This window comes from Prionailurus viverrinus, chromosome B1, assembly GCF_022837055.1.
Source record: "Prionailurus viverrinus isolate Anna chromosome B1, UM_Priviv_1.0, whole genome shotgun sequence".
In the NCBI taxonomy this organism is placed as follows: domain Eukaryota; kingdom Metazoa; phylum Chordata; class Mammalia; order Carnivora; family Felidae; genus Prionailurus; species Prionailurus viverrinus.
In genome coordinates this window covers 101,016,888-101,161,066 of record NC_062564.1, presented here as the reverse complement: position 1 = coordinate 101,161,066, position 144,179 = coordinate 101,016,888, and positions in this window count along the sequence as shown.

Genomic DNA, 144,179 nt, shown 5'->3' with positions numbered 1-144,179 from the left:
GAAAAAAATATGTTGCAAAAAATGAGTAGAGCTATTTCCAAAGTATTTTAGCCAACTCAAGATTTATAAATGCACATTGTGGGTTCTCAGGGAATATTAAACAACACTGCATAATGATATGTGCCTCCATCTGGTTTGGAATGCTAATGGAAGAAACTGATATTTATTGGGTACCTGCTATGAACTAGATACCTTGCAAGGTTCTTATATACACTAGCATATTTGATCCCTTGAGGTGGTATTACTAGCTCTATTTTATTAGTATTTTTATAATTTTTTAAGTGTTTATTTATTTATTTTGAGAGAGAGATCTCACACACACCTACATGTGAAAGTGGGGGAGAGGCAGAGAGAGAGGGAGAAATAGAGGCAGAGAGAGAATCCCAAACAGACACTGCACTATCAGCACGGAGCCTGACGCAGGGCTTGATCTCACGAACCCAAGAGATCACAGCCTGAGCCGAAATCAAGAGTTGGATGCTCAACCAACTGAGCCACTCAGGCACACCACTAGCTCTATTTTAAAGATGAAGTCACTGAAACTTTTAAAGGTTAAACCAAATTTCCCAAGGTCAGTCAGGTAGTAAGTGCAAACTAATCTTTTATGAAAACCCATGCCCTTCTGACTATACCAGTAGTCAATTTTTCTAGAATTCCTGGGTCTTGGCTGCTAATAAAATAGATAATATTTTCCAAATCTATAGTATCATATTTTGCACAAATTCCCCATGGGCACAGTTATAAAGCAGCACTCTGCCTAATACAGATATTTGCATACCCGTTACCGTCTGCCTGTCTTCTACCCATCAGCTAATCTAGTCCTAGGATTATTCCTTCAGGTGATGCATTACACTGATCTTTTCCTGTCTATTGCAAAGGTGAAAATACTATTCAGCTTCTTAAAACATATCACTTGAATGGTTAACTTGTCCCTGTTGACTCTGGTCTACACTGAGAGATGTGACTAAATTAATATGCTGAACCACCATTTTCGTTAAGTCATCTAATATCTCCCAGTTACCTGCAGATAAAACTCCTAAGGGTGACATTCAAGGATATATATAAACTGTCCCCAGTCTGCCTTTTCCGAATCCCCTACCTCAACTCCTCTATGTGGACCTGGATCCAGTGTTGCCAAGTGGTCTTCCTCCACCTCCACCTGTGCATAATGTTTTTCTTGCCCAGTCATTCTTAACAAACTTGACCATTCTAAGCCCATAGCACATCCTAGTTCTTCTCTGAAAGCTTCCCCTATTAGCTCTTTCCCACTTCGGCCACCCCTTGTTAAACCCAGGGTTTGGCCACAACCACTTACTGCAGGGTATTATGAAAAGAGAACAGGTTTGAATACTGATCCCTTTACTTACTGTCTATGTGACCTTACGTCACTTTATATTTAAGACTCAGTTTCCTTAAATATAGGTGTTTCCTCATTTCCTCATTCGACTTATCATGGATGAACTTCTTTTCTTATGATTCAATGCCTTAAGTTGTAAAATGGAGGTAATAAGAGTAACTATTATTATAGAATATAATGAGTGAGAATTTACTGTGTATTAATTAGGATGAGTTAGGTTATGTTTCAGGAAAAGTCAGCCCCAAATCTTACTGCCTTAGAACCACAACATTTTATTTCTTTCTCACCCTACATGTCCTTCTCAGCCTGGCAGAACTCTGTTTTACACTGTTCATAGTCAAGGTTCCCAGAACCTTCACTGACTGGAATAATACAGGTCACTGTGGCAGGGGGAAGGGGATGTAGTGAGTTGCGTGTTGATTCTCAAAGATTTTGTTGGAAGCGACGCTCATCACTTCCCCTCACATTTCATTCACCAGAGCAAATCACATGGCCACGGCTAACTTCAAAGGGACAGGGAAGAATAATCTCACTAAATGCTCAGAAGATCGTAGCCCAGAAACATCAGGGGATGGCACTAATGACAGCCATAACTTTCTTGTGTTATTGGACAATTTTCTTATGGTACAGTTGAAGTTTTATCTGTTCTTCTACAGCCTAGGCTCGTTAGAGCCAGACTGAGGGTGTATTCTCTGCTGTCTCTGTCCCACAGTGATCAGGATAGACCCTCAGTAATGTTTTACTGAATAGGTGATTAGAATACTACTCCAAGTGGCTTTTCCCCTGATGCTAGGGACCAACATAGGTTTCAAGTCCCAGGATTTGCTGTGTACTAAGGAAAGACTTAAGTAGAATTTATGTAACACAAAACCAAGGTGAGGTCTCGAAAGGACCTGCTATCTTTTTACTTGAGCCTGTATGGAATGTAAACTGTGAACTTGGTGGCATTAAGAAAAATGCTCCTTTAAAGCTTCACCTTTCCTTTTCTTTCCAAAGGACCATAGTCAAAGGCTGGAATTAATTTCTGATTAGTCTGAAGTAACAATATGTTACCTGGATCAGAAAGAGGTGAGTATATCATATTAGAACTTGGGCTTGTGGGGTGCCTGGGTGGCGCAGTCGGTTAAGCGTCCGACTTCAGCCAGGTCACGATCTCGTGGTCCATGAGTTCGAGCCCCGCGTCGGGCTCTGGGCTGATGGCTCGGAGCCTGGAGCCTGTTTCCGATTCTGTGTCTCCCTCTCTCTGCCCCTCCCCCGTTCATGCTCTGTCTCTCTCTGTCCCAAAAATAAATAAAAAAACGTTGAAAAAAAAATTTTAAAAAAAGAACTTGGGCTTGCTCAGCCTCAGGAACATACCTGAAATCAACTTGTCTAGATCTGCAGGAAGGGCTAGAAAACATCTTTGGTGTTGAGAGATGACATTTTCAGTTGAAAATCACCTGCTGGATAGTCTGAAGTTATAGTATGTAATTTTTCATTTCTTATCATGTAAGACATTCATATTTGTTATAGTAAAGTTAGTAAATATAAATGGATAAAAAAGAAAAAAAACACCATAAAAGGGAAAATTACCCAAATGAAAAACATCTTATTTCTCATCTTGAATTAATGTCTTTTAAACAAAACACCATATACTCTTTCATTGCTGTAGTGAATGTTTCTTACAACACCGATCAATTAACATACTGTGTTATAGTTTCTGTCACTACACTGTAAATTTACAGACAGTAAATTTACATCATAAGCTTGGCCTGATGTTTTCAAAGAAATTCCTTTTTATTAAACAAATTGTAAACAATACATAACAACTGTCTTTCTCTGACTTAGAATTACAAATCCCAGATGCAAGCATGGCTTTCTAAAAGTCACAAAAACAATCTTTAAGTAAACAAAATGAAGTGGGTCACAAGTAAGCAGTTCCATGAGTCTATGGCTTGATGTGCAACAGGGATGAGAGAGGCATTACTAAAAATCAAGATGCTCTGAAAGAAATGGGCAAGGGAACTCTTCTCTATTGTGGGGCTCTTGACAGAATGCCAAAGTTGGAGAATGAGTCACTTCTGCTGCCGTCAGAGCTGTTCCAGGAGCCTACGAAACTGAAGTCCATGTTTCAGGCACTCACTACCTTTGATGCATTTGATGAGGAGCCTCAAACAGTAAGTCAGAATGCTGTCTGGCCACGGGGAGAAGAAGGTTCCAGCAGGCATGCCCTCTGATCTGACTTCATGATCCTTTTCTCCTCTTGGCCACCCTTGGATGAAAATGTCAGTGGGTAAACTGTGCGATCTCTTTGAGGGACTGACTCAATTTGGAGATAGCCCTACCCTCTCAGGGCCTCTTCCCTCCTGACCGGTGAGGAGGATTTACTGGCTTCAACTCTTCAGTTGACCTTTTAAAAAGGACATGGCCATGGCTGGTTTGGGGGTATCTAGTCTCACTGAATGGACGTCACAACATGAGACTGAGTAAATCCACAAAGAAATGGTATATTAAATGAAATTAAAATGCAAACTGAGGGCCCTGGAAAACATGACCACTTATATTCATTTAGTGCATTGTAAGTTGGTATTATTATTATTGTATTACTATCTCCATTTTATAGACAAGGAAACTGAGGCAAGCAGAGGTTGAGTCTTGCCCCAAATCACTTGAAAATGTTGCTTAGGTTTCCCTGTAGCTCAATATTACATGCTGAATGATTTATAATTTCTTTCCTATAAATCCATGCAATACCATTTATTGCTTTCTCTCTTCCAGCCTTTCTCTCCTTTAAGCCCACTATTGTCACCTGTAAACTTTACTTGGTTTACCCATAGTGCTCTGAATATACTGTGGGTGTTAGCATCTGGACCCCTTTGGTTTTGCTTTCTCCTTTCTCAGTCTCTCTTCTATTTGCTTAAATTCTATCTGTTTCCTGAGGATAGTCTGAGTTCTTGCTCCTCTGTGAAGCATTCCTTAGGCTGTTTAGCCCACGGAGATCTCTGTTATCTGAAAAGCTCCCTTGGCATTTGTTACTTGTGGTACTTCTTTAGTGCTTACTGAGTCCCTAGTAGTGGTGGTTATCTTTGGATAAGTGTATGTGTTAAACCCCAATCGAGACTGTGAGTTCCTTCAGGGCAGAACAGCCTTGCATATAGCAAGCTTCAGTGAATACTGGTATATCATCTCATCCTTTATTATACTTTTCTTCCTGTGGAAATATACGTAGCAATACTATATATTTTGTGACCTCTAAACAGAATGGCCATATGATTAACATCATTATTCATGCTGGCATAGTCCACACAGGAAGTAATCAGAGGAGATGCTAAATTGAGAACTTGAAGCTTGGGAAATATTTATTGTAGCTTAATTTTTATTTAGTATTTCTTTAATAACTGAAAAGGATTTATAGCTTTAATGACAAATACCAAACTTTGTGACTCCTGTGTGCTTTATTTTGTGACATGTGCTTAAGCATCAGTAAATTGAAATCACAGACCTGAAACCCAAGCAAGATACACTGTTCTATTTCCTTGAAGACAGACTTCTCCCCTGGAGTTGAGCTCCTATTGAATGCTAATACTATGTCCATTTCATCAAAGCCTTCTTCAATCCTTTTTTAGAGTCAAAATAAAGATCTGGATAACACCCAACTATCTGCAACTTAATCCTGTTGATTTCAAAACCCTTAGCACAAAAGGCAAATAAGGCTGAGCAACTTTAAGGCACATGCATTCTGCATATGTTTTCTCCAAAGATACAGGGTACTAGGTCTTAAAAGACTTAAGCCTGAAGTTTGTAACTTTGATAATAAAGGATTTTTTGTGTTTCAACAGCATCAGATGTTTAAAGATTAATCTATCTCTAAATCCATCTGCAGGAGACCCAGATGTGGGATATAGAGATGATTTGACCAACTTTATGGGGGAAGACTGGAATTTTGCCTTAAATGGTACTCTTCAGAGACAAGAATCCTGAGTTTGGCAACATACATTAATAAAAAATAAGTGAATAATTTCTAAATCTCCATTTCCCTTTGGTCTGTGAAGACAGTTTTAATATTAGATAATTGCCAAGCAGACACACGATTAAAAGATGCTGTGAGGATTTGAATTAACTGATGCAGGGAAGTAAGAGGTAGGAACAGAGCCAGAAGAGACGGGACAGATATGACATTTTTCTGAAGAACACATAGTTAATTTTTTTTTTTTTTGGCTTTCTTTCTTCAAACATACCAGTTCACAGGATGATCATAATCACAACAGTTTACATTTACATAATGCTTTACCACTTGCTTTCACAGATTTTATTCCCACTTGATCAGAGGGTGCCTGCTTTGTGCAGAGGACCTAATCTTGAAATAAATCATTTACTATATGAGGATTTAAACAAGTCTTTTGGATGAAAAGTGCATTACATATTTATGAGCACTGATTTCAAGAATCACTTTGAAAGAACTATTGATGTTGCTCTATATTAGCGATCTGAACTTAATCCCATTTGATTCATCCTTGGTTTTATTTTCCGGAGGTTTCAAACCATGTTTGTAAATCCTTGAGGGCCCATTTCCTCTTCTAAGAAGGAAAACATTTAGGTGCAAGTCAGGAACTTACGAACCTTCTGTCACTATTCTCAGTATATTGGGGAAACCAGTTTTCTGAAATTAAAATGGCAGTCTATTTTTGTGAGGCAATAATAATGATGATGGTAATGATGATAATAAAATGTAGGGGTTCTCATTCAGTGCAGCAGGAGAGAGGAGATTATAGTCTATTAAAACAAAGTCCTTTGATGTCTGCTGTGAGGAGGGATCCCAGAAATGTTATTATTCACTTTTAAAATGTATTATTTCTTGAGTGCCCTTGATTTATTTTTTTATTTAGAGGTTGTTTATAAAGGTTATTGCCATTAAACCAGTTGCTTCCTGTGTAATCAGATCCCGAACATACTAGGAGAACACAAAAAGATAACTGCTTGTAACTGAAATTATTTTTTGAGCTCCTGGGAAGAGAAAGAAAAAGTAGAATAAACATTGTTTACCGATTGCCACAGTTCAACTCCCAGCAAAGATTTTGCTTTTTTAAATAAAAAATGAAATTAAGAGGGAAAAGCCTTTTTCCCCCCGCTTTAGAAAAACAAAAGGGGGAAAAAAAAACCCAAAAGCAGGGGCAGCTTTGCAGGGCCACTGGTGCCTGAGTAGAATTGCTAACTGGTTCCTCTCTCTTTTGCTGGGCTGTCTGTATTCACTGTATCACAAGCTTGAAGCCAGACCTCATTTGACTGAGCCAAAAAATGGTCCTTTTGTTGCTGTTTTTTTCCCTAGTGTCATCTCTCATGGTTGCCTGGGCAACCAGTGTGTATCCTTTCAGCATAGGTTACTGGGCCCCAGGAAGGAAGTGCTCCAGCGCTGGCCTGCTATTTTTATAGAACCGTTACATAATACAATCTATTAAAGCTTCCTCTTGGTGTTTTATTGCACAAAGGGGAAATTAAGTTTGATGACTCCTAAATGTTGGATGGAGGATGTCAGGTGACTCGGATTGTTTGGCTCAGGCCACATAGCAACAATATTCCTATATGCAATTCAAGGAGAGCCGATATACAATCATGCCCTTGGCAGTGCTCCCCTGCCTGCAGATCACTGGAGGAAACTGAGCTCTCAGCTGCTCAAGGGTGCAAGTTTTGTCCAACCGCACAAAGCTCCCTCTCTGGTAGGATGACAGCGGACAATGGAACACTATTCAGTTAAGGGCAAAGGGAACTTTAAAGGTGTAGCACATATGCTTTTAATAGGTGGGATGATTGCTGGAAAAGAGAATTGGATTGAAAGGAAGAGAACCCGGATTCTCTTCCCAGGACTTCCATTGAAGCATTACACAACTGCTGTGTACTCTGTGGTCCTACCGAGTCAGCTTTGCCTCTGGATAATTCTGCAGTGGCCCAGGAAGGGGAGTGTCAGGGGAGGGAGGGCATAATGGCTAAATGGCTTTTTGGTGGAGACCACTAGAGGCCATAGTGTCTTTTTGCATTTGCAGCATGCCTTCAGGGATGCTCCACTTGCCACGGGAACAAATAAGAAATGCAAGTTCTTAGCACCTTCTATTCCCACCTTGCTTACCAGTTACAATTTACTACCAGTCTGAATGAAAGAAGGTGCAAAATGCACAATGGGACCAGAAGCTCTGTCCTGGAACAGAAATGAATCCCTTTATCCTCAGGGGAGATTTATGGCCACAAGTGACCTGAGGTTGAGGTTCCCTAGACTAGAGAGTATTTGAGACGGCCACTCCTTCCTGTCTCTTCATAGTCTCCCTCCTCTGCTATTTTGTTGACTCCCATCGCTTCAACTAAACCTTGAGGTTCTCCGACTCTGAAATCTGCATCTCCAGCCTGCTTTTCTTTTTTTATTAAAAAAAATTTTTTTTTTACATTTTTAATTTATTTTTGAGAAACAGAGTGAGACAAAGCGTGAGCAGGGGAGGGGCAGAGAGAGAAGGAGACACAGAATCTGAAGCAGGCTCCAGGCTCTGAGCAAGCAGTCAGCACAGAGCCCAACGCAGGGCTTGAACCCACAAACTGTGAGATCATGACCTGAGCCGAAGTCGGACGCTCAACCGACTGAGCCACCCAGGCACCCCTCCAGCCTGCCTTTCTTAGAGGCTCCGCTGTCCAGTATTTCCAGTGCCTGCCGGAGATCTTTCTCTGGTTGTCTCACTTTATCTCCAGCTCAATATCCAACAGGAAACACAATTCTTTTGTTTCCCCAACCCATGACCCTTGCTGACTCCCTGGTTTCCATGAATAGCTAAATTCAGAGAATGCTAAATGTTGCTGATCATCTGGTCCAGTCTTTTCCATTTTGTAGATGAAGAAGATGAGGCTGAAGAGGTTAAGTGGTTTGTTCAAGGTCACCCACACTGTTAGGAACAGAAGGAAGACCTCTTTATGATGCACCCCACTCCATTCCACCCAGGCTTGATGTCTCTAGGCATTTTAAGCCCTCCTCCCACACCCAGTTTTCTCAAACCTTCTTTGTTGATCTCATGATCTAGCCTTTCCTGTTTCTACTCCTGCCATAATAATTGAGATCTTATTTGCATCAAAAGTAGACTATTTTAGTTTTTGGATTGGTTACCTCCTTCAGCTTCTAGCCTTTGAATCAATATTGCATTTCACCTCTGAAGTAATCCCACAACTTCATCATGTCACTTTATTACACAAATAGTTCTGATTGTTTATAATATATTAAAGCCTCAATTTAAATCTGGCCCTCGCACCTCCAACTTGGTTGCCTTTCTATCTTTATCCCCCATGCCAGTCAGTGGCCCTCTGTTAGGCAAGGTTTATTTTATTTGCTATTCTATTTTCATAGGTCAGAGATTCGTGGACTGTTTTCCCTTTTTGACACTATTGCTTCAGATAGGATGATTTCTAATGAAGTATTCCCAATCCTGTTCTCTAGGGTTCCCAGAAAATAGAAAATGATATGGATAGAATGATAATGACTATTTTGTGCCAGCCTGTAGTCACTCATTTGGAACAGTTCATTGAGTATTTACATTATGCTCAAGCAGCAGCGAAGAAAGATACGGCCCCTGCTGTGTTGGAGCTTATTAAGTGCAGAAGGCAGGCATTACACAAAAATTACATAGCCATTAAATATATGATTACACAGAGAACTAATTTATCACAAATGCCTTTAGGGCTATGAAACATAAGGACATGAGAGGAAATAATGGTGGAGGTGAGAGCAGCAAGAGGATGGGATTGAATGTGGACTGGGAGTTCGGAGAAGAATTTCCCGAGGAAGTGACATTTACACCAAAATGAGAAAAACACGATGGGGTGGGAGAAGCAAAGGCAGTGGGTGAGGGAGGAGGAAAAACCTATCAGGGCTACCAGGAGGGAATAGATTTGTGAGAGCCTCCAGGAAGCAGGGATCTGGAAGTTTTGCAGCAACTGAGAGAAGGCTGTGATGCTGAGTCTCGAGACTGGGGGGATAGGAGGTGGGGGGTGGGGGGCCAGGAAACGGCGTGGGGAGCTAGTTAGAATGTGTATGCAAAAAGTTTAAAAAAAAAAGCCCCTTATGACAGCACCACATCCCTTTGCAGGCTTTATAGTCTATAAGTCAGGTTCTTTCGATTCTAGGGAAACCCTTATATATGTTAAAATTCCTTCTCAGAGAAGTACACAAATAATTGTGTATCAATAACAGTGTTTACTTTCTTTGTTTTTAAGATGTAATGATTTAGGGGATGGGGGGGGTTGGGTTGGGTTTGAGCTTTCCTCAAACCACTGGTTTCTGCAGTAAAGTTAAATTTATTATGGTTTCTTATCCTAGGAATTTAACCTTATTTTCCCTGTGGGAAGAAGTGGTGGCTTTTTTTTTTTTTAATGTGTAAACTCAGTCTCAACAAATAGCTGGTTTACTCTGGAATATCAGACTAGAGGAACTTCTGATTGTTTAACTTATGGCCATTAAAATAAGAAAACAAGGCCCTTTAGATAAGATGATTAAAATCGTCTTTTATTTCTATAAATTCAGTTGAGTAATAAAAGAAAGCATAAGACATATGAAAGGTAGGGCTATAAAACTTGAGGATATAATTTAAAATTCTTTCTCTTAAAAACTTTGACCTAAAAAAAAAACTGCTCTGTGTAGAAGGGGAAAATAATAGGGCTGGAATGATGTACGTGACTCTGTTCTATTAATGTAAACAGGAAGGATGGAGAACATTTTTATTTTTTCTTTCCCTTTGGCAGGCTCTCAGCCCAGCTTCCTATGGGTGGAAATGGGCAATAAATAGCAGGGTATCCAGTGGCCTCTTTCTAGGCCTCCTGGCTACTAGCATTGGCAAGGACATCATTCCCCTTTTCTTCTTATTTTTAGTGTTGATTTTTTTCTTTCTCAGGGTTGAGGGTAAGGCAGGGGCCTGTCATTATCAGGCAGTGAGGTGAACCACAGAGACTGGTTTCCCAAGAATCTGCACCCAACTGCCAACATGGTGGGTCAGAGCCATCATCTTTACTACTGCGGGTGGTTTTCCTGTGAAAGGGAGACTTCCTTCAAATTAAACACACACACACACACACACACACACACACACACGAGCAGTGTGCACCCTCCCTGCCTCCCATCTGTTAACTTGAGAAAATATACCTCTTGTTCTTATTCTCTTCTGCAAATAATCCCCTATGTGTTGAACCACAAAGTACTAAGTAATTTCTGAAGATAAGTCATGCCATATTTTCTTGTGTTTTATGATAGTTCAGCAAATACTTTCTGTGGCTTTGACAAAAGGACAGGATTTCCTCTATTAATGAGGGGGGAAAGTAATCTATAGTTTTAAAAAGGCTTTGGAATTCCTGAAAGAGAAATTGTTGTAATCCTGGAGGTTTGGGCCAGACTAAGTTATTTGGGAGGCCAAAAGGAGAGAAACAAGGATAACAGTTTCGTAGTTGATGACAACCTACCTTAACACACTGTGGGTATAATCTATGTAGAGGGAGTCGCTATAAAGAAACACCAAAACTACGGTACAACTACAATTCTTCATGCTCGTTAGGAGAAAATAAATTTGGGGGGCCTTTCTGCTTTTGAGGAAGACACTTTTTCCTTGGAAAAACTAAACAGAATCCACATCAATTTCTTTTGCACTGAAAATACAATGGTCCTTTTCCAGTGACCTTAGATTCTATAACTAAGTGTACCCGGACAGGGCCCGAGCACTTGAATGTCTCATTCCGGTCTCCTGGCTGAAGGGCCATTGCTTCCTCACTTATGTAACCTAGCTACTGTTTCTGTCTTGTGAGGTATTTGAACATCATTTGAGAAGCTGTAAGAGAAAGCTGTGAAATAATGAAATATTTAATATTCCAACTAGCCTGGGAGCGATAAATATGTTTTCCTGTTCAGGTATAAACAAGATTGTTTTATATATAGGGGACAGCGTATGGTGCCTCTGCCTTCTAGTGGCTGAGAGGATGTAGTTTAGTGGGTGTTTGATGTTATGTTTTCATTTTTATTTATTTATTTATTTTGAGGGAGAGAAATAGAGAGAGAGAGATAGCAGGGGAGGGGAAGAGAGAGACAGAGAGAGAGAGAATCCCAAGCAGGCTCCTTGCTGTCAGCACAGAACCTGATGTGGGGCTCAAACTCACAAACCATGAGATCATGATCTGAACTGAAACAAAAGTTGGATGTTTAACCAACTGAACCACTCAGGCATCCTTGGTGTTATGTTTTAAAATACCATTGTCATTTGAGTCCCTCATGCTTTAAAAATGTATGCTTTCTCATAAGAGATACTGTAAAGTTGCATCACTGAATCCATATGGTTGTTTGGGAGGAGGGTGCTCACACTTGCTATGAGAATACCCTGTTTTATTTCATTTGTGACTGTCTCACTCCTGAGACTATGCTAAGAGTGATATTATATTGTATCTTATCTGGCTACATCCATTGTACGTTGCTAGTTAAGACAAATGAGAAAAAAAAGTTTTAGAGTTTTTGCTTTATTGTCTGTTGGTACCATAAATAGTTGCCGGAGATTGAAAGCAAATTCCAAGACCAGCAACTAACTTTCCAAAGCCTCAGTCTTTTACAAACTGCTTTCAGTTTTACAAATGCTGTGATTATCAGTCCTTTCGGGCACTGACCAACTAAAATGATGCAAGAATTCTAACCGCATTTAATTCCATTATTAAGAATAAGGCTAAAGTTGTCAAAATTCAGACCTGGAAGGTACTCTACATCTTGTCGAGTTTCTTACTACGCAGATAAAGAGATAGAAAGCTGGAGTGCCTGGTGGCCACATGGTTGTTAAGTATGCCAGGTACAGACTAGCTGTTGTATTGAGACCCATGCTGTACTGTAGTGTCTATTTCTGTGTGCAGTTTCACGGAAGCCTGGCATTTGGCTAGGCATTTTAATTTTTTTTAAAAAAGTGTTTATTTATTTTGAGAGAGAGAGAGAGAAAAACCATGAGTGGGGGAAGGGCAGAGAGAGAGAGGGAGCTAGAGGATCTAAAGCTGGCTCTGTGCTGACAGCAGAGAGCCTGATTTGGGGCTGGAACTCTCAAACCGTGAGATCATGACCAGAGCTGAAGTTGGAGGCTTAACCAACTAAGCCACTCAGGCACCCCTGGCCAGGCATTTTATATACATAATGGTTTTGAGAAAGTATCAAGCTTAAATTCTTCTGCTACCATGTACCTCTAGAAGGCTCATTTCTCTCATCTGTAAAATGGCAATACTCTACCTTTTAGGATTATTATGGAGATTAAATAAAATAATCTGTGTAAAAATATAGCCTATAGTAAGTACTCTATAAATGTTAGTTATTATTATTATCCTCATTTTCATAAATCATTAAGAATATCTTTAAACTGTTAGGTTAAAAATTCTGGCTATCAAAGGTAGTAACCTATTATAAATTGATCCCATTCGTCTAATATGTTTATTATCTACCATGTGCAAAACACCATGCCAGATCTTTTGAGGATTAGAAGTATGAATAAGAAATAATCCCTGCCCTTTCAAGGTGTGTGTGTGTGTGTGTGTGTGTGTGTGTGTGTGACAGAAAGTAAGTAACATGAGGTGGGGATAAGAAATGGTAGAAATAAACTTCGGTGATACGATATATTATCTTGCTCAGTGTCTGTCTTTCTGGGTACTGGCTCATCATTTACTGTTTGTCCTTTATGAGTTTCTCCTGAAGCAACCTCACTGAATTTTTACAACTTCCAATGGTTTTTGAAACTCTTGGTCTTCTCCTAACAAAGGCTGATCTCACTACATTCAGGAAGACTGTTGAGATTCTCAACTACTCCCCCTGGCCTCCATCTGAACAGTCTGCAGTTGTTTACATGCACACAGGAGCAAGATTTCCTAGTGGACATTAGCGTTTATAATATTTCTGAGAACAAGATTGCCTGAGGATAAGGGCAGATTTTTCTTAATGAGAACTTCTATCAGAATTTTTCCTTAAAGTTTCTGTACCACGAAGTTACAAAAAACACAAACAGTCCTTCTCTGAAGGCGGAACCTTCGGTCATCTGCCAGTATTTCCACCCATCTGTGGCTGTGGTTTCTCATCTGGTGAGAGTTATCCTGTTTCAAGTAAATAGATTCTGGTTTCTCACCCTTTGCTGTTGGATACTATCTGCTGCACTGTTATCTATTTCTTTTTCTTGCTGGTAAAAATACCTGGGTCTCTTTTGTTTTCAGGAAAGTACCAAGGGGTCTCCACTCCTTTTTGATTATGATGTCATCTCATTAAGAAAGAAAAAAAAAACACCTTTCTCTTTCTCTTTCAAGAGTAAGCTCATGGAATGTGTATATACATTTTATAGCCATATTTTTTGCCATCCATCCTACAATATCCCCTGTCCCTACAATCTTCCATTCAACAGAAATCATTTATACTATGGTCATCTTTTGTCTGTCCCCAAAGGTTTTGCTTCTGATTTTGACTCCAAAAATATCAATTCTTTCTGGCTTAACATTAGTCATGGTAGAGTTTCTTATTTATTCTTACATGTTGCTGACTTCTTCTCTTTTAACTATGAGTCTCCCTGGAAAACCTCTACTTTTCTACTCTTGGAAATGTAACCTCTGACGTGGCTTCGGATTATCAGCCATGTCTAGATGATGCATGTATCCATATCTGCATCTTCTACTTAACAGACACATGTCCAATGTTATCAGAATACTGTTATCAGAAGCCTCTCTACCTGAATATCTCAAAACCTTCAGATGCACAATTCCCAAGTTAGTAGATCCTCTTTCATCCATTCCTCCATTTCTCCCCCATCTCCCTTGCAAGTGGGAAGGCTTATAACTGTTCTCTGATTTTTTTCTTCTTCCTGACTGTGTCATCCCTGGAGTACTATACTGAAGTTTGCATGCCCCTTTCTATAATCTGATTTATGCCCAGGAGCAGGGATTCTTAGGTGTTATGGGCTTGTTTATTGCCCTTTCTTTGGAGAGTCCTTTGTATCTCTTGTTTGAAGTTAAAAATACCTGTAATTAGAAACAAGATTCTTTCTCGCTCATTTGGTCAGCATATATCTATACTCTCCCCTGGGTCTATTATTTGAGTTTAATAAACTACAGTTTAATTTCAGTAAGCTTTGGTTTTCTAATCTGTAAATTGGGACTAATAGTATTAGCTGTCTCATAAGGTTGTGGTTGGAATTAATGTAATACGTACAAATCACTTAGAACAGTGCCTGGGACATAGTAAACCCTTGTTATGTTAATTATGTGAAAAAAGTCAGAAGATTCATTATCATGTTGTGATGAGGTCAAATTTCTTTTGTTGTTTTCTCTATTTTTGCAAAAACAAAAACAAAACCACACTCGAAATCCACAACTTTTAAAGGATTCATCTTTAATTCTGGATCTGAAAGAGCTTTTGGTTAATTCTTACTTGTCTTGATTCAATTTCATCCTCCTTAATTATAGTGCTCTTTAATGATGATTAAAAAAAAACCCTAAAAACATGTAATCTTTAGGAGGTATTTAATATCAAGTCTTCTAATAAAGGGTTGCTATGAAGAAAATCTTTTGGTCAAGGTGATTCTCAAACTTGAGTTTGTTGAAATGGCCCAAGAAATATAGTAAGGGATTTGCACTGCGGTAATGTCTTTGAAGTCTGGTCGCCTGCCTTTAATTTTGCAGTAAGCGCCTAATCTCATTAGATTTCATACACTCAGTGTTTGCACTTGCACAAAAGCTGTCCAAACAAAGCCAAAATGTTGACACCACCGTCCTCTGATGGCATTTAGAATGAATATATTAAACACACTTGCACTAGCATTGCATTAAGCTAAGAAATAAATTTTGAACTTTGAACTCAGCAGGATAAAAAAGCTTTACTTGATAGCTGAGCGATTGTATTGCGGTATGGTAGAGGGAATTCATTGTGTTGTTCAGAGAATCCAAACTTGCAAACATTCTCTACATACAGTAGGCATTGCACAACTAAAGAATTAAAGTGAAGAACGGTCCTCAAATCCCGTTGTTAGGGACCTAAATGGAAGGTAAAGTGAGCTGGTGGATTTGCTTTGAAATTCACTGAATAAACTTTGATTAAATTCACTTCAGAGGAGGGCTCATAATGAAAGAATATCTCCAAGTTAGTGTGTGAATTAGAGTATGTCTTTATTCAATTCACTTTGCTAATTTACAGATTTAGAAATTTCCTTTAAAAATCTGGCAGTCTCATCTTTGTATTGAAGGTCTGGAACTGAAGATTATAAAGAGTGCGCAAATGATTAAGACTTCTTTGGCACTTCTCATAAAATAACGATAGCAACGAAGCTGGAATTGAGAATGAACTAAATCTAAAAGGCAGCAGTAGATAGTGGTTTCTAAAGAGATAGTCCCTAACAGAAATAGATTTCCCCATAAAATATATGTAAATGTTTATAAACCTACATATCTGGAACATGGCCATCAATTAGGAAGTATGTGCTGGGAAACTTCGGTCAAGGAAAATCGTCGTCTCGAAGTTCATATATTAAAGTTTGTGATGTGGCTTCCTGAGAGTCTTATAGTTCCTCAGCCCAATTGCTTTCACTCTTACTTTACATATTTATTTTATCTGGATATTTGCTTTTGGCTTATATTAAAGGATTTTTAAAGAAACAATATTTAAAATGTACGACACTACCCATTGTCAGGATGCCATTGAAGACGCTATCTATTCTTTTATGATCTTTTTCATGAACATCCTTTTATGAAAACCAAAAAAATTCATGTTGGGAGTGGTAGTAATTTTTCTGAATATCTGGCTTGTTTTTACTTTCTGAGCATTGGGAACTGGAAATTCATTGATCACCTTTTCATCTTTGCTATGACTTCCAGGGGAGCTCTATTTGTTTCCTCATGCCAGCAATTATAGAAGGCTACAGGGAATATAGCCTGTATGTGTTACTTACTCTTGGCTTTATTATTTACCTATCCTTATTTTCCTCTTGTTCAAATTCTCTGAAAAATCATTATCTTTTAAACTGCATAATTTAAAACAGCTGTCACAAATCCTTTGTGGAAAGGGATATGTATATATACATTTGTAAATTCATGCATTCATAGATTTCTGTATCATAGATTCATTGCAGCATAGATGGTCACATGGTTTCCAAAACCACAGCAAGTTTGAAGCTGGAAATTAGAAGGAGATGAATGATCGCTAGAGAAAGGACAGTAAGAATAGCAACTGATATGACAACTGATAACCTCCATCAAAGACACCAGAAAACTATCCTAAGGCACAGCTCCCAAAAACATGCAGTGTAGGACTGAAAACCCTCCTGTCTCTATAACCTAAGGAGTGATAATGTGCTGCAATCTGTACATGCTATTATAAAATGACCTTAACAGTGAGATAAGATTATATTCTATTCCACATACTTTGTCTAACAAGGCAGTGTCCTCTTTGCTATTGACTAAAAAGGTGTACCTAAAAAAAAGAACAGCTTTTTAGAAGACTAGCCTTTAGTTATTGGGAAAATTAATGGAAAGAAAACTCTTACTTTTCAGTGAGGCTGAATTAAGGCACAACATATAAAAAAACATCCATTGCATGACCTGGTGTAAAATTGGTATTTTGCTTCTGAAATTGGTAAACTTTTACCTGGTGCAAAGTTGGTATTTTGCTTCTGAACAAACCATTGCAATTAGCATTTCCAGGAAGATGCTACCTGTTGTACCACGTGAACTCACCTGCCACCAATGACAACGTAGGCTCATTGAGGTTGAGGACATGAGGACGATTCATTGCCCATGAAGGGGGAAGTTTAGTTACCAAGGGCTGAGTGGGAATTTGGTTCAGATGAAAGTTAGATAATAGCAAGCTAATGTCCCTTTCTTTGACTCAATTTACTTTTTCTTTTCATGAAGTGCTGGAAGGTCCTTTGCTCCTTGGGCTGCAGGAGGAGGGGTGCATTTTGCAGAGAGAGACAAAGATATTTGACTCTCACTTGTCAATGAACAAAGGCAATAGAATTTATTACCTAAGCTAGCTAGCATGGCATAGTGCTTAAAAGGATGGACTCTGGGGCAGAATTCTTAAATCTTGGTTCTACTACTTACTGGCTGTGTGGTCTTAGACAAATTACTTAACTTCTCTGTGTATTAATTTCATCAGCTTCAAAATATCCCATACCACAAAAGGTTATTGTGAGTTCCTATAAGGAGACTGCTTAAAACAGTGTCTTATTATATTCAGTATATGTTACATAAATGACAAATATTCAATATTAACTATTAGCATTAGTTAATTTTTAAATAGTATTAACCATTGCCAGTGAAATAAGAAGGAAAGAGAAATTTATTCAGCTTCTTAGGTAATATAAATTACCACCCCTTTTTACATATTACATTAAAATTTTTCCTCACATTTGCAAATATGCTTATTTTTTCTGTTCACATGCATCTGAAAACACTTAAAAGGCAGTAGTATGTGGAGAAATAGATTTGTGTCTTGGCAATAACAATTGTTGGGATCTATTAAGAATAATTCTTTTTTTCTAAGTTTATTTATTTTGAAAGAGAGAACAGCGAGGGAGGGACAGAGAGAGAGAGAGAGAGAGAGAGAGAGAGAGAATCCCAGGCAGGCTTTGCACTGTCAGCATACAGCCTGACTTGAGGCACAAACCCATGAACCAGGAGATCAGGAGCTGAGCCAAAACCAAGAGTCAGACGCTCAACTGACTGAGCCACCCAAGCGCCCCTAAAAAGTTTATTTTAAATGTGATTTTAATCTCAATTTAAAAATAACAGAACCAAATTAGAAAACATTTTCTATTCTTTATTTAGTTCAGCCACATGAACAAAACCACCATTGTGGAAAAAACATTATGGAATAAAATATGGTGTGCTTCCATCCAATCTCTTTGATATATGGACATGTATGGGTATAGAGAGGTGTTAGTAACAGGGATTCTCAAACTACTTGTTTTGCTGCCATACTTAATGGATGTTTATTTAAACATGCTCAAAATATTCCTGTAAGCATTTCCTAGCACAGTGACTGTATTCTGTCCTGTCACTGAAATGTAAGTAAAATCATTTGCAAATGTGAACATCTTATAGATTGCTTGTAACTCAGTATTAATACTCTAGCTCATTACTAGTTAAATGGGTGTCATAATGCTGAAGGGGCAAGTTTGTATTCTGCCTTTTCCCTTAATATTATTTATAAGTATTTTTGATGTAATTATGAATTTAGAAATTGTTATTATGAAAGTCTTTCAAGCGGAGCACACACACACACACACACACACACGCATACACACACAAAAGAGGAAAATCTAATGAACCTTACATACCCCTTACCCAGATTAAGCAATTATCCACATGTTGTCACACTTGTTTTGTCTCTTTTTTCTTTCTTTGCTGGAAGCATTTTAAAGCAAATCCTACATTGTGACATTTGCTGTTTCACCCCTAGACATTTCCGTATGGGTCTCTAAAATAAGTAATTTTTCATATGACCACAATACCTTTATCACAATGAACAAAATTAACGTCTAACTCATGACATATTCAGATTTCCCCCAAAGACTCAGGTCATCCTAAATTGGTTTGTTTGTTTCAGGATCCAACAAGATCCATACATTGCATATGATTTGGTGTCTCTGCAATCTTTTAAATCTAAAACTGTGCCATCCAATATGGTAGCCACTAGCCACAAGAGACTTTAAAACTTTAAGTTAATTAAAATTAAGTGAGACTAAGAAATTCAGATCATAAGTGACACTAGCCACATTTCCAAGTGCTCAACAGTTCTACATGTCTAATGATGACCATGTTGGGCAGTGGAGATACAGAACATTTCCATCATTGTAGAAACTTCTTTAGATAGCAGGCTCCAGAAGGTTAACATCTCCCCTGCTTGGTCCCAAATCACTGAATTACTGAAGAAACTAGGTCAATTGTCCATAATTCTGTATTGCTTACTTATGAACAGTTTAACTTGTTCTTTTCAACCTGATAATTTCCTATATAGGATGTTTTATCTAAAAGCTTGAATAGATTCCAGTTCAATTATATATATATATATATGATATATATAACTATAAATATAATATAAATAAATATAAATAAAAATATGATTTTTATTCATTGAGTATACAGACAATATTATATTTAAATTGTCTTTTATTCTTGGACATTGTTTTGTTTTTACTTTCTATATAGTACTATGCTGAATATTTCTGTGGATAGAGATTTTTTCTGTATTGTCTGTATTTAATTTCTATATTTCTGTATCCTAAGGTAGTTCTTTAGGATAAATGACCTAAAAAGAAAATTCTATATTAAAGCTAGTAGCAGTTTTATGGCTCTTGATATATATTATTTACTTACTTTTCTAAGGGACTATATCAAATGATGCTGCCCCCAGTAATATTTGGGTACTAGTTTTACCACATCTTCACCAGCATTGAGTATTATCATGGAAATGATCGCAATTTTTAAAAATTTAATAGTGCCCTGCAATTTGAATATGTTTTTCTGTAGTTCTTTTTTATTCCTTCATGTCTTGGGCAGGCTCACACCAGTGAGGCCCTTCTTCCAACAGGGTACAGTTTTCAACATCTTAGACTTGAAGGCAGGATGCACCAGGAGGCTTTGCCCTGGGCCTTTCCTGCCTAGATTCTTTGGGCTAATAATCCCTTTTCTCTCTTTATGATTCATTCTGAGCAGGCTTAGTGGTTAATCTTCTATTTCCAGTTTTATGCTGTGTTCCTCCCCCTTGCCTAGATCTGAAACATCCTTTCCTTCAACAATTCAAATGTCTTGGCTATTCATTTTCCCCTTTGGTTCAGAAAGCTTTAGTTGTCAATTCTGTTCCCTTGTCAGCAACAATTTTTATTCTTACTGGCTTAGTCAGGCTGTCTGCCCTGGCTTTCTTTATAAGTGTTTTTGTGTAGAATTTTTGCCTCCTAGGAAGCCCACTGTAGCATAACATAATTAAGTGACAATATATGAGGTGCCAGGGCTTTACAAGCAGTTAATGACTGGTCGGAAGATTTATAAGCAAGAGGTAAAATCAAAGAAAACCAAACGCTCCAGTTCTATGTAAATAAAAAAAAAATAAAAAATTAATGTGATTCAAATTGTTGTTTCATGGATATTTGAAAAGAAGTACATGAAAACTTGCATATTAAGAAATTCTGAAATGCAATTGCGCATTCACTAACAGAACTCCATGTGAGCCTTGTATTCTCCATATTTGCGTGCATCCCATAACCCTTGCCTTCAGCATTTGCTTTCCAGCCTACTGACCTCTGGCCCTACTTTGATTCTTCATTGCTCCCTCTTACATTTTCAGTAAAAATAAAATGAGTGTGACTGAGGTCAGAATCTGGCTCTTCATACAAAGCTACACATGCAAGATGTAACTAGTACAGAAAATGTGTATCATGGGAAAGTTAAAATTACAACAAGAAACTTAACTTTGGAATTTCCTGTCTGATCTGTCTCTTCAGTTAATGTTTTAGTTTGATGTCCTTATTTGGCTTTAAATGAAGAGTTAGAACTGAGGTAGAGAAGAACAAATCAACAAACAAACAAAAATACCTACATGCAACTTATTACAGCTGTGATGAAGTAAGACCACACAACAGCACATAACTCTCAGATGGTTGTGCTGAGTGTTTACAGAATCTTATAACATCGACCAGAGTATATGACTGAATACTTACAAGGATTGTGCTACATATGCACAAAGTACTTTTTGGATTCCTGATAGCTGTATCATAGCTTCACATCTTATTTTCTATTTTTTTCAGGAGCTCAGAAATAAGCGCATGGAAACTTATGTATTTATTTTTAATGTTCAGTCCAATTGGTACCCTGTATACAGAACTCTCTGAAGAAAATATCAGTCTAAGAAAATGTGTACAGCCCCCCCACTCCAAATAAGCTTACAGTGGTTGAACATCTCATACTATGTTGAAAAAGAGTTTAGTGATTGTATATAAAATATTTCCTTTAAGGCATCATCTGGCACAAAATTGTTAATTGGAAATATGTGGTGAGTGAAAATGCAATCAGGGTTATCAGATGATGGGCAACTCTTGTATACTATTCTCGTGTTCATCCTTTTTCTATTTTTGGTGATGAGACTTTAGAGTAATCAACTCAGAAATGAAACTAAAATTTTGAGAACTTTTTCTGTTTTCTTTCAGAAGGTTATGATAGCCAAGTCTTTGATTGTTGGGTGAAGGAATTAGGGTCTGTGGCTTTCAAACTTGTAATTGTGTTTAGTCTTTAGCCCTGCTATTGGCATAACTTTCAGGGCTTTTATTGCTATAAAGTTATTTTCAAGATGGTGTTCCAGCAGGCCCCATTTACCTTTCCTTTCCAAAAACTTCTAAAGAAAAAAGATCTATTGTGAAGTACCAGTAAGCCTAACTGTTGAGACAGATGTGGGTCATTCTAGTGTTCATCTTTGCAGATGTTTCTGGCTCTGGGGGATTTGTTAATAGTCATTAACTTTATTAGGGATTTATTGAAAAATCAAAATCCCACTTTTCTATTGTATAAGTGGAGACACATCTGACCTTGGGGTAAGGTCTTGCCTCATACTAGGTTGGGATTGAGCCAGAGCCAACACAGACATTTGGGTGTCTTTAGGGGAAATTTCTATTAACCTGTAATAGCCTAAAGACTATCCTTTTCACCATGGACATTCTATGTAAAGAAGTAAGGAAAATCCTTCAGAAGCACAAGTACCTTTTTAGTTAGTGTTGAGGATATTGACACTTTCTTACTATGGATCAATATATTTTTTTTTCAAATGTTGAATCATGAAGACTTCCTCCTATCAAAACATTGCCTCATTAATAGCACATGTACAGTTGAGCACTGACACTGCCCTATTGAGAGTAGATTTGATGGGTCAAGGGCAAGGAGTCAGTGGGACACTATGATGAGGGCAGCAGCCAATGCTCAGGGCTGTGAGCCACCAATGCCATAGTGCCACGTTCTTAGGAAAGTCTAAAGACTCAGATAGGTGTGGGTTCAAATTTTCCCACTTGGAAATACAACTATTGATCCAGAAGAGTTAGTGTGTTATTTATTTATTATTTTGCTTCCCCATCAGCTTTATTGGGGTGTAGATGACAAATAAAGTTGTAAGATATTTAAAGTGTACAATGTGATGATCTGATATTCTTACACTTTGTGAAAAGATTTACCTCCCACTGAGTTAATTAACATATCTATCACCTCACATATTTATCTCCCTCTACTATTTTTGTTTTTGTGAAAATATTTAAGTTCTACTATCTTAGCAAATTTCAATTATACTATACAAAATTATCAATTAAAATCACCATGTTCTATATTAGATACTTAGAACTTTTTGGTTTTTTTTTTGAGAGAGAGGGAAAGAGAGAGCACATGCATGCACAAGCTGGGAGAGGGGCAGAGAGAGAGAGAGAGAGAGAGAGAGAGAAAGAATCTTAAGCAGGCTCAATCCCATGACCCTGGGATCATGACCAGAGCTGAAATCAAGTGTTGGTTGTTCAACCGACTGAGCCACCCAGGCGCGGCTTTGGCAACCAGTTTTCTATTCTCTGTTTCTATGAGGTGTTTTGTTTTGTTTTGTTTTGTTTTGTTTTGTTTCTTTAAGATTCTACATAATAAATGATATCATGCAGTATTTGTCTTTTTCTGCCTGCCTTATTTCACTTATAATGCCCTTCAGGTTCATCCATGTTGTTTCCTTCTTTTTAAAGACTGAATAATATTCCAGTGTGTGTGTGTGTGTGTGTGTGTGTGTAAATTTATATTACATTTTCTTGGTCCAATTCATATCTTTATGGACATTTAGGTTGTTTCCATACCTTGGCTATTGTAAATAATGCTACAATAAACCCAGGAGTACAGATATTTCTTTGAGATAATTTCCTTTGTATTTATTTCCTTTCCTTTGTATATATACTCAGAAGTGGGATTGCTGAATCATGTGATAGTTCTATTTTTAATTTCTTGAGGAGCCTTCATCATGTTTTCTATAGAGGTTTTATTAGTTTACATTCCCAGCAATAGTGCACAAGTGTTCTCCTTTCTCCATATCCTCGTCAATATTTGTTAACTTTTATTGTTAGTGATGTGTCTTATTCCCTCATTTCAGTTCTTGAGCTTGGCCAAGAAAGAATTCAGAGCCAGACTCTTAAGCAAGCAAGCAAGTGTCTGGCTGCTATTATAGTGGCCAAAGTGAGAGTACACTCTCAGGATGGGAGAACGGGCAGGCCCAGGGGTGACAACTGCACCAGGGGTCAAGGGTGTCTTTTGTTTTTATGTTTGTGTAGGTTATGGGTCATGACTAAGGCAGTCTCTGACCGAAGTTGACTGAAGTTGTTTCCAGTCATCTAAGTAGGTGGAGTTTTGGGCTCTATGTTGTCCTTGTTGGAACTGTCATGGCAGCCTTCCTCCACAGTGGGGGAGGCTCAAAACCACAGTGTAAACGTGTTATAATGAGCTACAGGTTACTCTAGGACAGTGGTTATAAGGAGGGATGCATGTGTATCCCCTGGGGGTCTTTCCTAGCTATTTAAAACTTGGTTTCTGCCCTTTTTGTCCATGGGAAAGCACCTGTTCCCTGCTCATATCTAGCTAAGTACTTACTCTATTATTATCTTAGGGGCTAATTGTTCAATAGGTCCCTTTTGGGATCCACAAGCTCGAGCACCTAGAGGATATTTGGATTCTATATCTTGGCTATGGACTTATCAGCCCCAAACTCAGGCATGTAAAAAAGAAAAAAAGAAAAAGAAAGGAAAGAAGGAAGGAAAGGAAGAAGGAAAAGGAGTAATATTAATTTTCTATAACTCAACCTAGACTCTTAGGGCTTTTATTCTGAATGTAGATCCGGTTTATTCTGATAAACTGTCAAGTTAGTAATATTCTTGCATTACAGAAGTAAACACAATTCTGGTTTCTTCTTCTCTGTCTTTATTCTTGTGTTATATTCTGGGGAGTTAGGCTGTGACTCTAGTGGGGAGCAGACTTCCAGTCTATGCTCTTCCTTGTTGGCCCCTGCTGACGTCTACTGTGCTCCTTTCCAGTTTTGTTCATGAGTGTCCTGCCATGGTACCCAGTCATCAGGCCCTCATAAGTTACTATGCATCCTTCTTTTATACACCACCAGATTCCTTTGGGTCCGCCACTCCTCCTTAGGTACTTATCTTTGGTGGCACTTGGACTTTAGCATGCTGTTGGAGACACTTCTAACCCCATCCCTCACCCCCCCCCCCCCCCCCACACACACACACTAGACAGGCCCCACTGCCTTTCTCTGTGGTTACTGCTCTGTGCTGGCAGGGTTCCTTATTAAACTTTTTCCTTCTGGCTCTCCTAGAGTGTTAGGTACTATTTCCTCTTTCTTTAGGCCCCCTTAAACTTGTCTGGGTTTTTCATTGCCTTCTCCTAGGGACACAGCATTGGGTGAGATGAAGTGATATTTTCTAACTTAGACACTCACTAGTACTACTCACTCAGTTGCTCAGGCCAAGATGATTTGATTCATGCTTGAATCCACTCCTACATTTCATATCAATTGTATCAACTGCTCCTGTTTTCTTTCTAAATTATGTAGATTTATTTATTTATTTATTTGAGAGAGCATGTGGTGAGGGAAAGAGGTAGAGGGGGACAGAGAGAGAGAGGGACAGAGAGAGAGAGAGAGAGAGCCTCAAGCAGACTCCACACTCAGCATGGAGCCTGATGTGGGGCTTGAACCCATGACTCTGGGGTCATGACCTGAACTGAAATCAAGAGTCGGATGCTCAACCAACTGAGCCGTCCAGGTGACCCATAAATTAGGTAGTTTTTATTTGTTTGTTTCCTCCACTTGAATGTAAGCTATATCCCTGTAAGAATGGTATGTGTGCAAATAAATATCAAATGAATGCCTGAATAAATCTATTATTGAACGTATAAGTTGCTTCCTTTTTGTTTGTTTCTTTGTTTTAAGTAAGCTCTATGCCCAATGTGGAGCTTGGACTAAAGACCCTGAGATCAAGAGTCACATGCTCTACTCTACAGCCAGGTGCCCCATAGGTTGTTTCTTTTTATTATTGCAAACTACTTTGTAGGACATCTTTGCAGCTATTTCTTAATACTACCCAATTTTGCTAAGTGTAGTTTCCTACAAATAGAATTTCTAGATTAAACTGTGCTGGGCATATTGGAAACAATTTGATGTATATTGACCAATTTCCTCCAAAACACTTAAAACAAATCACATTTCTGTTAGTAGTACATGGGACACTTGGGTGGCTCAGTCAGTTAAGCTTCCAACTCTTTGCCTCTCTCCTGCTCCTTCTCTGTCATGCATATGTGTACGCGTTTTCTCTCTCTCTCTCTCTCTCTCTGTCTCTCTCTCTCAATATTTAACAAAAATAGTACAATGGGTGTGCTAATCTTTATGGTTCTTCAGCAATACCAAGCATGATACTTCAAAATCTTTACCAGCTTATTAGTTGAAAAAAAGAAAAAGAATCTGATTTTTAAAAAAAATTTACATTTAGACATTTTTTTTGAGTAAACTCAACCCCCAGGGTAGTTCGAACTCACAGCCCCAAGATTAAGAGTTGCCTGGTCTTCCAACTGAGCTAGCCAAGTGCCCCAGGTTTACACATTTTTGATACTCTATTTTTTTTCTTGTGATGAGGACTTTCAGGATTTACTCTTTTGGCAACTTTCAAGTATGTACTACAGTATTACTAATTATAGTCACTGTGCTATGTTGATATTTTTAATTTAGAGTAAAATGTCCTCATTCTGTTGTTAGATTCTGGGTGGATAGGGATCATGCATCTTACTACAGAATATAAAGAAGGTCTCATTATTGCATCATACTGAAAAACAAAATAAAAAAATAAAACAATTATTCCTCCCCAAATACAGCTGCATCACATTTTTTTCTGGAGACTGCCTCCAAATGGCTCCACACTTTTGTACATTGATTAATTTTGGAAAAGCTTTTGTAGAGGTGACTGAGCTTTACTCAATCCCTCATGCTTTTCTAAAAATGCCAATAAATAATAAAGATGTATATATTTTGCTGTAAGAAAGCTCCATATATGAGCATCTAAGTGGTTAAATTTTTGGGAAAGGGAATAATTATGTAGAGTTCCTGCACATAGTAACATACCTCTTAAGGGAAAAAAAAAAAAAAGTTTACAAACATTTTTTTAGTTGTCAAGGGTAGTTGTAATGAGGTGAACCTAGCTTTCATGCTATATGTAGGAGCTTTGCTTCCAGGTTACTAAAAATAATTCCATTTGTAATGGGACAGAAGGATTCCAAGCCACCCTCTTGTGTCTTGCTCGGTAGATTTATACATTTTTGGCTAACAAATATGTCCGTGTAAACCAATAGACCCTTTCCATTGTCTGCTCCTGTTACTCCTGAAGAGATTATCTGTCTCTGGCTCTATGAGTCTTAAAACCTTTGAAGCAAATGATTATATACCACTTTCCTCTGAGTGCTTTACTGCTCCCTCTCAAAGTGTGAAAGGTGGCACTACAGCTGGAAAGCATGTGTATATATATATATATATGCATGTGTTTGTAAGCTTTAGGTTAGAAAGGCTGAAGATTTCAAGCCAAAAAAAAAAAAAACACATCTCATTTCAATCACATTATTTGGAGTATAAGACTTCTTTCATTTAGAATACTGGAAATATCTAATAATTGTCATCTTCATTGCTTAGATTTGCACATTTTCTTGGTTATATTTGAGCCTAGAATATTTCAGCATTAAACTAAGTAGCACCAGCACCTGTTCATATATTGTCAAATTAATGGTTCTTGAAATAAAGAACAGGTCATATAGCTCCCGTTTACCTTTTTTGGCTGTACATGGATTTTCATAGACTGCAATGGAAATACTGTGAACAAGGATTATCTCTCCAGGCTTAGGTGTAAACACTAGAGCTTACTATAATAACTTGGATCATGCACCATCCTAGGAGCTGGGGTTATTTCCTTGAGACACTTGAGTGGATGGATCAGTTGCCAAGCAACTTGCATTCTTACGGGGCCAGGCTGGGGAACAAAAGGGCGCCAGGTGGTAAAACATAGAAGGAAAATGACAAAGACACATGGAAAAATAAAGCCTCCATCTGGGAACTGTAGTGCATAACTTTTTAGAAATTTGGAATATGTTCTTCCTTAATAATTCATTTCAACAGCTATCAATCAATGGTTATACTTCCAATAGCTGAGTATCTCTGCATTCATCTACCACCTATCCATTCATCTACCCTGGCAGACTTATTTTGAGATTAGAAATTATGAGTAGTAAGCTAGAACTATATATCTTATATTAACTACTTTGCCAATAGTTATTGTTCACTAATTTCTTATCAATTCACGTAATTCCTCTGTTCTATCACATCTGCCACTCCCCACCCCTGCCCTTTATGTCTTCCACATTTTTCCTTTTCTTTTCCTCATCACACGCTTTCTCTCTTTTTTCTCTCAGGACTAATTTTATAGATGGGATCTTTGCTTAGATGATATTTGATGCTTAGCTATTCAACTTATGTGGACATATAGATTCCCATAGAAGATTGTCAGAGTGAGCATCATGTCTCCACACTATAGGAGACCTTTCTCTTGGACACTGATGTGCTGAAAATTAGATTATTAATGTCCAACTGGAAAACAATGGTGACAGCTTAAAATGTCAGATGCTACAATACACAATCACAAATTAAATCAGCTTCATCTATCTATCTATCTATCTATCTATCTATAGATATATATGAAACATTAAAACAGAAGTCAATTCTATTTGTTCAAATACACTATAAAAATAAACTTTTTTCTCACTATAGAGACTAAAACTAAAGAAAAGCTATGAGTTCCTTCTTCTTGAGAGATCTTCCAGAATTACATCAGATTGCACTCCTCAGGCTTCAGGTTTTTTAATAGGCTGCCCTAGGAACATTCGTGTAACAACACGAATCCAGTTGGGTCTCAAGAATTTCAGGAAAAAAAAAAGAAACTCTCCAATCTGAACAACTCGCCTCCAATCTGAAGAATTCACTCTTAGTTTTAATTTTACACTTGAAAGCTCATCTGCTAGATTACTCCAAAGCTAGGGTTTTGCCTGAAATTACACACTTCCCCCACTTCTTCCTCTTCTCTCTTCAACTCCTTCCAGTTCCTTTGCAGTTCTGCTGAGGACACTTTCTTAACAGATCATTTGCTCATGAATTTTTGCCTCAGATTCTGGGGAATACTCAGATTTTAAAGGACTGATAGAAGACCTGAGGTGACACTGTTATTTGGGAGCCCAAAGCACTCTCATGGCTCCTCTGTTAGAATGAGGGAGAATGGAGATTGGATGAAAAATGAAGCTCTGGCCCAGGACCATCTCAGATTGGGTCCAACTGGCCTCTGGACCCATCTGGTAGTCATTTTCCAATTTCCTGACTGAATAATCAGGGTGAACATATTTAGCATCTGGCAGAATACTCACATTTGTTCCCTAACCTATGGAGTAAAAGCTATTGTAGTAGGAAAGACCAAGTGGAAGTCACCCAGGCCAAGGTGGTAAATCAAAAATAATTCTGTCCCCTAGCCTCTGTGTGGATGCTGCCACACAGGATGGAGTGGAGATTACCACCATCCTCAAAGACTCAAAACCAAATAGAAGATTGACCCCATTTTATCCCCATTTGATACATCATTCTACTTCCTGCAGAAATCAGATGAATCCTGACAGGTGACAGTGGACTACCAGAAGCTTAACCAAGTGGTGGCCCTAATGCAGCTGTTGTGCTGCATATAGTATCTTTATGAGAACAGATTAACACTACTTCTCATTTGTGGTATGTGGCTATTGAGTTGGCAAAAGTGTTCTTTTCAATATTTATTATTAATGAAGATCAGAAGCAGTTCACCAGGATGAATAGCAATATACATTCATAAACTTTCCCTAGGCCTAAGTTAAATCTCCTGCTCTCTGTCACAGTATAGTTTGGAGGAATCTTGATCATCTGGGCATTCTGTAAAACATCACTTTGGTCCACTGTTTTGGTGATAGCATGCTAATCACACGTGAACAGGAAATGGAAAGCACTTCGGATGCCCTGGTAAGATGCATGTCCTCTGGACATTGAGAGAAACTCTATAAAAAGTTACGATCCTACAATATCAGTAAAGCTCTTAGGGCTCCACTAGTCTTGGGCAATGCTAGGACTTCACAGCAAAAGAAATGCAGCAATGGGCCCACATTCATGGAATTCACTATCTTACTATGTACCCCATCCTCCTATAGCAGTTGGTTTGATAGAGTGGTGAAATGGCCTTTTGAAGGCTATGTTAGAACACCAGCTACATGGTAATACCTTTCAGCGCTGGGGCAAGGTTCTCCAGAAGTCTCTATATGCTCTGAACAGGTGCCCAATATATGATGCTGTTTCTCTAATAGCCAGAATCCCTGGGTCCAGGAATCAAGGGATGGAAATAGGAGTGGTACCACTTACTATTACACCTTGTGACCCAATAGCAAAATTTTTGCTTCCTGTTATGCTCTGCTGGCTCAGAGTTCTTAGTTCCAGAGGGATGGATGCTTCTACTAGGAAACACAACAATGATTCCACTGAATTGTCAGACTGTTGCCCAGGTACTTTGGGTTTTTGATGCCTTTGAATTAACAGGAAAGGAAGGGAGTTACTATGAATGATCCTGATTATGAAGGGGGAAATTGGACTGCTACTCCATAATAGAGGTAAGGAAGAGTATGTCTGGGGTACAGGAGATCCCTAAGAGCATCTCTTAGTAGTATCATGCCTTGTGATTAAGGTTAATGAAAAACTACAACAGCCTAATCCATGCAGGACTACTAATAGTCCAATTCCCTTCAGGAATGAAGGTTTGGTTTACTTACCCCACCAGGTAAAGAACCATGACCAGTTGAGGTGCTTGCTGAATGCAAAGGAAATACAGAATGGGTAATGGAAGAAGGTAGTTATAAATATCAGCTACAACCTTTGTTTTCTTTCTGCTCTTATTTACTTACTATGTAATATAAGATTATTGATTTTATATTATTGCATTTAAGTATTATTAATTTTACATCATGGTATTTAAGTTACAAGACATCAAGGGAAGAGGAAACATCACTCAAAGAATTACTTCCTCTTCTAGAGAAAAGTTTAGTGTGTTTTTCTTTGCATGTAGGACAGTTTATAACCTTGTTATTGTCCTTATTTGGAGATTAAGTATGGTTTAAGGAGATGTATGGGTGCCAGGTTGACGAGGGATAGACTTGTGATGATTAATTTTATGTGTTAACTTGATTGACCATGAGGTGCCCAGATTAAACATTATCTCTGAGTGTCTTTGTGAGAATGTTTCCAGATGAGATTAGCATTAGAATCAGTGGACTCACTAAAGTAGATTGCCCTCCCCACTGTAGGTTGGTATCCTCTAATCCTTTGAGGGCCTGAATAGGACAAAAGGTGTGAGAAAGTTGTCTCTTTTTTCCCCTGCCTCATTTATTTGAGCTGGGCCATCTCACCTCCTCTCTGGCCCTTGGACTGGGATTTGTACCGCCAGCTCTCCTGGTTCTCAGGCCTTCAGACTAAGAGTGAATTATACCACCAGCTCTCCTGGATTTCCATCTTGTAGGCAGTGGAACACAGGACTTCCCAGCCTCCATAAGCATGTGAGCCAATTCTTCATAATAAGTATCCTTTCTGCAATAAGTATACTTTTTTATAAGTGTACTTTAAATAACTATATATATCCTACTGGCTCCATTTCTCTGGAGAACCCTGACTAATAGACCCTCTAAATTAAAGAACATGTTTTGGCACCTTTGAGTTCTTACCACTTAAAAAATAAGCACAACATTTGTTAAACCTCTTTGTATTTTAGTAGCAGCATATACTGCACTTAGAAATACTGCTCTGATCCATTTATTGGATAATGTGGAAGACTTCCAATTTTGAGTGGGGCACAGAAAAAGCAAGGGCTATAGAGTAGGTCTATGGTATAGTACAAGCAGCCCTGCTTCTTGGGTCTTTTGACCAAGTAGATCCCATAGTTCTAGAGGAATCGGTAGGAATATACTACATGGAGTCTCTGGCAAGATCTAATAGCAGAATCATAGTGTAGAACCCAAGTTTCTGGAGCAGCTGTCTATACCTGAGTACTATACATCATTTTCAAAACAGCTCCTGATCTACTACTGGTCCTGACAGATACTGGTCATATGAACATGGAACATCGAATGATTACGTGACCAAAACTTCCCAACATGAGTTGAATGTTTTCAGACCCACTAGGTGATAAGTTTGGGTAGGCCCAACAGCAATCCGTTATACAGTGGAAGTGGTATATGCAGAATCAGGTACCAGCAGGTTCTGAGGGCATATATAATTTTGACAAATATGTAGTTCAAATCCCCATGTCACCACTCCCTATGGCATTAGTTCTTCTTCCTCAGTTTATACCTATAGCTTTATGACTAGCTGATGGAGGAGAAGAGAATACCAAGTTTGGTATAGATAGGTCTGCTTAGCAGGTTGTTTCATTAAAGATCATTCATGGGTGGCCCAGAAAAACAATGGTAGAAAGAAATTCTTCCACAAGGCAGGGCTTTGGGCAGTGTAGCTGGTTATCCACTTTGTGTGGAGAGAAAAGTGGTCCAATGTAAAGGCATATACAAACTCTGGGGTGGTGGAGATTATCTGTTTAGTCATGGATCTGAAAGTAGCAAGATTGGAAGATTGAAGACAGGAGGATGGCTTAGAGGCAGTTGGATAGACATGTAGAAGTGGGCAAAAAGTATGGGAATTTTTCTATTGCTTGTTAATGCCCGCCAGACACCAGCCAGTGGCAGATCAGGTGAACAGGATGACTCATCCAGTAGATGCAGCCATCCTTTGTTTTTGTCTACCCTAGTATGTTGTCTTTGGCTACCAAAATATACCCGTGAACCGGGGAGACATGGTTGCAGAGACAAAAGGCATATGTTCTTCTAGTTATTGTTGCTGAATGTGCAGAGACCCTTGCTGTAATATGATGGTGAACCCCTAATGTACTACTATCCCTCAAAGAGATCAACAAACCACTTAGTGGCAAGTTATTTACATTGGACACTTTCTGGCATGAAGAGGGCAATGATTTGTCATGACTAGGATTTACATATATTTCCAGGTATGGATTTTTTTTCCTGCCTGGAGTTCCCCAGGTTCCCTGCTATCCAGCATCTCACAGAATATCTGATTTATATACATGAGATCTGGCCAAATATTTCTTTGAACCAAGGGACCGACCTTACTGCAAAGGAGATGTAGCAGTGGATAAATGACCAGGGGGTCCTATCATAACACACATTCCATCATCTAGGAGCTGTGCGCTGATAAAGCTTTGTGATATTCTTTTGGAGGCATAGTTTAGGCATCAGCTTGGAAGTGGTATCCTCTGAGTCTAGGCCACTGTCCTTCAGGATGCAGCATATACTTTGTGATGGTTAATTTTATGTGTCAATTTGTGTAGGCTATGGTGTCCAGATATTTGGTCAAATGTTATTCTGGGATGTTTCTGTGAGGGTGTTTTTGGATGAGATTAAAATTTAAATTGGTGAATTTTGAGTAAAACAGACTGCCTTCCATAATGTAGGTGAGCCTCATCCAATCAGTTGAAGGCCTGAGTACAAGTCAGCTCTTTGAAAGATTCTAGAGCAATAAACCACATTAGACCATTTCTGTCTGAGTGGCTATATCCTTTTTCGAATCACAGAGCCCTTTAAAAATCTGATGAAAGTGTTAGATGTTCTCACTAGTAAATTGTATATATGAATCATACACAGTTTATTTTGCATATGAATTCAGGATGGATACTAAGAGAAATCCCTTATTAATCTTACAGGTTAAAAACTCTTTTCTGTATGTTCCTTCAGTAAAGGAAGGTACTGGTTTTGTTGTGGAAGCCGAAATAGCCACAAGAAGTCAACAGATGGAATTAGTTAACACTGTAGTATCAAGGTTTGGACTAAGACATAAGCCTCCTCCCTAATCATTCTATTTATCTTCCAGAAGATGTGGAAGATATATAAGATATCAAATGTGCCAGAAATAATTTTATTTTATTTGACTTTACAAGTAGTCACTAAGAAGCCTAAACGGCATCAGGTTTACCATCAATGGAATGCTTCTAGTTTGTTTAGTTCCAGAACAATTTTCTTATCCAACAAGTCCAATCCTTAATGTCATTCAGGGAAGAAGTTCTTTTTTTTTTTTTATTAAAACAAATTTTTTTTTTTACGTTTATTCATTGTTTGAGAGCTAGAGTGTGAGCGGGGGAGGGGCAGAGACAGAGGGAGATGCAGAATCCGAACCAAGCTCCAGGCTCTGAACCGAGAGCACAAAGCCCGACGCAGGGCTCGAACTTGGGGCTCAAACTCATAAACCGTGAGATCATGACCTGAGCCGAAGTCAGACACTTCACTGACTGAGCCGCTCAGGCGCCCCTCAAGGAAGAAGTTCTTAAGCATCCAATATCTGAAAATATTCCGTATTGGCTATCATAATATTCTCTTACTTTCCTTTTTCCGTATTTGACACTAGCAATTGTATTACTGGTTGATTCACCAGTACAATTTAAGTTCAATCAGGGGGAAGACCATGCTTACCCTACATATTGCTGCATCCCTGGTATATTGTACAGTGCCGTACATAAGTTAGGAGCTAAAAAATATGTGTTAAATGAATGAATAACACATTTACAGAGTTCATGGTAAGACTCAAGCTTACATAATTTTCTTGAATGAATACTTAGGAAAGATATCTGGGCCATTAATTGTGTTTGTAATAAATCCTTTTCTTGAGGATGATGAAGATGTTAATGTCAGCTGCCTTTGCAGCTGCTGGGTGGTAAGCTGAAGTGAGTTGACCAGAAGAAATAAAAGGACATGCTAAAGCATAGCCTCAAACAATATCCTTTAATCTCCGACTGTTGGGAAGACCAGCCATGGATAAACTTGTCTGTGTGCCAGGATCCCAAGGGAGCTAGCAAACTGTGAGCAAAGTCAGCTTTTGAAGAAAGAAAGGCAAAGTCATGGATAGCAACCGATATTGCAAACCGTGGTCACAGTTGTTAATGAGAGGATGGGCCTGATGTGGTGATAGAGCACAAAGCTCTGTTCTTCTCTCACAGGTTTCCAAGTTTTCCAGCTAGTCTTTCCAGCTAGTCTTTCCAACCAGTCTTTCCAACTAGTTTTGGGAAACAGGCCTGTCAACACTATTAACTTCCAGAAGGAAAGACCACAATGTCATAGGTACTCATTTCTATTTTCTTATACAGCTCTAGTTTATCCAGAAAGACATAGAGACATTTATTGCAATTATTAATAGCTTTCTCCCCAATACTTTAACATTTATTTTATATAAGTGGAAAGTCCATACCATGTAAACAAAACTTTTTTTTTCACATGTCTTATGTTACATGGTAAGTCACAGTTTATTATTTGTCGGAATGTTCATCTTAAGCATTAGGACACATGCATATTTCTTGCTATTTAAATTTTAAACAGAACAAAGCCTCAAATAAAAAAAAAATTTAAACACATGCTTGTAAAGCCCATCCTACACTTTTTTAACCAAGTAAGTACCAATAATCTTATGAACACACATACACAAAGAAAAGAAATAGAGAAAGAGAGAGACTTGGCCTAGCATTTCTTGTTCCATTTTACTCTGACTTGATCGTTTCCCTGGCCCACATACAGGGCTGAAAACTGGTGGTTTATTCTATCTGAGGTTAAGCTGATAGCTTTTATTTCCTGCTTTAACCATAACCAAGGTATCCAAAGAGTATGTTTTGAAGGACTTGTTTTTTTTTTTTTTTTTTTTTTTTAAACTCTGTGTCTTGTTTGTAGCTCTGTGTCTCAGTCACATGGGGTATGGAGGAGGCTGGGCAAAATCTGGGCACCTTCAGTGCAGAGAACCCCCTTCCATGAAGCCACATTTACAGGAAAGAGGTGTTATTTTCAGGAAAGAGGTGGTGAATTCTCAAGATAATCTTGTTTGTGAGATACAAGTATTTCTAGGACATTGTCACAGCCAGCTTCATACCGTAATCAGCCGCAGAGTTGGAGTATACTGGAAACTACTAAGCTATGGGCAAAGATTGAATTAGGTGTGAAGGTAAGCTGGGCTGCTCTCTATTGTGTAGTTAAAAACAAAAAGTGGGCACAGAGAGAGTACTTGTTCTGCCCTTTCTTCACCCACTGCATTTTCATTTCCCCTTCCACTACCCCAGAGGTCTAATAATGGGCTCTAACATCTCGTATTCAACAGAGTTTTAAAAATCCACGTGGAGTACAAAATTGTAGTAGGAATTTGGGATTTGCTTTTCTTTCGGGTTTAATGGGACTTACTAGGTTCAGCATCCTTTGTAATATGTTCCTTAAACCACAGGTTCATGAAGGCAAATTCTCTTGCGGGGGAGAGTGGCTCTGCAAGTTGATTAGCACCACTGCCTGCTTCCTACCTCTCTTCTGCTCAGGTATTAGTTGTTCAGACAGCTGCGCTCCTGCTCTGCTCCCCAAGTCCCTCGCTCCATTTTCATGTAAGCCAGTGATGCAAAGTCCCCAGCTTGGCCTGTCAGAACTTGATAGCTCTGTAAACATTGAAATCTTTGTTGCCATAACACCAGGAAAAATAATATGGGATCCTGCATATAAATATAGTGGAGGCCTTGGGAAATGGGAGCATTTCTAAATGCTCTTGAAGCTCTGTCATGGCATAATCTCTTGTAAATAAATGTCAACGTAGTCGCTGAATGCAGACTGGATTTTTGCCTGCCTATGGTGCTCAGCCTTCTAGACAATAGTTATGCTAAGGGATTATCTTTTAACATAGTGCAGTTATCTCCTTTGTTTGTTTTCTTTTTTCATTATTCACATAAGCCAAGGGAAATGAAAAGCATCTTATTTCAGGCAAAAGGGCCTGTGAATGATTAACTCTGGTTCCATGCATTGGGACTTTGCATAGCAACCCCTTGGCTTGCAACTAGAGAAAGACTCAAGGCAGCAACAGCAGCCCAGGGACCTGAGACTAACATTCTCAAATGGAGGTGGTGAGGAACGGATTAAGTCTAAGCATTGTGTTTATGAGTAGAATGCTCTGTAGCTGGCTCATTTAATTTTGAACTGGTTTTATTGCACTTTTCTTGGTGAAGGTGTGTTTTGCTGACCTTTACTTTCACGTTTACTCTTCCTTTTGGAGTACACTTGAGGAGCTAAATGAAACTTGGCCGTGATTAGGGCTTAATCTGGTTTATGCTACCATATTGTATGTTTTCTCCCTAACACTATCCAAACCTGGACCGACATTGGATAAATTTTACATTAAAAGAAGGAATTAATGTAATGGCCTTAAGTTTTAACTTTAGCTCAACAAAATTTTTGTTGGTAAATTTTGGCACTCTCATGATTGTATATAGTACAAAGCATTATATGAACGGAAGAGAAGCAAATGGTATGATTATATGGTTCCTATTAAAAGGATATGAGTATGTAAAGGACCCAGATTATGCAATATGAGGGATGAAATCAAGAACAATTCCATATCTTTTATGGACATTTGGTGCTTAAGCATTTATATAACAAGGTCTATTTTCATGGCAAACAAGACCTGAATTAAAAGACTCAGAAGAAATTGAACTGTAGGCTAAGGACAGAAGAAACATTGGAGAATTTTGGAAAATGCATATAGTTATAACGGAGCCAAAATATTTAGGACACTTAAATTTAGACAGCAAGTCGATCCAGATGTTTATTTATTAACGTTAATAATGTTTCCAGTCTTGTTATAGAATACCAAATCCCGGGGGGTTCCACTTCTGAGTTTAAAAACAAATGCATGGTCTTTATTCTTTTCCAGTTCTGTTTTAATTTTAGGGGTTTTCTATAGCCATGATTTTCCCGTAAAATGTTTGCAAAATCTTGAGTAGCTCCTGATGCTTAGCAGAAAGTCTGAGTGAAACATTGGGTCTAGCTAAGCTTTCTCCTTTCTGCATTTCTCTTCTTGCTTCCATGGCAATAAAGAAAGAAACTTGGCATGAGAATATAATCTGTTCCTGCCTGTTTCTCATCTGAAGTCGTAAACCTCTGCCATCCCACCCAAGACTAGAATTTCAGCTGGCATGAAACAGCTGTCTGCTTACAGGTTTATTCCGGTAGTAACCAAAGACAAAACTATTTTAATTGAAGGCCCTAGGCTGTTCTCCAAACCCTCATAATCTTTGGGTCACTCCCAAGAGGAAACCATTGAGGAAAAGGCACATGTTACATCCTTTCTTATAGTTTTGACACACTGTATGTTTATGAAGTTGAAAGCATTTTACCTTCTAATTTTTCTAGGTAGGATGCCGTAGAGAAAAGGAAAAGGTCACAAATTCAAAGGTCCTAGGGCTCAGGCACACCAGCTATGTCAGTGGAGGGTAGGCAGTGGTGTATGGGAAGAGTGTCCTGTCCAAAGGGGCGTCTGCCGCTTAGCTGTCCTCCTAGTTGTCATGTGGGAATGTGAAAGCCTGGTGTGACCAGATATTCTGGTTTGCTAGTCGAAGTTCCCAGTCCTGATTTTATGTGAATTTTGTATAGTTTTAAATTTTGGCAAGTCATTTGAAGTAAAGCCAAATGTTGTGAAGGTCAGTTGAAACATGGCCGATTCTTGAATGTTCGGGACTGACAGTATCCAACCCCCAGGCTTTGCTCCTGATCCACTGCAGGTAGACTTTGCATTTCTCAGCTTCTTAGGTTCTAAAACTGTCAGGTGACTAATTTATTTACTCATTTCACTTTTTATTCTAGGTAGTACTGCATAAAGGAAAGAACACAAGTTTTGGAGGCAGGGAGATGTGGGTTTTACTAGTTCCAGATTTGTACCAAATTGTTACCTGCACCACTTTAATCTCTTGAAGCCTCTCTTACAACATGTGGAAATGAAAACCTAGTTTACAGGGTGTTTGGAGGATTAAATAAACTGCTATACACATATAAAATGCTATGCCTGGCCCATAGGTGCTCTTTGCATGGCTGTTACTTTTCTGATCATTACCAGCAGGCGATCCACTTTCGAAGACACAGGCCTTCATCCAAATGAGTTTCTCTCAGAACAGGGAGAAGGTAGTCTCTGAAGGTCTAACATGGTATGCAATACAAATAAATTATATCAAGAGTCATCTCTAAGGCCTTAAAGAATTTGAGAATTTTAGAAACAGAAAAGACCTTGAGAAACAGTAATTTCAACAGCTAGAAGTGAATGGAATCATCAGTTTTATGGTCAACATTAATATTTGGAACCATGGCAAATGAATACTTTCACTGAAATGCAGTATAACATGTTAAGAACATGACTTGTAATGAGAATAAAACCAAAGACTATATCTGGAACAATGCTGTGAAGTAAAAGAATGTACATTAACTTTTTTCTTCCTAATTTCTGTGGGATTATTTACTTGGAAATGAATGGATGAATGTCACTGGATATTCCCTTATTTTGCATCCAGGCAGGTTTGCTACTATGGAGATTTCTTCTCTTTTAGCTGTCAGTCCATTATCTATGTGTGATGATGGCAAGAGGCTACTCAACCAATTGGGGTGTATAAAAATTGAGTTTGAAAAGGAAACTGGTATTTTCTCCTTGCTTTCTGTTCAAAATTAGGTGCAAGTTAAAGCTTCAGCATTCAAAGGAAGAAGCTTCCTTCATTTCTTTTCCTGGAACAGCTGTAAGTAATAATAAAACAAAACAAAACAAAACATTCAGTCTTACATAGTTCAGTGGTAAAAACAAAACAGAGTGGTCATGTAATATGGTTCAATGTGTCTGGTGTCTTTCACATGACATATCCTCTTGTTTGATAAGGGCTCTGTAGCAGCATGATAGGGAGTGGTGTCGTTGTGTGATGGATTATTTGAAGTGTTTATCTATGAGCCCATGATATATTTACTGACAAAACTCTCTTATTCCCAAAACTTAATGGCATATGGTCCTGGTCATATGGGAATCTCAAAGACTCTTGCTGACATTTAAGAGTTGTAAAGAATAATAATGACATTGGACATCTACCATGAGAGAGGAATTATGTGAGATGCTTAATGGACTTTGTTTATAATCCTCATCACCCTTTATGTAGATCTCTATCTCCATTTTATAGAGGGGTAAATTGAGTCTCAGGCATAAAGGACGTTCCTCTGGCCACATAGATGGTTAGATGAGGCTACAATTAAACCAGGTTTGCTGCTCTATGCTGTCTACCCCCTACTTCCTCAAGTATTTTATGGAGTAACTGGTCCCACTTTTGGAAAATCTGTCATCTAGAAACCATCAGCAATGTCAGAACCCCCAGCGATCTAATAGCCACCCCAGAAATAGAAAAAATTCACTTGGCATGTGTTACAGGGACAATTACTGAAGGTCCCTTGCTGTTTCTGAGAAAAGAAAGCAGTTCTCTCTCTTTTACTTACTGAATTAACAACAAAGAAAGAAATTGAAAAAAAAATGGGGGTGAAAAGGTGTAGACTAATGAAATATTGGGCCTGATAAAAGCATAAAGAAACTAGCCCTTCCTCTCTTTTTCTTTTACTATCATAGACTCGGTCTCCTAAAATGAATGAAGGGCTACTAAGGTGGACTGTAGAAACTGTCAAGGACTAACCGTGACTGACATTCTATGGACAACAGTGGTTGTTTAGTAAATGTGCATGAGCAAGTGAGGTCCTTGGTAATTTTCTTTGCTTCCATTCTTTCTGGAGACCCTTTCCTCCAAATATTTTTTTCAATCCTGGTTCAGCCATCCCCACCTTCAGGAGACTGTTAGATGTTCAATAAGTCAAAGGGCCATTCTGGATGTTGAAAGAAATCCCCATACATCCCAGGAGATAAATTAGCATGACAAGCCACAGTGTGAAAATTGAGCCTGATGACACCTTTTTTTTCCTTTGGCAAAGGGTATTATATTGTTTATTTACGTGCCCAGCAAATTAGAACATCAGGATGGGAGTCCACAGGAGTGGGGAAAAACATGCGAAGGGCAGTTCTTTGAAGAGAGGCAACATGAAGGCAAAGCAAAATCACAGAAGGCCAATCTTATCACTTACATTTGTTCACAGAGATTAAATTCCAGGCTCCTTACCTTCATTGTGGCTATTGATATCACTATCTCAAGAATCATTTAGACTAGTGGTTCTGAGTTCCCTAAGGAGTTTCTGAATCTGAGGCCCTGGAGAGAAGGACAGGCAGAGGTAGAGCTTTTTCATATGGAATGTTCTATGGATAGCTCTGATGTGCAACCCAGGTTAGACAGCAGACTGAGACTCTCACTCCACTCTCACTCCAGAGTTCCAGAATTGGTCTGTTTGTTATTTATTCCAAGTGAAGATGCATGACTACACTATGTTTACATAAGGTATCCAGTTCACAAGAATGAAAGTACAGCAAAGAGATTCTCAAAAAAAAAATATCAAAGTATACTTCCTTTCAACACACTGTGATTTATGAATTAGATACGATAAAATGGAAATAGAAGCTTTAAAGAACACATGTAATTAAGGTCGAAAGAATATTAGTATAGTCAGATCCCTGATCTGAATTCAGGGGTGGCAGTTGGTTGAAAGTTCACTATGCTAATGTGCTTGGTTTGACCCTGATGATTTTTCACCCAAGAGATGTTGGCTCAGTTGTGAAGAAGCCTGAAGCTTTTTGAGAAAATACAAATTTGAGAGAGAGGGAGGGAGAGAGAAGAGAAGGAGGAGCTCTAGTATGATCTGATGGAAAGCGAATGTATCTCTACTGAAAAGAAGAGGAGAGAAGGTCACAAGGAACTAGCAATGAACCAGTAAATGTGGGATACTCCTGAAGTGCTGAGGGCATCTGATCAGAGGACAATTAAGACCAAAGGCTGAGCAGTGACCTTAAGGTCAAGGTAGAAGAGGACCCAACAATTTCAGGGAGGTATGACCTGTAGCAGGAAGCGAAAATAGAAGAAGCCAGTGAAAATACTGACTCCCAGAATCAGGGCTAGGAGGGTTGCCTGTGACAAGAAATGGTGTAAACACAGAGAGGGCTTAGCCAAGATTAAGGCCGCAAACCTCTGCCAGCCAAAGAACATGGAACTATATACTTGTCACCTCACTCTTCTGGATATCATTTGTATCTGAACAGTCTTTTTTATTGTAGTAAAAGCAGTTGTACCCTTGAAAGGGCTGTGTGTGCTAGATCCCATAGACATACTGGGTACGGTGAATGGCCAGAGTTGAAGGAGAGGGCAAAGTTCAGAGAGGCATGGTTTTTGTAAGAGAAAAACCAGCTCCCTTAAAGAGTTGTTTGGTGACTGCTGGAAATTATGTAAGAGAAGGAGTACCCGGAAGCCTGACTAAGAGAACCATGTATTGGGAGCAGGCAACCTGCATACTAGACCAGCAGATTCAAGAGCTTAGAGGACAGGAATAAGAGGGCACGTTAGTGAAATTCTGAGGAAGAAACTTGAGAGAACTTGATGGAGAGAATTCCTAATAGAAGGCTGAAGTAACTCAAGAGCAAGGGCAGATTACCAACAAAAATCAGGAAGAGGAGCATGAAGAATAGAAACAGAATTCAGAAAGCACTTTGGAGAAGGGAAAGCTGGGTGTGGGGCTTAATGCCCAGAAACACACAAAAGACTAATCAGAGACCCCATTGAAAGGAAAACTCAGGGACATGCTGGCTGAGGTGGTGATCCTGAGCTGCTCAGACCTGAAGTGAAATGGAAGGGTTGGGGCCAAATGGGTAAAGATCCCATACTACTCCCTCTGGGATCTCAGAGTGAAATGCCAGCTTGAATCTAGAGAAGAAGGGAGGTGAGACCAGATGGAAAGCTACAAAGAGGAGCCTTTTGGGGACATAAAATATAAGTAGTGCGAGAGAGCCTCTTGTGGAACTTTGTGAATACTCAAGACCATTGCCAATTAGGGACTATTTTGCAACTCAGATTTCCTCACGAAATAGAAAGGTTATGTCCATGTTTGGTTATCTGCCTGTGATGGACTGTAGAGAAGGGGTAATACTTAAGGATATCAGAAAGTAGTAAACGGCTATCACTCAAAGGATCTAATTCCTGGAAAAGAAACCTGATCCTTACTGCCCATGAGATGATCATGTTAATTAACTGAAGTTTAGTGTAGAGGGAGAACCATAATAGAGAAGTCTTTTCTATGGAGTTATGGTCTTGACAATAAGACTATTTTAAGTGAATTGGTTAAAGAGTATAAGAAATTGCATAATCATTAAAGAAAGAGAATCTGTTTAATTTCATTTAAGGATATAACATAAAATGCTTTTTAAAAACTAGTGTAAAAAATACCCAGAAGTAATATTTGAATTGCTGGGGTTTTCCAGTGGAAAGAGGAATTTATATTGAAAATGTGAACTTCATAAAGTGAAGAAAAATTGCTTGGAACCATTTATTGTTACAGGCAGGCACACTTTGTCAAAGATGGTATATCCTGAGCAAGAAGAATCTATGGTAATTTTTTAAATGTTTATTTATTTTTGAGAGAGAGAGAGAGAAAGAGAGAGAGCATGAGTGGGGGGGGGGGAAGGGCAGAGAGAGAGAGGGAGACAGAGAATCCAAAATAGGCTCCAGGCTCTGATCTGTCAGCACAGCTCCCAACGTGGGGCTCTGGCCCATGAACCATGAGATTATGACCTGAGCTGAAGCCAGACGCTTAATTGACTGAGCCACACAGGCACCCCAACTTTATGGTAATTTGAATCAAGAGGACACTGTATCTTGTTCATAAGAGGCGCTCAAAATGTATTGGTTGAATGGATAAAATAAAAACATGTTAAGGAACTAAACAAATTGATGAGTAAATGAAAGACATAGTTGTATATTCCAATATCCCATTCGGGAAGTCTTTTTCCAAGATGGGTTATTGGCCCTTCCACAGGCTCCCATACTACAGGCACATCCCCTATCTTATCCAAAGGTATGCTGTGCTCTTCTACTAAACAGTCAGCTATTTAAGGGCAGGACTAATTCTTATTCCTCATGATAACTGCAGCACTGAACATAGGAGACATTCAAGAACCAGTTGTATAAATGAATATTACTCGAAAGAGTACCAGCTTAACACAAATGTTAACTTAGCATTATACATGGAACAGCAAAAGAAGTACTTTTAAAGAAATACTTGAATAATATCTAGGAAGTCCATTATGGAGATATAAGACAGGAGCAGCTGGACAACTTGGACAGTATTATTGCTATAATTTGAACATATATTTAGATTGGAAAATAGATTGTCATGATGCAGAGGGAAGGATTCCTCCCCTGGAAATGAAAGCTAAAGAATTGAGGATGGAGACATGCTTTTTACTGAAAACCCAGTAGGAGAATGTCCTCCCCATCTCCCTACCCCCCAAATTATCCAGATTCTCAGATTAAACATAGATTATTTCTTGAAAAAATTTTCCCAGAGGAAAACCAGCATCTATCTCCCCCTACTGGTGTCATGTTAAGAGTGATTTCTGACTTTTTTTTTTCTTTTAACTAAGAAGTGTTTTAGTTAAGATGAATATTTTCATTTGTTATTTGGGAAAACAAAACAACTGTCATACTTAATATAAAGTTTAAGCATCCTGCCATGGAGGTTTGTGTTGCAATGAGCTTTACTAAGATCTAGAGTATAAATTGTTTTATCACAGATGAGGGATGGTTAAATAGTGTTGCTAGTTCATCTGCAATTAACAGATTTATATGACAGGATTATCATTGGCTGGCACAATAAAATTTTTAAAAACGTTTTATTATAGGAAAGTTCAAACATACACAAAAAGAGAGAGAGAAATGCAATGAGTTCCCATGTGCCCATTATCGAGTTTCAGCAAACAAGTCAGAGCCAAGCTTATTTCATTTATTACTTCTCTGAGGTCCCACATCCAGATCATTTTAAAGTACAGTACAAGCAATCACTTCATCTGTAAATATTTCAGTAAGTACCTAAAAGGTAAAGATGCTTCAAATATCCCCATAACACCATTTTTATGCCTATCCAAAATTAGTGATAGTTCTACCAGCAAATATCCAGTCAGTGTTCAAATTTCCACAATTGTTTTAAAATTGTAATTATTTATTTCACAATTTGAAACAGGCATTTTATAAGGGCTATTGATTATAATTATTTCATATGTTCCTTAAATCTCATGGAATTTATGAGATTTAAGATTCTTCCCTCATTTTTGGGGGGATGGTGTAACAAAACAGCAACATTTGTTCTGAATAGTGTTCCACAATCTGGAATTTGCTGACTGGATCCCCATGGTGTTGTGTAACACATTCCTCTGTCCCCTGTATTTCCTGTAAATTGGTAGTTAGATCCAGAGGCTTAATTTTATTCAGGTTTGATTTATTTTTTTGGCGAGGTGCTGTTGTGTACTTCTATCACACAATGTCTGGCAGCAATCAAAGTTCACTGTATGGAGTAGACTTTCTACAGCAGCACTTTCCAATAGAAATTTCTATGGTGTTGGCCATGTTCTATGTTAGTACTATGTATGTTCGTTCTCTAACTGTACTTATTGTTTTATATCTATTCTGTATTTTCATACGGTAGTCACTAGTCATGTGTGGCTCTTAAATGTGGTAGGGTGCTTGAGAAACTACATTTTTAATTTTTAAAATTCTAATTACTTTAAATTTAAATGTGAATAGCCATGTGTGACTAGTGACTACCCTATAGGGTAGTATAACTATAGACTCATTAATTCATTAAAGGCTGCTGAAAGATGACACGATTATTCTATTATTTTTAAAAATTTGTTGGAATATTTTTGTAAAGAGAATAAGATCAAGTGTGTTGCTACATGAGGTTCAGACCTTACAGAAAAGGTTGAAAAATTGTTTAATTCTTCTCCTGTATTTACCAGTTGTCAAAATGATGAGTTGCAATAAATAAATACTAATCTGAACTACTCTCTATAACCTTGAACTGTACATCAGGGGAGTTATACCTATGATAGAGCTTTCAATTGGGCCTTGCTTACAGACAGGGGGACTAAGAGAGTGTTCTCAAAAGTTCTAAATCTCAAATCCCCTCCAACCCACACATTTCTCCCACCTGCTGAACCTCCCTCTACTAGGCCTCAGCGCTCATGCTTACTGACTTCTGTGTGGACCAGCTGCACAGCAATGGCCTGTGACACAGTGCCGCTGCAGGGCAAGGAGAGCCGGCTCTGGACAGAAGCAAAACCAGGGAATCAGCCATTTCTAAGGCGTCAAGAAAGGACTTGCCTTCTAAGAGAGGCTAGAAATTCACCTTAACATGTACTTGAAACTAGTTTCACCTTTCTGAGCAGGCTACTGTTAGAGTACTAAGCAGTAGGTGGAAACTGAGGTGCCCCAGGCTGCACTGCCTAACACTCAAAGGCTTGGCTACGAAAAGGAATGGCCAGACTAAGCACAGTGCAGTCATACCAAGAGGGCAAGAAAACCAAGAACTAGCTGCTGATTTGTCAGTCTTTCTTAATAACTTTTTTTCCATCTATTACCAGCCTGCCTATGGAGATGTCTTTCTTGGTTTTTTTATAGTATTAGGTTGCTTGTGAAATTTGTATGTTTAAAATAAAATGTAATATCTATTAGATATTAAAACCACTTGGTGGCTAATACTTGCAATAGCTTATTATGTGTCCATTACATATTTTCCTAATGTTTTATTTTTAGTTTTTCTTAGAGTCTTGAAGGGTTGGGTTTCAGGTAAGCTGAGTGAGGCACTCATCTCAGGGACAAAATTTAAGGGGGTTTCAAAAACCTCACTAATGATGATAAATGCTATTTTAAAGCAATAGTTAAAATAATCAAGATTAATGCAAAAAACCCCTACATGATAAACACTGTATGAAAATTTTAAGTAAAGGCAGATCTGATCCTGCCCTTGAACAACTCTGCCTCACTTGCCTCACCCTAGTCCTGGCCCTCCAATAAAACTTTATTTAAAAATCAGGCAGTAGGGTCGCCTGGGTGCCTCAGTTGGTTAAGCATCTGACTCTTGGTTTTGGCTCAGGTCATGGTCTCATGGTTTGTGAGTTTGAGCCCTTCATCAGGCCCTGGACTGGCAGCATGGAGCCTGCTTGGGATTCTCTCTCTCCCTCTCTCTCTGCCCCTTCCCTGCTTGCTCTCTTTCTCTCTCAATAAAAAAACAAAAAACAAAAACAAAAAAAACAATCAGGCAGCTACTCTGCGGGGTATAGTTTGTTCATTTTTAAAAATATTATACTGAACTATTACTTATCTTTATTATTGCATTTTTTGGCACCCTGTTATATTTTGCATCCTATTTTTGACCCTGTTTTTGAGCTAAACTTAAGAGTTGACTAAGTCCCATTTCATCACTTTTACAGGTAAGGCTTACATGAATGTCTATGAGCAGCCCAAGGTTGAACAGATAAGAGATAATGGGGTTGAGATTTATAATGGTTTTGTGTTCTCTATTTCCCCATTTACATTTTTGAGGATATGATTCTTGACTCATATTAATTTATTTTTTGTGATATAGTGCTGTGTGTCGAGTAGCCTCCATCACCCTTAAACTTGCAGTTGTTCTGTTTGCTGAATTCCATCAATTATCTATGTGACCTTAAAGAATATACTTTTTATTATCTTAATCTGTGTCTACAAAACACCCAATTTGGGGTCAGTTCAATTAAAAAAAAAAAGAATTGAAATGAAGAGAAAAGACAATGAAGAGAAAATGAAGCCAAAGACCAGATGTGTGCCACTACATGGACAAAATAATTGATTAAGTGTTTGGATTTTTATTTTTATTTATTCTTTTATTAACTGGTTTTTGGTGGTGTATAGATATGGGCAGAGTTTACTAATGTTCAAGAAAAAGTAATCTGCCTAGTGGGAGTTGTAGAATTAAATAAAAATTGAATGATGTTTGCAAAGGATATTATCCTTTGGGTGTGGTAATTATTAGGCCAGGTGGTTAATGTTTCCTTATTTTCTCAAGAGGTAGGAAAAGGTAAGACTTTTCAGTCTAGTAACAACCACATAAAATTACAAAGGGTACTGGCAGAGGTAGTGGGGGGCAGGGGAGGGAGGAGCTGGAGGAGAGGAAAACACAGTCATCTTATATGGTTTTTTGGTTAAAACTGGGAGAGATTTGTGGGTTTCACATCAGTCAACTTTCATTATTCTTATTCTCATCTTCTTTGATTCACATGGTTTCAGTTTCTTTCCAAACGTCTTTGGTTCAAAACTTTATGGTCTTGAAACAGAGCAGTTGAAAAATGTTGACAAAAAGTTTTGGAAGCAACCACTGAATTTTGCAGAACTTTACTAGCACTTATTTCTAGTGTGAAAGATGGTGCTACTCTATAATAAATGTGGGTTAGGAATATTTATGTCATTATTATGTAGCCAGTTAAACAGAGAAGTAAGACCATGATGTTATAGATGTTGCAGAAAATGAACTTATTGGAGAGCTAAAAAGTAGAGATTTTCTATGTATTTCTTAAGGGACAGGGGCATATTCTATTGTGTGGAAAATACGATTTCCCTGAACTGAGGGAGAGGTACTATATTGTATACCATTGACTCGTATTTGATATTGGATTTAAAAAATATTAACTTTAAAAGCTTAAGATACCATTTGAAGCCATAGTGAGATGAATCAGGAAAATTACTGAGAGATGGCATTGGTTTTTAAAAATAAATAGAAAGTTGGGGCACCTGGGTGGTTCAGTCGGTTGGGCATCCAACTCTTGATTTCATCTCAGGTCATGATCTTACAAGATTGAGCTCCAGGTTGGGCTTTGCACTGGCAGCACAGAGCCTGCTTGGGATTCTCCCTCTCCCGCTCTCTCTGCCCCTCCCTGCCTCGCACCGTCTCTGTCTCTCTCAAAATAAATAAATAAACCTAAAAAAATAAACAAAAAGTGTATTTTCTTGTGGAATCATAATTATATGGACAGCATAAGTGTAACCCTTTGGCTTATGTGTCTGCTAATCCTATCATAGATAATAAATTCATAATTCAATTAATCTCATGCATTATATATACTAACTCATTTAAGGAAAATGAACTATCATCATCATCCAGAGGTCTTTATGGGATGACTAAGGTGCTGGCTTTACAGTGTCAGTAAGCAGACTTTCTGCTTCTAGGAACTTTGAACTAAAATGAAAAAAAAAAAAGCCTTCTGAAAAAGAATAAGCAGACAAAAAGTAATCATGCAAGGCAAATACAGGATACAGTGGAAACTAGATCATCACTCAAAGTTCATTAATAAATCCCCCCTGAAAGGAGAAAAATGAAAGAAAATGTATTCCTCACCAGACACCTTAATAAATAGTTTATATTCCCTCAATTAGAGTCAGATGAGGGGCATTAAGCAGAGACATCCAGAAGCAATAGGTACAGATGAAGGAGGAGATTGGCTCTCATCTAGGAGGGAATGACCCAGGAAATAGGGAGTAGGTCAGCTGGACAGACTGGAAGGTTTTCAGAAGGTAATTTTGGAAAGTTGGCTAAGCTGGGACTGTATTGTGGAGGACACGTTAGGACAAGCTAAGGCATGCTCACTTTTTAATACAGGTAAAGGAAACCTGAAATGATTTTGAGCAGAGGGTGACCCATCCAAGAGCTGTGAATGGCAGAGCAGACTGAGTGTGGAAAACACTGGGGCCACTTTGCCACATGGTGACAGGCAGGGCAAACTCAGTTTTGAAGGTGGCACTCTTTGAAGGCTCTGTATAAGTAAATTTTCCTCGTATAGTCTTGGCTGGTAGTGATTTTATTGATTTAATCATCAATACTTCAGGATCACAAATATTTTCTCTGGTTTGCTGCCCATCTCAAAGCATCCGACTGTGTGAAATAAATGTTGAATAAATAAGACGTTAAGTGTTTAGAATTATGCTGACATTTAGTGACAGTTTGTGGTGACTTTTGAGGAAAAGCAAACAAGAGTATTCTGCTCTTCTTCCTGTTAAAAACAATTTTTTTGAAAGGAATAGGATTCCAGGAAGTCCTTGAAGTGAGGAAGGGTGACCATGTGTGATACTTTTGAAAGAGCAAAGATATTTATTTGCTCCCTCCATTTCTAGTCCACATGAGCCCTGCTCCTTCTTCCTGTCACACCACCTCCATTCCATTCAAACCACTTTCTTGAATATTCCTAATAAACTCATCTTTCCCCTTTCCTTGTTCTTCTTAAACCTCTCAAAGCATTTTGTACCACTGTTGACTTCCTCTTTTCTCTCTTAGCCACATTTCTCTGTGTCTCTGGATCATATTCCTCTTCTTACTTCCTGACAGGAGCCTCAGTCATCAGCCCTCAGTGATCCTCCTATCATTAACATTGTCAAGTGATAAACAGTTCTAGAACTTTTAGAATCCTCAAATTTGCAATAACTGCTATAAGATATCATTTTCTTCATAAAAAATAATTTTTGGACTGACTGAGGCATTTGCTAAAACAAGTTAATGACTGGCTCGTACTTCCACATAAAATACAGGTGTTAGCTTCAATGCCACCCATTCGGGTAGGTATTCTCTGTAGGACGACGTCAGGCTCCTTGTTCCTCAGGTACCTCAGACTCCTCTTTTATAGCAGATATCTTGTTTGAAATTCATTACTTGTAACCCACTGAGGACATGAAGTGTGTCAAAGGTATTCACAACTGTCCCCCTAGGACATAGCTCAGGCGTGTATTAGGAATTAAAAGAGTATTTTTTGTTGGTTAATTGACTAAATGATTGTTTTCAACAGTATGTATTTTACTTAATATTTCATCTAAGAGACATCATTTTCATAGATATCTTTGCTTTTATGTTATTTCCTCATTCACACATCTAGTTGACTTTCTCCTCCAGGCCATTTTTCTTTATAAAGAAATTTTTAAAAAATCGTTTTATGGGAATTACTTTGTGCAGAGGAGAAACCTAGAACAAATGCTCTTCTGAGGTGTGCATGTGAGGCTTCAGACCAGGCTCACAGACCACTTAATCTTCCATTTTTAGCAAAATTTCAAATCACCATGTGTCTCGGGGCTTCATCTTTATTAGCAAATGGCCAAAACCACAAATTTTAAGTAAGTCTACTTTTTTTCGTATTAGATGTCCCTTAGTCACATTTTCTCTCTAGGGAAAGTCAGTGGCTGCAACCCTCCCTCATTTGTGTGTCTCTAATTCAATCCTTTCATGTGAATTCAGACCTATATCTAATTACAACAGGATGTCTACTTTGACTTGTGAAGTTTAGCACCTAGGGATTGTAGCTTACTGTTGACATGGTATAGGGTGGTGTGAGAACTGCCTTCTATACCTGGCACTGCTGTTAACCCTCTAATGAATTTGAATGGTCATTTGACTTCTCTAGGCTTTCCTGAGAAACCCTGAAGACTCCTAAAACATAGTTTCTCTAACTAACCTGCTGAAAGAATTCTGATCTCTGCTTAATATTTTCACTTGCTTTGTGGTTCTATCTCTACCAATCCAACATGGTAATAAACCAAAGTGTGGAGGGAACTTTGGCCCTGGCAGAACCAAGCAAAACGGAGATAATTCTCAGATTTATGAAAGCTGGTGCTACTGCTGGAAGCCTTCATAGTTTGCTTCTCTTCCGCTCAGGTCTCTTAAGAGATCAGCCTCGTTAAAGCTGATGGAACTAATTGAACATGAGTAAAGGGAAAATGAAATCCAACTGCTTTCCTCTCTAAGCCCACAAAAGAAACAGTAACTGGGTCTCTTTGGAGAAGGGCAAGGTCAATCTCTGATGTGCTCAGAGGTTGGGTGAAGTTTAGGGGCAGCGAGGGGCTTCAATGGTCACTTGAGGGATTTTCTTTCAAAATGTGGCATGAGCTTCCTTAAGCATCCTTTATAGGAACAGAACACCCAAGAGAGTTGAGAACACAAAGGTGATGATAGTACCACACTGGGCAGCGGAATATCTATTTTCTTGGTGAGGTACCCAGAACGAGGAGATTTATGCTCTAGTCAAGTTTCTTCCTTTCATGCTTGGAGGGAAACTCAATATTCCATATTCATGGTCTTTGACATAACATTTTGTTAGGGTGGTCAAAAGGGATTTATACTATTTGTTGCAAAAATATCACAGTGTTATTTTTATAAGAATCAAGCAGAGTGGGGATGGGAATGAGAATCTTAGGTGCCACCTGGTTTTCACACTTTTGGTGAAGTAAAATTTAATTGAGTTTTCAAAGGCAGGAAAATATTCTGTTGCTGGGAAATATAGCATAAAGAATTTCTGCAAGCTTCCTCTGGGTTTTTCTTGAAAGTTTTAAATGAGAATTTTCTGCCAATTTTCTAGCAGAAGCGGAGGAGACATAGCAGTTCTGCTGGTGGTTTTGATTATGGATTGTCTATATGGCATCAATAAAAATAACTAGACCTAGGTCTGATGGGCACTGAACTTGCTTAAAATGCTAATAAAAATTATAAGGGAAGGGAATCAATCTTAAATTTTAAATATTTTTTCTTATAATACATATGGAAAGACTATTTCTCAGTACTTTAGTGTTAAAAGTACAATAACTGGAGAAGAATATGTTCTCTTCAAAGTGCCAATAAAAATGCAAAATGTCATTTTCCAGTGCAATTCGGCCTGAAATCAACCTGTTTTATGGTAATTATGGGCTCTGGCACCAGAACATAGCAGAGCTTTAGGAAGATTGAATGAGTGATTGAGTCCAACCTACTTAAATATGAAACATATGAAATGATTTGTGTAAAGCAAAAACCAGAGAGCACTGTCACCCTCCCCACCCCAACCTATGCATCAAGCTTCATTAGTGCTGTGTGGTAGTCATATCAGCATGAGGGAGTGGGTGAGAAAAACATTTTCAGGATAATAGAAATAGCGCAGGAAAATCCTCTCGAGGTGGAAGGGAAGTTTCTTATAAAGGCAGAAACTGTGAGAAAGAGATAATGCTGCTCAAAGTGGGTGAAAAGTGCCTTTCGTGGGCAAGATTCTGCTATCTCACTATGAAAGGAAAACCATATATATTTCTCATAACCACTGTGGTGTCAGGTGTAGCTACCCAATAATGCATTGCCCTAAGCCATATGGCAGCGTATCACGAGGTGGCTACTCAAGACAAGAGAAACGTGGCAACACTTCTCACTTTGCTCCCTTTTTCTGGCATAAACTGAGCTCCTCGTCATACAGGTGTCCTGACATAGGTATTACCTTAGATTGGTTTTCATCGAGAAAATGGGAGGAAAATAAAAATGTTTAAATTATATGGTGTTCAGGTACCCACACTATAGACCCAAATAAAGTCGTGGTTGAATCTTCTTAGTTTTTTTTTTAATCAAAAGTATAATATATATGTTTAAAGAATCCATTTTTTTCTGTGAATTTTGTCACTGGAAACCATCAACCCCCTCCACTCTTCTCTGATTTTTTTTTTTTCCCTTCTCAGAGGCTATTGTTTTCAACAAAGTGAGCCTATCCTTTGTACTAATTCCAACGTCTTCAAATGCTAGGTTCCTACTGCTGGTTGTTAATATTTCTGGTTTTGGCATTGATTATTACTTGCCTCTGAGAGGAAGGAGACTTTAGCTCTCACAGACCCCTATCCCATGCACACACCCCTGAGATCCTACATTTTGAGGATATAAAATTTTTGCTTACATAAGTATTGGAAGTTTATGTTTTTATGATCAGATAAATACTATTTCCAACTAAGCCATGCAGTTTTTTTAAAATGATTACTCTTTCCTGCTTGCATAACGTATTATTTTCCTTGGCGTTAATAATTGTCTTGGTTTCCTGGTTGTGTATTTGATAGGTATTCTGTAGTCTTATCAATTGCAAACTCTAGGTCATTTTTAAAATTCTCCTTTCAGTACCTTGTAACATATAAAATACTCGGTAGAATTTGTCTTATTGGAGAATCTCTCTGGGTCTGTGACACTGCACTTTTCTTTTGATCACTCATCATTATAAAAGTGAATTCTCTTTGTTTAGGATGTTAGACCTCTTGTTTCCTGGAACCACATCTCCCTCTTTCTTAGTTTGCTCTCTTTTTTTGGTTACCACAATTTCTGGTACTTGTTTCACAAAGGGTGCATGAAATGTACATCTGTTGAGACCTTGTATGTTTGAAAAAAATTTTTTTCACACATTAATCTCAGATGTACAACATAATGATTTGATAATTGTATATATTGAGAAGTGAGTCAATAAGTCTAGTTAACATCTGTCACCATACATAGTTAACAAGAATTTTTTTCTTGTGATGAAAACATTCAAGATTTGCTTTCTTAGCAACTTTCAAATATGCAGTATAGTATTATTAACTATAGTTGCAATGGTGTACATTACATCCTCATGACGTATGTATTTTATAACTGGAAGTCTGTACTTTTTGACTCCCTCTTCACACAGTTTACCCATCCCCCAATCCCTGCGTCTGGTAACCACAAATCTGTTCTCTGTATCTATACGCATTTTTTTTTTTTTTTAGATTCGCATGTAAGTGAGATCATAAGGTATTTGTCTTTTTCTGTCTGACTTACTTGATCTAGCACAATGCCTTGAAGGTCCATCCATGTTGTTGCCAATGGCAAGATTTCATTCTTTTTTTTTATGGCTGAATAATATTGTAGTGTGTATACCACATTTTGTTTGTCCATTCATCCATCAGGCCACACTTGGGTTGTTTTCATAGCTTGACTGTGGTAAATAATGGTGCAGTGAACATGGGGGTGCATGTAACTTTTCAAGTTAGTGTTTTTATTTTCTTTGGATAAATACCCACAAGTAGAATTGCTGAGTCATATGGTAGTTCTATTTTTAATTCTTTGAGGAATGTCCATACTGTTTTCCATAGTGGCTGAAAAAGTATACATTCGTAAGTGTTCCTTTTTCTCTACATTTTTGCCAACACTTGTTATTTCTTGTCTTTTTAATAATAGCCGCTGTAACAAATGTGAGGTAATATCTCATTGTGGTTTTAATCTGCATTTCCTTGATGATTAGTGATATTGTATCTTTCACGTACTGTTAGCCATCTGTATGTCTTAAAATAATTTTATTTTATCCTCATTCTTTCTTGGGAGTTTGGCATAGAACTCTAGTTTGAAAATAATCATCTTTCAGAAATTGTATGTCCCTGTTCCATTTCCTTTTTTGCTTCTAATGTTTATAATAGAGAATTCTGATGCTATTATAACTCCTGATTCTTTATTTTTGACATGTTCCTTTCCCCTCATTGCTCTGAATTGTTGTCCTTAGTATGCTAAAGATTTACGACAATATGTCTGTATGTTTGTTGGGCATGCAGAAGAGTATTTTAATCTGAAAAATCGCGCCCTTTATTTTTGGCACATTTTCTTTGTTCTTTATTTCTAAAACTACTATTAGTTGGACGGTGGTTCTCTTGGATTGCTTCTTTGATTTTCTTATTTTTTCCCTTATTCTCTCAGAGTCTCTCTATCTCTTATATTTATTTAAAAATTTATTTTTCTGGGGGCGCCTGGGTGGCACAGTCGGTTAAGCGTCCGACTTCAGCTCAGGTCACCATCTCGCGGTCCGTGAGTTCGAGCCCCACATCGGGCTCTGGGCTTATGGCTCAGAGCCTGGAGCCTGTTTCAGATTCTGTGTCTCCCTCTCTCTGACCCTCCCCCGTTCATCCTCTGTCTCTGTCTCAAAAACAAGTAAACGTTAAAAAAATTTTTTTTAAATTTATTTTTCTGGGATATTTTCTCAACTTTATACCCTAACACATCCATTGCTTTTCATTTCTACTAATAGATTTTAAAAAAATTACCAGAGTTCTTTTGGGTTCTATTGGCATCTCTGTTTAAACTTTTTGTTTCATAGATAAAACATCTTTTCTTGTGTTTCTGAAGGTATCAATGGTTTTGCAGTTTTCTTTTGCTACCTGTATGGTTACTGTTTTTCCAAGCTTCTTCCTCCACTCCCCCACCCCATTTGTATGTGTCTGCATCTTTCATGATAGAGATTTTCCTCAAAAGTCTGATGATCTTTGGTTGTTCATATTAATAGTGGGGCACTAAAGCCGATTGGAAATTTTGGTTTCTCTAACATGATATTCTAGGGACCAGAACAAACCCTTCCTCTGAAAACAACTTAAAAGGCTGGATTAAAATGTTCTGGAATGCATTCATATGCTAACACCATAAGAGGGTATTCTGAGTGGCACTGAGTGAAAGCAGGAACTCAGAGGTAAGTACAGCAGTAAAGATAGCTTTCACCTTGATGATACTTACTGAACCTGAGTTCAGAGGATAGAGGTCAAAGCCCAGGGCCTACCCAAGTTGCAGGCAAGGAGGGGTATCCATAAAGTTGAGATGCTAAGGGCTGCACCATCTGAATAAGGATGAAAACAAGCTTCCTTTTTTCCTCCATTTTTAAATGAGAACCCCAGGAAAATTGGTCTCAAACACTGATGCTGGGTAGGGGAAAAAAATAATCTCTGAGAATTTGTAACCACAGTCAACTCTTGTGCAAATATGTAGCCTGAATATACACTAGCTAAGGGAAATTATATCTTCTGAGAAAATAACTGTCAACCTAGAATTCTGTATCCAGTAAAAACTATCATTCAAAAGTGAAGATAAAATAAAAACATTTTTAAAGAAAGCTGATAAGAGTCTCTTTACAATACAGTTAAATAAAAACAGAACATTTATAAAAACTGCCACACATCGGGCTATAAAACAAGTTTCAATAAGTTTTAAAGCTGGATGCTGTCCAGATCACATTCTCTGACAACCAAACAATTGTTAGAAACTGATAGCAAAAATGTAACAAGAAAACTCCATATTTTTTAAAATAAAGAAAAGATACTTCTGAATACTTTATGAGTCAAATAAAAAGTCATGATGGATTTTAGAAATTATCAAGGACTAAACATTGTAAAAATACAACATATAAAATATTGTGACATTCTTGCTACTTAGTAAGATGTTTATAGTCTTAAATGCTTTTATTATAAAAGAAGGGATAAAATTAATGAATACAGTTCCATCTCAAGAAGTTAGAGAAATAATAGCAAAATAGCCCCAAAGAAAACAGGAGACAGGAAGTAATACCACAAAAATATACATGGAACAGTAAATAAAATTCAATAGGGAAGATTAACAAAGTAAATGTCTCATTTTTTTTTCAGAGACTAAATTGTCAAATATCTGGTTGGGTTAATTAAGGCAAAAAGGAGAGAAGGCACAAATATCCAATAATAAGTATAAAAAGGGCAATGATTTTCTGATATAAATAACAATAATAAAAAGCTATTCTCAAGAATTTTATGCCAAAATTTTTGAAAGCTTAGATAAAGTGGCTGAATGCACTAAAAACTGAGTCAAGAAGAGATAGAAAACTGGAATAATATCATAACCATTAAAGGTATCAAAAGATATCATTAAAGATATCAAACAAATATCTAAAAAATCTTCCTACAAAGGAATCACAAGGACCTTTTTATTTAAAAAAAAATTAATGTTTATTTATTCTTGAGAGAGAGAGAGAGAGAAAGAGAGAGTGTGTGAGCGGGAGAGGGACAGATTGAGAGAGGGAGATACAGAATCTGAAGCAGGCTCCAGGCTCTGAGCTGTCAGCACAGAGCCCGATGAGGGGCTCCAACTCATGAACTACAAGATCATGACCTGAGCCGAAGTCAGCCACTTAACTGACTGAGCCACCCAGGTGCCCCTCACAAGGATCTTTTTAAATTGAAGAATTCTGGCAAACGGAGCACTAGTAATTCCAATATTGTGCAAATTATTCCAAGGCATATAAAAAGTAGGAAATCAGTTACTTGTTTTATGACTGTAGCATAACCCTGGCAACAAAAACTTAACAAAGAGAGAATAAAGAATAAAAATGACTCATCAGACTCATTCATGAAATATATACTAGATTTAAAATTTTTTTAAAATTTTTATTTATTTTTGAGAGAGAGAGAGAGAGAAGGAGAAAGTGAGCTAGCAAGGGAGGGGCAGAGAGAGAGAGAGACAGACAGACAGACAGAGGATCTGAAGTGGGCTCTTGTGCTGACAGCAGAAAGCACAATGCAGGGCTCAAACTCCTAAACCATGAGCTTAAGACCTGATCCAAAGTTGGACACTTAACTGACTGAGTGACACAGTGTCCTACATACTAAATTATTAAGCCAAACATTAGTAAGCAAACTCCAATGATGTATTAGAAAAAACGTCATGACCAAGTTGGGATTTTTCCATGAGTATAAATTTGGTTTAGCATTAGAAAATCAATTAGTGTCTAACAGATTGAAGAAAAAAAATCATATAATCATTTCAATGAGAATGAAAATGCATTTGATAAAATTCAACATCCAATTATGGCCAAAAAAAACCTCTTAGCAAATTGGGAATTGAAGGCATATTCCTGAGAAAGGGTGTCTGAAAAAAGACTGTACTAAATAAATATAATGGTAAATGGTGAAATATTGAAACCATCTTCAATACTTTAGGAATAAAATGAGAATGTTTTAACATTGTACTGGTAACCTTAGTTTATTAAGGCAAGAAAAAGAAATAAATTTTATAAAGATAGGAAGGAGGAAAGAAAACTGCTATTATTTGAAGATGATCTAATTGTATACCTAGTCAACTACCAAGAATCCAACAGCTAAATTGTCAGTTTCAGGGGCGTCTGGGTGGCTCAGTCGGTTAAGCGTCTACCTTCCACTCAGGTCATGATCTCAAAGTATGTGAATTCAAGCCCCACCTCGGGTTCTGTGCTGACGGCTCAGAGCCTGGAGACTGTTTCGGATTCTGTGTTTCCCTCTTTCTCTGCCCCTCTCCCACTCGGGCTGTCTGTATCTCAAAAATAAATAAACATAAAAAATTTTAATTGTCAGTTTTATAAGAAAGCATCTGAAAATTGTTTTTCTATAAATGAACAACAAGCATTTAACAAGTGGAATTTTAAAATGTCATTTACAGGAGTGTGAAAGTATCAAGTACCTAGCAATGAATCTTAAAAACTTTATGTGAGATCTTTATGAAAAAAATAAATTGAAATACAAAATATCTCAATAACATGAGACAGTTATGCTCAAGGATTGGAAGCATCAAACTTCCAATAGGTTTCTTTCTTTCTTTTTTTTTTTTGAAATCTGACAAGCTGATTTTATTTTATTTATTTATTTATTTATTTATTTTTAAATGTTTATTTATTTTTGGAAGAGAAAGAGACAGAGCACGAGCAGGGGAGGGGCAGAGAGAAAGGGAAACCGAATCCAAAGTAGGTTCCAGGTTCTGAGCTGACAGCACAGAGCCCAATGCGGGGCTCAAACTCACGCACTGTGAGATCATGACCTGAGCCTGATTTTAATATTTGGGTACAAGTGCTAGGGTCCATAAAAGCCCAGATATTTTTGATAAAGAATAATGTACGGTGATTTGCTTTACTACATACCAAGTGTACTGTAGTAGAAAAATTAGTTTGTTATCACCATAAAAACAAGCAGATCGGTGGAACAATACAAAAGAGCTCATAAGTAGACCCATCTATACATGGATACTTGATTCATGATGACCTTTCCTTAGTAGGAAGAGGTTATAGTTTTTGTAATTCGGCTGACATGATTGGTTATCAAAGTGAAAATTATGGAATTGGAATATTACCTCACACTATTCATAAAAATCACTTCCAGATAGATAAAATATCTCAATATTTAAAACTTTTAGAAGAAATATAGGAAATTCTCTCCTTTTTGCTCTTTTTTTTCTCATCATCTTTCTGAAAGGATATTTTCTATGAGTGTAGAATTCTGGGCTGGTGGTCTTTTTTGTCATAATTTTGAATCTATTCCATTGTTCCTGTTGAGACTTTAGTTTTCATTCCAATTGTTATTTGAAGGTATTGTGTTTTATTTCTTTGTTTGCTTTAAACTTTTCTAAGATGATGTTATCTTTCTCCTAAAAGTACTTACAGTTTCTTCTTCTAGGCATCTGTAGCCACTAGCATTCCAGTATCATCTCAATTCAGTTTTAGAAATTGGAATTGTGTGCAAGTTAACTTTAGTTCCTATGATACCCTGTTTACTTCTGACCACCTTACTTCTTAAGATAAACTCCTTCAGCAATCCAGTCACCAAGAGGGAGATTCACTAGAATCCATGCCCCTTTGATCACTAAGAATTTGAATATTTGTCTTCTTAGCCCTTCCATATTGTCAGAAATAGTCCCATCTCCATATTCTGATCACTTATTTTGAGTATCTTAGTAAAGCTTTTGTGCTTATTGCTGTATACCTCACATGTTAGCCTTTTTCTCTTCAAGTTTTTATATTTATTTAATTTAATTTATTTATTTAGCACAAGTTGGGGAGGGGCAGAGAGAGAGAGAGAAAGAGAGAGAGAGAGAGAGAGAGAGAGAGAGAGAGAGAGAGAAGGATTGAGAATACCAAGCAGACTCCATCCCCAGTGCAGAGCCCAATGCAGGGCTCGATCCTATGACCATGGGATCATGACCTGAGCTGAAATTAAGAGTTGGAGGCTTACCCAACTGAGCCACTCAGGTGCCTCTTCAAGTTTTTATTTAAATCCCAGTTAATTAACGTCACACATTAGTCTTTAAAACATTTCTTTCTCAATTTTGACACTCAGACATATTACTGTGTGATTTTTTTTGGGCTACATATTACATTATTTAGTGTCTTGTTGATTATTCCGTGCTAGTCAAACATTTGCAGTTTTAGTTTCTTCATTTTTACTAAAATAAATAATACTACATTAAACCTTAAAATTAAAAAAAAGTCCTCTCTCTTCACTCTTTTTCTTGGATAGACTTTTAGAAGTATATTAATGAATATTGTAGAGATCATGACACATGTTGTCAGTTTGCTTTGCAGGAACGTTTTATTAATTTGTAGCCCAGACCAGCAGAACATGGGAGTGTCAGTCCCACCATACATATACCAGCATTTGAAATGTTTTGGCAAATCTAACAGGCTAATATAAGAGACACAAAAGCCTCTTGTTTCACTGTAATTTTCTTTTCTCTGATTATTAATGAGATTGAATACTTTTTCATAAGTTTATGAACTATTTGAGTTTTCCCTTACGTGGAAACCCTCTTTATGTCCATTGCTCTTTTTGTTTTTTGTTTTGTTTCTATTATGATGTTTGCATTTCTCATGTTCTGATTTTCTAATGGGGAATATAGCTACCAGATGGTTTCTTAATAGCACAGTCTCCTTCCCCTACTGGGTAAACATATTTCTCTAAGACAGCATACCAGCTATAGGGGGAAACAGGTGACTATTTTTACTTCCACTGCAATTAATGGTAGGACAGTTTTTTTGTGTCACAATATTTTCTAATTGTGCTGTGCTACCTAGGTCAGAGTCAGGAGTTTGGGTTTCCAGTTTGAGGAGAGTTACAGAAAGTACCTTTCAATCATACCAACTTTTCCCATCATTAAAAACTTTCAATTGTTAATCCACATTCTTTGAATATCCTCTTAACTACTTAGAACAAACCTGCATGGTCTGACCCCAGCTCACCCTCTCCAACCCTACCCGGAGTCACCCTCTTTGCTTACATGACAAACCTTTGCTTAATAGCATAGGTTTTCATTCAGTTCCTAACACACTTCTTTTCAGGCTCAAGGCCTTTGCACACGCAATTCCTGATGCCTGCAATGTCCTTTCTTCTTACTTACCCTTTGCTGAGCAAACTCCTCATATCAAATCTCAAATTAAGCATCACTTCCCTCCTGCTTCCGTTTTCTCCTTCTTGGCTATTTCTTAATGATCATATATTTATTCGTGATACTTTTCATTTAATGAGCGCCTCTTCCCCTGAAACTGGGTCTAGGCTCCATCAGGGAGGGGCAGCTTTTGTTTTGTTCTCTACATAGTTTTTTGTTATTTCGAACATTTGAATAGTTTACTTTGAACATGTTAGACGTCCAATAAATGGATAACTGCATTACTGACTAGCTGATTGAGTTAAAAGATAGAACCTTTAGGACACAACTACTTAATTTTGGGTCTGGAAGCCAGTCAGAGCCCCAATTATATCCCAACCATTATTCTTTCCACCAAGAAGTTAGTACTTATTTATACACAAAGTAAAATATTCAGAAATATTTTAAAGTTTTCTCTTTAACTTGTACTTTTGTTAGTAACATGTATTAGAGGTGTACATTTTGCTATGTGTAATTTTCTCTTGAGGATTAGATTCAAGTCTCTCTCTTCTACATTAATAAATTCCTTTCTTACATGGACCAGAATCCAGTCACTTTTCTGCCTTTTTTGTGGTTTCTGGAATGGATTGTATTATATTTGCTATTTCTTGTTTGACTAAATATCTGGTTTCTCAGGAGTTCATTGAGATTGATATGCCAGTCTACAGACTCTTCTGAATAGACACAGAGGGGCACCTGGCTGACTCAGTCAGCAGAGCATCTGATTCTTGATCTCAGGGTCATGGAAAAAAAAAAAAAAGAAATAGACTCAAGGATTGAATTTACCTTTAAGAAAACCATTTTGCTAAGGGCCATCACTAACAAATGTTTACTTTCTCTTCCTCTTTCTCTTTGTTACTAGTGAAGAAATAGCCTATGTGGCCAGTTACACATCATTCTTAGATGAAACCTCTTGAACTGACTAGAAATTGTGTCACTGGACATTTTTCCTTTTCTCTCGGACCAAATCAAGGAGCTATGGCTCTTTCTGTGCTATTGTGATTTGCCTATAGGCAGCAATACAGCAGCTTAACTGTTGATTTCGTTTAAATCCAAAGATCATTTCTAGTCAGTTTTCTTTTTTTGGCAATTCAGTTTTTCTAAGAAGCAGGAACTCACATACATTGGTTAGTATGTAAGATACGCAAAAATCAATAATTCAAATTTTGGTTTTCTATTCAATCGCTGGGGATAACATAGGCCTATTTTATGAATATACACAAATGCAGCAAGGTCCCCCAGTTTTTCATGCATAATCATTCAGAACATTCAGAAAAAGTTTCAGTGCCTCTTTTTGATGGTTGTTGATAGTAAGCAATTAGGAATGATTGCCAAGTATGTATGAAATATTGATGAAGGCAGTAAGGGGGCAGATCATTTCTTTTTGACAATTTCTACATAAAAAGAATATAGTTTTCCTTTTGCTATTTCTTTAAGAGGATGAATAAATAAATAAAGCATTTTAAAATTTTGGTTGCTGGACTGTTTTCACCAAAATGATACTATATTGAGATGTTATGAGGTACCCTAGGTTTATTTGGGTAACATATGTTTAATATGATGGTTATAATCCTGTCTTTTTCTAAAGTCCTGTGGCGGTATACAGATCTTTAGATATATAGCTTGGAGCTTAGAGCCTACTTACTCAAGTGTGAGAATTCATGCTATGTTAACATTACTAATGACCTCTTATTTTTTTTTTTTTCAACGTTTATTTATTTTTGGGACAGAGAGAGAGACAGAGCATGAACGGGGGAGGGGCAGAGAGAGAGGGAGACACAGAATCTGAAACAGGCTCCAGGCTCTGAGCCATCAGCCCAGAGCCTGACGCGGGGCTCGAACTCACGGACCGCGAGATCGTGACCTGGCTGAAGTCGGACGCTTAACCGACTGCGCCACCCAGGCCCCCCAATGACCTCTTATTTTTATGTCTGAGATAAATGTGCCATTATCTCAGCATCTATTACATCTATTACAGACACAGCATCTATTACAGCTTCTTCCAGTATCCAATAATGGCTTCATATTTTCAGGATCCTAAACCAGACCTTAGTTAGGTTTATGCCAAAATTTGTCGGTTGTGGCTGGCTTTGGTTACATCTTTGATCACCATTATATTGGCATAATTTGGACTGAACTAATGGAGTGAGTGATTGAATAGTGTGCTAGATATGCCTCTCCCTATAAGAGGCTGAAGTAAGAAATTAAAAGGCCAAATGGTGGTCAGAAGTGGGTGTGAATTAGGTAAATTCTGGTGGTGGTAGTGGTGGTGTGGGTGGTGGTAAGGTGGCAGAGACTGCAGAAGGCAGTGGGGTTTGCATTTGGCCTGTCCATCATACAGGGTGAGAAATCCTCAGGATGTCCTGTGGCTTACCATGACTCAGGGTCTATGTTTTAGCACACCTTTGACATGTGATCTCCAGGGAGTCTGCTCTGTCTCTGGAATTTTGCTCAGTAGGATTCTGGATGCCAACCAGATTTTGCCAACTAGATGCACTTTTGTGATGTTTGGAAGAGAGGAAGTGAGGCAGAAGTCATTTTGCTACTCTAATGGCAATCAAGGTTATGGAAACATGAATGCCAGGAGGAACTTTAAGTTGCTGGAATCAGTTTTCCTGGTCTACTGGTTTGTGAGATTGAAATAAATAGGCAGTCTACTGAGCCCCTACTTGACCTGTACAACTTAAAGGTTGATGTTGCAGTGGTTGTACAGATGCACTCAGTGTCTTAGTGTTTGGCCACCAATTTCATGAGTTATTGAGAGGCAGTTGCTGAAGCTCTCTGGTTTCTAGAGTATAGCCATGGTGATATGTTTTTAGATTCTATGTTTCCAGAGGCAGACTCCTAACTCTCGATGTTCTAGGCATTCCAATGATTTTGAAAGCAGATTATTTCTTGAATTAAATGTCTCATTGTTTATAATAGCTAGAACATTTTTTGTTTCTTGGGTTGAACTTCCATGGATACAATATTTAACACTAGGAGTGGGGTTATGGAAATTGGCCTTTACTGGCAGGAAATTGGTATTTGTTACCTGATCTGGTTGGATATGAATGCAGTTACTATCTGGGTACCATTGGAAAATGAAATACTATTAGTTCATGGCATGTAGTAGCAAAAACAAAAAACAAAGAACAAAAAAAACCCAAAAAACAAAAAACCCACAACAAAGCAAAACAAAAAACAAACAAAAAGTACGTAAAATATCATTGTGATATCCTTGAACCAGGTGTTCTATTAAATGTGTGTTTTGTCAGACCAAGTATTTATTGTTATGTTAGACCATTAGAGTACTAATTAAAAATTCAAGATGAGGTAGCGTACCTGCTTCTGGCTATGCTGGAGAATGTTGAGGAAAACAGTGGCAAGATGAAGGTTCTAAATTCTTGGCTCAAGAACCTGGGTCCAGGGATCTTCTTTGACTGTTCTAAATAAATCTCTGATTTTGTAGTTGAAAGGCTAACATAGCTGAGAAAAGGAGTCTGAGCCTGTGGGTTCCACTATGAGATGAATCCATATTCTTGCCAGATCTCTTATATAAGAACATAAAATATTGATAGGGAAAAAGTGAGTCTGAGACTTGAAATATTGCCTTTTGTGTAGATTTGGATGAATCTTAATACATTGAACCACCAAAATCAGTCTGTGCTGCCCTAAATAGCAGTGACCTTCCTCCTTAGCTGTCTGGAAAGGCTGGTGGTACCTCACTCAAGGCAGTTAGCTCAAAAAAAGGGTTGTCCGTTCCCCATGTACGTTACTTCTATCACCCTTGGTCTCTTTATACCTGCAAATCCCGATATGCCTTAGGGAGATAAGTACAGATGTGACCAGAGAGTGATATTTACATAACAAAGTCTGTCTAAGATTCAGGTAATATGCATCATAGGATATCTGGAGAAAAGTCATGTGACAGAATATAATGACGCTAGAGCAGAAAGGAAAGCACATAGTTTTCAGGGCTACTTCACTGATAGGGGTTCACTGACTAGAAATTCTGAATACAACACAAGCTTGAGAATTTGAGGGCTGGTTCTGTCTCAGTTAGTTGGCTTGAAACCTGAGTGTCCTTTTAAACTAAATGAAATCAGGATGCCAGAAATTCCTTGGTAAAAATTGATGAAGGAATCCAAAGATTTAGGATTTATCATATATGACCCACTCACTCACTTCTTAACTATATATCCTCAAAGGGTCCAGAGTATACTCTCTCTACCAAGCAATTGGCAAATACTGTGGTGAGAACCCATCATGGGAGCAAGTGGCAGCAACAGGTTTGTCATGGTTCCTGCCCAGGAAGGAAGGTGTGAGATAATGCTATTGAAAGGAGGAATGCATGTGGGCATCAGAGTGATAGAGGCCATCAGACAGTGTAGTTACCAAATGTGGCAGCAAGGTTGGACTAGTTAATGGGATGGTTTGATCTGCGGGGATCTTTGGCAGTGGTTGGTTGATCCTGGGCCCTACAGTTTTGGAATAGATGAACAGAATACTCAAGTCCAATTTGGTTTATATAACCGCATGTATCTTAGGTCTGGTAAACAGTGACTGGTTCACCATACCTCACCATAATCCAAAGTCATGGCTCCTTATTCATTTCTATACCTGAAACAATCTGCCCTGAACCACTGGGTCCAGGGTCTCCTCAAATGAAAAGGGGGCTAGATGTTGTTGAGGAATATTTCTTGATTTTTTGCGTGTGTGGAATTGTCTTTTGTCTTTATACTTGATTGGTAGCTTGAATGAAAAATCATAGGCTCACTTTCTTTCCTTGATTTTCCGTATGTAGCTACTCTGTCTTCTAGATGTGGTATACTTATATCTACACTATCTTCTACTATAAATGGGTTTCACTATTGTTTAATCATATCTTGCTTTTGCAAAGTATGCCAGATTGACTTTTTCTGGCAAAAAGTATTGGTATTTTTGCCTGAACTCCCAATGACTATTTTTTTTTTTCATTAAATTTTGTTAGTTGCTATCTATTTGTTGATGTTATGGGCCAATTTTTCTTGGGACACATTGTACTCCTTAGCGTATAATTTCAAATTCTCTTTTATTTCAAGAAGATTTCTTGATTATATTTAAGAGTATGTGTGTTTCCATTATTTTAGTTTTCTTCCTTGGAATATGAAAATTTCTTTTTGCTACCTTCCCTATATATCATTTTCTTTTCTAATCCTTTTCAGCTCTTCATTTCCGTTATTTGGGGGGTTGATTTCTGGTTTTTATTTTCTATATCCTTTACTGTACAGCAGTATCCATTTACCTTTGCACACATTCTAATTTCACCTTCGTGTCTGTGATAATCTCATTTTTCCCTCTATTCCTTCCTTGAGCTGTAAGTTCATGTTTCATTTCTTCCAGTAGTTTCACTGTTCCTTGAGTTCTTGCATTTTGTTCTGGCATAAAAGAAGCTTTTATCCTTCTTTAGGTTTTCAAATTAATGGTGAAAATGTCTAGTCGTGCTATTCATCTCCTCAGTGACAAAATTTTTCTGGAAAATAGTCTGTGTTTGTAATTTGTATTTCCTGCTCCAGTACTCCTTTTCTGTCAAGTATCTTTTTTTAATGTTCTTATTTATTTTTGAGAGACAGAGAGAGAGAGACAGAGCACCAGCAGGGGAGGAGCAGAGAAAGAGGGAGACACAGAATCTGAAGCAGGCTCCAGGCTCTGAACTGTCAGCACAGAGCGTGATGTGGGGCTCGAACCCACAAACGGTGAGATCATGACCTGAGCCAAAGCTGACAGGGTGCCCCACTGTCAAGTGTCTTTGAGTTGATGTTGTGAATGTTCTTTTTTGGTAACCTGCCTTTGGATGTGGTGAGTTGTTCTGGGGCCAGCTCTCTGTGGGAGGCTTGCATAAGGCAGTGATCAGGGTTGGTTTTAGGCTAACTGGAATTTGTATTAAAACTCGGGCTTTTGCATAACTTTGGTTAGCCTTTACTTTGCTTATGGAGATGGGCAGCTGTCTGGGGTGGGCCTTTGTGTATGCGGATGTTTGTCCCTTTCCGGTGCAGTTTTCCTTCTTCCTGCCTCGCTCTCTGCAAAGATGGCCTGTTTGTATAGCTTCTCATTGGTCTCCTTCTCCTTTGCTTTTTGAAAGTGGGCACGAGGAAATTCCTGAGACCAAACAGAACATCCGCTTCCAAATCTTGCAAAAATGGGATTTAGGTTTTGCACTTCAGTGTGCTCCTTGCCTCTGAGATGACTACTTGGCTGGCTTTTTCTGCACCCATGGCAGGTTCTTCTCAGTTTTCTTTTGCTGCGCCCTCACTGCTTTTGGAAATTCTTCCACAAATTTTGTGATTCAGGCTTTAGAGAGCTGCCAGTGGATTTTGCATTTTGAATCTCGTTCTCTAAAAGTCAGCTTTGTGTCTTAATTTAACTAGTGGCCACCAAGCATTTGCTATGTGCTAGGTATTGGACATTTGGGAACTCTAAAGAAAAAATACCTTGTTTTGGAGGGCTTTTAATAAAATGGGACATGAAAAATAACAAACAGACAAACAAAAACCCCAAACACCAAAAAGACAGAATGATTAAGTATCAAAGCAGAAGTTTGAAGTGGTGGTTTAGAGCAAATGTGAAGATCAGGAAAGGGTGGCAGTTAACAACACTTTAACAACACGGTTGGGAGCTCAGAATATGGTAGGAACCCAAGAAATAATTAATGGATCCAGAAGATTCATTTTCAAGCGAGACAACAGAGATGGACAATAATTCTGCTCATGGTGCAATTTTAGGAGGAAGCTGTACATAAGCTAACAATTTTAGGATATTCTAGTTTAAGGAATTATTGTTCACTCTTTATCTAGATTTCTTTCTGGATCAGGTTATCTGTCTCAAAACTTACACTCTTTTCATTTGCTCTGCTGCCTTTGAGGTAGACTTTGGAGAATGGGTCTACTGTTGACAGATGAATAGAGAAGGGAGATCATTTTACATAAAACAAAGGACAGGAACACAAGCACATGGATGCAAAACCATAGGAAATAAGTCTGGAAATTTTTTGTAAGGGTACATTATTGAGGGTCTAGGATGCCAACCCAAAATACCACTTACTTTTTGGATAGAGGAATTTTGGTTCAAATTGAATTAAAAAAAACCACGATTTTTTCATAAAATTCACCATTTTCCGCCTTTATGTTGGAAGATAACAAGACGCTAATTGTATCAATGTATTTCTCAAAAAACTGACGATACAAGGTTTAGTTTTATAAAGTGATAACTTTCTAATTGATAGAGGCAGAATATTTAGTCATTATTTTTTGGTAACCAGTGTCTTTTATCTTTTTATTCTCTTTTCATGATTATCTATCATTTATTGAAAATGTTATTTGATTTATGTTATGATATGCTTCAATAGATGCTTCCCCTTCATTCCTTTCCCTGCTTCGCCCCTCCTGTCCCCTCTTCCCTACACCTCTTCCCTCATCTTTTCTTCTCTCCACTCAGTTAATTATCAAGCAATCATGGGGGTATGTATATACTAGATGAAACATAGTTCTTTTTTTTAATGAGGTGCCTGGATCTTTACCATTTTAGACACAATGCAGTATTTTTCATACCATATGGTCTTTGAAATGTTTACAATGCTTCCTTTTGGTAAAAAGGATTTGTTTATACATGTCACACAATCAAACATTACTCTTGACTCACATAATCATAATCACCACCAATACCACCACAATAACAGTAACCTTTGGGTTGAATAGACCAATCAATTTTATAATCTGTTGTAGTTGTCTTCTGATCTTCACTATCGCGGGTTTTATGTATTCATGAAAAAAAGTAGAGAATAAAAGCTTAGTAGTTTACATGCTGTAAAAATTAAAAGGACATGATTTAGGATTAAAGGAGGTAATGATTTAATTTTGGAGTTGCTGAGCTGAGCTCTGGTGGTCTGGGAAGCTCGGGGGAAAATCCAGATATTGCAGTGACATATTTGGGTTGGAATATTTTGTGCATGCAATAGCAGATGCACTTATGGAAAGCTTTTCAAATCAAGATGTTGCCTCACATGACCTTAGGATATGGTGACTCTCCCAAGGCTCTGGATTTACCGAGAAGTTTTCTGTTTAGCCAAAAGTTGAAAATCATTTCCCTTCACGCATAAAGAGTTATCTTTACATATCTTTAAATTACATGGTTTGCAGAAACTATTAATAGGGTATATATATAATATATATATATTATATATATATTATATATATATATCTTTCTCTCCCATTCTGTCTCATCTTTCTCTTTCTGTGTGTGTGTGTGTGTGTGTGTGTGTGTGTACTTTGCAAGTAAAATCTATGGTCTTTAGACAGCTTAAATTAAGGTAAATATCCTTTATGGCAATTTTTCTGTCCTATAAATATGGCTTATGTGTCTCTATGTCTTTGCTTCCACTGATGAACTTGGAGTAGCAGTAATTGGGTCTTCTGGAGAGTCTCTGGGACTTTAGTGTCTCCTACCATGTTGTTAAAAGTATATACCTTGGACGTTTTCAAGGATCTACCCAGGCATTAATAGTCAGAGTTAATATTAAAAGTCTGAAAATTTGTACTTGTGGTCTTTGATCTCTTGAATTCTTGATACTGAGACACCATTGATTATCTTTACACACTATATTTGCTTGTAAATTTTTTCACTGTTAATAAATAATATACAGCATATTCATGACCATGTGTTAGTACAATTCAGAATTAACCTATAGGAACTCTGCTGTATGAGAATTATAATCAAATACCACGAAATATCCTCTATAATCTTTAAAAGTATGCAATAAATTGTTTCACTTGTAAAGATTTTTATATCTTGTCCTATGATATTGCTTAAATCTCTATTTAAAGACAGATTTAAAAACATGACAATTCTTAAAGTTATAAACCTAAGTAGAAATTTTGATTATTTGTTGAACAACAGAAGCTGCACATTGACAATAACTATTCATACTTTGTACCAAGATCTTAATTTGACATGATCGTATGTTTTAGCTTTGTTTGGATTTGCTGTCAAACCCTAAAAACATTAGCAAATGGTACCCGCACTTTTAAATCATAAAAAGAAACCTAGATTTGTTTGCAGTTTTTTTAATCTGTTGTTAATAAACTTGAAAGAACACAGCCCTGTCTAATAAACACATCAAACTAATGGGTACCAGTGCAGTTCAGAAGAGTGTTTGTTGTTTGGTGTTTAGATTTCAGTCAGAATTAATCAACAATGGATGGGGCCTGCTGTATTTATTAGCAGCTCAAATCCCTGTGATTTAATGCCAGGTCCCTTTGACTCATTCCAGTGAACGCTGGCAAGGTTACAGCACTGATACATACTTACATCCTCGGGTCTTAAAAAGAAAGAGAAAAATAGAGCCTAAAATCAGACCACAGGATTGGCAAGAATTTCCCGAGAGCCATTTTGAATTTAGCCCTATACAGCGAGCCTGTGAATAGGAAGCAATTGATTCAGGAACAGTGGAGCCTTTTTTGCTGGAAGAAGCCTTCAGCTGTGCAGATGGCTCGCTGGCATAATCCAGTCTGCCTTTGTCTTTCATTTTATATATTAGGCTACTTTCTTCTCACACTCTATATTGCTTTTATTTTCTCTTTTTACTCCAAGCCTCCCAATTTCGGGGGCAAGGAGAGGTTGCAGGGGTTTAGTGAAGGTGGCTGCGTTATATAGATGCCCTATCTCCCACAGATTTATGAGTCGCCAAGACATTGCTGGCAGGGCTGCTTGCTTGTCACAGTCGGCGCTAGGCTGTTCTTTGTACCAAAGTGTCAACTTTTGAATGAAGCCTCTGGAAACAGATGTAAAGATTAATCTTGAGAATGCATTTTTCTGAGGCTCCAAAAACGTGCCTTACTTGTGCAATAGCCCCGGTTCTAGACATTTATTTTTTTCAAAGTGATCTCATTTCTCAATTACAAAGACTGACATTCTTTACTGTTCATGTGCAGAAAATTCCGCAGCCCTTAGCCATTCCTTCTGCTTCCCATGTCTGGGGGCTGCCTTTCGAGAGCAAAGTATTTGTGGAAAGACGTTGTTTATCTGGAAACTCTTCAGTGAAAACTTGATGGAGTCATTGTTACTCTAGGGACCATCTATCTCCCTTCGAAGATAAGATTTGCCAGGGCTCCCCTCCTACACCTTCCTATGGGAAGATAGCCGACTTTTGGCCTGATAACTAACTTCACACTGAATGCCTTGTTACTGTCTCATGGATCCTTTCACGTCCTTCCCAGAAACAAATTTTTCTATCTTGCTCTAGGTCATAGTTTTTTTTTTTTTCTCACTTGGAGGCATATTTTGAAGAACAAATATACACCCAAATAGGCATTTGTTCAAATATTTCCATGTTAAATATTAGGATATATCTCAAAATGTTCTGAGACAAATCGGTATTTTAAAAAGAAAGAAACACTGAGAATGTTAATCACATACCTCTGTTTTTCTTCTGGTGCTCTTCGGTCCAATGACATGTTTCCTTTCAGCAAATAGACTTTGTGGGAATGATGTGGGCTATCTTTTTTATTTTTTATTTTTTTAATTGTAAATGTTCCACACACAGAGAATAAATACCACAGACTCCACCACTTTGGAATGACTTGATTGTGAGTCAATGTCCTTGTTTTCCCTGCTCAAAAATTGTCTCTTCCATTTATATGGGAAACACATGTAGATAGTTCCTCCTTTTTTATCATTAAACAACGTGTGTAATGCATTTCAGCTGGGGATTAGAAAGATCTGGTTCTTTAAACATTTGTATACGATCGGCAAGTGTCCTAACATATAGATGTTTTTTTCGCTGTTGTAATCATTCTCTATACACTCAGCACTTTCTTTTGTGAGGTACATTTGTTTTGGTACTGACATGCTTAATTTTCTTATGGTACCTCTTTTAGATTATGTATCTCAAGGGCATGATAAAGGGGAACTTGACTCTCAAGTGAACATGTTTAAATTTAAAGACCGAGTGCAGATTTTTGGCTAAAGATGGCAGAAGAAATGTGTTTGCATCCCAGTTTATTCCTTGAAATAATAAAAAATAACAATGATGTAAAAGCAAATAAGAAAGGCCGTCTTCAATGAAACCAGGCACATGCAAGCCATGACAACAAAGTGTAGGTGCCAAAAATAATGAAATTAGGACCAACCTGAGATAGCCTTAGTCTGCTGGCATATACATCTCTGATCCCCGGTAATGAGTAGAGTGCTCATTGGGTGTCCTGTCCTGAAAGGCTAACTGAGGATCACTTGCTGGAATGACAGGGTCTGGGGGTTTGGATTGGCTGTAGGAAGGTCATTGAATTCAGGTTTACGTGGCCGAAGAGAGCAGAGTCAGAATTACGCAGACATCCTTTTTGATCACAAGCAGGCTGACCACTAGGAAGAGGGAAGATGTTAGAAGGCAAACAGATTTGTTACGGACTCACAGGCAGCTGAAGACTTACATGGTATATTGAGCCAGCTCTTTAGAGCCGATTCATAAATGTTTGAAATTTTGCAAGTTGATTGTTAAATACAATCATTAAAAATTAAATTATAAACTTACAATAATGTTAAAAACAAAGGTAATAGGTACTCAAAACTCATCACTCCTTAATTACCATGTTTTATTTTTACCTATGTTCTTGAGGAATTTACATCGATTGCACCTAATTGGTGAAAATGTTATATGAAAGTGCCCTTCCGTGCATTTCCTCCCAAGCCTGTGATTAGTGATGTCACTTTAGTAGTTTGAGATTAGCCATGGTGGGAGTATTATTCCATGAAAATCTGCAAATGCCAGAAGATCAGCACTTGGTTTGTTGTTTGTTTATTATTTGGACTTAAAGTGACAGAGAAAATGTTAATCATGCCGATTAAGATGACCAGTGTCATGTCTGCAGCACAAAATGTGGAGGAAATATCCTGTTAGTGTTTGAATCCATTATCTGGTTCAGTGAGTAAGCTGCTCTAGTCACCAATGAGAGAGTGAAGTTCGCAGATGTGTGTCTTTGCTGTTTCGCTTTCGTCTTACTTATTAACTAACAAAGTATCATCCAATGGTTGTGTCAGAATCACATTTCCTTGTCAGTCATGACCACAGGTTGTGTGTGAATTTGGTAAAACTCAGTAAAAGCATTCTGGGAAAATCAACTGGCTATAGAGACTTTACAAGGATCTTTCTGTGATTATTTTGTAAATTGTATGCTGTGCATTCTTTATATCGGTAAAACTTACAGTACACTTATTATGTGTATGTAAAATGAGGAAATGTAAAAGTGTATGTGCATGTAAAAATGCGTACGTTATTTTTTAAGATAGTCTGTTAAGGAGTTATCAATACCCACAGATGTTTGCAATGCCGCAGCAAGATAGTGTCCTCACTCTGTTCTGGGCATGGGGACAGAAAAATAGAGGTTTAGCAACTTGAATGCAGGAGACATATTTATGCCATAGAATCAGTGAGAAGGTACTTTGAGACAATATATTTGAATTCAAGATACTCACAGTCCCAGTTTTTTTTTCCCAGGCTCCTCCCACACCAGTCTTGACTGGTCCTGAAAGAACTATCCCCATTCAGAGATATCATTTTCTGAAAAGAATGAGCGTGGGATCTATATACAGGTATTGAAGACAAAAGAAAGTAGCATATAGAAAGTGATCAAGTTATTATTATTATTTTTATTGTATAAGACAGATGACTAATTCACATCAGAATAACAATTAGAAAAAAGTTTCAAACATACAGTTCTCCACATTATCAAATAGATTAAAGACAATATTACTTTTGTGAAATGAGTACCACAGAAGGGAAACAACAAATCAAAGAAGTGAAAGTTGAGGCGCCTGGGTGGTTCAGTCCGTTGTGTCTGACTTCTGATTTCAGTTCTGGTCATGACCTCATGGTTTGTGAGACAGAGCCCTGCATCAGACTCGGCTTGACAGCGTGGAGCCTGCTTAGGATTCTCTCTTTCCTTCTCTCTCTCTCTGCTCCTGCCCCACTTGTGTGGGCACACATGCACACATGTGCTCTCTCTCCCAAAATAAACATTTAAGAAAAATAAAGAAGGGAAAGTCGTGAAGTAAGGGAAGTGTTGCCAGACAATCTGAGAAGTTTGGGCCCAGCTGAGCTGTTTGAGTATACAGGACACAGATCATCATAGACATGGAAGAATGGAGGAACAGGATACTCATGTGTCTTTCTTTATAAAGGTACATGGTGATGAAACCTAAACTATATATACATAAAGATACATATGTATATGTAAATTCCTTGACTTGAAATCAGAGAACATGGTCTCACTTCTAATGCTCTTGGAATATTAAAAACAAACAGACAAACTTACATCTGGGCACAAAGAAAACCTCAGAATTTACTAAATTGGACAAACTAGAAAAAGAGGACATAATGTAGTAGCAGGTCATACACTGAAACTAATTTATTACACAAATAAAATACAAAATCCCAATCATCTAGAATTAAAAGTAACAAGAAGAACAAATTCTCAAACAATTTTTAGGTTAAAGAGAAAATTCAGCACTGAAGTTATAGAGCATGTAGAAAATAACAATAAAACACTATTACAAAAACCTACACTCTAAAGCTGAAGCCATGCTCAGGAGAAGAGTCATGGCCTTAAGGACGAATGAAATGATCTTGTAACAGAGTAAGTTAGAAAAAAAAACAGCAAAACTAATTTTAAAAAGGTTTTTAAGAAAGAGGAAATAAGGTTTTAATGAAAGTAATGCCAAAAATTAATAAATTAGAATATAGAAAAACAATAGTGCTAATACATAAATCAATCTCCCAGTAACACAGATAAATCACTAACTAACGTAATTAAAGAGAAAAAGGAGATGACGCAAACAACACAAAATTAGAAAACAAAGGAAAAATAACCAGATACAGAGGAAATTATAAGATATGTTTAAGTTTTTTTCACAAATATTTAAAAACCTGTGTACATGGATGATTTTCTAGGAAAGTACATGTGACTAAAATTGATATCACATAATAGGGAAAACTCAAATGGTGTTGAAAGATATTAAAGTGTTGTCCCTTTGAAAAATGTCAAAGCTGGGGCACCTGGGTGGCTCAGTCGGTTGAGCGTCCGACTTCAGCTCAGGTCACGATCTCACGGTCCGTGAGTTCGAGCCCTGTGTCGGGCTCTGGGCTGATGGCTCAGAGCCTGGAGCCTGTTTCCGATTCTGTGTCTCCCTCTCTCTCTGCCCCTCCCCCATTCATGCTCTGTCTCTCTCTGTCTCAAAAATAAAATAATAAAAAAAAAAAAAGAAAAATGTCAAAGCTCATGGTATTTTAAATGTGAATCTTTCAAAGCTCCTTATACACTTCTCTGAAACTGAACAGAAAAAGCCTTCCACTTTATTTTTACAAAACTACCACAGCATTAAAGCCAGATTCTGAAAAAATGGAAATTTCATACCTAGCTTACTAAACTAGAATTTACCCAAAGCAAAGTTAAATGATAATGAAATAATATGTAGCAATAAAAAAGAAAATGTAGATCTATCCCGATTTGGATATGGAAATGTCTTGAAATATACTATTTAAATAAAAAAAGAAGGTGCAGAACAATGTATATGTGTCCATTTGAGTAAAAATGCATAGATTTATGAATGGAACATTTTTTATTGAGGTATAATTGACCAGTTATCCTATTAGTTTCAACTGTGCATCATAGTGATTTGATATTTTATATCATACAAAATGATCCCCATGATAAGTCTCATTACCATCTGTCACCATACAAAGTTATTACAATATTATTGACTATATGTTCTCTATGCATATATTACTTTCTCGTGACTTATTTCGAATGGAGCATTCGATGAAGAAACTGTTGATGTAGTAATTGACATTAGGGCTGGGACAAACTATCAGTTTTCCTTGTGTCTCTCTTTTGTATTTTTATTCCTTTCTTTATTATATTTGTATTATTTTCATTAAATCACTCATCAGATTCTTAGCCACAAAATAGAATTTACATACTCAGTAAATTGCCCCAGCTACTACTCTTAGATTACACAACTGGCCTAGAATTGCAGACAGGATATTTATTTGATGAATGTGTTTTAAAAGATAGCATATCAAATAAGATTTTTTTTTCTCTCACTCTTTGTTAGTTGGAATTCTCAAGTAGAATCACAGCTCAATACTCTATGGAAATCTTAACCTTTCAATCGGATCATGAGATTTGAAGTGCACTGACCCACTGTTATCAGTAATGTCCATTAATTTAAAGGGATAATAGGCGTTTCATTTTCATCATATATTTCCAGTTTTCTTTTTAGCTACTTATAGAGAGTAAGTGCTATACTATACTTTTGAACAACGCACCAAGAGGTGGCACTCTTTTTACCCCTTAATAATAGAATTCTTGATCTTTCTTTAACATTCAAACAACACAAAGTTTCTGAAAATCTCAGTTACCTGGCAACTGTACAGTTTATGTTAGGTTGGAGTATTTGGCTCTTCAGTCTGATGGGCACTATGTGAAATGCATCTGGGAAAATTTATAGAGGGGGTCCAGTTCTCTTACGGGATGCTGTGGAAGCAGATTCCATGTGCTAATAATAGAATCTTCAGGGAGATGATTTTGCTTTTTGTGGGGAAAGAATGTTTTGAACTGCTGTATGGGAATTTCAGTGTCCGCAACATCCCAGATGTCGTACTGTGAATTGTTGGGTTTAATGGTCTACAGGCAGCAGGAATTGTAGTATACAGAAAACAGAAAAGATCAAGAAATTATTGTAAAAATCTGGAGTTGAGGGCAAATTTCATTATTAGTTAAGGATTTTGGAGACACACACTTTGCCGAAGTACCCCTGGACATGATGCTTATTTTTGGTGTATTTTTAAAGGAAGATGTGAATATGTGATACCTCATATTAAAATTTGCCCTACCTTGTTATACATGTCTAGCTGACACCAACTCTAGAACTCAGATATGTATTATTTTGGGGGGCGGATGACTACTGGAGCATTTACAAAAGAGGTAAGAAAAATGGAGGAATCTCTTAGTTTCAGTGTAGGGATGCTTCCTAGATCCAGGACTCTTTTCCAGCATTCTTGAGCCTAGGCTAATGAGGTGCTAATGGGGTGTTAGTACTGGCTACTAGACCACGGCATCCAAGAGACAGGAGGGTAAACACTCTTTGAAGTATGTGCCTAATCCTTTGGAGTGTGCTTCTAATGGGAAGATAAGCACTTTTCCTGTCTTACAGATCCCTGGTTGGATTTCCTCATATAGGAAACCTTTAATTGTAAACTGGCTTAGGTGATTTTCTTATACTTCACCCCCAGAAGAAATATAAAATATAAAGAAGGCCAAACCAGGGGTATATAAGCCCAAATCCCACTGTAAACTTTTCTCGTCTTTGACTTTTCCTCACTCTCCTTTTCCCTCTTCAATACTCTAATTAAATATGATCAGAACTGTCCCTTATTGGTCTTCTTATCCTCAGTTTCCAGCGCAATGGTTTGTATACCTTGAGTACTCAATCTATTTAATTAATTCACATGAATGAATTGCTTCATTACATGGACTAAAACCCTGAAGATGTTCTACTACATGATTCTTAAAACTAAAAAGTTCTCAACTTCGCAGAAAGCCATAAATAGGATGGTAGAAATAGGTAGAAATACTTTCTAACCTTTAAGTGTTTAGATCTTGTACATCTTTTGTTAGGTTTATAACTAAGTATAGTATTTTATTTCCTTTGGGTAAATGGTATTTTTTTTTTTAATTTTCAAATTCCATTGTTTATGCTAGTATATAAGAAAACAATTGACTTTACTACATTAACTTTGTATTCTGCAACCTTGCTATCATGGCTTAATAGTTTCAGGTGTTCTTTTTTTTTCGTTTTTTGTTTTTGTTTTTGTTATTATTTTTGCTTTGTTTTTGTTTTGTCAGTTCCTTTAGACTTTCTACATAAACAGTCATGTCATCTGAGAACAAAGACAGTTTGCTCCTTGTTTCCTAATCAGTATACCTTTAAGCCTCTTCTTGTCTTATTGCATTAGTTACACTTCTGGTATGATGATGAAAAGGAGTGGCAAAAGGGAATATCTTTGCCTTGTTCGTGATCATAGTGGGAAAGCTTTTAGCTTCTCACCATTGAAAAATTGTGTTAGCTGGAGATTTTTTGTAGATGTTCTTTATATCAAGTTGAGGATATTCCCTTCTGTTCCTAGTTCACTAAGAGTTTTTATCATGAATGGGTGTTGGATTTTGTCAAATGCTTTTTCTGCTTCTATTGATATTATTATGTGATTTCTTTCATTTTTTTGCCTGCTGATGTGATAGATTGCATTAATTGATTTTTGAATGTTGAATCAGCCTTGGATGCCTGGGATGAATCCCACTTAATCATAGTATATAATTCTTTTTCTACAGTCTTGGATTCAATTTGCTAGATTTTGTTGGAGGATTTTTGTATCTATGTTCATAAGACATATGGTGTGTGGTTTTTGTAATGTCTTTGTTTTTGGTATTAGGGCAGTACTATTCTCATAGAATGACTTAGGAAATTATCCCTTTGCTTCTACTTTCTAGAAGGGATTGTAGATAATTGGTAAAATTTCTTCTTTAACTATTTGGTAGAATTCACCAGTGAAACCATCTGGGCTAGGTACTTTCTCTTTTGAAAGTTATTCATTATTGATTCAATGTTTTTAATAGATATAGACATATTTTTTTTTTATTTAAAAAAAAATTTTTTTTTCAACGTTTATTTATTTTTGGGACAGAGAGAGACAGAGCATGAACGGGGGAGGGGCAGAGAGAGAGGGAGACACAGAATCGGAAACAGGCTCCAGGCTCTGAGCCATTAGCCCAGAGCCTGACGCGGGGCTCGAACCCACGGACCGCGAGATCGTGACCTGGCTGAAGTCGGACGCTTAACCGACTGCGCCACCCAGGCGCCCCGATATAGACATATTTTGATGGCGTATTTCTTATGTGAGTTTTGGCAGATTGTGTTTTTTAAGTTTGGTTAATTTTATATAGGTTTTCAAATTTCTGGGTATAGAGTTGCTCATAATATTCCTTTATTATTCTTTTAATATCCATGAGATCTGTAGTGATGTCCCCTTTTTCATTTTTGTTATCAGTAGTTTTGGTTTTCTCTTTTTTTTTCTTGGTTATATTGACTAGAGGCTTATCAATTTTACTGATCGTTTCAAAGAACCAACTTTTGGTCTCATTGATTTTCTCTATTTCCTGTTTTCAATTTCATTGATTTCTGTTCTAATTGTTATTACTTCTTCTCTTCTACTCTGGATTAAATTTTATTTTCTTTTCCTAGTTTCCTGAAGTTGACATTTGGTTTATTGATTTTTAGATCTTTTTACTTTTCCTCACTTTCCCTCTAAGCACTATTTTCACTGCATCCCACAATTTTGCTAAGTTGTATTTTTCAATTTCTCTTGAGATTTCTTTTTTGACTCATGTGTTGTTTAAAAGTGTGTTGTTTAATCTCCAAATACCTTTTAATTTTCCAACTACCTTTATGCTGAATGTTTATTTTTAGTCCAAGAATCAATCTGCATTTCTTTCTCCACTTCCTCTATGTACCTTTGTATAGGTAGAAGGGTGTTGTCACAAATTTTTCCAATATCTTCTGGAGTTATCCTTTTAAGTCATCCATGAGTACCTCATAGTTAACAAGCTTCCACCACAGACAGTTCTACTTTTATTATGCTTGATATATTTTACTGGTAATTCTGTACCTAACCCTTCTCCAAGTCAGAAACCTGCAAATCTTCCAAGATTTTTAGTTTCTCAGCCTCAAACGTGTAACTGAAAATCAAGATTTATCAATTATACATTTGAAGCATTTTTCTGTCCCTTTCTCTCATTTTCAATTTTCACTAAGTTCAAATCCTCCTCATCTCTTATTTGAACTATTAGAGTAGTTTCTTAATTCGTCTTCCTGCTTTTAGCTTTATTTCTCCCATTTATCTTGTACCAATTTGCCTGAGTAATTACATACATATGTAATTAATATATTAATTATAACAATATAACAGTATAATATTAGATTATAGATAACAAATATGCATTTGTTATATATTTTGTTTTGTTTAAAATTATTTTTATTTAAAACTCTTCAGTAACTTAAAATTCTTCCTAATGCCTAGAGGATAAAGTATAAATCTCTTCATAGAGCACATTTAACTCTTTCAATTTGACCCTTCCCCCTTTAAACTTTGGTTCTTGACTTCATTCCTAGAAATTTGGTTACTGCTCTGTAAGCAAAAGGCAAGCATACTTGTTGCTCCTCAGAGATCACCTTCTTGTGAGCTCTCTCTGGAATATTTCTTTTTCTCCTTCCTCCATTTAAATGCTCCTCCTGTGTTTGTCCAAAGTTCCTTTCCTTACTTACTCTTTCAATGCCTCTCCCGTTTGGTTTCAGATAACTGTTTACAGGTGGGCTTTCCCCACTGTGAGCTCCTTAAAGATAAGGACTGTATTTTGTTCATATTTATTTATTTATTTAGCCCGGATACTTGCCTGTAGTGGGTGCTCAGCAAATGTTTGTTGAAAGTGGCAGAGCTTCGTAAGAATATGGTGAAGGCCTCATTCTGGCTTCATTAAACCTGAGCCATTCAGACCACCAAAGGAGCTTTTTGAAAGGAGAGTGGCACCAATTAGTGTAGATTGTTGCAATTAGACTATAAATAAGCTAGAGAGAAACTCCAGGCTCATCTAGGTCCCTGGAGAACGTACTTGATGTCTTTCAATGATGATGATTTAAAACTTGATTCATATGAATTTTTATTGCCTTTCTCAGTGATCTCCCCCAGAACTATAAACACAGATATTGTTAGACTGATACTTATTCCAAAAAAGAATGCCAATTTGTATTATAGTTGTTTGGAATTGTGGTCTGTATTAACTTTATTTCAGTATTTTTTTGTGCTTTTTGATTTTTCAGTTAGCTGGATCTCAAAATATCGGTGAAATCTTTCTTTGGCAATGTCAACAACTCCTACTCTCCTACTCTCTTCCTGACCCTCCCATTTCCTCTGCCTTCCCCCACTCCCAATCCCTAGCCTCTGTTATAGTACTTCAGTAGTGTTTCTGTAGTAGATCTATGAGGCTTACCTTGACCTCCTCTAGACCATGAGTTCCCAGAGGACAGTCATGGTGTCCTTGCATTAAATTTTTTCCTGCAAGGCCTAGGAAAGTGACTTGCATAATATAGATGTTCAGTAAGTATTGAGTGAATATATAACTTAATAATGGCAATGGCCTAATAAAGGCTGCAGAGATGGACAAATAATGACCTCAAAAGCATTTGGAGATATTCTTCTTTGAGAAGATTTGAGTAGGTGATATTGTTTGGACATTATATCATGTGTAGATTCAATTTCTTATGACAACTAATGTGGGGTTAAGAGGACATTCTGTGCAGTTCAGCAGTTTGAGGGAAGCCACAGATGGAAAGGGGAAAGAAATGAGTTCTTGAAGGGGGCAGGGGAACAAGACAGGAAATCCTCAAAGGCAGCTGTCCACTGGTGCTCCTGGAAAGAGTGGGGGAATTGAGGGAGGGGAAGTCTACTGTTGTAAATAACTCAACTTGCCAACCACTCATTGAGCTAGCCACAGTGTCTGTGAGGGGAGAGTAATTTCTGATAAAAATAGAGGAGAACTTTCTTTTCTTTCTTTCTTTTTCTTTCTTTCTTTTTCTTTTTTTAAGTTCAAGCACTTTGAAAGCAACTGTGGGAAGTTTTAATCATAGGGTGGTTCTTTTTTTTTTTTCTGAAAGAAAGAAAAGGCATTTCAATTTTAAATTCAGGGGGTTGAAATGATTGTGTCATTTCAGCTAGAGTAGAACATGTCAACAAGTAGACATGTTTTCATTGTGGAAAGTATGACTTGAGGATGTAACATTTTAAATTTAAAAAAGCAAGTGATTTCTGTTGTGGGTTTTCTTTCCTCCACAGGAACACTTAGAACTTAGCTGAATTTAGAAATATAAAGTAAAAATATCAAGCATTCACTACTGTCTTAGAAATAGAAATCTTATTATGTGGGCTGGGTTTCTTAATATGGTTAAGATATACCGAAAACAGAACAGAGGTTGTCCCTTAGGACACAAACTTTGCTTAGAGATATTCTGAAAGATTAGCTTGCTGGTTTATTTAAATATTTACATTTTAATTATAGGAGTTAGTAGATAAAAAGAGGTGTTGACTACATTGTAAGGTTCTTGATTTCCAGCTCAGTGCTTTATTTATCACTAAAACATCCTTTCAGTTCAAATAAACATTTGATAAAGATGTGCTGAATGAATGAATTTTAAGATGTTTGGAGTGTAAGTGTGCATTAATTATTTAATGATACTATCAGCTACCAATAAGCACTAATAATGATAACAAAGGCATTATTCATTAATTGGATTAGTATAGACATTGGAAGTATAAAAACGATGACTTATAGACTGGTCTTTTTATTTATTTATTTTTTTAAGTTTATTTATTTATTTTGAAAGAGGGAGAGGGAGAACTAACTGGGAGCGACAGAGAGAGGGGGAGAGAATCCTAAGCAGGTTCTGTACTATCACTGCAGACCCAAGGCAGGGCATGAACTCACCAACCATTGAGATCATGACCTGAGCTGAAATCAAGAGTCAGATGCTTAACCGACTGAGCCACCCAAGCGTCTCCTAGGCTGGTCATTTAAATTTTTTCTTTTTTTTTTTACATTTATTTATTTTTGAGAAACAGAGTGAGACAAAGCGTGAACGGGGGAGGGGCAGAGAGAGTAGGAGACACAGAATCTGAAGTAGGTTCCAGGCTCTGAGCAAAGTCAGCACAGAGCCTGATGCGGGGCTCGAACCCACGAACTGTGAGATCATGACCTGAGCCCAAGTCGGACACTCAACCGACTGAGCCACCCAGGCGCCCCAAGGCTGGTCATTTTAAAGCCAACATTATTCTGTGGTTTAGTTAAAGTGTAGTTTGTTGGGGCACCTCGGTGGCTTAGTCCGTTAAGTGTCCAACTCTTGGTTTTGGCTCAGGTCATGATCTCATGGTTTCATGAGTTCCAGCCTCACATGGGGCTCTGTGCTGATGGTGTGGAGTCTGCTTGGGATTCTCTCTCTCCCCTTGTCTCTGCTATTCCCCCCCTCACGCTATCTCTCTCTCTCTCTCAAAATAAATAAATAAGCTTTAAAAAAAATTTAAAAAGTAACAAAATTAAACTGTAGTTTGTGTAATGTAACAATATTCAGAACAGTGTCCTTTTATAGAGAAATCAGACCAATAGCCCAGATTAACTGCCCAAATATGAATAAACATTCAGAACCATGAAGCTGTAGAGGTTATTAGCTCTGAATAAAAAGTGTTGACTAAACTTCCGGTCGGAGCAATTGGTTGCTCTCTTTATTTAACTAATTAAAAGATACAGCAAGGTTGAAATTTTTTTACTGACAAGAGGCCTTTTCTAAAGTGATTCTTCCACTTGCTCCGTCATAACTTTAGGAAAATTCTTTTCCTTTGTAGCCAAGCCCTATGTGCATATCAGTTATTATTTTTTTTTGATGGGAGGATATACGTATGCACATAAAGTAATCTATGTTGATTATAGCTTCCTTCTAGATTTGCAAAATTACTTTTTCCCTATAGAATTTTCATTTACAAACCAAGATGCTTTGTTGTTAGTAACAAGTTACTTATGCTTCATAGCCGATGGTACTACCCTTTGGAACATGGTGGAAAACAGCAGATGTCAATGTTTTTAACATACACCTTCTAAGAGAATTAAAATAATTTTTTTTTCTTTTGTCATGACATTTGTGTTCAGGGAAGCCTTTTGGGGCTCTTTTTTGGGGGGGGGGGTTGGACTACTTCATTTAATGCATTCTTTCAACCCAGATTTGTTCTCTTTAGTAGAGCAACATTTTCTCACTCAGAGGGACTGGTTCTGACCCCCTGGATTCCAGCTCCTGTCATTCCATTTATTACCTGCGTGCTTCAGTTTAGCAGCTCTGCTATTCAACCTCACTAAGCCTCAGTTTTCTTACTTGTAAAATGGGAAAAATAATAGTAGGGCTGTTGGAGGATTGAATGAGATAGAGTTAAGGCCCTTAGCATGGTACTTAGAGTAGAACATTGTAAGCATTCACTAGGTTGTTGATTATTACAGCAGGAGTTCGTATTTCTTCTCATTTGTTTAGTTTCTTTCTTCTTATGTTTTTCTTCTTCTCAGATCAACTCTTTCACTCAATTTTCCCCAATATATTTGTTTTCCGTCTTTTGGTTAATTTATTTTATATACATGGATATACAGCAGAGCTTATAAAATAATGGGATTGTGGGGGGGGCATCTGGGTGGCTTAGTCAATTAAGCATTGAACTTTGGCTCAGGTCATGATCTTTCGGTTTGTGAATTTGAACCCCACATCGGACTTTGTGCTGACAGCTTGGAGGAGTCTAGAGCTTGCTTCAGAACCTGTGCTCCCTGTCTCTCTGCCCCTCCTTCCCAGAAATAAATAAACATTTAAAAATTTTTTTAAAAAATAATGGAATTGGTTCCCATGAGAAATTTTTGGAATAGAACTCGGTATTATTATACCTCCTACAGTATGCATAGAACTCACTTTTTAAAGCATCCAAACAACATTTTATATGTGAATGGACCTACTCTTACAATGATCCCTCTTAACGATGATTTCTATGTTCTTCTATGTGTTCCTGGATATTCATTACCTCATATTTGTGAATTTTATGTATACCACATGTATGTATACTACACATGTCTGCTCCTTTATTCCTGCATAGTCTTCTTCCTCTGGTTTCTAGCTATTGATATATTTCCCCCTGCCCTGTATTAGAATGAATATTTCTTCTAATATTGCTTCTAGGTGATACTCATTAGCCTTCTATTCTGTATTGCAGATATCCTATATTCAATCCAATGAGGTTGACAAAGGAGCAGAGTTAACAGTTATTCAGGGATAGCAGCAGGAAGGGAAAGAGCAGGCTGATATTTTCCTCACCCCTCCAGTTCCCCACTGGTTTCTGAAGTGATGGGCTCATGACTATCTTGTGTGCTGGTGACAAGAGAAGGACAGCAAAGGGATTGGAGAAGTTTTGCTTTTCAGGTACTTCCCAGTACTCACTGGATAATATCTAAGCTCCTCAACACGGTGGATGTGTTTTCCAAGGCCTGGGTCCTTGTAGCCTCTTCAGCCTTAGCTTTTAAAATGTATTCCCTGGTATAATTAAAAATTTATACCATGGTAATACTAAATGGCTTGCAATTGCTGGTACATCCCACCCTGCTTTGAACATGTGTCTTTGCTCACACCTGTTGTAATTTGGAATGTTCCTCTGCCCATCTTCACCTTGCTGAATACAAGACCCCACCCATCTTTCAAAGCTCAGGTCAGGGACTGTCTCTGCTGGGAAGCCTGCCAGGACAGCCTTTCACTTCTTTATACTGGACCAAATGCCCTTCTTTCCCTAGGATGCCACTGTATGCTGTGACTAGCTTTGTCATGATGTCTTTTCTTAATTTGGAATGATCTGTTTATGGGTATGCTTTTTTCTGCTGAACTAAATTCTATGACAGCAAGGACCAGATAGTATTCAATTCTGTACCCCCAGCATGGAGCATGGTGTGTGATGCAGTGTATACAAGTTGGGGTCATTTACAGAACTCTTAAACTGACCTCACTGGGATCTGTGGGAATGGAGACAGTGATGAAGTAATTCTTACTTCCTTTCATGGGGCTTGTCTAATAGTGGCCTCAGCATTGAAATTCCTTCCAGACAACTTAACCAGCCGGATAATCTAACCCTTCTCCGATTTGTGGTCTTATTCCAGAAGTGACTATGCTTTCTAACTTGGATTCATATCTTTACATTATTTGTATACTTTTTTCTTATGTTGTAATATAGCTTGTTTGCCAACAGCATGTATTTACTGTTTAGTCATTTGTTCTACATAACTTATTAAGATGATGGACTTTCTAAACACGGGAGGCAAATGCCTATGTAATGCCTGAAATAAAATGGGCCATGCAGCAGATTTCCTCATAGAAGAAACCCGTAGGCACATAATAGAATGCTCTTAGTACAAAACAAACAAGTAATTACCTGAGTCTGCTTCCTATGGGAAATTCAGCATCCTACCACCCATGGTGATGACTCCTGTGAGTTTTTTGGAGGGGTTGCATCATTCTAAGGAAATTCATTCATGTGTTTCTCAACAAACACACATTTTATTTTCTTGGACAGAAAACAAGCTATATGTCTTTGTTCAAGTTTATTTTCCTCTTTCTACTTTGCCTCTTTTGTTTTTTAGACATGAATATTAAATATGCGATTCTGAAAGGCAGTAAAAAAGATTGAATGGTGGTTGTTGTAGGCTGGTGAGTGCGGAGCAAACTGGGCTCAAGAAACATCTGGAATGTTTGTGATGTGGTAGTTGTCTACATTGTCTTCTTCTGGGCTTCAACATTAATCAGTGATTTCTAGAATTTAATTGAAGATATATTTAAATCACAGATGTTTATTGGTATAAGTCCAGTTGAAATCATATTTGATGAATCTGCTCTTGGTTTTTGTCTCTGCCTTACAATTACCTCTCCCTTTCTCATAATTTAAAGTTTTCAAAAATACTGTGAGAATGGAATTTTGGAATAAATAATTTTTGGAAATATTACTGAGAATATATTTTACAATCTATTTTAAAATATTTTTCATCAAGTGAAACAATAGATATATTTAGTCCCAATGGATAAAAATCTACTGTGTGAATTGATAATTCAATATAATTTTTAGAGTAACAAGAGTTCTAATTTTGCATTTTTCTTTACTTCATATTAGACAAAATACTAGTCATTTTATACTTTGTATCCCCTGGAACTTCAGACTCAAATTTTTGGCATTAGCTTCTTCATGTAGAATTATCAATTCATGTTGAGCTTTTTGTAGAAAACTATTTATTTGAATTAAAAATCTTTAAGTTTTCACTGAAAACTTATGTGTTTGTTGTTTTAGCAATGGTAGTTTGACCTAAAAAGTTTCATGAAACTTGAAGTTTGAAGAGAAATTAATAGCTTTGACAAGTATATTTTAGGTGTATGTATTAGAGACAAATTGTGAGGTATTATGCATTTTCCATCTGGAAATTACTATAAGATTTAGATAGAAAGTGTTTAAAGTTTCATTTCCTAAGTAATAGTTTTTTAAGCAGCTATAGGAACTGCCCTATTAATGTTATGAAGAAAACACTTTAAGGGGTCTGTGATTATTAATTATTCTTCCCTATTACATGGTTTGTTTCTCATACCCTCCTGATGTTCTGTGGCAGAAAAAAAATGAAATCCTTTAATTATGAGGTTAGATACCAACAAAGACTCATTTTCTGCCCACTTCTCATAGAAATTAAGAGGCAAAACTTTACTTAGAGGCCTGTGATCTGATGGAGATGGGGTGTTCAGAAGTTGCAAGTTTGAATTTGAAGTTGGATCGTTGGGTTGGCATTTCTGTCCAGTTTGGTTAAGTATCTGAAAGCACATTTCTTTATCAGGAAGTCAGGCTGACTTGTGATGAAAGATGATGAAGACAAATCCTATACAGGGCTTCCTGTTTGCTTAAACCTCCAACCCAAGAGAAAATCGCTTCCAGTTTCCCTGTACAATCATGGTAATATATTTTCTTTTCAGATGGTTAACAGACTGTTCAGCTTGTACTTGGCATTTTAATCATAGTGTAAAAGGTGAAGCCCAAAAAGACTGAATTCTCATTAGGAATCTGAAATTGGTTGACCTTTGAAATTAACCTCTGCTTCTCGTCCTCTTCTCTTTGGTAAACACATTATTCATTAATTCATATTAATTGATTTTCTGCTCCATGGACAGGTTTGAAATGGTTATTGTGATGGATATAAAAGTAATAAATATAGCTTCTGTCCTCAGAGCTCACTGTTACTAAAAATATCAGGTTAAAATATAGACGTAAATTTCAATTTAAAGATGGTAACTTCTCTGAAAGAATGACTAAGTTGTTCCCTTTTAAGATAAACACTTGTGTACAATGAGATTTTGTGAATGATTTTTAGGATACTAAAAGTAGGAAGGAGAAGAAGAAGAGTCGGGGAGGAGTATAAACTTTGTGGAAAGATTTAGAATTTTCCTAGAATTCTGGGACATTCAAACCATGTTTGGACAGGGGGTTAAAAAAACAAGAAAATGATCTCAGCTTTATTTATACAAGAACAATTTGATTTAAAGATTTTGGTTACAGATCACTAACTATTATACTTTATGAACTGGTTTGACTGTTACTAATCTTTTCTAGTATTCCTTATATTAAAATATTTTCCTTATGACCAATATGAAACATAAACCTTATGACCAGCCTTAAACATTTTTTTAAAAGGAAGAATCACAAGATTTGGCACTTTGAGTAATTGATTTTTAGAAGATAAAAGATGAAATAATGTTAAAATAGTAAGATAAGTTCTATAAATAATATGTTATTGTAATACTGCCAGTTACACTAACTCATGCTAATAGCTAACATGTATTGAACATTTACTTCATTGACTACCTTGCTAAGTGCTGTACCTGCATTTCCTCATTTACGCCTGGGAATAGGGTTAAATGTGAGATACATTTTATGGACGAAGAAATTGGGACAAAGGTAAAGCAGCTTTTCCATAATCAACCTTAGTGTCCATGCTTTAAACTTCTACTCAAGTCTTCTGAAGAACATTTTTGCTTCTTTCCTGCTTTCCATACTTTTACCTACTTTCATTTCTTTTTTCTCTTCTCATTCCCATTGCCTAATTTTCTCTCTTGATTTCTTAATCCCTCTTTCACTTTCTCATAGCACATCCGTGGTCTGCCATGGATTTTCTTGTTTAACAGAGAGTTCGCTGAATACTTCTGTTGCTGTTGTATTCTTAATCAAATGCATGGATGATAGATAACGCTTTTACGGTCTGATATAGATATGAATGTGCTAGATACATATATTTTGTTTGATTAGAAATTGAGGTACATATCAACAGAGACCTGACATCATTCTTTTTCGTAAAAGGGGCAGAAAGGTTATGAAAGAATAAGAGATTTATTGTTTAGCACTACATGCATATGCACACACATTGTTTTTCCTGGAAAACAAATGATAGAGCTTCTGCCCATAAAAGGTGGGCAGCAAGTTTGGTCGCACTGGATTTGAAGCCTAGAAAATTCTTCCCACCACAAGTCAAATGTCTATTAGAACACAAACATTTCATGTTCTTTTCCACCTACTTGCGTGAATCCCTGATATCTACTATGGCAGAAATCTTCTGAATTCCTAGCCTGCTGAAATGATAGTCTTTCAGAAAATTCTTTCAGAACATGGCACTGTCTATACAATTTGGAGTGCTGGTGGAACTTGGTTATAATCAATTGCATAGACTTTTTAACTAAGATGTTCTGTAGGGAAACCATGGTCCTTTAGGATGCTCATTATTTTCGAATGGAACAGTGATCAGGATAAAGGCCAGGGTGCCGTTGGAGATAATATGCTGAGAAACAGTTTCATGGGGAAATTATGCTTTGAGTGGCCATGTAGGTAATTCAAAGATGGATTGCCCTGATCAGACAAAAACAAAATAATCTCAAATTGCTTTATCTATCTTCTCAGTGCTTCCAAACTTTGTTATTTCAATGATTACATAACAATTTGGCATACATGAACTCTCTGACAAGGTTCAGAATCTCAAATTGTAAGAATAAGTGTTTGTACACTGTGCCTGCCCATTGCTGGTTGGTCATTAATGATTTTGCCTAATATGAAATTCTCAGCTTAACGATTTCCCTTCTGGCCATCTAAATAATTACCCAACGAGGCTAAAAAATGTATAAGAACGTATTTTGATAGAATAGTAAGCAATATATAATGCCATATGTTCATAAGGAATGATGCAGCAGAAGTGGCTCTTTTTGGACGTATGTTCTATTGTCTCCCTTGGGCAATTTATGAGTTAAGAGGAAGGGGTGGGACCCATGGGTAGGTTATAGGCCATCCCTATAATGTTACATTCATATAGCTTAACTGTTATCTTTTTAAAACATTTTTTAATGTTTATTTATTTTTGAGAGACAGAGAGAGACACAGCATGAGCAGGGGAGGGGCAGAGAGAGAGGGAGACACAGAATCTGAAGCAGGCTCCAGGCTCCCAGCTGTCAGCACAGAGCCTGATGCAGGGCTCAAACTCAGGAGATCATGACCTGACCCGAAGTTGGATGCTTAACCACTGAGCCACCCAGGCACCCCAGGTTTTATCTATTTTAATGTTTATTTATTTGAAAGAGAGGGGGGGAGGGGCAGACAGCAAGGGAGACAGAGGATCTGAAGCCTGCTCCACACTGTCAGCCAGAGCCTGATGTGGGGCTGGAACTCACAAAACATGAGATCATGACCTGGCTGAAGTCGGATGCTTAACCAACTGAGCCACCCGGGTACCTCTTATTCTTTTTTTATATATTGACCTCCACATGCAATTTTATTGAAAAATAATCCTGCAGTAAAATTGTTTAAACATTCACAATAGTAAATTAATAGTCGATAACATGAAAAATGTTCACTTACTATAACCTGAAAAAAAAAAAGCTGATTAGAAAACTAGAAGATAAAATCCGTTCTTTAAAAAAAGGTGGGGAGGGGCGCCTGGGTGGCGCAGTCGGTTAAGCGTCCGACTTCAGCCAGGTCACGATCTCGAGGTCCGTGAGTTCGAGCCCCGCGTCAGGCTCTGGGCTGATGGCTCAGAGCCTGGAGCCTGTTTCCAATTCTGTGTCTCCCTCTCTCTCTGCCCCTCCCCCGTTCATGCTCTGTCTCTCCCTGTCCCAAAAATAAATAAACGTTGAAAAAAAAAAATTTAAAAAAAGGTGGGGAGAGGGGAGCAAAACAAAGCAAAGAAAAACCAAAACCCCAAAAGGCTGAATATATTTACCAGATCGTTTTGTGTAATCTAAAAACTGAAAAAAAAAAAAAAATTAGACACACAAAAATGTGAATCATATGTTTGGACTGCTTCGTTTGGCCAAGTTATTAAGGATTACAGGAAGAGAGTGTGCTATTGCTTAAGATGATGAGAAATTTATATTAAAAAATAAATACTGCATGTAGCAGGAAGGGGCAATTGCCTCATTAATTACCTGGTTATCTTATCGGGGCTCTAATTTTTGGGTTTTCTGGAATGCAGAGCAGGCTTCATGAACAGTGCTCAGAGTTGCTGGGGCAGCACTTATCCAAGTGGAGTGATGTGCAACATTCATGCTCACTCTGCATTTGGGTTTCAGAAAATGAGCGTCTGCCTGGGTGCGTTTGGTGCCGCGCAGCCTGAGAGGGCGCTTTGCGCAGCACAGATCCCAGGAAGGGTCACACTTCCTGCATCTGTGCTTTCAGTCAGTGCAGTGGGTCTTGTTTCCACCCTCTGGGTTAGCGCAGTGTCAGACTCAACACCCCTTCCACAGGGCAGGCTCTCAAATCCAGAGTAACCCAAAGGGAACAAGGAAGCACAGAATCCTGGCTGAAGCCATTTTCCTCAAAGGCAGTTTTGAGTGCTGCTTGCTCTGAGTGTTCAAGAGCCTTTTCTTTTTTTTTTTAATGTTTATTTATTTTTGAGACAGAGAGAGACAAAGCATGAATGGGGGAGGGTCAGAGAGAGAGAGGGAAACGCAGAATCGGAAACAGGCTCCAGGCTCTGAGCTGTCAGCACAGAGCCTGACGCGGGGCTGGAACTCACTGATGGCGGGATCATGACCTGAGCCAAAGTCGGCCGCTTAACCGACTGAGCCACCCAGGTGCCCCAAGAGCCTTTTCTTCACTCCATGTAGTTGTACTGTGATTACCTCTCAGGGATAGATTTTATTCTCTTTATCTATCTTTTATAGAAATAAGCATGTAGAAATTTTATAATTCCAGTAAAAATTCCACATAGTCTATATTTAAAAAGAAAAGCAAAAAAAATTGCTAAAATGTAACATGATGTATATATAATTCAAAATATTTATGTTCCTTTGGACCTCCAGAAAGTAAATTGTTAGGTGGAGAGTGCTTATTTCCTAATTTGGCTGTAGGTTTGAGCCTTAATCCCATTATCCTTTTCTCTGAAATCCCTGTGTTCAAAATCTAATTTCTATTTCTTTATTTTCCAAAGCTATGATATTTGTGGGCTTAATTTATACAACTTCGGAATTATGCAACTGGTAGCCCAAATTAATATAATTAATTACAACAATTTTTAATATCTCATAAGTCTTCTTTTGATCTCAGAAGATGAGGCTTTAGAGTATCTAGGCTAATGGCCAGAAAGGCAAATAAACTGTTTATCACAATAACAATGACAAGCATGATAAAAAAATTGGTACCAATACCATAATAATAATAATGCTATAAATTCTATGTTCTTTGAAAATAAAATATAGGGGGGGAATACTATGGTCCTTCTCCACCTCCTCATATGCGTTTCACAAAAAATATATATGAAGTATGATGCTGACAAAACCTCCCGGTGCCAATATTTCAACACAAAAGACAGTTGCAATCAAATTTTACCCACAGCCATTATACAGGATCACCTGCCTTTTCTTAGATGTTCATGTTTTAGAAAACTGACACAAAGCAATGCTGGTCAGCAGGATCTGTGACCTGTTCAACAAAATCTACACTGGATGAACTGTTTACACTGAATGGCTCCTTGATGTTGCTGGCCAGTGAAGTGGGAGTGCCTGCCAGCTGATAGTAAATGTTATACATTTTATATAACGTTTTATTTGATTTCACACACATCACCTCATTTCAGTCACATTTAACCCTGTGAGATAGATGGGACAGAAATTAGAGATTTTTATACACATGAATAAAATTAGATCTAAACAGAGTAGGCAACTTGACTAAAATCGACACTTCTGCGAGGGCTGTAGAGTTAAGAGTAGGGCAGGGCTCTCTGACTCCAGTCAGGCGCACTGCCGTTCCTGGCTTCCTTTTGCTGAGCAACTGTGCTCTCCTGTTCTTGCTCTCTCAGTAGCTGTGCTGTCACCTGCAGCCCGTGGCCAGCATTGCATCCTTCTCCAGTGGTCTCAAGTTTGGTGGGGAATAATAAGAAGTCTTTATAAACAAAGTTAAGAATCCATTCTTTTCTGGGGGCTCCTGGGTGGCTCAGTCAGTTGAGCGTCTGACTTCGACTGGGTCATGATTTCACTGTTCGGTTTGTGGGTTCGAGCCCCACATCAGGCTTGCTGCTGTCAGCACGGAGAGGAGTCTGCTTTGGATCCTCTGTCCCCTTCTTTCTCTCTGCCCCTCCCCCCCTTGTGCTCGCTCTCTCTCTCTCTCTCTCTCTCAAAAATAAAGAAAACATTTAGAAAAAATAATAATCCATTCTCTTCTGAGCCCCTTCTTCTTCCGACAGGGAAACTAAGATCCAGGTGCAAAAGCAGAACTGGACTGCAGCCCAAATGTTCTCTCTGCTCTACCACAGGAGTTGACATCAGTGTGGCGAAGGGGAAAAACTGCTATTTAAACACACAACTGATTACAGCTACATCTGCCCCAATAGGAGGGGAGCACTTGCTGACTGGAGGTGATGGCTTTTTGCTTAGAAAACTTCTTGCTGGGCCCTTTGAATGAAAAGGCCAGCCCCTCATTCCCCTCCCCTGACTGTGGTGGTCTGAGAAGTTCTAAGCAGCAAGATGGCTGGTCTCTTCAGAATGCTATGTGGGGTAAAGTAGCAGAGTACTTCTAAGAAGTGCTTATGTCACCATGGATATTAATGTGAAGTGCTGTGATGCCACCTCCTTTGTTGAACTCTGCTGGATAGATAGATCCTCCAGTGACTGTCCTTCTGTGAGTGGTATCTGTAGGGAGAGGAATTGCAGAGGGGGGTCAGTGGCTTACATCTGAATCTCTATTGGAAAAAATGGAAATAACAGCTGCTAGAGGTCACAGTGTATTCTAGATTGAGTGGGAATGAGAAAATTGATGTAGACCGTGGGGTATAAACCCCACAGACCTGCAGAGATCTTGGAAAGGGTAACAGCCTGCCCGCTTGGTGTGAATTTGCCAACTTGATGGAAATCTCAAAGGTTATGCTGACTTCAGTTGACTTCTTGCTTACACAAAAAAAGTGAACAGTCATTACTGGTTGTTCTAGAAAAACTTGAGATGGGGCCACGGCCAGTGAAGTATTCTGAGAAGGTTCTTAGATTTATTGAACTGTGGACACAAAGATATTGTAAACATCAAGTGGGCCAATATTCCTTTATCTCTTTCTCCTTCTCCCCCTTTTTGCAGTAAAGGAATCTTAACCTAGATCATTGTCCAATGTACCCAGGGCCAAATGGCTTGTGAGTGGACACGGATGTATGACCAGAATCCGACAGTGATTTCAGAATCAGAAGCCCTGGTTCTGGCTGCTACCCCATTTTCTAATCTTTCTTGCCCTTTTGAACATCAGTTCCCTGTCTGGTAAGAGGAGGAAAGTAAAATTCTATCTCAGAGGGTGTTTGGAGGGCCAGATAAGTTAATGTAGGATTTGAAAACTGTCAAGGAATGTTAACACATTTTATTGGTTTATTTAAGAGGTTATTTATGATGTCAACAATTATATGGAGAGGATTATTTTGACTTTTCTGAAAAGCTGTAACAGGAGTATAATTCATGGGACCTCACTGTCCCTTGTGCATACACAGGCACAGATTGAGGCAAGGGGACAGGTAATGAAGTTTATAGAGTGACTTCTGGAATAGTCATCTTTTGTGTTCTTGATAGGCCTTCTAAATGAAACTGTTTTTCTTTTATTATTTTTTTTCCTGAAAGAATTAGAATGAAATAAAAAAAAATTCTCATTTTCCCTTAAGGAAGTCAGGGATATCTCTTAGTAAATCAAGAAGTTCAAACACACCATCCATAGCAGCTTGAAGTAAACTCCTGTTATGTTTAACTGTGCCTTTTGAAAGTCAAAACTCCAGAGGACTCTTGGTAGATGAGTCATGAGGAATAGTAGGGGCTCAGCATTCTCCTAGGCTGTTAGGGCTGTTACAGCCACTTACTGCCTAACCTCCCCTTGCCTCCCTGAACAATACTTGGGGAAGAAAATTCGGAGGGCTGGGGGAAGGAGGAAGAGATTAGGTCATTCTAATTAGCTTCACTTTTATCTTCCTGAAGCACTTTTGTATGTGGTGGGAAAAAATGAGAAAGTTTAAGACATCACTTATATGATCAATCTTCAAATTTATCTTCACTTAGATTTTCAGTGTCCAATACTCTCTTAAAGCTTCTAACCATTTTAGCCTGAGTTTTTAGTAGAAGGAAATTTTCTTCTGTGAGAAGGATACTCCCTGGACATGTTTGCCTCTAAGGCCTGGAAAGAAAGGAGTCCATTTTACACTCTGAAGCAGAGCTCCTTTGGCTCCCTTCTGTTCAGCCAGTTGTAGGGAAGGATATACCCCCTTAATCACAGAGACAAAAAAATACCAAAACAGATGACTTCGGCTGGTTTGCTAGGGGCTGGCGGCAGGTTGGCCAGGCCAACGATCAGTGGCTTCCAAAGTTCAGCATGACAGGAAGTTGGGGGCTGCCACTCAGTCTGGTCATTAGTTAGGAACTACTGAGATTGATGATTAGTCCTTGCAGCACTGGAGAATGTATGCATATTTGGCTCAGGGGACAGAGAGGTCCCAGAACATCCCAGACATTTGGTCGTCAGCCCTTTCATTCCCTCATCACTCAGGAAGTGAGAAAGAAAATGAAAACAAATTAAAAAAATAAAAAAAGCATCCGAGTTGTTTCTTTCATTTTCCATTTCCTTATACAACATGATTTTTCAACATTCTAATGAAAGGCTAAGTCATAGACCTAAGGATGTCAAGAAGTATAATTTCACACAAAACTTATCCTCCTCTGAGTATGAGAAAACTGGGAAATAAATTACATTTTGATTCAACTTAATAAAATGAATACTATTTTAAAAATATCAGTGAATTTGTGAACTTCTCCAAAAGGTGAAGAACAGTTATGACAGCATTATCTTGAGGCGATAGGGAGAAAGGCTGGTGGGAGGGCTATAAGCCATTGGAACTAGAGGAGTAACAATAGCACACCAACACAGAAATAAAGGTTGGAAACTGGCCTCGTGCAGTAGTGGCCACTTCCTTCTTCTGTCTGCTTAGCTATACTCTGCAGACACACAGTAATCACCCCAGTGGGTCTAGGGATCAAATGACGGCACTGCTGAAGGATTAAGAGCAATTCTATCCTCTTGGCTTGGACTTTGGAATTTTCATTAAAATGACCTTGGGTGTGGTGAGAAAGGAATTCAGGCAACAGGGATCAAGTCTTAAACATCTTACCTGGGAAAACAACCAAAGGGCCCCTTTTAGAAAGAGCCTTCTTTCTGGGCCTCAAGCAGAGCTGTCACACTTGTTTTTCTAAGTGTTTCTTACATGGGATTAGCCTCCAGATATGTGAAAAGTGAGGAGTTTAAGGGTCTTAGGTAGGCAGAAAGGGGGAAAAAATAAACTACAGTAAGCTAGTGGCAGACCAGACTTCATAAATTTTCCAGGCTCTGTAATGGTTGACTTGTCTGGAAACTGACCTCTTTCTTTCTGTCCTGATCCTTTTGACCTCAACAGAAGAGCTGGTGCTCCATCCGCCCTTCATGGCTGGTTATTGTGAGGCATACTGTTTACATGCACAGATCATGTTGGTCTTGCAGAGGCAAGGGTTTGAAGTCTAGCAGATGTGGACAGATATGCAGATGTAGGCCTGGAGACTTGGAATGATAAACTGGAGAAAAGGTGGAGGCCTCAGGAATTTAATGATTCCCCAAATGGGAGGACTCAGGAGACAAAGCAATTTGGTGATGACTAACAAAAGTTTATGAAAAGAATGGGTTTTCAGAGTGGTTCAATGTCTGTGGTCTCAAGGAGTGGGCTAAGAGGAGGGAGGTTAAGCCACAGTAAACCCTTCTTATAGGGTCACTATGAAATCAGCAGACTCAGACTAGGAAGAGGCAATGAATAGAAACCGGAACAGGGTTAGACTATATGGTTGGACAGATTTGCAAGGAAGGTTTGTTGGTCTTTGTCTATGTCCACTGTGTTAGTCAGTTCAGGCTATAACATTACCACATACCAGGTGACTTACACAACAGAAATTAAATTTTTTACAGTTCTGGAGAAGTTTAAGTTCAAGGTTCCAGTCAAATTGGTTTTTGGTGAGAGCTCTTCTCCTGGATCATGGATGGCTGCTTTCTCATTATGTCCTCATATGGACTTTCCTTGGCATGTGTACATGGCGAGAAAGTGAGAAAGAGAGATCTCTCTCTCTCCTCCTTTTCTTCGAAAGTCACTAATCCTATCAGATTTGGGCCACACCCTACGACCTTATTTCAAAAACAGTCACATTGGAAGTTAGGGCTTTAACATATGAATTTGGTGGTAGTTGTGGGGATACTTCAGTACCTAGTATGCACCAAGGTGTAGATCTGGACATCTACCATGTCTAGGATCAACCAGGCTTAGCTCTTAAACCAATGGAGCTCACCTTGATCACGTGAAAGATCTTCTTTTTCCATCAATGATTAGGATGATGAAGAGGTGGGACCTGGTCCTATACTGATGATCAGAGTGCAAGCAATTGAATTTGGCTTTTGAGATTCATGAATAACTATGGGCTGTAGCCTCGTATTCTAACCACTTCGGTTATCATCATCATTATCATCACCATCATCATCATCATTATCATCATCATCACGGCTACCTATAAGATAAAGTCTGTGCTAGATAAAGATATATATTGTTTGTAATCTTTTCTGATTTGGGAGACCAAGGAAGTGAATATCCCTTTGATGACTTAAGATGTAAAATACTACAACTCAGGTTTTGGGGGCCAGGTTTTTAGCTATGTGCATCAGAGAGCTAGAGAGAACATTTTGTGGAGTGTGAGAGGGAAGAAAGCAAATTACAGAGACAGATTAAGAAGCTGGCCAGAGAGGTATGAGGGCTTCCTGAACCACAGCTTCAATTTTATTCATAGGTTTTGTGGGACACCATTTTCCTTATAATAAGATTTCCTTTTTGCTTAAGCTACATACACTTATGACACTTGCATAAAGGAATCTGAATTAATATATATTAAGCCAACACTTTTTGTAAAGAAAAAGCTACACAGAAAGGATAAAGTGATTATATAAGAGGAGACTAATAAGAGGATATAGGAAAAATAGCTCATCATTCCATTCTTGCCTAGAGCAGAGCTTCTCAACCTGTTCTGGGATGACATAATTTTATCACTAATTGCAAACCAAATTAGAAAACCATACACCCCTACCTATAGGATTGTCCCCCCAAATGTTTCTGATTGGGAATACTAGATGGGTGTATATACCTGTATTATAATATATATCATACTGTACTGTACTACACCATTATATTATACTATATTCTTATACTATTATCCTATATTGTAACAGGCCTGCTTGTTTTTCTGAAACTTGTGAATGTCTATACCTCTCTTTCTTCTCCATTTTTGTAAATAAAAAAAAAAATTTTAATGTTTATTTATTTTTGAGACAGAGAGACAGAGCATGAATGGGGGAGGGTCAGAGAGAGAGAGACACAGAATCTGAAGCAGGCTCCAGGCTCCAAGCTGTCAGCACAGAGCGTCATGCGAGCCCCGAACTCACGGACCGTGAGATACTGACCTGAGCCGAAGGCAGACACTTAACCAACTGAGCCACCTAAGCACCCCTCCATTTTTGTAAGTTTAAAAGAAGTAAGATTTGGCTCTTTTTTTGTGTTATATTTCACACTGTATTTATGTAATAATAGAAAATTATAACTCAATGAAATCACCATATTAATTGTCTATCCTGGGGGAAGGAGTTCAATATTTCTATTAAGAAGAAAGTCAATAGATATATGATTCTGTAATTAGAAAATATGGAAGAATTTACACATACTTTATTATAAGTGAATTTAACAAGGTCATTGGATATAATGCCAATATGTAAAAATCAACTATATTCCTATATACCAGCCAAAACCAAACAATAAATAAAATTCTAAAAGATATGTGCAGAAAAGATTTAACAAGTTTGGTCTTTAGCTATTGCCAGGGAACTTGGATTTCAGGAGGGTTCCAATGACCATAATAAGAATTATTCACTATGCCTAAACTGTGCAAACAATGTGGTTTAGTCTGAATATCTGCTTTCCTTCTGGGAGTCTGGGATTTTGATATAGTGGACACTAGGTCTCTAATAAGCTTTCCTGGTAGACAGCGTTTTGCTTGAATGGTCAAACTTATTGCTGGGAACAAGTATGATAAAAATATATGTAATATCTCTACATCGAAAACTTAAAAATATTGGGAACAAAAAGGTCTAAATAAATGACATGTTCATAGGTTAGAAGATTCAATACTGTTAATACTTTAATTCTTCCCAAATTAATCTATAAAGTCAATGTACTATCAAAAAAATGCCAGTAGATTCTTTTTGGGAGGTTAAATCTCATAAGCTAATTCTAAAATTCACATGAAAAGACAAAAACCTAAGAATGGCTAGGGTAAACCTCAATGGAATAAAGCTAAAGCATTTATATTGTCTGATGTAAGGTTTATTATAAAGACATAATAAGTAATTGAGATAGTATGATATTAGTATAAGAATAGACAGACTGACCATTGGAATGGATAGAGTCCAGAACAGACCTACACATTTATATAGTCAAATGATCTATGACAAAGGTAACACTGGAATGTAGTGTTTTCTTTGATAATAGGTGCTGCATTAATTGGATATCCATGTGAAAAAAAATGCATCACACACCATATATATATATATATATATATATATATATATATATATATATTCTAGGTAGACTGCAGGTCTAAATGTAAAAGATAAAATAAAATATTTAGAGAAAAATATAGCTGAATATCTTTCTGACTTTGGAGTAAGTAAACCAGTTGAAACAGCAATCAAATACCATAACATGGAAGAAAATGGTGATGCAATAATATAATAAAAGTGAGAACTGTTTATCCAAAGACATGATTAGACACTGAAAAATCATGTGTAGTACATGTATCTAACAAAGGACTTATATTTTAATATATAAAGAAATAACACAAATTAGCAAGAAAACTATAACAACCCAATGAGAGAGTGGGTAAAAACTTTACAAAAGAGAATATTTAAACATGCAGTAAGCAAAAGAAAAGTGCTCGATTGTAGAAAATAGGCAACTATCTCTTTGACCGTGGCCACACAAATTTTTACTAGACACATCTCCGGAGGCAAAGGAAACAAGAAAAAAATGAACTATTAGGACATTATCAAGATAAAAAACAAAACAAAACAAAAAACTTCTGCACAGTGAAGGAAACAATCCACGGAACTAAAAGGCAACTGACAGAATGGGAGAAGATATTTGCAAATGACATATCAGATAAAGGGTTAGTATCCAAAATCTATAAAGAACTTCCCAAGCTCAACACTCCAAAACAAAAAAATCCAGTGAAGAAATGGGTAGAAGACATGAACAGACACTTTTCCAAAGAAGATGTACAGAAGGCTAACAGACAGATGAAAAGATGCTCAACATCACTCATCATCAGGGAAATACAAATCAAAACCACATTGATATACCACCTCATTCCTGTCAGAATGGCTAAAAGTAACAACTCAGGAAACAACAGATGTTGGCAAGGATGCAGAGAAAGTGGAACCCTTTTGCACTGTTGGTGGGAATGCAAACTGGTGCAGCCACTCTGGAAAACAGTATGGAGGTTCCTCAAGAAATTAAAAATAGAGCTATCCTACAACCCAGGAAATGCACTACTAGGTATTTATCCAAAGGATGCAAAAATGCTGATTTGCACATGCACCCCAATATTCATAGCAGCACTATCAACAATAATAGCCAAATTATGGAAAGAGCCCAATGTCCATTGACTGATGAATGGATAAAGAAGATGTGAGATACACACACACACACACACACACACACACACACACACACTGGAATATTACTTGGTGATCAAAAAGAATGAAATCTTGCCATTTGCAATAATGTGGATGGAACTAGAATGTATTATGCTAATGAAATGTCAGTCAGAGAAAGACAAATACTGTATGATTTCATTCAATGTGGAATTCAAGAAACAAAACAGATGAACATAGTGGAAGGGAAGGGAAAATAAGATAAAAGGAAGGAAACCATAAAAGACTCTTAAATATAGAGAACAAACTGAAGGTTGCTGGAGGGGTGTTGGGTAGGAGAGATGGGCTAAATGGGTGATGGGCACTTGTTGGAGAGAGCACTGCGTGTTATATGTAAGTGATGAATCACTAAAGTTTACTACTGAAACCATTATTACACTATATGTTAACTAACTTGGATTTAAATAAAATAAAAAAATAAAAATAAAACAATATAATGTAAACAACTCACAAGAGATACCATCAAGATGGCTAAATGAAAAATTATGGAAAATGTCAAGTGTTGATGAGGGGATTGGATCTCTCATATACTGCCATTTGAAGAATAAATTTGGAACAAACTGCTTAACAGTATCTATTAAAGGTGAGCACATGTGTATCCCATGATCTGGTCATTCTAATCCTAGGTGTATACCCTGAAAATATGCATTCATATGATCACCAAAAGATATGTGCTAGAATAGCACTGTAGTCTATTCACATAGGCAACAGTTAGAAAATAATCAATGTCTGGAGCTACTGGGTGGTGTGGTTAAGCATCTGACTCTTGATTTCAGCCAGGTCATCATCTCATGGTTCATGAGATTGAGCCCCACGTTGAGCCTTGTGCTGACAGAGTGAAGCCTGCTTGGGATTCTCTCTCTTTCTTTCTCTCTGCCTCTCCTCTGGTGGCACACACAAACACACACACTCTCAAACTAAATAAATAGACTTAAAAAAAAACAACAATTAATGTCCATCAACAAGGAATAAGTTAACTTTTATTGTTACTCAAATAATGTGTTACTATATAGCAATAATGATGAATGGTCTACATGATATTCAGCAATAAAGATGAGTGTCCCATGCTGAATGTAAAAGAATACATAGAAGAATCATACTTGATGGTTCCTTTTGTAGAGTAGGAAAACAGGTAAAACCAATCTGTGGTGTTAGGAGTCAGGATAGTGGTGCTTTGGGGATGAATGGGCATTGGAGTAGGCACTGGAAAGGAAGCAAGGGGTCGGGGGAGATTTTGTGATGTTGGTAATGATTTGAAGACACTTGTATGGTTGTGTTTAATTTGTGAGAGTGCGGAAAGCTGTACACATATGATACGTGAACTTTTTCTCCTATATGTTTTTTCTTCAATGAAAAGTTAAAAACAGGCTTACGGCTCCTTCTTTTGTTTATCACTTATATATTCATTTATTCTTCATTAACATAATTCTTTCCATATGTAAGAAATGGTACTAGTCAGTGGAAATTAAAAAATTAATACATGTGGTCTCTGACATAATGGAGTTTTTAATTCCTTGTCACTGAAGTATATGTACATATAAATCATTGCAAACTGCAAAGAGATATGTTACAAGGGCTTTGGGGGTATGGAAAGTGGGATAACTGCACAGAGGTGGGAGCAGGGAGTTAGGAACCACTCCATGGAGGATACAATGTTTGAGGAGAGCTTTGAGGGATAAGAATTTCTTAGAACCTGGTACCTTTTCTACTTTGCCCGTTGATATCATTAACTTTTAACCTATGCTGCACATTAAGATTATCTGGGCAACTTAACAAAAATCAATGATAGAAATCTGTCCCCAGGAATTCTGATTCTAATTGATATGGAGTTGTAACCTGGGCATCGGTATTTCTTCAGTTTTCAAATTATTTTAACGTGCAACCTAGGCTGAGAATTGCTGACATAGACAGACAATGTGAGAAAGATAGTACAGAAGAAAAGAGAGGAATGAGATCAGTGGCAGGGAACTAAATGATTTAGCAAGGCTGTATCACTGGATCCAAGGGGGGAGGTAGCAGAGATGGTTAAGAAGGGTCCAAATAAAGGACTTAGAAACCAGCTTATGGAAGTTGGATATTTTTCAGTAAACAAAGGGGACATATTGGAGTTTTATAAGCTGATGGGTAAAATGATCAGACTCACAGTGAGCTCATTGGAAAGATCACACTGACTGCAGTCCAGAGAAAACCAGAAGAGGCAAAACAGCTTGCAGGTAGATAAGACTTTAATTAGCCTTCCTAGCACTATTTTGCAAGTTTTTGCATCCTTATGTGTGTCCTTACTTATGAGTCCCTTTTCTTTTCCTTTGGTGACTTTGAAAATGCATTTCCCTCAACTTGGAATGCTTCCAGCATGCTCTTTTGTATAACAAATTACTATTTGTCATCTAATCACAGTTTAAACATTACCTTCTTTGGGAAACTTTTCTTACCCCCTCTAAGAAAATTATCCAAAACATAGAAATAAGGCAAAAGAGGGCAACATCCATCAATGGCATTGTTTAGCTGTTCACCAAAGGATGATTTAATTCTCTAGAACAATACACTTGTGTCAATTTTATTATTATTTGGTTAAAGCTCAGACACTGTTAAAGTAAATATTAATTTGTATATTTCTGTGTATAGATCTTTCTCAATTTATGACAGGATTCCATCCAGATAAACCCATTATAAGTTTAAAATAGAGTAGGTTAAAAATGCATTTAATATACCTAACCTACCAAACATCATAGCTTAGCCTACCTAGCCTACCTTAAACATGCTCAGAACACTGGCATTAGCCTACAGTTGGCTAAAATCATCTAACACAAAGCTCTAAGAAAGTGTTCAATAGCTCATGTAATTATCAAATACTACACTGAAAGTAAAAACCAGAATGGTGGTATGGGTACAGAAAGGTTGAAAGTCTATCAGTTGTTTACTTTCATGGTGGCGTGGCTGACTGGGAGCCGTGGCTCCCTGCCACTGCCCAGCATCATGACAGAGTTTTTGGTATCTCATGTGGCTAGGAAAAGATCAAAATTCAAAATCTGAATGAAGTACAATTTCTTCTGAATGCATATGATTTTCATACCATTATAGAGTCAAAAACTCATAAAATTGAACCATCATAAGATGGAGGTGTCTGTAATAGAAATGATAACCCGAAGACTATGGTCTTATTGCCCTCTAGACATTAACCAGTTTTTTTTTTTTTTTTTACCTAACTAGCAATCCTATTCTAAATCCTTCCTTCCTACTTTCCTTCCCTCCATCCCCCCTTTCCTTCCTTCCTTCCTTTCCTTCCTTCCTTCCTTCCTTCCTTCCTTCCTTCCTTCCTTTCCTTCCTTCCTTTCCTTCCTTCCTTCCTTCCTTCCTTCCTTTCCTTTCTTTCCTTCCTTCCTTCCTTCCTTCCTTCCTTCCTTTCCAGTATAGTTAACATACAGTGTTATTCTACTTTCAGGTGTACAACATAGTGATTCAACAATTCTATACATTACTCAGTACTCATCATGATAAGTATACTCTTAATCCCCTTCCCCTATTTCACCCATCTTCCTACCCACCTCCCATCTGGTAACCATCGGTTTGTTCTCTATAGTTAAGAGTTTATTTTCTAGTTTGTCTTTTTTTTTTCTTTGCTAATATGTTTTGTTTCTTAAATTCCACAAATGAGTGAACGAATATGGTATTTGTGTCTCTCTAACTTATTTCAGTTAGCATTATGATATTCTCTAGGTCCATTCATGTCGCAAGTGGCAAGATTTCATTATCTATATATCTTCCTTATCCATTCATCTATCAATGGACACTTAAGTTGCTTCCATAATTTGGCTATTATAAATAATGCTGCAATGAGTATAAGGGTGCATATATCTTTTCAAATTAGTGTTTTCATATTCTTTAAATAAATATCCAGTAGTGGCATTATTGGATCATATGGTAATTCTATTTTTAATTTTTTGAGGAGCCTCTACACTGTTTTTTACAGTGGCTGCACCAGTTTGTATTCCCACCAATAGTGCACAAATGTGCCTTTTTCTCTACATCCTTGTCAACATTTATTGTTTCTTATATTTTTGATTTTAGTCATTCAACAGGTCTAAAGTTCTTTTACAAAATGTTTGTGAGCATCTAATTCTTCACATGCTCTTTCAACCAGCTTTCCTTCTTACTGGTCCCCTCACTAATGCATTGAATAAGACATTGACACCTATTTATTCTATAACTATATGAGAATCCTGGTTTTTTTTTTTTTTTGCTTTTTGAAAATTTTACTTTGATAGTCTTTTAAGATTGAGTTATATCTTGCATCCTACCCAGTGTTTAATCTCATCATGGCCTGGACTCTGCTTCTAGTTACCAGAATTATTTTGACCATTCCTAATCCACTTGATTTGCCTTCATATTTCAGAATGTGATGTTGTAGAATCATGTATATTTTTAAGTTTTAATTTTTAAGAAACTTTAAAACATCTGCTTTTTTGAAGTCTAGTCACCTGCATATGTCTTATGTTTCTTTCCTTGACTTTCATGAACTCTGACGGTGACAAGTTTCCACTTTAACTTTGTCTAAAATTTTCCACTGTTGATAAGATTTTTTTCTAGAATAGTGATTGTTCTAGTTGATGCTTAACTCTATAAATTTAACATAAGAACTGACTTTGTAACATTCTTGATGACTGACAAATGAGTTGTTAGATTCTCTGTTGATCAAATCTCATTTTGAATAAACCCTGGATGTGATTCATCTTGATAATACATAAGGATTTCACTAAAAAAGACACACATGGTTATTAAAAAGGGGACATGAAAGAACAAAAATGAATTAACTGTAGTCTGCTGCTCAGAGAAAACCATTGGTTAAAATTTAAATGTTATTTTAGCTATTTTTTCTATGCTAAATTTTCCAAAAATAGTTGTAATCATATTGCAGATACAATTTTTATATCATACGTATTTTTCACTTAATATTACATATGACTCTTTCCCATACTATACTGTTATAAATATAAATGATATAAATATAATTTTTAAATAGCAAAACTCATAACCTCAAGGGAATTAAACAAGGTTCTTTCTTATTGTCTTTTCTTGAATTTGTTGATTTTGATTAAATTGCTTGATTTCAATTACTTATAAAACTAGCAAATTTTCATTCAGAATAACAGTGAAAAAATTTTTCAATCTATGTGAAATATTTAATGGCTTAATTATAAATATGTGCTACTAAAAAAAATGAGGTAAAGAAAAGAAAAGAAATACTGGGCACTTTTTGCAAAACTCCACTATGATGTTCTTACTATTCTGAGTGACCAGACTAACTCCTTCCTTTCATGTGGTCCCAGGAACTGCAGGGGTTAAGAAAGAGTTATAACCATTATAATTCTGAATAGATGAAAGTCATGTCACATTTCCAGTAATCTTCCTTCTCCTGTTTGGAATTTTTTTCTTTTTGAAATCTCAATACCCTAATTCATTATGATTCTTGTCTTAACTGTCACCCAGGGTCAGGACTAGAGATGGGCCAGATAGAGGTGCCTAGGGTGCACAATTTAAGGAGGTATTCACTCTCAGAGTTGTGCAAGTGCAGGGTCAACACCTGAGACTGAGTGCTTCCTTAAAATTTGTACTTTAGGTACCTCTCTTCCTATGATCTCCCCTATTTAGAGAAATGAAAGTCTTTGGAAGCGGGGCATGGTGTTAGCCTGACCATGAGTGATTGACTGTTAGTGTTGCTGCTATGCGTGTAGATTGTGGACTAGTATTACCATCTGAGAGCTTGTTAGAAACACAAAATCTGGAGCCCCATTGCAAACTTACAGAATAAATACCTGCATTCTAGAAAGATCTGTAGTCATTCTTAAATTTTTTTTTTAATGTTTATTTATTTTTAAGACAGAGAGAGACAGAACATGAACGGGGGAAGGGCAGAGAGAGAGGGAGACACAGAATCTGAAGCAGGCTCCAGGCTCTGAGCTGTCAGCACAGACTCTGACGTGGGGCTCAAACCCATGAACCGTGAGACCATGACCTGAGCCAAAGTCAGATGCTTAACCGACTGAGCCACCCAGGCACCCCAGATCTGTGGTCATTCTTATACATGTTATATTCTGAGAAGTACAGCTCTAGACAATTGTCATTGTGATAGATGTTGCTGCCTCAGGGAATATTTTGGGTATATGGACACCATTGATCCTTTTGGGGAAGTAGCAATTGTGATGGAAGGGAGGTCCAAAGAGTTTAGAATGTTTGCATATTTTACTATGGATTCATATATGGTCATCATCAAAACAAAAACTTCAAATGATAGACTACTCTTCAGAATGAAATACTTCTAGCTTTGGAAATCTCCATTTACCAGTTTTTGTTTTTTTTGTTTTCCTTTTCCCTGACTTTACTATTGTTTTTAGTAGCTGCAGTATTAGTTTTCAAATACATTTTAGTTTTCTGCTTCCATTTGGTTGACAGTGATACGTAAAAATTTTTTTTTTTCACTTAGGATTGTCAGCCAAATTGAAGATGGTTAAAGTTCCTTCCATCACCAGAATTGACTATGTATTCTGTTTGCACGTATGTATGAGAATATACACACACATGCACACATACAAAACAGAATTTTGGCTTTATTGTGCCTATAAGAAAAGATTCTCAGCACCAAGGTAAGCAGGATTAAATAATGTTCTTGATTTGCAAATGATATTTAACTAGCCCCAGTGTCAATGATTTTATCTTCCCCTTTTTCTTGTTCTCTGGAAGATTTCTAATAAAATACGTATTATAGCTCTAGTTATAATATTAATCTCATCTCTTGCAATGTTGATTATATTGTGTTGGTTGCTTCACCTATTTTATAGAGGGCAGATGAGAAAATTTTCTCTTCCTTGGATCACCTTTTATTTTGATTTATTTATGATACAGATTCTTTACTTTGGTGTTGTAAATACTAGTGGAATTGAGTTTCAATCCAGTGGTGGTAGAGTAGCTTGTATCAGATTTACTCTCCCACAGATAATAATAATAAATTCTGCAAAAAAAATATAGAAGAAAAAACAACCCTCTTATTATTTGCAAATACTGGAGAGAAAGCAGGGACTGAAGGGATTTATCCACTAAAAGCAGACAATTCTCTGGGTAAGATACACATTTTTGTGTCTTTTATTGTTTTTCCTAAGTACACCACCCAGACTACAGACTATTGTCTGGGTAACTAGCACTAGCACAAAGCTGCAGTCTTATCGGTTTGAAGTATAAGGTGGATAGAACTTGGGACTATAAAAGCAACTGGAAATTTAGGGGGTAAATCTTGTAAAGGTGGGAGCACTAAACTCTATGTATAAAGTGTCTCATCAAATCCTTGTCTGATCCTTGATCTTAATGTGTGTGGACTTCAAGAAGTCTAGTAAAAAGCAACAGTTGAAAGGCTGTAAGTCTGGACAGTTATTTCAAAAGATGCCCACCAGAGGGGAGACAGAGTTTGGGGTTTGAGCCCTGCTTATTTAGAAAGGATTGGTAAATACCTTGGGCTTTTGATTAAAACCCATAAAGGGCCACACTTTAGCAGCAAAGACTAAGTTCTTTAACCAATTTGTCTTGGTACAAAGGGCTGACTTTAAAAAGACATGCCCCAACAAAGTCTCCACATTTATGGAAGTTCCATAAAAGAAGCCTCCTCAAATTTAAGTTGGTCAACCAGTAATTTAACTGCAAGCTAGAACAAAAATCAATACTCTTTAGAGGAATATAATAGAATCCAGTGTCTCTTGAATGTATCATTCACAATGTATCATATGCAATAAATATTTTTTATACATGTGAACAAACAAGAAAATATGACCTTTAGTCATGGGAAAAGGCAGCTAATACAAATGGATTGAGTTAACATAAATTTTGGAATTAGTAGACAAAGACTTTGAAGCAGCCATATATGTTTAAGGATCTAATGGAAATTATGTTCATAATGAGGAACAAATGGAAAGTCTCAGCAGAGAAATGGAACCTATAAAAAAGAATCAAATGGAGAAATATAATAACTGAAAAGGAATGTTTAGTGATTGGACTGAACAGTAGATTGAAGACGGGAGAAAAAAGCGTTGCGCCAATGGGTTGGACACAGATCAATCGAAACAATTCATTTTGAAGAACACAGGAAAAAGTGCTGAAAAATAAATGGATGGGTCTTATGACTTATGGGATAAGGATCAGGTAGGTTTCCTGCTATTTGTAAAAGATTCAAATTCCCTAAGTTTGGGGTTTCTCTCCTATGTCACAACCTGCTGCATGTGTAGGTATCACCTCACTTTCTTTATATTACTCTATGGGAATAAAGGCTCAGGTAACTAGTGTAATGAACTCTGAGCTCTGGCTACTGTTATTGTTGTGACTAATGAAGTCCTTCTTCCCTGACTTAGGAGTCTTGGGTGTTTTACTAACATCCATAAATTTGTGGTAGGTTAACTTGTTTGCTTTCAAGTGGGGTGAATTCTCAGACTTTTTACAGTCCTTGACAGTTCTCTCATCACAATAGAATTAAACTACAATCAATAACAATAATATACCAGAAAAATTTCTGAATACTCAACACTTAAAAATAAACAAAACACTTCTAAATAACTCATGGGTTATATAAGAAGTCACAAGGTAAACTAGAGAGTGTGTTCAGCTAATGAATATATGTCAAAATATTTGGGGATAGAGATAAATATTGTATAGAGGGAATGTGATAGTTCTTATGCTTACATTAGAAAGGGAAAAAAGGTTAAAATCAATGATCCATGTTTCCACTTTAAGCTAAAAAAAAGATCAAATTAAAGCCAAAGTACTTAGAAGAAAGGAAACAATGAGGATAAGCCTAGGGACCAGTAAAAATATAGAACACAATAATAGCAAAGAAATTTGGCAGATGTGCTTAAATTAAGGGTTTTGGGATGGGGGAGACTATCCTGGATTATCTGGATGGATTCTGAATGTAATCACAAATGCCTTTATAAGAAGGAAGCAGAAGGCGTTTGACTACAGAAGAAGAGGAGAATGTGACAGCAAAGCAGGAACTGTAGTGATGTGACCATAAACTGAAGAATGCCAGTACCTGGCGGAAACTGGAAGAGGCAAAGAATGGATACCCCTCTGGAGCTTCCAGAAACAGCCATCCCACTGACACACTGATTTTAGGCTTGTAGGACTCAAATATCATGGTTTCCAGACATTAGAGAATAACTTTCTGTTGTCTTAAGCCATTGCATTTGTGGCAATTTGTTACGGCAGCAATGGGAACTAACACAACCCCCTAGCAAGACTGATTAAGACAGAAAGAAAAAAAAGAAAGAACACTTAAATTACCAGTAAAAAAATTAAAAAGGGTATATAACTGCAGATTCTATGGACATTGACAGAAGAATAAAGGGGTGTTTTAAATAATTTAAGTAAGACGAAATGGCAAATTTCTTGAAAATTACAAATTTCAAAACTGATTTTAGAAAGAGAAATGGAAAAGCTGAGTAGCCCTATATTTATTGTAGGAATTGAAATATTCATTTAAAATCTTACCAATAAAAATAAGATCAAAACTTATTCACTGATAAATTCACTCAAACATGTAAGAAAAAAAAACATAGTACCAATTTTATGAAAACTTTCAGAAAAGAGAAAGATTCTCCAACTCATTTTATGAGGCCAATATTAACCTGATAAAGAAAATAGAAAAAGATTAACAACAAAACTACAGGCCAATATATCTCTTGACCATAAATAAAAATATTCTCAACAAAATATTAGCAAATTAATTCCAGCAATAGATAAAAAGTTTAAGGCATCATGATCAGTTGGGGTTTATCCTAGTAATAGAAGTTTGGTTTAACATTTGAAAAAAAATCAATGTAAGTCACTAAATGGACAAAACAAAGGAGAAAAAAATGACCACCTCAATAAATATAGCAAAAGGATTTGTAACAGTTCAACCTCCATTTATGATAAAATCTTTTAAGAACTAGCAATAGAAGGGAAATTCCACAATTTGATAATGAACATCTCTAAAAAGCCTATAGGCAGTATCTTACTTAACATCATATGCTCATTTGGAATGCTTCTTTCCTTAGAGTGAGAATAGGGCAAAGAAATCACTGTTCGCATTTCTATTTAATATTTCTCTAGAAGTCTAGATTGTAAAAATGCAAGAAAAAAAATGGCAAACTGATGGCAAAGGAAGAAATACAACTGTGCTTATTTGCAGGTAACAAGTCATTTACACAGGAAATTCAAAGACATCTACAAAATCACTACCAGAAGTAAAAAGGAAATTTGTCAAAGTTGCTATTTATTTATTTATTTATTTATTTGAGTTTATTTATTTATTTTGAGAGAGAGAGAGAGAGAGCAACTGGAGAAAAGGCAGAGAGAGAGGGAGAAAGAGAGAGAATACCAAGCAGGCTCTGCACCACCAGTGCAAAGCCCCATGTGGGGCTTGAACTCTTGAAATCTAAGATCATGGCTTGAGCTCAAATCAGATGCTTAACCGACTGAGCCACCCAGGCACCCTGAGGTTGTTATATATTTTTTAAAAAATCAATGAAATTTCTTTGTAGTTATAGCAGACAAGTGGAGCATGATTCTTTAAAAATTAGAATAACATTAAACATATAAAAAAGCCCCTTGATCCCTAACTTACACCCAACATATATATTTATGCTATATGGATCATGGACTTATATGTAAATGTTAAAACTGTAAAACCTATAGAGAAGAAAATACTGGAGAGTATCTTCAGGAAGTATACATGCACAAAATTTGTAGAGGTCCACAATATACTAAACAGCACACTTTGCCAAAAGTAAAAGCTTCTGTTGATTAAAAAAATCCTAAGAAAATGAAAAGTCAAGTGACAGACTGACCCTCAATACATATATCTTACAAAGGATTTACAACCAGTATTTATGAAATCATCACAAAAATAATATAGTAAATAGTAATAGTAAATAGTTCCATTAAAAATGGCTACAAGACTTGAAGAGAAACTTCGTAAAAGATACATGTATGTCCAAAATGGTGCTCAACATCAATAATCAGTAGGAAAATCCAAATAAAATCATAATGAAATTACAAAATCACATGGCATTTTACTCTCTGTAGAATAAAATTTAAAACAAAGCCAACTTATTTGCAAGGATGTGACTGGAACTCTTCCATACTACTGGAAGGTGTGTAAAATTGTACAATAACTTTGTAAAACTGCCTTGCAGTTTCTTATGAATTTAAACATACATAAACATAACCAAAAGTTAAACATCTGCCTAAGACATAGCAAAAAGGTATTGGTTACGTGTGTGCACGAGAAATGAAAATATTTTGTTCACAAAGTATGTCAACAAGAATGTTTATAGCAGCTTTCTTTATAATATACAAATTGTGGCATAGTCACACAATGGAGTATCATTCAGTAATATAAAATAATAAACTATGGATACATACAGCATATAGATTTATTTATATGTTTAGGTTCCACTGATATGAAGTTCCTGACCAGGCAAGTCTAACCTATGGTGATCAAATCAGAGTAGGATTTGGGATCTACATCTATGGGATATAGACTGATTGGAAGAGAGTATGAGAACATTTCCTGGGCTTAGGGAAATATCTAATATCTTGATTTGGGTGGTCTATTTGGTGTAATATTTCTATACGTTCTTTGAATTGTACAGTCAAAATATGTGCATTTCATTCCATGTAAATTTTATCTCAATTTAAAAAATAAATGAAGAAAATGAAGTATTTTTTAAAGACAAAATATTTCTTTTTTTAAGTTTAAATTATGTTACTATTATCAGTCAAAAATATATTAAGCCCTACATCAGCTTTTTTTTTATGCCACACTCTCAAAGCAAGAAAGTATATTGTTTTTATTTTAAAAATATGCTCCACTTTACAGTTGAGTATACACACGTGAGTCAATTTTGACCTTGAATTTCAAGCACTTTTATAAAACACTAGAAACTAGAAGCAGAAAATAAATCTATTAAGATGCTCATTTGCATTTAATCTTGTAAATCTTATATATTTATATATCTTATAAAAATTATTGATAGGTACTCGACTCTAGATAATTCTTTCTCAGGTTATATGTTATTTTTTCTTTGCTTGCTGTACATTCCTTGATATTTCCAATATCCTGTTTGCTTTTGTATTAGCTTTTATTTCATTTCTTACAGTCAGAGTGTTTTGTACACTGGCTGATTCACTAGTTGGAAAACATAGGTTCCCAGGCTAATTGTGGAATGTTAGTTCATTGAGTACAGTCCAAGTTCAGAGTAAAAGAGGGTGGGATGTGAAGTTCAGAAGAATGCAAGATTATAAACACTCAAGTTCAACTATAGGAAAGATTCTTATTTTTCTAATTGGTATTAAGAAATAAATAATCTTTGTTTTCTTTTTGCCTAACTTTGTAAGTTTTTTTTCTTGTCTCAAAGTGGCCAGATAATGTCGAACAAGTTTGATAATGTTGAACAAGTTTCTAAGTCTTTTTCAGCTGTACTCTTATCTCTAAATCAGTAAAAAATCTCTACATATTTAAAAGGTACAGTATGATGATGTTGACAAAATAAAACCAAATGTTTGTAAAATTATGAGTTAATTTTAAAAGGTTGCAAATTGGGATAAGAAGAGGTGATTCTTTACTTTTTTTTTTTTTTGGAAGAATTTGGGTAGTTAACCCAGCTGAGATTTCTACATCCATCAGGAAAAGGACTGATTTGTAAAGCTGTCTTGGTAATTTCAGGATTTAGAACTCCTAAAAAAACTTAATTGTCTCAGTCTCTAAAATTATCAACTTTAGGACACAGTGGGAATCTTTGGAAAGGTCTGTGATCATATGGTCTCATGCAGAGAACAGAGGGGATTACTTGTAGTATATAGTACTCACAATTTATTCAAGCAGTCTTGGTTTTATAATGATTGATTTTAGTATCAGTTTTGTTCACATTGTCTCATGTCAACTTGCATGTAAAAAGGTAGTAATATGTTTGTAGAATTAAAAAAAATATTCTGCAAATATTATTGATTCTAATTCTCTAATATCACACATGGCTCAGAGGTGAAGTTATGGCTGACGTGTAGTAATGCTATGTTGCTCTCCAAGGGTAGTGGGAGGTCACATTGACAAATACGATGAGGAAAGAGGTATTGAAATAAAGAGAAAGAGTGTGTTAAGGGAGCACATGAGGTGGTCCAACTCAGCGAAGAGTCTGGGAAATTGTTATCAGAGACCTTTATATATGTAATGAGTCTTGAAGTTAACCAGGTGAAGGGAAGGGCAGAGAGGAAGGAGAGCGCTTTAGTTAAAGGAAACAACGTGGCCTTGGGCGGGAAAAGTAGACTGTCTCTCAGATTTACTGTCCTTCTGCTCTTCATTATTATTGCTTTTTAAATATATTTTGTTGTGGTAGGAACACGTAACATGAGGTCTATTTTCTCAATAAAATTTTAAGTGTACAATACAGTATTGTTAATTATAAGGACATGCTGTGCTTCAGATTTTCAGAACTTGTTCATTATGCATAATTGAGTCTGCTTTCTATTTTTAACCTAATTTCTTCATTCCCCAATATCTCCTAAGTTCCATGCATAGGCACCCATAACCACCTCATCCATCTTTTGTTTTGAGGTGGGGATCTCTGACCCTTAACACCTGTTATCCTTGGCAGTGTTTTACTACTTGCCCTCTGGCTCCATGTGTCTGCTAACCATCTCAGCATGGAGGTCCTGATTCAAAGAGTGGCCTGCCTAGGGAGGGCCAGGGGATGAGAGAGGCTGAAGCAGCAATGACCACGTGGTTCATAAAGTCCCTTAGATAGGGTGATAAGGTGTTTGAAGTTTATCTACAAGGTTCTGGGAATGACTGAAGTATTTCAGTTCCAAGAGAGACATTTTTATATTTATGCTACATAAAGATCATTGTAGGAGGGATGGATTGCAGGGGTCCAGTCTGATGGCAGGAAGGATAAGTACGAGGCCATTGTAATTATCCAGACAAGAAGTATTGAGGGCTTGAACTAAGGCTGCACCACTTGGGAATAGAGGGAAGAGGATAGATATTACATTACTGAGGCAGAATAGAGGAGCTCTAGTGACTGATTATTATTAACAAAGGAATTTTTCCATTTGTTTGATGAGTTCAGAGTGGCCATTTTGTTTCTGCTTTCATTCTTGGTTACATAACATAAGATTCAGGTTCTCAGTCACTAACAGCAATGTAGTTAAAAAGAGCCTCGCGCATATCTTAGTAAACTGTTTTGTGAATGTTAACTCTAAAGCTGAAGGGGTAGAAGATTCCAATATTCTTATCACATGGTTGACTTTCTTTGGGAATAATACCATTTCCAGTCAACTGCAGCAGGAGATTGTCTGGTTTTAAGAACTTCAGAGAATCCAGATTCTGTTTTATGAAACTCTTTATATGAGTAAATGCAAGAACAGAATTTGTCTTTGAGAAGCACTGAACCTGCTTCTCAGCCTTTCTGGATGGTGAAGAGGTAGGCTGCTTGATTAGTACAAGGGGAATTTATTCACTTGACCCAGGCTCTTACTGCTTAGCTCAATACCTCTACTTTGTTCTGTTTTATCTGTATTAAAAATGTTTTTGAGGCTCTATTCAGAAAAGTTTAGTATGAATTTTATAGGAAGCATTTTTATCAGGGAGAGTAGTATTTACTTTAAAAAAATAATTTTTTAATGTTTATTCATTTTTGAGAGAGAGTGTGAGTGGGGAAGAATCTGAAGCAGGCTCCAGGCTCTGAACTGTCTGTCAGCACAGAGCCTGAAGATGGGCTCAAACCCATGAGCTGTGAGATCGCGACTTGCGCCAAAGTCAGATGCTTAACCAACTAAGCCATCTAGGCGCCCCAGGGAGAGTAGTATTTAAAATAAAATACTGGGCTCCTATAGATGTCCTGATGTAATTTTTACTATGTTGTAAATGGTAAAGAGAGAGAGAGAGCGAGAGAGAGAGAGAAAGAGAGACTAACCCAAATCTTTCTACTAAGAAAATTCTCCTTTATAGACAAAATTTTAAGAGAAGTAGTATATAGTATAAAAGATAGATTTTAGTTTTATGGTCAGGCACACTGCTGAAAGCAAAGCTAAAAAAATCCACAGGCATAAAGCCAGTTTCAAAAGTGGGAACCTACTGAGTTTCAACCTAACCTACTGACAATGCGCTGCAGGTGGACACCACATGGGAGGATGAAAAAAATGTGATTGTGAGGGTCATGTTGACAGTTCCATGTCCATAATCTATTCCTCTTAAATTTGATCTGTGCATCTGGTACATATTTATGCATGTATTTTTGCTACAGGAGCTTAGAGTTCTTTAAGTAGGTCAAGAGTGTCTATGCTACAAAACCTCCTGTTGAGGAGAGCTGATGAGGCAGTGTGAGTGGCCTGGCAAATATTAGTGGCCTTGGATGCTGCAGGGCTCTATTAGAGTATTTGAGGTTGCTTGAGGGCCCCCCCTCTGAGAATGGGATTATTAGGGACTATTCTTCAAAAAGGAGGCATATCCCACTTCCTATAAAGTGGAAAAGCCAAGGAAAGTTTCACTGATGCAGATTCCTTTGGGGATGGGAGTTGAAAACCACACTTTTAGTACCCAGCCAATGGTCCTCTGCCACTGCCTCCATAACAAGCCAAGAATAAATAATTTGATAATGGAGGATCCAGAGACACATAAACTGGGTAACTATTGTTGCTTGCAGTGTAGAATCAGCTCTACTCAAGGGCATATTTCAGGGTTAGCCTCTTAGCCTGTTTAAATCACTTCTCAATAAGCATCTCATCCTAGGACCTTCTCAAAGCACGATTAACTGTCCATGTTTTCATCTGTGTGAATGGATGAAGAAGGCCCTTCAGGAGAGCTGCTACATTTCTTCTATTTCCTAGTGGAAGGTATGGTTTAGAATCTTAGGTCAGGAGATGTGGCTTGGGTTTAGAAAGTGTGACCCAGAGCAAGAGGAGTTTAGAGTGGTTCTTCAGCTCAGATGTGAGCACCATCTGAATTTCAGGGAGCAGCTGACCGGTCCAGTGTGCCTGACCATAAAACTAAAATCTATCTTTTATAATATATACTACTTCTCTTTTAAAATTTTGTCTATAAAGGAGAATTTTCTTAGTAGAAAGATTTGGGTTAGTCTCTCTCTCTCTCTCTCTCTCCCCCTCTCTCTCTCCCTTTACCATTTACAACATAGTAAAAATTACATCAGGACATCTATAGGAGCCCAGTATTTTATTTTAAATACTACTCTCCCTGGGGCGCCTAGATGGCTTAGTTGGTTAAGCATCTGACTTTGGCGCAAGTCGCGATCTCACAGCTCATGGGTTTGAGCCCATCTTCAGGCTCTGTGCTGACAGACAGTTCAGAGCCTGGAGCCTGCTTCAGATTCTTCCCCACTCACACTCTCTCTCAAAAATGAATAAACATTAAAAAATTATTTTTAATAGGCTTTTATTAATCATCTGTTATCTGTTGTAGAATTATGAAATACTGAGGGCTAGCTCAAAATAAAATTTACATCTATGCACCCAGTAGTCCCAGGTGGGCATATGAAGATGAATGTGTGGTGTAGCTGAGTCTCCGGGTTACTGGAACTTGAAAGATGCCTGGCAGAAGTGACTGGTGATTTCTGTCCTGCCTTGAGGAGTGTGAGCCCCATTCACACCTCAGGATGTATCAGTGACCTGTGAGCATCACCACAGCCAAGCTGTGGGGTAGGTGAAGTTGGGACTGGAGAGTATGTACCTGACATCATAAGATAGACCCACAGTCCTAGTGTCACCCCAGAGGCCATGAGCAAGCACCTCTAAAATGTCAGATGGTCCCTGAGATGCCACTAGAGGGCGCAGTATGGACATAACTATGAATTGCACTTAGGAGATGAGACTGATTCTTAGGTAATCAAAGGCTGAATTTGGAAGCTTTCTGAGGAAGTGAGAGAACTACTGAAAACCAGGATGACTGGGGAACTTAAAATGGAAAGTTCTTTGAGAGAAATAATAGTGATAACAGCTACCATTTATTGAGCACTTACTAAGAGGCAGGTATGATGTAAGTGCATTTATGTCCTTGAATTCTTACGCTCCACTTAATGAAGAGCTTTATTATTATCTTCAACAGATGAGGAAATGGAGACTACGGTCCTACAGCCTCTGCCTCTGTGTGGAGGAGCTGGTTTTTTTTTTTTAATTTTTTTTTAACGTTTATTTATTTTTGAGACAGAGAGAGACAGAGCATGAACGGGGGAGGGTCAGAGAGAGAGGGAGACACAGAATCTGAAACAGGCTCCAGGCTCTGAGCGGTCAGCACAGAGCCCGACGCAGGGCTCAAACTCACAGACTGCGAGATCATGACCTGAGCTGAAGTCAGATGCTTAGCCGACTGAGCCACCCAGGCGCCCCGAGGAGCTGGTTTTTAATCCAGGACTATCTGAATCTAAAGACCTCTTCACTTCCGTTCTTAAAACTTAACCCTGGTATGCTCTGTGAGGGAGGACTAAGGTTATCCCTGAAGGAGAGCAACAAAAAACAGCAGCCTAGATGCTGGGAAAGGTTTCAAAATTCATACAACTCTGAAATGTTTTTTAGCCCCTCCTCTTTCCGGTGATTTGAGCAAAAGGTTTAGGCTATGGAACTTTCATGCTGAATCTGTGGTTACAGAATGGGTTTCAGTGGAACATTATCCATCCAGAAAAGGGGTCTTTGCTGGGAGAAAGACTCAGAACAACAACCTAAGAGAATTTGACTCTGATTTTCTTATCACTGGGTTCTCATAGATTCTGGCAGCATGCAGACTATATATGTTAGTGAGTAAATTCTAGACTTGAGACATTAGAAGGTGTACTACCACATTCACCTGAGGGCCATTGCTGGAGGGCAGCATCTCAGGTCGAGATCTTAGAGGGCTTCCCTTGTGGTTGTGAGAATTCTGTGGTTGGGAACAGCAGAACCGTCCCACCGTGTTTCCTACTGTGAAGTCTCTGAAAGGGTTTGGTGGCTGGAATAGGGCATCAGTCAGAGATAAGGATTTTCTGGTTCAATTTCTGACACAGATAACATTGTCATACTGCACAGACTTGTTTTCTCCTTTGGTCAAGTTTTTACCAAGATACTTTTCCTTTTTGACTAAAAGAATTTGGCTCAGTTAAGACTACTAGTAACTTCTCTCAGTTATCCTGCGCCCCCCATGCCTCCAGCACACACTAATTCGGTGATAATAGAATGCTAACATAACTTAAGGTATAAGTAAAGCTCTACAAAGGAGATGGATAGGCACTTTATAAAGCTGAAATGAAGGTTTTCTTTTTTATCAGCAATAACACTCAATGCTGATAGAAGTGTGGGGCATGGGAATGTATATATTAATAGTGGGGGTTATAATAGCAAGACCTTTGGGAGGGTTACTTAGTACTATTTTTTTAAATTTGTTTTTGAGAGAGAAAGCACGAACAAGGGAGGGGCAGAGACATAGAGAGAGAGAATCCCAAGCAGGCTCTGCACTACCAGATCAGAGCCCAATGCAGGGCTTGAACTCACTAACTGTGAAATCATGACCTGAGCCAAAACCAAGAGTTGGACACTTAACCAGCTGAGCCACCCAGACACCCCAGTAGTATCTATTAAAATTAAAAATATTCATTCCCTATGGCTCAGTTATTCCTCTTTTAGGAAATAACCTTTCATTTTTTTTTCCTTTTTACTTGTTCCTGATTTGAATGGGAATACTTCTAATGTTTCATTATTAAATAGCAATTAAATAGCAATTTTTCATTTCATTATTGTTTCATTATTATGAATGAAACATAATAATGTTTCATTATTAAATAGCAATTAAATAGCAATTTTGCTGAAATTTTCTTTTCCTTTTCTATCTGTCTGTCTAGTAATCACCAACTTTTTAAGGAATATCCTTCCATTCTTAGTTTCTATTATGAATCAAATTTGCATTTTATTCAATGCTTTTCCTGTATCTATTGTGATTGTCACACTTTCCCCGCCTTGAATCTATTAAAGTAATGAGTTTTAATGATAGAATTTCTAATGACAAATCATTCCAGCACTTCTGGGGTAAACCAAATTGGTATAACACATCATTTTCATTAATTACTGAATTTAGCTTGCTAATAGTTGTTTCAGCATTTTGCATCAATTTTCAGACATCAGATTAGCCTATACTGTTCCTTCTTTATGTCTTTCTTTAGTTTTGGAATCAAGAGTGTACCTGTCATAAAAGGAGTTGAAAACTTCTGTTTTTTTATTTTTTCTGAAAAAGTTTGTATAATACTGGCATTTTCTGTTTCTTTTTTAAAAATGTTTATTCATTTTTGAGAGAAAGAGAGGGAGAAAGAGCACTCAAGCAAACAGGGGAGAGGCAGAGAGAGAGGGAGACACAGAATCCAAAGCAGGCTCCAGGCTCTGAGCTGTCAGTACAGAGCTCGATGCAGGGCTCTAACTCACGAACCGAGAGATCATGACCTGAGCCAAAGTTGGCCGCTTAACCGACTGAGCCACCCAGGGTGTCCTGGCATTATCTGTTTCTTGAATGTTTTAGTAGAATTTAATTATAAAACTATTTGATCCCGGTTGTTTTATTTTTCCTTTATGGTAAATTTTTATTTACTCTTTTAAGTTTTTGCTCAATTTATTTAATGATAAGGGACTATTCAGACTTCTTTTTAAATATAAGACAGTCTTAAGAGACTCTTAAAAACTGAGAACAAACTGAGGGTTGATGGGGGGTGGGAGGGAGGGGAGGGTGGGTGATGGGTATTGAGGAGGGCACCTTTTGGGATGAGCACTGGGTGTTGTATGGAAACCAATTTGACAATAAATTTCATATTTAAGAAAATAAATAGATATAAGACAGTCTTGATAAAGTATAATTTTCTGTGAAGTTGCTTATTTTGTCTAAATTATAGGCTTGTTTTTTAGTATTCTCTTTACTTTCGTTTCTATGTAGTAATGTTGTCCACTTTCATTCTTAACGTTGTTTAGTTGTGATTCTTTCTCCCAATTAGCTCTAGAGAGGCAAGGCCATGTAGCATTGGAAACAGATTATTAACAAAATAGTTTCTTTGTGGCAAAAGAATGAAAAGAGGAAAACACCCTAAGGCACTCATGAAAAATGCCCACCAATCCAAGGTACAATCTCTTGTACAAACTTGTATAAGAATAGCAAAATCCTTGTCCATTGATTAATTTTCTTTCCTTTTTATTTTATAATATTTAATTTTGCTTCCAATTTCCAAAAATGGTCTTTATTTTTTTAATTTTTTTATTTAAAAAAAATTTGTTTTCAACGTTTATTTATTTTTGGGACAGAGAGAGACAGAGCATGAACGGGGGAGGGGCAGAGAGAGAGGGAGACACAGAATCGGAAACAGGCTCCAGGCTCTGAGCCATCAGCCCAGAAACAGGCTCCAGGCTCTGAGCCATCAGCCCAGAGCCTGACGCGGGGCTCGAGCTCACAGACCGCGAGATCGTGACCTGGCTGAAGTCGGACGCTTAACCGACTGCGCCAACCAGGTGCCCCCAAAAATGGTCTTTAAACACATACTATGTATCAGGAGTGTTGCTATGTGCTTCCACATGTAGATAAATTCATGGTCCTGCCTATAGGGAATTCATCTAGGCAGGTCACAGAAAATAAGCAGGAACACTAGTGATGTAAGCACTGTAGATGTGTATTCAGGCCACATGGAAGCACTACTGTAGAGAGTCTACACCATGACTGGGGACAGGGATGAATCCCTACACAGTTCTGGGTGTGCACTATTCACCCTGAAATCTCTGCCGATGGCACCTCATGTAGCCTGTGTGAATATTGCTCTCTAGAGTTGAGTAATTAGATGACCTGGACTGAAATTAATCTTAGAATGAGCACAAAATGAGTACTAAAAAATGGATGGAAAAAAAATCAGATGAAGGGATTAGAGAGAGTAGAAAGACAAGCCACTTGAGGGATTTTGCAAACACAAAGCTTTCCACAGATGAGGAAAACCCTTGTCAGATCATGAAGGTCCTTATGTGCCATATTGAGTGAGTTTAGATTATAACCTCATGGTGAAGGGAAGATATTCAGGGACATTTAGTGTGGGGCTGACAGGGATCAGATTTACATATTAGGAGAATGTGTGTTGTGATTGGTGAGAAAGAAATATTTATGTTATTGCTTAGCCCAGAAGGAATTGTGATGATATAAATGAATACCCATGTGTCATAGAGAAGATGAAGGAGATGGGCAGAACCAGGAGGACTCACACTGCTCATCCTTAGACTTAGTTGAAGGTGACATCCTCAAAGCCTACAGTAGATGCTTGTGCTTGCCCTCTTATGGCATACTATACTTATACTTCATCAAATTTATAATAGTCTGTAGCACTAATCCATTTATATGGTAGTTTATTTAACCTCTGTTCTGCCAATAATCTGTAACTCTACAAGGGTAGAGTTATTTGATTTGCTCACTATTGTATCCCAAATGTGTTGTTCAGTACTGAAATAGAAGAGATGCAAAAGGAGAAAGGGTTGTTGAGTGAATAATGAATGAATTCAAAAGAGGCAAGATTGACAATTAGATTTCTAGCTTGAGAATCTGTGCCATTCACTTCATAGATAGTAGAGGACGACTTACAGGCTTATGAGAAGTGGAAGTTTGAACACAGTGAGTTTGAAGTATTTGTGGGTGAGTTTCTAGCAGTCATTGTGTAGAAAGAACTGAAACTTATGAAGGAGAGCTAAGCTGAAGACACTGACCTAACACCCACTGGTATGTAAGCATTGCTGAAGTTGTGGGAATAAACAGAGCTGGCTCAGAGAGAGCAGGTATGGTGAAAAGAAGATGGGGTGCCTGGACCAGAACCATGAGGATAATTGAAATTTAAAAGAAAGACAAGAGGCACCCTGAAGGAAACTTAGGTGCTCATTAAGAAGTAGAACAAAAAGTGATGTTACCATGGCAGAAGGAAGCATGTAGTCAAATACTGCCAAGAAGTCTAAGATATGAACCAAAAAATCTTCATAAGATCTTGGGAAGAACAATTTTAATTTTGTGAGCAAGGCCAGATTATCCTGGATTGAGATGTAAGGGAGGGAGAGGAAATGGTGAGCATGTATGGCTTTTTTCTGGACACATCTTTGTGCTCTAATAGGAATTGTGAATGCGTAGTGTCAGGAGATATATATATATTGAGGACAAAAGACTCTTCAGAGTTTTCACAGCTAAATTGTGACTCACATAACCTTGGTTAAGGATATTATGAAGTGCTTCTGTTGACTATTACATCCTGATTAGGACTTCACAGTTTATGAATAAGAATTTGAAAATGGTTTTGAGGAGAATCACCAGATGGTTATTTGATCAGAAAGTAAGCCTTTGAAGATATTAAGTGGGAGAACTATCTCAAACATGAGGAGTGCTGTTACTCAGAAGAGGTTGACTATTTGTACTTTATCTCCCCTGGAAAGAGAAAGTGAAAAAGGACTTTGGTTGAAACATGAGGGATTTAATCTAGAAATCAAAATTTCCTGACACTGTGATTGTTCAAGCAGGTTGCAGAAGTTGCTATAAAATCTCTTCTTCGAGGTCTCAGAAAGTTAACATTAATAGTTTTGAAATAAGGCCTTGAAGAGTAAACATTGGTGAATTTGATTAATCCTTTCTGAGAGAGAATAGTTGGCCAATGGCTACAGTAGCTAAGGGACTGTCCGTGTACCTCCCTACAGCTGCGTGGTGAGTCTCCTGCCAACTAAATCAAGCTGATTTGACACAAAGTGGTTGTTTGTAAGCCCCTGAGAGCTCTTTCGGCCATCTCAAACCCCAGAGCTGCTCACAGTATTTCCTGTGGGCTTCGAGTTTAGACCTCAGTAAACTTGAAAAATCCATCTGGCGTTGGCTGAGTCTAGAATTCAGGAATGTACGACAAAAGCAGAAGCAAAGTGAAAATCTCAGAGCACTATATGTCCGTGTGAAGTTTGGAGGCCTAAAACCCTCTTTATTTTTCTCTCACATTAAACTGAATGGATGAACAGCTCATTGTGGGTGGTTTGTGTGGTTTATATATTATTAGTCATCTTGCAGCATTGTGAGACCCAGGCCACTCCTACCAACAATTATGTGTGTGTGTGTGTGTGTGTGTGTGTGTGTGTGTGTGTAAAGAATATAAGCCAACCATACTATCTTCATTCAAACTCCGTTTTATTCTGTTAAAAATTTTTCTTTGTGTAGGAAACATTCTGTTACTTTTGAAAGGAATGATTTCTTGAAATGTCTTTACAAAGGCATTTGAATTATATTTTAAAGTTTTCATTGGTATTATAATTATTGTGACTATAAAGAGCTCTGTGAAAATGTATTGACATAGATATTAAAGTCAGAACAGGAAAAAAGAGAGAGAAATTTTTACTTAATATATGCTTCATATGATGATGGTTCCTAAGTTTAAAATTGTGGTAAGCTTAGAAAGGATGTTGATTTTTTTTCTTGTATCTGATATAAATTGTTATTTAACCAGTAGTAAACAAGATAAGTAGTTATTTCCATGGCTAATTATGTTTATGTGTTTATCTTTGTATATTTTCTACTCCATCTTCCTTTTTAGATTATGTGCTTAAATTAATTACCTTAGAACCTAAAACAGAGACAATACAAAAGTTATGCCCAGAGTAAAAATATAGGTTGCTTTTGAATAGAGTGATTAGCTACTAGATTCATTAATTCAGGGTATACTCATATAACTCATTCATTCTTTCACTTACTCATTTGGTGGCTACTCTGTACCATGAGTCATGCTTAGCACTGGGATGAATAACACATGTTGCATGCCTTCCAGAAGTTTGCAATCTGTTGAAGGGAAACAGGCATATGAAAAAAAAAAAAAGAAAAAAGAAAGGCAAATGTATAGCTAAACTGCTTGGGTTGAATGTGACAGAGACCCAACTTAAACTAGTTAAACTAGGTAAACTAGACAGAGACTTAAACCAGTTTAAGAAAAATGGGAAATTTATTCAGAATCCAGTGAAGTTAACAGCAAAGCATGAAAAGATAGGGATGCAGCCAAGCCTTGAGGACAACTGGCAGCAATAATTTATCCTAAGAGTGAGTTTGTCTCCTTCACCTCTGTGGTTTCTTTAGAGTAACACCTTCATCATCCCTCATCACAGATCAGGTTTATTCTCTGTAGTGGTGAACTCACTATTGAAACTCTTAGCTACCAAGTCTATGATTTCTGCAAAGGAGAGGGATTCATTAACTTTCAAAGCTTCCATTTAAAAATTTCTTGAGATGTTCTCCAATCATCTTGGCCTAACCCAGAAGTCCAATTCTAGATCGGTCAAGTGTGGCTGTTGGGAGAGGGTCATGTAAGAATTTGGCTCCTCTTGAAACAGCTACATGGGTAGAGATTGGAAGAGCAATTCTGAAGAGTTCTGGACTGCCAAACTATATATATTCTGCTACGATATATAGCATGATAAAAGTCTGAACAGATATCAGTGAGGGCATAAAATGGGGTTTACTCCACTTGGGAGAATCAGTTGACTCTTATAGGGAAAAGGTGATACCTAAGCTTGGCTTTAGAACATATATAGTTAGTCCTCAGGCAGATTTTGGGATTGGGGTTGGGAGAGTGGGGAAAGGGTGTAGGATTGCTGAAAAAGGAAGTCTGGAGAGGCAGGTTGGGCCAAAAGAGTGAAGATCTTCTATTTCATGTGCTTTCCTGTAGACAAATTCTGAAAAGGTATTTTTTGAAAGAAGTACCTAAAAGTTCCTTTAGCGTGTTTTCCAGCTAAGACGAGGAAACCATACACCTTGTTGTTTTTCTTCTCTAAGTGTAAAATATGTAACTTTCTTAAAAGTCTAGCATTTTGAAAGGTTTATACATTTATATTTAAAAGAAATATATGTAGGGGCACCTGGATGGCTCAGTTGGTTGAGCATCCAACTTCGGAACTTTTGTGTTCCCGTCCCACATCAGGCTCTGTGCTGGAAGCTCAGAGCCTGGAGCCTGCTTAGGATTCTGTGTCTCTGTCTCTCTCTGTCCTTCCCCAACTAGCACTCTGTGTGTGTGTCTCTCTCAAAAATAAATAAACATTCAAAAAATTAGAAAAAAAAGAAGTGTATATAAATTTGCATAGATTTTATAGAATCTATTTGCATAGAAACTTTGTAATGTTGGTGTCTACTGCTAATGTTAGAAATGTGGCCTTGATACAAGTGTCTGACCTTTGGTGGAGAGAGGAGAAAGGATTCAAAATGGGCTAGAAGTTTGGGAAAGTGGGAAGCACAAGAGTTGGACCAAGATGGGGGCTAAAAAAGTGAGCTGAAGATAAAGATTCAGCTTTAAATTGTAAATGGAAGCCACTTCCTGGAAGAAGTGGTTCTAGGAACAGAAAAAAATTGTTCTACATGTAGAGAGAAATTTTGAGTGGTGACAATTAATCTTGGAGTATTTGTAAGCATATAAATTAATTTTAGAATTATATTATTTGAATCAATTGAAGTTGAGACCTGAAATTGACAGTCAATGATATTCAATTATTGCATTCTTCCTAAGTTTTTTGACTTGGGTTTTGCAAATATTAATAACTGCTCAATTAATTAGCCAGCAGTCATGAGGACAGAAGCCTTGTGTTTTTATGTCTTTCAATATGGCTGCCTCACTGTTGAGTATGTAAAAAGATTGACTCACTGATTGATTTCTACTAATTTGACAAATACATCTTATAGGATATTGTAGATATGTACTTTAGTAAGATACAAAACTAAGTTTAATTCATCAAGATTTTCTCTTACTAGTGGACTGATTCTTTACAATCAGTGCAGTGAATAACATAGTGTTTGATTAGATATTTGTTTCGGTTTGGGAAGATTTGCTTAAAGTGGAGCAGATTTCAGAATGACAAAACAAGTTTCCCTGGCAAGTTTGGTATCAAGCGTTTTGTTTTGTTATACTTGATTATGTACTTTGGCTGCATAAACCAAACATATGTTCCAATCCAATTTAGTCTCTGTTCAGAATGATTTTCCTTATTTGTCCAAAAGTTTCAGAACTAATTTTTTTTGCCCTTACTCTGAGCATTCAGCCTTCATGTATTTCAGGGACAACAGGCACCCCAGGGATTTGGGTTTGACTCATGGCTTTTATAGTTAAGAAGCAAGCCATGCTATTTTAGGTGGTTTTAGTGGTGGCAAGTTGGAACCATATACAGTGTAATTTGTTTTCTGACACAGGTGATAGAAAAGTCACTTAAGTTTCTATATGTCATAGTTTAATCAAGATGTTTCCTGTTCACTGTCTATGCTTTTGTTCTACTAGAACAAAATATGCTCCTTGTCATTTAGGAAATTACAAGGGTTTTAGTAGCTCTGAAGACATAATCCCATGTCTTTAATGTAAAAGTCTTTAGCGTATTCTATGCTTTGCTCAAGAACATAATGCTTTTAGAATCTCAGGTTATATATTTATTGAAATAAAAAAACAACCCAACCCAGTTCTTCCCCACTGTGATTCTCTTCCCTATGTGTTTCCTTTATTACTCATACAGAAAACTTCACTTCTGATCCTTCTGGTCACCGAATGGGAAAATTTTTTCCCCCACACCAATGAGCAGTTTTCTGTGACACCACCTGGGTGTCCTACAATTTGACACAATTCTAACACTATCTATGTGGAGATAGTGTGAGATTTCATAGGTCAGGGGCTCAGTCCCACAAGGCTGCCCCTACCCCCTCACTTTCAGATGTTAGTTACAAGCCTAGGTTATCACCTGTGCTTCTGACCAACCAGCTATAAATCAAAGATTCCAGTGATCCCCACTGTGGGCTCGATTAATTTGCTAGAGTAGCTTACAGAACTCAGGGAAAGACTTACATTTACCAGTCTATTAAAGGATATGACAACAGGTATAAATGAATAGTCAGACGAAGAGATACATAGGGTGGAGTCTGGAAGGGACCCAAGTGCAGGGGGCTTCTGTCCCCGTGGAGTGGGGATGTGACACTTTCTTGGTGTGGATGTGTCTGCCAACCTGGAAGCTCTCTGAACCTGGTACTTCTGGGTTTTATAGAGCCTTCATCACGTAATTAACTCCATTTTCAGTTCTTCTCCCTTCTCAAGAGAATGCGGGGTGGGGCTGAAAGTTCTAAACTTTTTTTTTTAATTTTATTATTTTTTATTTTTATTTTTTTTTAACGTTTATTTATTTTTGAGACAGAGAGAGAGACAGAGCATGAATGGGGGAGGGTCAGAGAGAGAGGGAGACACAGAATCTGAAACAGGCTCCAGGCTCTGAGCTGTCAGCACAGAGCCCGACGCGGGGCTTGAACTCACGGATCGCGAGATCATGACCTGAGCCGAAGTCAGACGCTTAACCGACTGAGCCACCCAGGTGCCCCCTAAATTTCTTATCATGGCTTGGTCTTTCCTGTAACCAGGAGCCCGCCCAGAGATGCCTCATTAGAGCAACAGATATTTCTATCTCCCAGGAAATTACTTGGGTTTCAGGATCAGGAACAAGGGTTAAAGACCAAATATTAGAACAAAATATGCTCCTTGTCATTTAGGAAATTACAAGGGTTTTAGTAGCTCTGTGCCATGAATGGGGGACAAAGATGAACATATATATTTTCTATTATCTCACACTTACTTCATACAGCCCCCTGGATTCAATTGTGTGAGATAGACAGTGAACAATCTTAGGTCAAAAATAATTTTCACAAGAGAATTATATTACAGGTTAAACTTATAAAACTATTTCAGGGAATAATATAATTTTGACAATAAGCTCAATGTTTTTTGCATGAATTCCATCTGCATTTGTTAAATTGTTTTCTCAATACCCCTGTTGGCTATGTGAATCATAGGATTCCCAATTATTTGATAAATGTAGAGTATGAAGTTTAATATATTTAGACTTGACAAAAGTTATCCAACAAGTGAGTCACAGTGAGAAATATCCAATACAAATATGCTATTCCCTTAAATTCAGATTAAGAAAAAAGAAATATGTGTTTAATATTTTCTCAATTATTTTAACATAGAGTCATAGTAGCATACTAATCACATATTAGAGTTAGACAGTTCCTAGAAAATTACCTGGTCCAAGTCTTTCCATTTCAGATGAAGGAGGAAGACCTGATATGTGCCTATTCATTCATCCACCTAGTGGCATCAGCCAGGCATATCGCAGAGAAGCTCTGTAATAGCTACCACAAGGACTCATAACCACAACTACCATCATCGTTGCTATGTTGGTGTGTGTGCTACACAGTGTCCTAGTGTTTTATTTAATCCTTGCAACAATTTAATGAGTTACTTTTGCATTCCTGTTGAACGGGAAAAGAAGAGAGGGGGAATTCACTTTTCAGCTAAGTGATAAAAGAACTCTGACCCCACATCTCCCTGCCTTCAAAACCCAAAGTCTCTTTTCAGCTGTTTTACCATTAAACAATGGTGCCATGGTAAACTAGTTGTCAAATATGGAAGGTTTAAAGCAAGTCTGTGACAAGATCAATGCAGAAGTTTTGGTGGGATAATAAAACCAGGTGTGTGATTCTAGTAGGTAAGAGACTATTTCATATCTGGTGGAGTTCCTTTGAATGGAGAATGTAGATCTCATACTTTACTAAGTGGACCTCTCTAATTATCCCAATGCTTGTCCAAAGAATCTTTCTCCTTTTCTTTCCTGCCATTAACCCAGATTTAGAAGGAAGTTGGAAGAGATATGTAAATGAATAAAAATAACCCAGGAAGCTTTGTGCTGATTAAAAAAAATATTTTTGTCCTGATTTGGAAATAGTTATTGAGTAAATTATCTCTGACTTCATAAAGCTCATGTTCTTGTGTGTGTGTGTGTGTGTGTGTGTGTGCACGTGCATGTGTGCAGTAGGATGTGCATAAACAAAGAGCTTTATTTGACCATAAATAACTTTCCACAGCAGTAGCTTCTTACATGAATGAACACATTTGGAGAATATGGATTACTATTTAGATTTTTTTTTAATTCAATAAGTTCCTACTAAATTCAGAGACTGAGAATTTGATCCCAGAAGATTGATCAAAGGCCTTGTATTACTAAAATGGCTGTTTTCATAAAAGTGTTTTCAAAGATCTCTAAAGCTCTATAAACACTTCATTTTTGTACATGTTATAACTGTCTACTGAAGAATTCATCCTGTAGAAGGCTTAAAATCTCCAGACTGGGTGAGAAAAGTGAAATAGGATATGGTATGAGAGTAGATGGTCAAATAAGGGAGAGGAAAATACTCCCTATTTTTCTTCTGCTTGGAAATAAATATACAGGAAACTCTTACAATGGCAGCCTTTTTCTTTTCTTTTTTCCTCTTCTCTTCTCTTCTCTTCTCTTCTCTTCTCTTCCCTTCCCTTCCCTTCCCTTCCCTTCCCTTCCCTCCCTCCCCCTCTTCTCCTCTCCTCTCCTCTCCTCTCCTCTCCTCTCCTCTCCTCTCCTCTCTCCTTTCCTTTCCTTTCCTCTCCTTTCCTTTTTCCTTTTTAAAGCTATGGATGCATTAAAAAACAAACAAAAATAAACACAAACTGCATCTGGAAGCATTTTGAGCTAGGGCATTGTAAAAATGTGTCAGATGATATATTGGGAAAAGAGTTGGTTTAAAGTAACACTAAAATTCAAAATGAGATTGTTTATGTCTCTGTTGTATGTCTGGAGAAAAAATTTCACTGTCATTAACAAGGTTGTTCTCTGCAAAGCCCTCAGGGATCTAGTGCCTCTTAGCTTGGTGTTTTGCCACATATGACATCTTTTTTTAAGGTCACCCTATGATCCAAGAAGGCTGCTTCAGCTCCAGCCATCATGTTCCTTTTCAAGTAGCAGGAAGAAGGAGAAGGAAGAAGATATATCTATCCTCTCCCTTTAAGATTATTTACCATAATTTGCTCACACATATCACTTCTTTTTATACCCCTCGGGCCAGAATTTAGAAAATGGCTATACCTAAATGAAAAGAGACTGGGAAAAAAGTCTTTATTTCAGGTGGTCAAATACCTAACTAGCTTAGGAATTCTATGACCATAGGAAGCAAAATAAAATAAAATAAAATAAAATACAAGTAAAAAAGATAGTGAGGGACAACTATGGCAGTTCCTGCCACAGATGACTCTCACTCTGTTCTCTGCCCCAAGTCCCTCATGTCAATGATTGTAAATCCAGAATGAGCATGCCTTCAGTGAAATCCGTTCTTTCCAACTTGTTTCTGAGATGCAAAAACACCTTTTAATGCCCTGAGATATATGGTGGGCAGAAGCTGGTATTAAAAAAAAGATGAATGCCAAATGGGTTTGCCGTTTGCTCTGGGTCCCACTAAAATTTCACAGAAACAGTAGCATCATCTCTGCATGACCTGTTCGCTTCATAAGGATGCCTTTAAAGTTGCAAAACAATTCAGGCTCTTTCAGGCACCTGGAATGTTCTTGCGCCATTGCCTGACTCACTTTAAATTGAGAAACAGTTGGGACCTGGGACTGCAAATCCTGCTGCCTGACCTCCGGAGGATTTTCCTTTCTGGAGTTTTAATAGGTGTCATCAGCCTAGTAGGGGAGTCTCTTGGCAAACCTGAGGCTTTCTCCCTCCAGAAGCTCACTGATCCTGCCTCTGTGAAAGGGCCAAATTTGTCAGTGGGAAAAGAATTTTAAGAAGTATCATGAAGTAAACTGTTTTGCCATGGACTGAATATTGACCCTCAGTAATAAAAACTTCTTACATTTTCAACCATGGCATTAAACCATCTCTTTAAATAATTAGCAAGTGGAGAGACAAGAGGTAGGAATTCACTTAGCTCTTTGAAAAGGAAAACTTTATTAGACTTGGGGACACTGGGAAAGAGTGAATCAAATCAAGGCACATTTAACTTTTCATGCTTGAATACTGAGAGTATTTTTCAAAGGTCTTATATGTGAACACAATAGCAGTGTTGCAGTTGTGTGTCTGTCCGTGTAGCTGAGATTTATTGTTAGGCACTTTTCAAGTCAAATATTTATTCCTACTAGAGAGTAACACTGTTCTTCAATTATTTCTTTTTCTCAGTCTCTTCCCTCACCCACTTTAAAAATGATCCAAATGTTCCACTCACTGAGTGTGGGAAGACACAGAGCAGCAGGAGGGAAAGAACAACAGAAACTCAGTGAAGGCCATTGGGAACCTCTGCCAAGAAGCATTTTGAAGAGGTTAATAATGCTCAAATAATAATGCTTTTAAGTTGCCTTTACCTTGAAAACATCCAGCTACTGTGTGGAGTTTAAATTTCTACCTAATAGCAGCAATTCAAATTTTAATTGCCTACTCTTATATATAGAAATATTTGGTTGGACCAAGTTCTCAAATGTTGGTCAGTTTTCTGGGTTTTAAAAGGTGTTACTCATTACACCACGTGGAGCCTCCGTTCTTTGTCCTTTCCGGCCATAGTTATATTGGCTTCCAAATTCAGCACTGTGACAACATTCCAGTAGAGTATCCAAAGTTGTTTTTACAGTCTGACAGAGAAGAAAAGAAAACGTATTGGGTAAAGTATGAGAGAGTTTCTCTTTCTCCTAAACTTCCTCCCACCAGAAAGAAACAAAATTAAAAACAAAGCAACCAGAAAATAAATGTGTGTCTGGGAATCCAGGGATTAATTTCCTCATAATATACCTGTTCCAGCAAATACTTGCAGAAGTGTTTGCCTGTTCCTCAGATGTCATAGCTTTCCTTTGGTCTCTCTTGGTGGATCCAGTTTCTCAGCAGTATGATGTATTCCTTGTTGTTTCTAGTATTTTCAGTGGACAAGAATCATCTGGTACATAATCCATGACTGGGCTGGAGGCTGAGTGCAGCTGGCCACAGCTGTGCTAGAGTAGCCTGAGAACTGAACTGTTCATATAAGGTGGTTTAAGAAGGTATTTGCAAGTGGAGCAGAAAATGGGCTCTGTGCCAAGCTCAACTGCTGACGGGGGTTAGTCTCTCAAGGAATCACACTGGTCGTTGGTGGTCACAAAGATGGAGCTGAACATAAAGCGGAGAATTCACTACCCCTAAGCCTGTTGCATGGCTAATTTCAACCTCTCTGTGGTCACGTGGATGTTCCTAATGTAGTGAAAGGCCATGCCCTTTTCTTTCCTGCCTTCTAAGGCTTTTCACCACAAATTCCTCTTTGGAGAAATTTTAGCAGTGACACCATATTTTCATTAATAATGGAGTGCATATATAGGGACTTGTAAAGGATGCAAACTCATGCCAAATTGTCACTCTGGGGCAGCAGAAGATCAGGAATAATTAAAGTGAACAGGACAAAGAATATGAATTGGCAGGAGGGGCCTGGTTTGCTTTAGTTTCAGACAGACTAAGGGAAGGATTTTGATTTCATACAGTAAGGTAGTCCTGGATGTCATGGGTTGGCATGCAAAATGATGAAGTCTAGACAATAAGCATCAAGAGCAAGAAGTTTTCATTCCTGAGACATCAAAAGATGTGGGGCTCTAGAAGACATGGATGTGCGGCTTCTAGGCTCTGGAAGACATGGTGGAGCCCACACAGAGGAGACACTGAGACAGGCTTTTGGCAAAACAGAGGATGTTTTTATGTTTTCCATATATGTACTTCTGACTACCTATGGGTGCTCATTGCCAAAGGGAGACTCATGGGCTGTCCCCTCCTGACTTAGCAATGCCAGAGGTAGTCAACCTTCTGGGAACAACACACATATCTACCTAAAATTGGTCATGGCTCTATGATCATCACTTATTTTGAAAATTCACTGCCAAATGAAGTTACTTTAGAAATTTATTTAAATTTTTCTCCCAGTATAAGCAGGAGATAATTTTAAATCATTTTCAAAATTCAAAGAAGTCATTAAATTAAACATTGTTACCTTACCCACTGCTTCTTTTGTGATTGAATAAGAAAGCTTAATATTGAAAATGAAGGGACAAAATATTAGAGGACTTTCTATTAAGTTTAATGTCTTCTGTGGTATTGTTACATAGCATTTTCATGAGACAGCTAAGTAGATCATGCACAGTTGGCAGGTAAAACAAAATAGGAACAAGACATAGTGAAGGAAAGAGTCATGAAGATAAAGGGTACCTAAGGCTGACATTTCTTGATGGCATTAATGAGGACAGTGTAGCTTCAGGTAGATCTTTTAAACCAAATTGGTAGATCTGGGCTATGTTGTATGTATGTTGGCAGATGGGGTGCAGTCCCTACTCTCTCTCTATCTCTCTGTCTCTATGTCTCTGTCTGTCTTTCTATCTCATCTTTTCCTTACTCCCACTTTCTTTATCCAAAATTTTCAGGGTTGTTGACAAATGAATATAATGGATATGAGAGGAAGCTTGTCCTGTGGTTCTGGGGGGCCCAAGGAAAGGATTAGCAATCCAGGCCTGACTTTTAGCATCTCTTCTGAGTAAGTGAAAGCCAACAGGAGTAAGGGCTGAGGCCACCCCCTCACAATGGCTGTCAGTAGGGGTCAGGGCTTTGAAAGCTTAGGCCAAGGATTTCCTCTCAGTATGTCTCACGGACATGCATATATTCACATTGTATGGACTGAGCATGCTGTTCATTGGGCAGCAGTATTTTTATTGCTTCACCATACTTAACCCTCTGCTTCCACCAAAGAGCCATTTAACTTTCCTTTTTTGCTTCAAAAATTATGAGTTTCATTTATTTTTAAAAAACAAGTACTCATTGATTGCTTCTGTGTGCATTGTACCAAACAGTGAACTGTGGCAGTAGGAAGAATTTAAGACACGATCCTTGTCCAGTGAATGTCCTTACACATACAATCACATCAAGGTCTGTATAGTAGTTTAAGAGCTGTGGAAGAAGTAATTACAGTAGAGCTAGAGTTAGGGAAGTTAGAAAGACAAGTTTTCATGAGAACGAAACATTATACAGACTAAGTTTTCATGGACTCTGGTGCCTGATTTTTTTTTTTAAATGCGCCTTTCCTGATATTATTGCAAGTCTTAGGGACATAGGCATGGCTTAGTGTATGCTCTTGTGGTTGATATACATACTTATTTCTTCACCACTGTTGTTTTCTCTTCATTTCACAAGGACACCAAAACTAGTGAGAAAAGGCCAATGAGGAAATTCTTGGGGGAAAAATCCCACATCTAATATTTTCATTTCTAATGAGAAAACCCAAAGGGAAAAAAGGTACTCGATACACAGAAGATGCTGGCAAAATATTTTACTAGGATGTGGTTTTGATCAGGTTACCATTTCTTCTGGGATAGAATGTGTTTTGTTATACTTTTTAAATCATTTTTTGATCTCCCTTACACGTTCTCCATTATGGGCTCTTTCCTACTCATTGAAAAATTATGCAGAAATACATAGTACATGCTATTCTATATTCACATTAGGCTAGCTTGGAGAGTTTTAGGGAGAACACATGCAATTCTTCCACTAGGCTTAGCTGTGTTAAATCAGAGAAAGTATTTTTCCTTGTCCCCAAATGTGGGTCTAGAGGCTAGAGCCCTGACTGTTGGCATGTCACCAGCTTTCATGGCTTGCATAGTTCTTAGAAATGAAAGAAATACATTTTTGCAGTCACATGAATCAAACATGAGATTTAGTTTTATTCCTTATTTGGGGACCACTTGACAGTTTTTTTCATTCTAGGTGATGTGGCTGGCTCAGATGCATTGCCAATACATTCATTTTACGAGTGAGCTCTCATCCTCACTTCTCTCCCAAAATATAAAATGAACATGACAAAATTATGTGACAGTTGCTATAGGCAACAATATTCTATTTATCTTTGCAATAGAAAGGCTCATCAAAGAATTTTGTCCAGGTATTTTTGTCACTTGGAGCAGTTATGTTGAATGTCCCTTAGCTTTGGTTTTGGTTTTGTAATGTAACACATAGCCAAGGTGTCAATACAGTGCCTATGTGGAGTCCAGATATCATTCTGCCATAATGACTATAACATGGTGTGAATGTTGAAACCAGAAAGTTCATTTTTGAAGTCTGAAAGCAGCTGAGAACAGATGAGGGTAACAGAGCAAAGCTTGCTTCCAGCCTTGGCTATTTCTACTGCCAGGACATTCTTCTCCCATTACTTCATATGGACCAGATAGGAACAAAGGTGCTCTGCAGATATCCCCATGATTCCTGCTAATAAAAAGAGTAGGGGATCAGCTTACACAGTGCAACCATGGATCACCTGTTAAAAACTTGCTGGTGATGTTCAGCTCTCTAGATTATAGCAGCTTCCCAAACTTTACTGTGTCTGTAAATCCTTGGAGATTTAGTGTATCCAAGGTGGAGGGAGCCCAGATAATCTACACATTTAACAAGCTCCCGGGAGATGGTGATATTGCCGGTTTGTGGACCACACCTGGGTAACATGCAATAGGGCATGATGCTGAAGTGGCCTAGCTGTCAGGTCTAATGGCAATATCAGCAAGCTTATTTCTGATCTGTGGGATTGACTGCATTCTGAATCTTAGTTTACCTCCTTTTAAGTATTTGTTGTTGGTCAAGAGAAGGATCTGGTGTTGATAGAGGGTATAGAGGGCTAGAGGGTATATGGAAAGGTCTCAGAGTATGTGATAGCCTTCAGACTCCCATAATTCTGTAGGCCCTACTGGTTAGAGAGCTATTTGTATTAACAAACGGTCCCTTTCATATGTTAGATCTTAGTTTAAATTAGTTTCATTAGCTGGTCTATTCCTAACTGGGAGTTGGGTTACTAAGGGAAGCCTGAGATAAGAATAAGAGTTTGGGGACTTCTATAGGAAAAACAATCTTGTGTGTTTCCTTTACTGTCACGCTACTACCACATTTGACTTCTGACACTTCCAGTTACCAAATGTGTGTTTCCCCCCGACACCAGCAATTCTCTTGGACCAGCTGAGAGTCCTACAATTCAGCTCAATTCTGACATCATTTACCTGGAGATGGTGTCAGATCCCGCAGTTTCAGAGCTGGTCCCATAAGACTGACTACTCCCCCACCCCCTTTCAGGTGCTAATCCCAAGTCCCAAGTTATCACTTGTACTTCTGATTGACCAGCTATAAGTCACAGTTCCCTGATTTTTTCTCTTTGCGTTTGATAATTTGTGAGAATGACTCACAGAACTCAGGGAAACACACTTACTGGTTTATTATAAAAGGTTATGATAAAGGACACAGATGAACAACCAGATGGAAGAGATGCTTAGGGCAAGGCACAGAGAAAGGATGAGGTTTTGTATCCTCAACAGGCAAACCACCATCCCAGTCCTCCATGTGTTCAGCAACCTGGAAGCTCTCTGAACCCAGTACTTTGGGGATTTTTATAAAGGCTTCATCATATAAATGATCAATCATGATCATTCATCATGGTCAATCTGCAAATTAATCTCTAGTCCCTTACCCTCTTCTGGAGGATGGGAAGTGGATGAAATTTCTAGGTTTCTAATAATAATGGCTTGGTCTTTCTGGTGACTAGTCCCTGACTTGAAGATATTCAGGAGCCCACCAAGAGTCACCTCATTAGCACAAAAGACATGCCCATCACCTAGCAAATTACAAGAGATTTAGGAGCTCTGGGTCAGGAACCAGGGCCAAAGACAAACAGACTAACGACAACAACAAAATGCTCTTAGTGCTCTTGTCCCTTAGGAAATTATAAAAATTTTAGGAGCTCTGTGCCAGTAACTAGGGATATAAACATTTTTCCTATTATTTCACAGAACTGGAAACAATGAAGAAAGGTAATTTTGGGGTATGTGGCATTTCAGAGAATAGTTGATCTGCAAGAGGCAATGGACAGTCCAGGAGACAATAGGAGTCTGTGCTGATTGGCCTGATGGAGACTGAGATGACATCACTAATGACCAACTCAAAATGCATATTTCATTAATCATGAACTAACTGTATCATCTTCTTTTATAAGAAACAATGTAATAAAAAAAACCACACTCTGATAAGACATTCTTCCCCTTTCTTTTCAGGTGGATTCCTCCTGGTTTGGCAGCCAAGAAAAGATTTATTTCAGTGTTTACACCTGCTGGAAAGTTGGGAATTCCAGAAATCTCACAGTGTCCAGACCAGTTTTCTTTACAAATCTGGGATGCAGCACCCTCTTTTGAAAAACAGAGATCAGTTCTTAGACTTTGTACATTTATACTAGTTTTACTTCATTGGTACCAGGGTGACTTGAATTCTTGAAAAAGATGCAGTTTCCTAGAAACTTTTAATTTTTTTTTTCAACGTTTATTTATTTTTGGGACAGAGAGAGACAGAGCATGAACAGGGGAAGGGCAGAGAGAGAGGGAGACACAGAATCGGAAACAGGCTCCAGGCTCTGAGCCATCAGCCCAGAGCCCGACGCGGGGCTCGAACTCACAGACCGCAAGATCGTGACCTGGCTGAAGTCGGACGCTTAACCGACTGCGCCACCCAGGCGCCCCTCCTAGAAACTTTTAGAAGAAAAGCATTAAAATAAAAGTTGACCATTGAATGGCTGGGATTTTCTGCATCAATGGATCTGGTGCACTTAATGGGCATTGAACTGTTCCAACTGAACCATATTCTTTCATTTCAAATAAGTTGATTTTTTAAACAGTAAATTGTGAGAATGAGAAATTTTGAAGGGGCAGTGGCAAAATTGTAGGTGAGATGTACTTATTTATCATAACTTATTATGTTTAATCAAAATTACATTAGTACCCAACTTTCTTAGGATTAAAGACCAAGTAATATAATGAAATAAGAATTAGGAAATCAGGACCCTGATCACTATTTGAATTTCTACCATTTTATTACATCAGATATATCACAAACTTTATCTAATGTTTGGTGAATGTGGTCCATGATCCCTAGTAACTGTGTTTTAATAATAATGATTTAATAGTAACACTTACCATTTATTGAAGATAAACTATATGCTTAATTACAATCTTAACTCATTAATGACTTTCTAAATAGCCTTTCCCCTATAAACCGATTATAATAATGGTCACTTGTTATAGCCCATATGTCTATAGTCCTTTATATTTACAAGGCATATTCTATATATTTTTTCATTAACCTATTCAGTTCTTTATTAAAAAAAAATTTTTTTTACATATATTTATTTTTGAGAGACAGAACATGAGTGGGGGAGGGGCAGAGAGAAGGAGACACAGAATCCGAAGCAGGCTTCAGGCTCCAAGCTCTCAGCACAGAGCCTGACGTGGGGCTTGAACTCACAAACTGTGAGATCATTACCTGGCCGAAGTCAGACGCTCAACTGACTGAGCCACCCAGGCGCCCCAGTTCTTTATTAATTCTAATTTCTTGAAACAAGATTTTGCTGGGATGTCATGGAGTATTGTGACTGTGAATGAAATCTTCCTTATTTGTGGGGTGGAGAGAATGTGAAGAGAGCATTGTCTTTCTTTTCTCTCAAATTCCAACTGTAAAGAGTGAGACAGAGGTGTCAGTGTGGGGCTACTAGCCTGAAGATTCTCATCAACAGCATTGGCTGTACAAACCTGGTGCTGCAGTTTCCGTGAACATTTTTCCCATTTCTATTTTGCTTATAGACTTAGTCTTTCCCTTCCACATTGTACTTTGTCCTTTCATTTTGTCTTTTTAAATTTGATTAAGTCATGTTGGTTTAGACATTCTGGTGGTTTACTTACTCTTAACAGTGACTTTGGCCAGCCTTTAAAAACTCTTCTAATGCTGAAGACAAATGCAGTTACAACTGAGATGATTAATGGTAGAATGTTTCACTTAAGTAGGCCTGGTAGATATCTGTTATTGAGAATTTAATAAAATTATCTGTAATCATGTTGGCAAAGTTGTTTCCTAGGGCCATCTGCTTAGTCATTAAAATTATTTTTAAAGATATATCAAACCAGATGGTTTTCAAGTAGGATTTGACTTGTCCTATTTTTTTCAACTCTAAGGTGTATTTTTTATTACCTGTGTACCCCATCATCCTACGATAGGATCCCTCAGAATAAAGGTATCTCCTTTACTAAACCATTCTGCCTATTTTTCTATTTGTAACAAGAAAATATAACCATTTTTATTAGAATATTAAATGAGTAATCAATTTATACTGCCTGCATAGACAATGTTTAGGTATGGGCAGGAATCAAAGAAGAGAAATGCTCCTGCGTTCATGGTGATTAATATCATTCATGATGTTATATTTTCTTAAACTTTATTTTCTCCAATACAAAACAAGGTGGATACTATTATGGTGATGTGAAGAGGAAAGTAACAACATTGGTATTCTCCCCCGCCCCTTGGCCCACTGGAGGTTTCCAGAGAGCCACAAAGTCAAGGAAGACAACTCAAGATGCACACAATGGTGTTCTTATTTCTTCTTTAACAGGCCAACTTGAACAGGGCACTGGGTAAGCGTGTACCAGCATTCCTGGTCCATAGTTTCTTTAATGCCAACCACTTATTACAGTGGACAAGGCAATTTGGATAGGCAGCTGCATGATTTATTGCCATGCTGACTCAGTCAGGGACTGCAGGAAAACAAGAGTTCTGAGGTGTCCCAGAAGTTCTCAGACATGCATGGATTTTGATGGTTTAATTTACATATTTGTGCATAACCATAAAACATTCCTTCCTCTGTTCTTACTCAAGATTCCACCCAAATTCCTGTCTGTTACCTCCCTTGGGGCTATCTTAGGGAGTGACCTTTCCAGGAACCTCAGTGGGATCACACTGTGGGATCCTTTCATTATCGTGTGATTATAAAATGGGAAGCCAAGTGGTCCCTTTACACCTGTGATGACATTTGGTCTTCAGTTCAACTCTGTGCTTCTCACTGCCCTTGTACCTTTGATTCTCGTTTTTTAGAGAGGTGCATCTTTCTTAGAAGAGTTTTAGTTTTATTTTTTGTTTCTTTTTAAAATTTTTGTTTAATGTTTATTTATTTTTGAGACAGAGAGAGACAGAGCATGAATGGGGGAGGGGCAGAGAGAGAGGGAGACACAGAATCGGAAGCAGGCTCCAGGCTCTGAGCCATTAGCCCAGAGCCTGACGCGGGGCTCGAACTCACAAACCGTGAGATCGTGACCTGAGCTGAAGTCGGACGCTCAACCGACTGAGCCGCCCCTATTTTTTGTTTCTAAAGTATTATGACATCTACTTTTTATTATATTTTATTCTCCATCAATGTCACTTAACAACAAATCTGAAAAATTAATGTATGCTTATATATTTAATTTCAGTGTCTTTTATTCCTTTTATGTATATTAATAGAAAAGATAGGTGAACTAAGAATGGAGCTAGGGAATAAAGATAGGACATAAGGAATTTTTTAAAATATTTTTTTAATGTTTATTTATTTTTGAGAGAGAGACAGAGCATATGCGGGGGAGGGGCAGAGAGAGAGGGAGACACAGAATCTGAAGCGGACTTCAGGCTCAAAGCTGTCAGCACAGAACCCGATGCTGGGCTCAAACTCATGAACTGTGAGATCATGACCTGAACTTCGCGAAGTTGGATGCTCAATTGACTGAGCCACCCAGGTGCCTTGGACATAGGGAATTTTTAATATGAGAAGGATTTTATAGAAAAGAAACTTGAAAGAAGAATACCAGAATAAAGGTGGGGAGTGGAATTTGTGATCAACCAACAATGTATGTGTATGTGTGTGTCTATGTATCTGGCAGTGGTTGAGGGTCACCGGACATACAGAAAAATGGTAGAGCATCTCTTGGACCCATGGTTAGCTTGCTTAAGGGAATTTCTTTTTTATTTTCCTCTTCAAATGGATAACTTTATCCTAATGCCTTTTCTGGAGCAAAACAATAGGAAGGACCTGAATAAAAAAAGTGAAAAAAGATCCCAAAGAAAGAGTCTATATGTTGGAGGGACATTGTTTGTTTGATAGTAATGGAGAGCTAAGGCTCAGAGAATACATTCTTTAGAAAATTGTTTCTGTTCTCACCTAGTCCATGCTCAGGACCACCACAAAAATGGGGTAGTAATTTACATATCTAGTGAAAGTTTTTTTAAAAAAGCAGACCAAAGATTGGTGAAAGTGTAGATGTGTAGATCAGTGGGACAGAATAGAGGGTCCACGAACAGACACACATGTAAGTGATCAATTGAGTTTTGACAAAGGTGTAAAAGCAGTTCCATGTAGAGCAAGTGGATATAGTAGGTAAATAAATAGGTATATGTATATCTGTATGTGCTGGAACAATTGTGCTTTCATATGTAGAAATTAATCTTGATCCATGCTTTGTACCATATAAAAAATTCAATAAAAATGGATCATAGAACATAAAGTGAAATAAAAAACTACAAAAATGTTGAAGAAGGTAGAAGAAAATCTTTGTGACCTTGAGTTACACAAAGATTTCTTAGATGCAACATCAAAAGCATAATACTTGAAAAAATATTGATAACCAGCTTCATTAAAATTAAATACTTCTGATCTTCAAAAAAAGCTTTTAAAATAATGAAAATGAATAATGAGAAAAATATTTACAAAACGCATATCTGATAAAGAACTTTTATCTAGAAGATACAAAGAATTCATACATAAAGAATTCTCTAACTCAATAATAAGGAAATAAACAATCCAACTAAAGTGGGCAAAATATTTATTTATTTCTTCATATTTTATTTTAATTTCAGTGTAGTTAACATACAGTGTTACATTAGTTTCAGGTGTACATTGTAGTGATTCAACAATTATATGTATTACTCAGTGTTCAACATGGTAAGTGTATTCTTAATCCATTTCACCTATTTCACCCATCTTCCCATACACCTTTCCTCTGGTACCATCTGTTCTCTATGGTTAAGAATCTGTTTTCTGGTTCGTCTTTTTTTCCCCTTTGTTCATTTGTTTTGGTTCTTAAATTTTACATGTGGGTGAAATCATATGGTATTTACCTTTCTGAATTCATTTCATTTAGCATTACTCTAAATCCATCCATGCTGTTGCAAGTGGCAATATTTCATTCTTTTTTATGGCTGAATAATATTCCAGTGTGTGTGTGTGTGTGTGTGTGTGCATGTGTGTATACCACATCTTCTTTATCCATTCATCTCTCAGTGGACACTTAGACTGCTTCCATAATTTGGCTATTGTAAATAATGATGCAATGGACATAAGGGTGCATATATCTTTTCAAATTAGTGTTCTCATATTCTTTGGGCAAATACCCACTAGTGCAACTACTGGATCAGAGGGTGGTTCCATTTTTAATTTTTTGAGGAACCTCTAAACTGTTTTCCACAGTGGCTGCAGAGTTTGCATTCCCACTAACAGCATACGAGGATTCTTTTTCCTCCATATCCTCGTCAATACCTGTTGTTTCTTGTGTTTTTAATTTTAGCCATTCTGACAGGTGTGAGGTAACATCTTATTGAAGTTTTGATTTGCATTTATCTGATGATGAGTTGAGCACCTTTTCATGTGTCTGTTAGACCCTCTGTATGTCTTCTTTGGAGAAATATCTGCTCATGTCTTCTAAAATGGGTAAAATACTTAAACAGGAAAGATGCTTAAACACCAAAGAAGATATAGATGGCAAGTAAGCACATTAAAAGGTATTTAATAACATTAGTCATGAGAAAAATCCAAAAAACAATATCAAGTGTTAGGGTATGAAACCACAATCATACTTATATATTGCTGGTAAGAATGCAAAAGTGGGGGCGACTGGATGGCTCAGTCGGTTAAGTGTCTGACTCTCGATTTTGTTATAGGCCATGATCTCACGGTCCGTGAGTTCAAGCCCTTCATCAGGCTCTGCGTTGACAGTGTGGCGCTTGCTTGGGACTCTCTCTCCCGCTCTCTCTCTGCCCCTCCCCTGCTCGTATGTGCTCCCTCTCTCTCTCTCTCAAAATAAATAAACTTAGTGCTATGACCACTTCGGAAACCAGTTTGTCAGTTTCTTATGAGGTTAAATGCACACTTGACACATAACCCTGTAATTATACTTTTAGGTATTTTAAGTGAAACAAAAACTATTTTCACAGAAAAAAATTTACTGGAACGTTTATGGTAGCATTATGTATAAATGCCAAAAACCTGGAAATAGCCCAAATGTCTTTTAACTAGCTAAAGGATAAACTGTGGTATA